The 144,179-nt window shown below is 42.4% G+C and overlaps 6 protein-coding genes and 1 long non-coding RNA gene across 10 annotated transcripts in view; 3 read left to right on the forward strand and 4 right to left on the reverse strand.

The window, feature by feature from the left end:
• The first annotated feature begins 3,642 nt into the window (after positions 1–3,642).
• On the forward strand, positions 3,643–6,822 carry LOC115195706 (protein FAM110B). Its single transcript, XM_029755851.1, has one exon. The coding sequence runs from the start codon at positions 4,161–4,163 to the stop codon at positions 5,235–5,237; it is 1,077 nt and encodes a 358-aa protein (XP_029611711.1). The 5' UTR covers positions 3,643–4,160; the 3' UTR covers positions 5,238–6,822.
• Positions 6,823–6,955: 133 nt separating this feature from the next.
• Positions 6,956–14,903, forward strand: sdcbp (syndecan binding protein (syntenin)). 2 transcript variants are annotated; one of them, XM_029755854.1, is made up of 9 exons: positions 6,956–7,018; positions 11,660–11,718; positions 11,812–11,902; positions 12,110–12,219; positions 12,462–12,623; positions 12,808–12,983; positions 13,171–13,342; positions 13,527–13,618; positions 13,957–14,903. In XM_029755854.1, the coding sequence occupies exons 2-9, from the start codon at positions 11,668–11,670 to the stop codon at positions 14,009–14,011; spliced, it is 909 nt and encodes a 302-aa protein (XP_029611714.1). In that variant the 5' UTR covers positions 6,956–7,018; positions 11,660–11,667; the 3' UTR covers positions 14,012–14,903. The 2 variants fall into 2 exon arrangements, with proteins under 2 accessions (XP_029611714.1, XP_029611713.1); XM_029755853.1 differs by lacking the exon at positions 6,956–7,018 and adding an exon at positions 10,586–10,788.
• Positions 14,904–14,980: 77 nt separating this feature from the next.
• nsmaf (neutral sphingomyelinase (N-SMase) activation associated factor) lies at positions 14,981–32,891 on the reverse strand. The gene is made up of 31 exons (XM_029755850.1): positions 32,676–32,891; positions 31,752–31,838; positions 31,562–31,640; positions 31,257–31,321; positions 31,125–31,161; positions 30,945–30,995; positions 30,731–30,802; positions 30,573–30,620; positions 30,302–30,354; positions 29,999–30,128; positions 29,785–29,856; positions 29,391–29,499; positions 28,992–29,168; positions 28,813–28,892; positions 27,500–27,590; positions 27,261–27,324; positions 22,617–22,668; positions 22,377–22,497; positions 22,151–22,282; positions 21,990–22,032; positions 21,705–21,871; positions 21,359–21,470; positions 21,178–21,236; positions 20,949–21,016; positions 20,776–20,843; positions 19,206–19,329; positions 18,968–19,051; positions 18,689–18,839; positions 18,303–18,405; positions 17,879–17,988; positions 14,981–17,720 (listed from the first exon to the last, which is right to left on the reverse strand). The coding sequence occupies exons 1-31, from the start codon at positions 32,711–32,713 to the stop codon at positions 17,626–17,628; spliced, it is 2,742 nt and encodes a 913-aa protein (XP_029611710.1). The 5' UTR covers positions 32,714–32,891; the 3' UTR covers positions 14,981–17,625.
• Positions 32,892–44,600: 11,709 nt separating this feature from the next.
• Positions 44,601–51,625, forward strand: tmem241 (transmembrane protein 241). 2 transcript variants are annotated; one of them, XM_029755857.1, is made up of 14 exons: positions 44,601–44,961; positions 45,256–45,302; positions 45,450–45,527; positions 45,816–45,897; positions 46,078–46,155; positions 46,230–46,255; positions 48,222–48,349; positions 48,444–48,489; positions 48,596–48,631; positions 48,962–48,996; positions 50,568–50,637; positions 50,759–50,852; positions 51,095–51,159; positions 51,360–51,625. In XM_029755857.1, the coding sequence occupies exons 1-14, from the start codon at positions 44,890–44,892 to the stop codon at positions 51,424–51,426; spliced, it is 924 nt and encodes a 307-aa protein (XP_029611717.1). In that variant the 5' UTR covers positions 44,601–44,889; the 3' UTR covers positions 51,427–51,625. The 2 variants fall into 2 exon arrangements, with proteins under 2 accessions (XP_029611717.1, XP_029611718.1); XM_029755858.1 differs by having other exon boundaries at positions 44,602–44,961; positions 48,222–48,322.
• On the reverse strand, positions 50,877–66,841 carry rbbp8 (retinoblastoma binding protein 8). Of its 2 annotated transcripts, none has more exons than XM_029755855.1 (17): positions 66,693–66,841; positions 63,073–63,262; positions 62,881–62,923; positions 62,369–62,464; positions 62,105–62,217; positions 56,313–56,385; positions 55,913–56,070; positions 55,625–55,720; positions 54,982–55,490; positions 54,300–54,483; positions 54,070–54,158; positions 53,866–53,959; positions 53,554–53,718; positions 53,326–53,371; positions 53,154–53,244; positions 52,697–52,838; positions 50,877–52,201 (listed from the first exon to the last, which is right to left on the reverse strand). In XM_029755855.1, the coding sequence occupies exons 2-17, from the start codon at positions 63,191–63,193 to the stop codon at positions 52,101–52,103; spliced, it is 2,121 nt and encodes a 706-aa protein (XP_029611715.1). In that variant the 5' UTR covers positions 63,194–63,262; positions 66,693–66,841; the 3' UTR covers positions 50,877–52,100. The 2 variants fall into 2 exon arrangements, with proteins under 2 accessions (XP_029611715.1, XP_029611716.1); XM_029755856.1 differs by lacking the exon at positions 66,693–66,841 and adding an exon at positions 64,197–64,365.
• A 10,231-nt stretch (positions 66,842–77,072) lies between these two features.
• Positions 77,073–125,813, reverse strand: LOC115195710 (uncharacterized). The gene is made up of 3 exons (XR_003878734.1): positions 125,632–125,813; positions 79,382–79,485; positions 77,073–77,787 (listed from the first exon to the last, which is right to left on the reverse strand). It is a non-coding gene; the product is annotated as an uncharacterized LOC115195710 (long non-coding RNA).
• A 15,644-nt stretch (positions 125,814–141,457) lies between these two features.
• Positions 141,458–144,179, reverse strand: part of LOC115195711 (carbonic anhydrase 1) — an 8,035-nt gene continuing 5,313 nt past the window's right edge. Inside the window, exon 7 of the mRNA XM_029755859.1 lies at positions 141,458–143,135. Coding sequence (XP_029611719.1) covers positions 143,016–143,135 — 120 coding nt within the window. The 3' untranslated portion in view covers positions 141,458–143,015. The remainder of the gene's footprint in view (positions 143,136–144,179) is intronic.

Consider the following 144,179-nt stretch of genomic DNA (forward strand, 5'->3'; position numbering starts at 1 on the left):
AATGGTGACACAGGAGTAATACATTCATGAGGCTGTCATTACATTGGGATAGGTACCCATCCTCTCTTACCATGCACTACATAGGGGTAACTGTGAATTTTACAGTAATTTACCGGCAGCTGGTTCGAATCACAGGGCTGACAAGACAAATCTGTCAGTAGTGAGCCGGATGGTTACTGGTGTTACTGTCTGGATTAGATCCTGGGTCTTCCCTTGCACCACAAGCCTATATGTTAGCCTGCTGCCTGAGAAAGCCTGCAGACTGAGCTTGAAGACCTAATGCAAGTATTCAGGTCTCAGGCGAGGTAACTCAATTGTGGCTTTGTGCAAGGCACTTAATCCATCTGCAGCACTACATTCTGTGTAGAACCTGGTATGTTGTCGCCACCCATTGGTAACATATGAGAAATACATTTAGAAGGGCTGCCATTAAATTGGAATAGGTATCCAACCAAAGATGGTGGATAAATGAAGATGTCTTACTCAGGCAGTTTACCATTGGAAATAATGTTCAAGATTCCTTTCTGTGTAAGTGGGCGTTCCCTCTCTCGTGTGAGCACTGGTCTACTTATTTTGACCTCCCCGCTCTCTCCACCTGCCCCGCCACTACCAGAAAAAAATTGCCAGTAAGTTCTTTCGCTTCTGCGGCACCCCCTCCGTTGGGTGGGGGCAATAAGTAGACCAGACTGGCCTTGCACGGCCGTCTCGGTATCCAACTATCCATCCTCTCTAACCATGGCAACAGGACAAACACAGGAGATAATATTCAGTCAGTTTTGAACATGCTTCAGTACAATAGTATCTCTGTGTTGGAAGGGGAAGGCCTTTGTGTTATTATATTTGTGTTAATACATATTTTTGATGAACAATACATAGAAGTTTGGGGTTGTTTTGGGTATTTAAAATGTTTTTTTTTTATTTAAAAAAAAAATCCTTATTGATTATTCCCTTACAGAAAAGCCACATGATTTCACGTGAAAACATATGGTTTTGGAACGAAAGTCATATGTGAAAACAAAATAAGTCATTGTGATACACACAGTGCTGTTATCATGCAGTGTTTTGAACATGTGTTTATTACTCAGCGTGTCTCACCTCAGATTTGAATTTACAACCTCTTGGTTCACAGCATTCCGATCTTTCTGCTACGCCACCACGCCTGTGCAAACAACTTATTTCCCCTGTATTCTTACACTTTGGAATTAAAAGTGAATCTTAGCTTTGTTAAAAAGAAACTTCATAAAAATGAGTAACATTGAATAATATGCCCCACCAACATTAGACAACTATACAGAAAACCCTCAAATTGGTGAAATAAGTCAATTAAATCAATGATGCGAGAATAGTCCAATTATTTGATAACTAATAAGATGGCACTCTAAGTGCAGAGATGCATTATAGGTAATGAACGTGTATTGGAATGTCACAATGTGAAGTGTTCCAAAAACACATTATCACATGATTTCGTCTGGAGTGCATCAATGTCTCAGCAGTGACATCAGATACTTATTTGTATCCACACACTCTTGAAAATAAGAGTATGGTTACAGTACAATGTTGTTCCCTGGTTTACAAAAAGGTCAAAGGTACCTTCAGAGGTACAAACAGGAATTCACACAGTACTGGTCGATACCTTTTAGAGTACATGTGCGGCTAATCTATACTAAACAAAAATAGAAATGCAACATGCGACAATTTCTAAGATTTTACCGAGTTACAGTTCATATAAGGAAATCAGTCAATTGAAAAAAAATGAATTAGTCCCTAATCTATGGATTTCACATGACTGGGCATGGGAGCAACCATGGGTGGGCCTTGGAGGGAATAGGCCCACCCACTTGACAGCCAGGCTCACCCACTGGGGAGCCAGGCCCAGCCAATCAGAATGAGTTTTTCCCCACAAAATGGCTTTATTACAGACAGAAATATGGGATTTGTTTTCAGCTCATGAAACATGGGACCAACACTTTACATGTTGGGTTTATATTTTTCTACACAACATATTCAGTATAAGGTACAATTATTACAGCACTGAAATGTAGGTGGGGACAATGTGCTGGCTTGGACTCATTAGCATATTTGGGGGCGTAGTGTAAAATATGCTGTTTTTGTGGCAACCATCATTGGAAAATGTGTTTAAGTGGTTAATCATCATGTTAATAACAGTTACTGAACACCTCTTCTGACACTGTTAGTTCTGAAATCTTTATAAGAACTTATGACACTCAGGAGCTGTATTGTTAAGAGAGTAGTGTGCATTTTAATGTCTACTGATTTACAGACAGCTGATGTGAAGTTAATGATTAGTTGTATGTCTGACGTGCAATAGGGAAGGGCGTAGTACAATGACATGGTGACTAGGTACTGTATTAATTAAATATTATACACTTATTTGGTATCACATGCAGTCATGTCAGGCTGGAGAACTGACAGCCCACAAGCACAGAATTATGAACAGAACACAACAGACCATATTAACTGGGAAGCCATTCCCACTATTGGGAGACCAAAAATAACTAGTTAAAAGCCACGCATGCAGTAAGCCATGCCTGCAATATTCTGATAGGCTGCCAATTAGCAAGTAGTGTTGCTTGTTGTCAACAGAAGAGTCAGGGAAGGCACAATAGGTTACTGGTATGTTACTGTGAATTTTACAATAATTTACTGACATAGGGTTTCCAGATAGGAAAAGACAAATTCACAGCAACATATTGTTGTGAAACTACCGGACAACAGTCAATACCTTTTTTACAGTGGCGCTCATCAGTGCCACATGCTCTTACAACATTTTTAAAATAGACAATGTGAAAAGAGGCACTCAACTTCCAACAACATAATTATCACACAGTTAAACACAAATATATTTGACCACGTCCCCAAATATGCTAATGACCCCACCAGTACATTGCACCCACCTATCAAAGTGGGGGACTGTTAAAATTGAAATAATGTAAATGATGCATTTTAAAGTATAAAATATTCTGAATGACATGTGACACCTGGATTTTCACATGTTGAAATGTAGCATCCCCATGTTGCCACATTTATTCCACATGAGATCCTATTACATCACATTAGTTGATTTAAAAAAAAAATGTAATCTTTATTTAACTACGCAAGTCAGTTATGAACACATTCTTATTTACAATGACAGGAAACAGTGGGTTAACTACCTTGTTCAGGGGCAGAACAAGAGATTTTTTACCTTGTCAGGTCAGGGATTTGATCCAGCAACCTTTCAGTCACTGGCAAACCACTCTAACCACTAGGCTACCTGCCGCCCCCGTAAAATCATATGAAATTCCTGTGTTTTTTCCATGAGGGTTCTCCCTGAATTCATATTGTGGTATGGATTGGAATAATTTCAGTATATGCGGACAGTATCATCACCATAGTGGAATTAATGTTTCAATGTGAAACATTTTATTCCACTCTGGAAAATCCTATTCACCTCTCTGAAGAATCAGTAGTGCTCCACAGTGTAATATTTTCCCACATGCTATTAGAGACTCCTTTACCCAGCCCTCCCCTTGGTGCTTGATCAACCAATCGGATCGTAGTGTTTGCTTTAACAGCCAACCACAAGCCTACCTTGCCCTCTCTTCCTGTTGTTGCTAGAACAGTGATGTCAACTCTCCCGTGACATGATTGGCTGTGAAGGCTGTGCTGGGTTTCAGGTCGCTGCCGAGGCTGAGCAGCACAAAGGACTGGGGGAGAGAGCTGCATCCATCTCTGCATTGGAAGAATCCACTGGATTGGGAGAAGAAGACAAACGCCACAGGCTCCATTACCCACGTCTGCTCAGAGACTCAGACCGAGACTGCGCACAGCCAGAGGAAAATAGAGAGATATTCCAGGATGTAGAGAGAGAGATAGGGATAGATACAGAGAGAGTCATAGATTTAGCACAAAAGTGACAGATAAATAAAGAGACAGATTAATAGAGATTTGTGTATAGACGGGAAGCAAAACAGGGCCGGTGCTACCTGCTGGGAGGTGCAATGAGGCTGTGTTATCGATACTGGCCAGACGCAGGTTGCAGCAGCAGCAGCAGCAGGGCATTCCTCCGGCTGGATGTCTGTTATTCTGAGGCAGTGCTGTGAGTGGTGCGTAGTACCACCAAATCCAGCACGACTGTGGCGGGGGAGAAAATCTCTGACATGCCCACGGAGATGCTTCAGTCAGAAGGCGTGGGCAAGGATGCCACCCTACCTGCTGCCACAGCCGGCCCGGCTCAACCCGGCGCGGTGCCATTGCGGATCCTCAACAAGGGGCCTGAATACTTCCGCAGGCAGGCCGCAGAGCAGCACCAACCGCATCGTATGAGCGCCGTGGAGAGGCTGGAGGCGGACAAGGCCAAGTACGTGAAGAGCCAAGAGGTGATCAACGCCAAGCAGGAGCCTGTGACGGCTGCTCTTCTCCTGCCCAGCCCTCCTGGACCCCCTGGTGGTCCTGCATATGGTCCCAAGAGAGCTGGCAGCAGCCCTGCCCTCAAAGCCTCCAACAAAAACAACGGTAAATCTGATGTGGGCCAAGCCAAGCGTGCCAATCTCAATTTAGAGATCCTGCGGAATCTTCTCAACAGTTCAGAGAGTTGCATGGCGGGCCAGGGGAATGGGGCGAGGAGCTGGGCCCCACAGCGCTCCCGGTCCAGCGAGCTTCACCGCCGCTCCTTTGCTGAGTCGCTGCGGGTGTTCCCCACGCAGGGTGCCAACCTCAACCTGAGCGCCAGCCTCCTGCAGGAGCGGCCTGTCGAGGGCCTGCTGCACCTCTCACTCAGCTCCTCAGACTTGCGCTTGCCCCTCCGTGTGAAGCCCGGCATTAGCGGAGGCTCTGGCCCACCCCCGCCACCCAAGCCCCATGCCTCTGTTCCCCGGAGACCATCCCTGAACCGGTCCAAATCTGACCTGAGCGAGCGCTATGCCCGGGCAGGCGCTGACGTGGAGCGCTTCTTTAACTACTGTGGGCTGGACCCCGGGGAGCTGGAGGGCCTCGGTGTGGTGGAGAGCTTTGCCCGGGCCAACTCCGACCTCCTCTCCCTCAACTTCCGCAGCGCCAGCATGATCAGCTCCGACTGCGAGCGATCGCTGCACAGCAACGACAACCTGACAGACGACGCGGACTCGGCTGAGCGCGTCCCCTATGGAATATCTGCCGTCGAGCGCAATGCACGCGTTATCAAGTGGCTGTATAGCATCAAACATGCACGAGAGTCTCAGAAAGTCTCCCATGTTTGAGAGGACTCAAGCTTTATTAGGTCATGATTAGCGGAACTAGCTACAAAAGGCATTCATAACCCATCCATAAGCACTAAATAAATATAACTACTACATAGGTAGTTGATAAACGCTTTGTGATGTATTTAACATAGCATCTTACAGTGCATTTATGTCAAAGTATAATATCATTATTGGTATTTCTGAACCATTTGTAAATCAGTAGTAAACTGTAAATCATCATGTATTATGCATTTGTCCATTTATTAACAGTAAGTTAATTGAAATATTTTTTATTCATTATCATGTCAGATGTCATAGCACTAATGTCACTCATGAAGACATCCAGAAACACTATGAAATATCTACATGATAAAGAAACGTAAATGCGTAAACATAAAACACTTGTTGGAGTACATGCATATGTATAGTAAAAACATGTATATGTGTAAAGTATGTATTAAACCATCAACAACAGGCCTTATACTGTATAAAGGTAAACACGGTTATATGGATTAGTGTTTATAAGTAGTTTAAAAGCAGGCACTCAAATAAAAATGTTTCCAATTACAAAACCTTCCCACAATTCAAATTTGGACCTAAGGACTGCTAACCAAAGTTCCAACCAAAGGACAAGACATACCTACACGCTGTCCACAGAGCATTGGCCTTCCTTTTCTTTTTTATTTCCCTACGACACCGTTCGTTGACACCCAGCAGGCGATCCACTGCGCACGGCCAACATTCGTGTCGGTCTGTCTTGTCCTTTAAGGATAAGCTGCACTATAGGGCGATGCTATGTCAAACTGTGACGTTTTCATACAGTAACCCCATATGCTGCTGTTTCATCATGTTTACCTAGTGCTTACAGTAAGGTTGTAAATGCTTCCTGTAGATACAGTGGATGTAATTCATTATCCATTATGCATTATTTGATCTAAAATAGGTATTTGTGGTCCTGAAAACATTGTCCTGTCAGCCCGCATGCTTCCCCAAACCTGCAGTTCTCAGACAGAACCTTGATTTTAAGATGGCTGCTGCAGTACCTTACTATCTTTCAACAACAGCAACAAAAAAACGAGTTAAGCAGCATTGGCACAGTCAGCATTGTCTGGGTACACGGACTGTTACTCAAGTCATTCCTGAGGCTGAGCGAGTTATGTTCTGCTATTTGCACTTCAGTGTCGATGCTTAGCTCCTGTGTGCTTTTATCAATACCCACGTGTGTGTGTCTCTGTGTCCAAGCGCTGTGTGACTATAAACTCTTTAGCTGGCAAAGCATGTTATCAACTTCTATTTGGTTTTATACTGGTTCTGTAGTTCCCTCTATGTGGTCACTGTTGTGTTCATCGGCGAAGTAGGACCGGATGGTTGCGTTTGGGGACTATTGGCTTGCTCTATGTGTCAATGCATCACCAATGCAATGTACCAGTGGCCCAAGATCTTTTTGTATTGTATAATGTATACTGTATAAGGACCTGCATAGCACTTCAACTGCTACCATATCTATGAAAGGCTCAATTCTGCTTGTTACTGTATTAAATAGCTTATTAACTGCTTAGGCCTTGTCTTTTATATTTCATTACATTTGAATTATCCTGCAAAACTTTTAGTAAGTTCTTTTTTTTTTTTTTTACACAAATGGCAAAACCACAAGCACACGTGTTGCGAAACCCTTCTCATAACATCAACCGCCAATAAACAGGGAGTTCGCCTATCTAGTCAGTGGCCATTCCAACATATTTGCACTTCCCAGTAATACAATAAACCGTGCTCTTGCATGTGTTAAAGGCCGAGGCCAGGTAAGATCTCCTGCTGTTTAATTGTCATTTCATACGGTTCGATAAATAACCACGTTGCCTTTGCATGCCTTTATTTATCATTTGAGTAGAAATGTGTGTGTGTGTGTGTGCGCGTCTTCCTCTGTCCATCCTACTCCCTTTTGACGAGGTCAGGGATGTAATCACTGTAGCTGTCCTGTCTGGGAATCTGACAATGAAAGGAAGAGTTTGTGTACTTACCGCATCAGCGCTTTGAGGTGGTTTATGCATTCAAACACGAGTGTGCTACCTGAGATCTATTCAATTTCAAATGAATAGTGTCTCTGGTTATGTATATAACCTAATGTTAGTGAATAGTGTTTGTGGCCATAGAGGCACCTGTATAGTGTTTTATTCTATTCCTATAGCTCTGGCTATGTGCAGTATACAAAACAGAATACATAAAAAAGGTCATTTGGAGTTTCTGTACCTGTATTTTCCATCCCTGGTCTATTTTACTTGACAAGTCTGCAGATCAATTCCCTCTTCTCATCCTGCAACTCGCTAATCTTCATCTCATAGTCCTGCTCTCTCTTTCTCTGCTCTGTCTTTGAGCATCTCTCGCCCTCTCAACACACTGTCTCACGTCTCCCAGGTTCTGTCTTACATTCTCCAGTATATCTTTTCTCTCTCCAGCTCCATCAATGTGTCTATGTATGCTTCCTTGTCTTTCTTTTTCTATTCCTTCCTTCTCTCCTTCCATCATCTCGCTCACTCTCCTTTTCTCCTTTTCTCCCTGCACCTCCTCTCTCACCCGCTCCATTTCGTTCTTGACCCTCTTCTCCATATACTCACTCTTTCTCCCTCACCTTTTTCATCCTCTCTACCTCTCTCTCTCCTTCATCCTCTCTACCTCTCTCTCTCCTTCATCATCTCTACCTCTCTCTCTCTCCTTCATCCTCTCTACCTCTCTCCCTCCTTCATCCTCTCTACCTCTCTCTCTCCTTCATCCTCTCTACCTCTCTCTCTCCTTCATCCTCTCTACCTCTCTCTCTCCTTCATCCTCTCTACCTCTCTCGCTCCTTCATCCTCTCTTTCTCTCCCTCCTTCATCCTCTCTACCTCTCTCTCTCCTTCATCCTCTCTACCTCTCTCTCCATCCTTCATCCTCTCTACCTCTCTCTCTCCTTCATCCTCTCTTTCTCTCCCTCCTTCATCCTCTCTACCTCTCTCTCTCCTTCATCCTCTCTACCTCTCTCTCTCCTTCATCCTCTCTTTCTCTCCATCCTTCATCCTCTCTACCTCTCTCTCCATCCTTCATCCTCTCTACCTCTCTCTCTCCTTCATCCTCTCTACCTCTCTCTCTCCTTCATCCTCTCTTTCTCTCCATCCTTCATCCTCTCTACCTCTCTCTCCATCCTTCATCCTCTCTACCTCTCTCTCTCCTTCATCCTCTCTACCTCTCTCTCTCCTTCATCCTCTCTACCTCTCTCTCTCTCCTTCATCCTCTCTACCTCTCTCTCTCTCCTTCATTCTCTCTACCTCTCTCTCTCTCCTTCATCCTCTCTACCTCTTTCTCATTCATCCTCTCTGTCCTTCATCCGCTATACCTCTTTCTCTCTCTCCTTCATCCTCTACATCTACCTCCTTCAACTTCTCTACCTCTTTCTCTCCCTCCTTCATCCTCTCTTTCTCTCTCCATCTTCTCTTCCTCTTTCTCACTCTCCTGTATCCTCTCTATTTCTTTCTCTCTCTCCTTCATCCTCTCTACCTCTCTCCCTCCTTCATCCTCTCTACCTCTCTCCCTCCTTCATCCTCTCTACCTCTCTCTCTCCTTCATCCTCTCTACCTCTCTCTCTCCTTCATCCCCTCTACCTCTCTCCCTCCTTCATCCTCTCTACCTCTCTCTCTCCTTCATCCTCTCTACCTCTCTCCCTCCTTCATCCTCTCTACCTCTCTCCCTCCTTCATCCTCTCTACCTCTCTCTCTCCTTCATCCTCTCTACCTCTCTCCCTCCTTCATCCTCTCTACCTCTCTCCCTCCTTCATCCTCTCTACCTCTCTCTCTCCTTCATCCTCTCTACCTCTCTCCCTCCTTCATCCTCTCTACCTCTCTCCCTCCTTCATCCTCTCTACCTCTCTCCCTCCTTCATCCTCTCTACCTCTCTCTCTCCTTCATCCTCTCTACCTCTCTCCCTCCTTCATCCTCTCTACCTCTCTCCCTCCTTCATCCTCTCTACCTCTCTCTCTCCTTCATCCTCTCTACCTCTCTCCCTCCTTCATCCTCTCTACCTCTCTCCCTCCTTCATCATCTCTACCTCTTTCTCTCTCCTTCATCCTCTCTTCCTCTTTCTCTCTCTCCTTCATCCGCTATACCTCTTTCTCTCTCTCCTTCATCCTCTATGCTTCTCTCTCTCTCCTTCATCCCCTCTACCTCTCTCTCGCCTTCATCCTCTATACCTCTTTCTCTACCTCCTTCATCTTCTCTTCCACTTTCTCTCTCTCTCAGCAGTCCATAGAGAGCCTTCAATGTTTCTTCCTTCACCTGTGCATCTGCACTCTCTTTAACGCTCTCTCCATCTCCCTCTCCAGTTCTCTCCTCCAGCCCTCTCTCTCTGAGAATCTATTCTATTCAGTCTAGTCCAGTCTACTGGTCTAGTTCAGTCTAGTCCAGTCTAGTTTAGTCTAGTTTAGTCTAGCCAGGTAAAATTAACATGGCAAAGTCAGATTGAATCATTAATTCAACAGCTAGATTGTAATAGCCCACCAAATAGGCTACTTAATTACAGATGATTGATTATGGAAACTCACAGCACAAGAACGTTGTCCATCATCCTCTTTCTGTTTTTTCAGGTCTGTGGAAAAAAAATCTATGTAATAAAAAATAAAAAAACTATTAATTTCCACCTGCTGAGTTTAAGTATTCAGACTTATGGGTGTCATTCAGGATTATAGGTTTGCATTGTGCTCTGCTTCAAGTGTTTATCAAAAGTGGAATTTATTTTTGCAACATCTAGATTGTTGGCTATGTTGTCATGACAACAGCATTGTGATGCTCCAGAACCAGAATGATGATATTATGGTACTCCAGAGTTCTGGTCCTATCCTGTCTGTGCTGGCCTACTCCCTATGTAAACTGGCATTTCATCCTCACATGTATGCCCCTACACCAAATATTCTTAGAAATAAATCTATAAAATAATGGGTTCTCCTCCATTTCTGTCTCCAATACACAAACCATAGAGATTAGGCTAATAGGCTACTTCTATGACACAAACTGCATTCTCAGTTGACTAAAGATGAATCTCTGCTAGGCTACTACATATAATTGTTCAATCAATTAACAGTTAGATGAATGGCAAAGCAGTTAGATAAAGGACAGAAAACTAATAAAATACAGAAAAATGTCATGTTTTACTAAAACCTCTCTGATATACTAATTTAAAGAAAAGATATGTTTTTATTTTCCACTATGTTCACTTATATAGTTATCTAACACAGTAAAACGCCTTAAGGGACTATTCTTCTTGTGCTTTTAAGCTATACAGCAGCCGTTGTAGGTAACTGATCTGGCTGTTTACGTTACCTTGTCCTATAATAAATGGGCTGGACAAGGTCGCGCAAGACGCGCATAGCCGCCTAGCTGTCTCCACAACAAACGTACGGATATCAGAAACGGTTACACCTCAATGGAAAAAACAGCACAGTAGACTAGACAATTTGTGACCGTGCATGTATAACGGACAGTCAATATATCGCATAATAAAAACACATATAAGTAGGCTATTCTCTCGGACTTCCTCGCGCTTGCCAGGTGAGTTTTGACGTCTTTTTTATTTTCTCAAACATAACAATGTAGGCAATTTCTCAATTAAGCTACACATCCCCATCTATATTGCAAATAGCCACAATGATGCGTACAATATAGTCTTTAAACTGATGCTTTAGAAGAAAAACGCCAAATAACCGACATTAGTTATTTTTTGTCCGGCATATTAGGGTGGTAGCCTATTGTTAGCATAATATTGTGCGTGGGTGTATTTATCAATGTTGGACACGGTTATATCTCTGCCTCCCGTTTCCTTCTCTTACATTTTGGCTACAGTGTTTAGTTCACGCTTTTTATTTGTATCAAATATGAGTAGCCTATTATATTCGCAGGTCATATCTGAGGAGTTGGCTAATTCGTCCCTCTGGTTTAGGTTCACTGCGTCTAATGCTCCCTTGTATAAAAATAGCTGGAAGCATCTCAATGGGGTTCGCGTCATAATGCGGTTTTTCGATGCATTTTTATACTAGGCTTATGCTTTGATGTCTCATGAATAAATCCCTTACGACGAATGAGAACATAGCCTAACTCATGTTCAGTTTGATAAACATCACTTAAAATAGACAGGAGCTTGTATTCATGTAATCGATTTGGTGCTGCCCTGGATTACTGAAATAACAATATTGGGTTTAGGCCTATCCGTATTAAGCCAACTAGGACTGCCAGCAAGACCAAGACGACCTTTGATGTACATTTTTCTGACATAAATTAGGTAGTTGTTGATGTATTAGACATTACCAGTTAGGCCTACAGATGCTGAAAGCCTGAAATTACACAGAGGAAGGGAAATCTAAGGGAAATCTATTAGAATAGCTATGAGTCTTTGCAATCAATCTTTTGCAACTTTTCTCTTTAGAAACCACCATGTCGCTGTATCCATCATTAGAGGACATGAAGGTGGATCAATTTATACAGGTAAGAGTCCTACATTTGTTTCAACACTTCAAAAACACCTAATGCATTGTTATTGAGCACATGTATAACTAATTGGCCTCATTATTTTACCAGGCTCGAAGTAGTACTTACTCCGCCAGTCCAAGCAAGACACCTGCTCTACTTGCTGTGCAGGATGCTCCAAATCCTGTGGAGGAAGAAACAGGTAACCAAAGTCTTCCATTATCAATAATGCAGTCTGGATATGTTGTAATGTCTTCACGTGCTGACTCTACTAACCTTTTGATATCATGTCTCACAAATGATGGTAGAATTGTATCCACTCTTAGAGCAAATAGGAAATAATTATTGATCGTAGCTTGCCTTTGTTTATCTCATTTCACTGCATCTGTTGGTGTTGGTTGTCTTGCAGGACTCTACCCCAAACTGTACCCTGAGCTCTCAGAGTTCATGGGACTGAACCTCAGTGAGGATGCACTTCGCCAGGCGCTGTCCATGGTACCAGCAGAAGACTACTCTGGGGTAATCACACTCTGGGTCTATAATTTGATATAAAATGGTGGCAGTTATTGTCAGGGTTGATTTTGTTGAATTTCAGACCCTGTTTGCTATTACTTTACTATCATGTCTCTGTTTAATCTAAAACTGCAGAAATGAACCATAAAGTAGACGTTCATTGTCATCTACTCCATGGGATGCTGATGAATGTTCTCACCTCTGTGGCTCTTTGAGAGTGATATGTTGGCTCTGTGTGGTTTCTGCAGGCAGTGGCTCCCAGGACCTCCGCTCTGAGCTACATGAGCGCTCCGATCACAGGGAATGACTGTGGCATCCGCAGGGCTGAGATAAGGCAAGGCATCAGGGAGGTCATCCTCTGCAAGGACAGCGACGGCAAGATCGGACTGCGCCTCAAATCTGTGGACAACGTAAGACACTGGCACTATTCAATGACATGTCAAGTAATATAAAACGATCCAGTTGGAAGTATGAACAAAATAGCAGGCTACCCTAGGTTTTCCCTTTAGCAAGCCTGACTATAGCGCCACTTTTGTACTCAAAATGTTTCCCTTGGATACAGTTCTGTTGCTGAGTATCAGTGTGGCTTGGCAGGGTGTGTTTGTTCAGCTGGTACAGGCGAACACTGCCGCGGCATTGGGAGGCCTGCGCTTCGGAGATCAGGTGCTGCAGATAAACGGGGAGAACTGCGCTGGGTGGAGCACGGACAAGGCCCACAAGGTGCTGAAGAACGCCAGCGCCGAGAGGATAGCCTTTGTGGTACGGGACAGGTGAGCTCCCACCAGCCATTCATAATTCACCGAGGATCCAGTTACATCACTGAATTATTGACTTGACTTGGTCCATCATGCTTCTGGATGAGGATACTGTGTGCCAAAACACTCTAGCTGCAACAGATATCATTATAGTACTATGGTGTGTATTATAGTGTGTGCAACTGTACATTTCCTCTGGCAGACCATTTGAGCGCACCATCACCCTGCACAAAGACATCAACGGCCAATTAGGTTTCATCTTTAAGAAGGGGAAGATCACCTTTATCGTGAAGGACAGTTCTGCTGCCCGCAACGGCCTCCTGACTGATCACCACATTTGTGAAGTCAATGGGCAGAATGTCATTGGACTTAAGGTAAGCAAGCTGTCCTGATTGGTTGCACTCAAAAACAACCAATGTTTTCACATTGGTGACGTAATTATTTTCTTTGATAATTTTGCAGTGTATTCATCAGAAAATTTGTATTTTTGTCAATTTGCTGTTCTGTTCTTTGTGCCAACAATTGCTTACTTTTCCCCTCTTTTGTTCCTGGGTTCAGGATCCCCAGATTACAGACATCTTGAACTCCGCTGGTGGAGTGATAACTGTCACTGTGACACCCACCATCATCTTTGAGCACATGACGAAAAAGTGAGTACGATGTATCGAGTGATCTGTTCAGAGTTGAAACGGACGCAAAAACCATTAACCACTAATCGCCCCCAGAAATCAAAATTTAACAGAATATTGATTGGCTTTCAACAGTAATACTGTGAAACCACATAAGGGGTGGAAATACCTATGGGAATATGCTAATATAAGGCTGTCTTTTGTAGGACACTAGTCTCGCGATCCCAGAACTCTCCTTTTCGTTCTGGAGAAACCTAGATTGGCTTCTCCAGGCTAGTAGGACACTCACGCCCACAGGATAGTCTGGGAGGAACAATCATTGATATATTATCCATCTGTTTCTCTCTACGTGTCTCCAGGATGTCTTCCAGCATTGTGAAGAGCCTAATGGATCACTCCATCCCGGAGGTGTGAGGCCGGCAGTCACGTGATAGGAAACGAAGAGGAGTACCAATAACATTATATGAATTGATGAGAAATGATGATTCTGCTGAGTTGTGCTAGTAACCCCGTGTCTCAACGCTGTACCCTGCGTTCGTGAAACAGACCAGTCACATATGCGTCTTTATGCCATTACTTCAATCAAAACCCATAACCATGTTTCTGCGATAAAATAATTGTGTGTAAAATCATCTCTGTACAGTATGTTTGTTTCAAGCTGTAATATAACAGTCCATATGAATTCAGATGTTTATTCCTGCAGCGCTAGAGGAATTATGGTTCTGAATTACCCCACAAATTCAGATTTGATTTTATAGGGTCCTGAGCAATAGACCCATCTGGCCTAAAGCTCCATTGTAGCCACAGTTTTTGGATTGAATGATTCCTTGAGCTCGTCAATTAACAAATCTCATACCCTCCTTTTTGTTAGTGGAAATTACTTTCCTCTTTTATGACTTTGTAGTCTTGCAGTCAAGTGACACAATCTATCTTCTTCTGTACTTTGAATTACCTGTCTTTTTTTGCCCTCTTCAGTTGTACACGTTTGAAATGTTTCACATGTATGCCTTCTAGTACATGTTGTAAGCTTTAAGAAAAAATGATTTACCTGAGACAAAGTGAAAATGCTTGGGTGTTTGAAGGTATCCTAACATAATAATATTCAAAACTAGCCCACAATAAGATGTAGATACTATAATTTAGTTTAATCTCAACTGTATGTCATTTTTATCAATCCATTCCTGCATATATTGGTGGGTTAAAAAGCCCTGCATGATCATCGTCATTTTCGCACAAACAAAATACACAATTGTGTTTTACTATGACAGCTTTCCAGTGTTAATTAAATAAAGCCATACAAACTTTACTCTTCGTTTCATGTCTTCTGCTATGTTTACAGTGAAACCTAACAGTACCACAAAATGACACCAAGCAAAAAAATAAACAATATTCACAGATGTGCAATATTTTATTGAGCAGGATCTGTACAGTACACAAAAGCTGGGAGGTCATACTGCAGCAACATAACACTGTTAGCCCTGAGGCATGAAAGATAGTAGACATCCCGATTTACAGCATAGTTTTTCTCAGCAATCTCACTCAAATACATTCACTTACGTCACTAGGAGGGCACTGCTTAGTTTTTAGCTACTTCCCATTAGGCCAAATGCTGCTGGCAGCTTTTGCTAGTAGTGGTACTAGAGTCGGAATACATTTTGTTACATATTACTTACACCTGTTTAAGGATTACAAGGACTCGCAAATAAACTGATCACAGTGGAGACAACTATGCAATCGAAAGCAATATTTCTCGGAAAAGGGGAGGTTAAACCACATCTAAATTGGAGGTTTCCCCCTCACAAATCCGATGCATATAAAAAAAAGTCTAAATGTGTTATTTTACACAAATGGCAAACATGTATCATAGTTTTAAGTACTATGTTCCAATACTGCAATTACATTCTACAGTACTTGGCTATGTAACTACCTTGTTAATACAGGTTTAAGCTCCACATAATGTAAATAAAATCTAAAGTAATAAAACAAGATGGGTCATCTCTATTAAAATGGATGTACAGTGTGGTATATGGTCAGTTACACAGTGCATTGGCAGTCTATGCCATAGCACAACGCTTCAGTAACACACATATTTATCTTGCTATAACAAGGTTGACAAACTTGAAAGAAATGCACTCTTTGCATGGGTGAGAGTTCCTGAGTCTACTCAGTCTCAGTAAAGCAGTTCCCCAAATACAGTTGGGCCAAAGCGCTTATAAATATTATTTTGAATTATGCCTCAGTGTAAGTTCAACAGTTAGGTGTATTAATATATTCTTTTATCTACAATAACTCTTGGACATTTTCCATGCATTAGCAATGAATTACTGTTGCTCTCAAATGAAAATTGTGGGGAAAATAAATCGAATGAATATATTTTTATGTAGCACGTGTGTATTTAATAATACTATGAACGGAGTGGATTTATATAGAGCTTTTCCAGGTGCTCAAAGTGTGTTACATTGTACATTTATTTATTGTCATGATAATCTCTACTGCAGGTATTTCTGAAACACTGCTTGCTATACAGTTTGTTTTGTGCCAGGAGGTTTATTCCGACCACTATGCGGTCAATTACATCATGATTAAATGGTCAGTCACTAAGGCACTATGACAACTGAATGAACGCTTAAACAATAGACAGAAAAGCAAAATATGCTGTACAGTAAGATAATGTAAAAAACAAAACTAATCTAAAGAAACCTGGGTTGACTCACTGTCTGGCAAAAGCATTGAAGTGCAAAATTAGCATGGGAATGCTGCAAGAGAGCATGTGCAGAATCTAATCAGCGCCATAGCACCCTCACTGGGTTCAAATTGACATTTCTATTGGCTAACATGGTTGAGGATGGCCAATTGTTACGCTAACATGGTTGAGGGTGGCCAATTGTTACGCTAACATGGTTGAGGATGGCCAATTGTTACGCTAACATGGTTGAGGGTGGCCAATTGTTACGCTAACATGGTTGAGGATGGCCAATATGTTACGCTAACATGGTTGAGGATGGCCAATATGTTACGCTAACATGGTTGAGGATGGCCAATATGTTACGCTAACATGGTTGAGGGTGGCCAATATGTTACGCTAACATGGTTGAGGATGGCCAATATGTTACGCTAACATGGTTGAGGATGGCCAATTTGTTACGCTAACATGGTTGAGGATGGCCAAGTTGTTAGTGCTAACATGGTTGAGGGTGGCCAATATGTTACACTAACATGGTTGAAGGTGGCCAATATGTTACGCTAACATGGTTGAGGATGGCTAATATGTTACGCTAACATGGTTGAGGATGGCCAATTTGTTACGCTAACATGGTTGAGGATGGCCAATATGTTACGCTAACATGGTTGAGGGTGGCCAATATGTTACGCTAACATGATTGAGGATGGCCAATTTGTTACGCTAACATGGTTGAGGATGGCCAATATGTTACGCTAACATGGTTGAGGATAGCCAATATGATACGCTAACATGGTTGAGGATGGCCAATATGTTACGCTAACATGGTTGAGGATGGCCAATATGTTACGCTAACATGGTTGAGGATGGCCAATATGTTACGCTAACATGGTTGAGGGTGGCCAATATGTTACGCAAACATGATTGAGGATGGCCAATTTGTTACGCTAACATGATTGAGAATGGTTAATATGTTAGGCTAACATGGTTGAGGATGGCCAATATGTTACTCCAACATGATTGAGAATGGTTAATATGTTACGCTAACATGGTTGAGGATGGTTATATCGTTCACAATTAGATTTTGTTTGAGAACTCCAGACAGGAGTATGATTGTTGACCCTGGTAACTGGACCAGTATATTTGTAAAGTCATATGTGCAATGATAATGCGTTACCATCTCTGGGTGAGCCAGCCAGCAGGCCAGCCAGCCTAAGTAGTTACCTTGACCGACGATGAAAGCCTCTTTGGTTGGAGCCAGACAGTATAAAAGATGTCTCATTGTGAGTGTCCCTCTTGGACTTCACCTCTGCACATACACGTACAGAGGGACTATCTAGCACCGTGGTCAACAGTCAAGTTTCCAGAAGATGATCTGCTTGTCTTCGCCACCTGTGATCACCGTGCTACACTGCTCGTTCATCCACATCGCTGTGACTGCACCTGGCCAGGGCCGAAGAAAAATGAAAGATTAAGAGCAATTTATTCTGCACATGTATACACGAGGGACCGTTTGAATGATACCGGATTTAATTGAAGTGTACTGGTATTCATTTATGGCGTTTCATTTGTGTTTTGACATTTTATGATGTTTGGTGTACCTGAATGTCCAGGGATCCTGGTGGTCACTTTGTTGCTTAGCAGGTCCAGGACCTGGAGGTGTCCGGACTGACCGCCAGACAGGACAGTGTTCCCATCCCAGCAGAAACACCTGTCCCCAGGGACATGGTAACAGTCAGGAAAGGGCCATTATATTTGTGTAGATGCACATTATGAGCCAGAGACGAATGAGGATACAGGCATAGTAACCTGTTCTATTCTGGCCCCTCGCCTCCGTTCACAAATCCAGGGTTGGATAGGTGTAAGAAATATGGCAGAAGCTCCACTCAGCTAATTAGAGGGATTCAAGAGGCTATCACCATATTGCTTAGACCCGGTAAGTTCCTTCCAGATCTTTCTGAGCAGGGACTAAAGGAAGTTGCCATGGACTGAAATGGAACTGGGACAGAGTGTCTGTGGTCTTACCGCTGCTCCTCATCAGCTTGCACAGACGAGATCATCATGCCTGTCTGGACGTCGATTACCTTCAGACACGAGTCCTCTCCTACACTCAAGACGTGTCTGCTGTCTGCGAAAATAAATAAAAGCCTTTGATAAGTTGGCTCAGTCATGTTTCGTGTATATTATGCAGAGATAGCGAAGGTGTAGAGTGAAAGTGAGTAATTATAAACCCCATTGACAATGACCAGCAGACCTCATCATTAATTGTATTACTCTAGTACAGTCATTCCCAAACTGTGGGTGGAGGCCTCAATGATAAGGATTAAACTACCAGTAAACATTTTTTAAATGGTCCCAGGTATAGTCCATACTGGGACTGAGGGATGTACTAGTTAGTATTACACGCGTACCAGGACTAAAGGCCATATCGTGGATCTTTCCGGAGTGGCAGTGGACTTGATGGAGTTGCACTGAGCTACTGGTATCCCAAATGGTGGCGGTTCCATCCTTAGTCCCTGACACCAACAAAGTACCTGCTGGGTTTAGGTTAATAGTGTTCACCTGGAAATGGAGAAAAAACATAGGTTAGGGTTAGGCTGTTGGACATAAAGACTCAAACAGATCGCAAACAGTAAAATCTTTTCTGAGAGACACGTTAGCATCATGTGAGGTGATAGGCAGGCCCTTACCCCCGCTTCGTGTTCAAACTCTGCCAGCAACTCGAATTGGCATCTCTTATTATTCGCGATATCGGCAGAGTCACATTGCCAAACCTTCAATAGAAATAGAAATAGTAACATTCATACAGGCCTATTATATTGTCAAACAGCTGAATTAGAAATGAATTAAGCAATATAAAGATCATTTGAAAAAAAGTCTGTCATTTTACACCCATGGTGTTCATCAAGATCATGATGTGTCCCCAACCTTGACTGTAGAGTCCCAGGATGCAGTGTAAAGCTGGTTGTCCTTCCAGCACATCTTACTGATGGCATCATCATGGCCCATCAACGTGTCCTGACGCCTGCCAAATGGTATCGAGTAGAAATACCTGGGGAGGAAGAACACTGGGTATGAATGGATGTGATGAAATAGTAATGTTGTGCTGACTGGAATAGGCCATGTTGTGATGACTGGAATAGGCCATGTTGTGATGACTGGAATAGGCCATGTTGTGATGACTGGAATAGGCCATGTTGTGATGACTGGAATAGGCCATGTTGTGATGACTGGAATAGGCCATGTTGTGCTGACTGGAATAGGCCATGTTGTGCTGACTGGAATAGGCCATGTTGTGATGACTGGAATAGGCCATGTTGTGATGACTGGAATAGGCCATGTTGTGATGACTGGAATAGGCCATGTTGTGCTGACTGGAATAGGCCATGTTGTGCTGACTGGAATAGGCCATGTTGTGCTGACTGGAATAGGCCATGTTGTGCTGACTGGAATAGGCCATGTTGTGCTGACTGGAATAGGCCATGTTGTGCTGACTGGAATAGGCCATGTTGTGATGACTGGAATAGGCCATGTTGTGATGACTGGAATAGGCCATGTTGTGCTGACTGGAATAGGCCATGTTGTGCTGACTGGAATAGGCCATGTTGTGCTGACTGGAATAGGCCATGTTGTGCTGACTGGAATAGGCCATGTTGTGCTGACTGGAATAGGCCATGTTGTGATGACTGGAATAGGCCATGTTGTGATGACTGGAATAGGCCATGTTGTGATGACTGGAATAGGCCATGTTGTGCTGACTGGAATAGGCCATGTTGTGCTGACTGGAATAGGCCATGTTGTGCTGACTGGAATAGGCCATGTTGTGATGACTGGAATAGGCCATGTTGTGATGACTGGAATAGGCCATGTTGTGCTGACTGGAATAGGCCATGTTGTGCTGACTGGAATAGGCCATGTTGTGATGACTGGAATAGGCCATGTTGTGATGACTGGAATAGGCCATGTTGTGCTGACTGGAATAGGCCATGTTGTGCTGACTGGAATAGGCCATGTTGTGCTGACTGGAATAGGCCATGTTGTGCTGACTGGAATAGGCCATGTTGTGCTGACTGGAATAGGCCATGTTGTGCTGACTGGAATAGGCCATGTTGTGCTGACTGGAATAGGCCATGTTGTGCTGACTGGAATAGGCCATGTTGTGCTGACTGGAATAGGCCATGTTGTGCTGACTGGAATAGGCCATGTTGTGCTGACTGGAATAGGCCATGTTGTGCTGACTGGAATAGGCCATGTTGTGCTGACTGGAATAGGCCATGTTGTGCTGACTGGAATAGGCCATGTTGTGATGACTGGAATAGGCCATGTTGTGATGACTGGAATAGGCCATGTTGTGATGACTGGAATAGGCCATGTTGTGATGACTGGAATAGGCCATGTTGTGATGACTGGAATAGGCCATGTTGTGATGACTGGAATAGGCCATGTTGTGATGGATAATGTTAAGATAATGGTCAAGTGGTGAACTGAAAATGCTCACACATTATTGTCCCACGAGGAGCAGACTACGGCCTTATCCTCTGGTAGCATCAAGCACGATGATAATGCCTGCAGGGAAAAAAATGCAGAATACCAATTCATACTTTCATCTCATAATAATGGAAATGGTTTCACAGTAAAGGGGGCGAGAGGAGAAAACATTCTGCTCAGTACCATGTTGGAGAAGGACATGCTTCTCTGCAATCCATTAGACTCTCTGGAGAACATCTTCAGTGTCGAGTCTGGAGACAAGTACTTTTAGTTCTCATCAGATTTCAATAGCAAATGATATTCATATTAATTGGACATTAATGTTCACATGGAAAGGCTCAGCAATATTTGAATTCACCATGTTCTAAAACATAACCAAAGTTTACTTCACAAGCTGATAGGTTTTCCAGACCTTGTGATGTTGTGAAGACAGATGACGCGGTCCGAGTCACTGCGATGCCTGTCACAGCCCTGCGTTTTTGCAAGGAGTGTATTCAGTCAGAGGTGATCAAGTTGAAAAGTCACTGTCCAATAACAGGGTGAACATATTTTAGGGGCGGAGAGAAAAATGACAGTTTAAAATTCTCACTCACTCTTTATGGATTTTGTGGGTGGACATCAACTTGAGTTTAGCTATGTTGTTCCAAGCCAGTCTCCTAGTCTCTTCGGTTAGGTCTTCAAAGGAGGAGTCCTCACTGGTGGATGCTAAAAAAAATTTTTTTTAGTAAGAACAACGGGTTAATTAACACTACACCTCTAAACTTCAACAACTGGCATTTGCGATTATATCGCAAAAGCAAAAATGTTGAGTCTGACTGGGAAAAGATCCAACAAACCGACATTTTGCAATGGCAGTCTTGATTGACTGTCTGTGAGTACAAGTGAGTGAGTTTGTTCCCTGTGTTTGTCTGTCTGTCAGTGTGTGGGTGAGGGTGTTACCTGGAGAGAGCTCGTTGAGGGGTGTGTTTACACTGGATGTTCGCGATATGCTCTGGAATCTGGGTGTTATCCTCTGTGGGTGTGGGGTGGTGAACAGTTGCGTCGGGGTTTGCCCAAACTCCAGGATCTGAATCAACATAGCAATCTTCTCATTGGGGTCCTCTATACTGTTCAGAGGGAGAGAACAGAGAAGGAAACAATACTTTATCAATCATTTTCCTGGATATGTCTGAAATATGGAGAGGTGGATAACACTGAATGGTTAACACCGAATGGTTTCATTACCTATCACAGTCGATGCCGCCCTCATATGTCAATGGATGGAACACTGCCAATAAAACCAGGGAAATCAACATCATTACATCACACCCGTATTAATTAAAAACAACATTTCATCATCAGGTAAATGGATACTCAGTCTCTGATAAGATCTAGGGGTCTTGTACCATTGTGGGCTGCCACGGCTTCACTTCCTTTTTGCTTGAAGCCAAACACCAGGTCGATCCACTCGTGCAGGTGTTCTGACACGTACTGACTCTCCAGCGCTTTCTGACTCTTCTGAAGAAAATCACTGGCGTCTACATCATACATACAGGAGAATAATGAACATAAACAACACACACAACCAAAATACAACACCCCAAAAAATGGTTTCCCTGTTGTAGTCATTACCTGCAGCCCATGGGGGAAGAACTACATCTTGAACCGAGCTTCCACCTTGCCTCTTCCCCAAATCCAGACTAAGGCAGTTTAGCAGAAAGCTGGGGTCATTCCCATAGAAGTCTGGGATCAACTGAAACAGATGGTTGATGAGGAAACATCCACATGTGACAGAAATAATGTGCAAAGGGAGGTTTGGTATTATACAATTCTGATCATTATAAAAGATCTTCCATTCAAGGTACTTTTTACCTCTTTGAAGTCAGTTGCACCCTCTAAGCAATTTTTCCACGTTTCTCCAATGCTGCAAACACATTAATAAACCTATGTTCAACAATATGGCATGGTTGATTCAGTCAAATATTGTAAACCTAATTGGCTAACACTTTACATTAAAGCTTGCAATATGCAACTTTTTGTGTGACCCGATCTATAACACTCTTCTGAGTGAATTTGATCTGTCATTCTCATTGAAAGCAAGTCTAAAAAAAACGGTAGTTCTATACACACTATTTCTATGCTTCCCATTCCGAAGTTTCTTTTTTGAGTCTTTTACGTTTGGATTTGTACGCCAGCTTCAAACCGCTGAAAATAAAACATTTTTGGTTATGGAAAATATATTTCACAGCAGTTTAGATGGTACAATGATTCTCTGCACTATACTTGCTTGTTTTGTCACATAAACTGAAATCATGCGAACTATTAGAATTTTAGCAACCAGGAAATGGCGCAGCATAAGTGCATCTTTAAATTGTCCCTATTACTATGTAAGTACACAACAACTGTAGTAACATAGTAGTTGCACAATTGGAACAAGAAATGTGTAATTACACATCTACTTGCTGAAGGTTATTCCACATGTGTAATTACTGATGCTATTGCACATTTTCTTGTTCCACCGAAGTAACTAATCTTTTGTAATTGCACGTTTGAAAGTCAGCTTTGGTAGTCTAGGACCTTTACCAACCTGTGTTAGTACGTTTTACTAATTAATTAGTACATTTTACTAATAGTTATTGCTTTGAGTCTGGAATATGAATCTCTGTAAAATCCATAAGAGTCTAAGCCCTGTCTATGCCGGGGGAGGGAAGTACTACTAAGCTATATGGAATCATTTTAAGAAGGTCATACCAAGCATCCTTTCGCTATTTGATAAAAAAAAAATGTAAGACCACTTGAAGTATCCCAAAAATATATACAAAAATATTTGATTTAAAAATTGATGTGGCCTTAGTGCTACACCACATGACCAAAAGTATGTGAACAGCTGCTCATCGAACAGTTAATTCCAAAATCATGGGCATTTATATGGAGTTGGTCCCCCCTTTACTGCGATAACAGCCTCCACTCTTTTGGGAAGGCTTTCCACTAGATGTTGGAACATTGCTGCGGGGAGCATTAGTGAGGTCGGGCACTGATGTTGGGTGATTAGACCTGGCTCACAGTCAGCGTTCCAATTCATCCAAAAGGTGTTCGATGGAGTTGAGGTCAGGGCTCTGTGCAGGCCAGTCAAGTTCTTTCACACCGATCTCGACAAACCATTTCTGTATGGACCTCGCGTTGCACTTTTTTGTCATGCTGAAACAGGAAAGGGCTTCCCCAAATGGTTGCCACAAAATTGGAACCACAGAATCGAATAGACCGCATTCTGCTGTAGCGTTAAGATTTCCCTTCACCGGAACCATGAAAAACAGCCCCAGATCATTATTCCTCCTCCAACAAACTTCACAGTTGGCACTATGCATTGGGGCAGGTAGCGTTCTCCTGGCATCCGCCAAACACAGATTTGTCCGTCAGTTTTCCAGATGGTGAAGTGTGATTCATCACTCCAGAAAACACATTACCACTGCTCCAGAGTCCAACGCCGGCGAGCTTTACACAACTCCAGCAGATGCTTTGCGTTGTGCATGGTGATCTTAGGCTTGTGGGAGACTGCATGGCCATGGAAACCCATTTTCTGAGCGATATAAGAAAGATCAGTAAACTAATTAGTTCTGTTTTTACATGTATTTAACACCTTATTTTTAACACCTTATTTTTGGCAGTAAACAGTCTCCGTACACCGTGCATACGGAAAGTATTCAGACACCTGGACTTTTTCCGCATTTTGTTACATTACAGCCTTATTCTAGAATTGATGAAATTAGGCCTCCCGAGTGGCGCAGCGTTCTTAGGCACTGCATCGCAGTGCTTGACGCGTCACTACAGACCCGGGTTCGATCTCCGCGACCCATGAGGCCCGCTGACACGGTCGCCAGTTGTACGGTGTTTCCTCTAACACATTGGTGAGAATGGCTTCCGGGTCAAGCAAGCAGTGCGGCTTTGCAGGGTTGTGTTTTCGGGGGGGAATGCATGGCTCTCGACCTTCGCCTCTCCCGAGTCCGTACAGGAGTTGCAGCGATGGGAAATATATATAATCTAAAATAAAATCGATTAAATTGAGTAAAAAAACTATCTACACAATAAAAAAAACTGAAATCACAGAACCTTTACTCAGAACTTTGTTGAAGCACCTTTGGCAGAGATTACAGCCTCAAGTCTTCTTGGGTATGACGCTACAAGCTTGGCACACCTGTATTTGGGAAGCTTCTCCCATTTTTCGCTGAAGATCCTCTCATCCTCTATCAGGTTAGATGGGGAGCATTGCTGCACAGCTATTTTCAGGTGTCTCCAGTGATGTTCGATCAGGTTTAAGTCCAGGCTCTGGCTGGGCCACTCAAATACATTCAGAGACTTGTCCCGAAGCCACTCCTGCATTGTCTTGACTGTGTGCTTAGGGCCGTTGTCCTGTTGGAGGGTGAACCTTCGCCCTAGTCTGAGGTCCTCTGCGCTCTGGAGCAGGTTTTTATTCAAGGATCTCTCTGTAATTTGCTCCGTTCATCTTTCCCTCGATTCTGACTAGTCTCCCAGTCCCTACCGCTGAAAAACATCCCCATACATGATGGTACCACCACCATGCTACCACCATACTTCCCCGTAGGGATGGTGCCAGGTTTCCTCCAGACGTGGCGCTTCGCATTCAGGCCAAAGAATTCAATCTTGATTTCATCAGACCAGAGAATCTTGCTTCTCATGGTCTGAGAGTCCTTTAGGTACCTTTCGGCAAACTCCAAGTGGGCTGTCATGGGCCTTTTACTGAGGAGTGGCTTCCGCCTGGCCACTCTACCATAAAGGCCTGATTGGTGGAGTGCTGCGGAGATGGTTGTCCTTCTGGAAGTTTCCTTGGTCACCACCCTGACCAAGGCCCTTCTCCCTCAATAGCTCAGTTTGGTCGGGCGGCCAGCTCTAGGAAGAGTCTTGGTGGTTCCAAACTTATTCAATTTAAGAATGATGGAGGCCACTGTGTTCTTGGGGACCTTCAATGCTGCAGAAATGTTTTGGTACCCTTCTCCAGATCTGTGCCTTGACACAATCCTGTCTCGGAGCTCTACGGACAATTCCTTAGACCTCATGGCTTGGTTTTTGCTCTGACATGCACTGTCAACTGTGGAACCTTATATAGACAGAAGCGTGCTTTTCCAAATCATGTCCAATCAATTGAATTTACCACAGGTGGCTCCAATAAAGTTAAAGAAATATCGGAAAGGATGATCAATAGAAACAGGAAGCACCTGAGCTCAATTTCGAGTCTCAGAGCAAAGGGTCTGAAAAATTATGTAAATAAGGCATTTCTGTTGTTTCTAAAATTCTAAAAAACGTTTTTCTCTTTGTCATTATGAGGTATTGTGTGTAGATTGATGAGGGATTTAAAAAAAAAAAAAAAAAATTGAATAAGGCTGTAACGTAACAAATTGTGGAAAAGGGAAGGGGTCTGAATACTTTCCGAATGCACTGTATACTTCCATAAATGTTTTCAACTGGTACCAGGGGACTTCAGACGAGTCTTGTGATGCCTGTGGCTTCCTAGAGCAAAACAGTCTCACCTTTCCATAGAGGGGTCATATTAGTGTGTAGCCCAAACTCTTTGGATGCTACAGACAGCTGGCAGATCGGCTTTACCGACTTCAGACGAGTCCCAAGACGTTTTCGTAGAGCAAGTCTCATCTTTCAAGAGTAGGCCAAACCGACAATTTTGTGAGAAGACCGATTTTAGGGATGTCTCATGGTCTGACAAACACCGCTCTAGCTGTCACCTTTCACCGCAATTGCGGAAGTGCAACATCGGCAGATGTGATGGACGGAGACGCATCCAAAGCAACAACAAAAAAACATCTCCAGCTTAAATTGACAGAATTCTATGGGGATTTTTTTATTATGCTAATTTGATGTTTGCGGGGGAGGTGACACTGACTCTAAGGGGTCCTGAGTAAGTGCATTGTAAATACACATTACAGTATATCCTTGTAACAACATTGTAATTACAGAGTTGGTTGTTAAAGATTGTTACATTGTAGTACAATGTTACTATTGTAAAGTGGTTTTTCCACTGGATATCTTAAGGTGAATGCACCAATTTGTAAGTCGCTCTGGATAAGAGCGTCTGCTAAATGACTTAAATGTAATGTAAATGTACTAAAAAGGTTCTACATCATTTCTTCCTGTCTCCTAATTTCTCCTGGTTAGGTTATTGTCTGCAAAGGTTGTTCCACTGTAACTACATAGTACTCTGAACAGAAATAAGCACAACATGCAATCATTTCAAAGATTTTACTGAGTTACAGCTCATATATGGAAATCAGTCAACTGAAATTAATTAATTAGGCCCTACCATATGGATTTCACATGACTGGGTATACAGATATGCATCTTTTGGTCACAGATACCTTACAGCAAATGGGTCATTACATTGCTTTTATATTTTTGTGTAATAGGTGCTTTTTCCTTCTTTAAATGAATAACCAAAACTGGTGACATTAACTTTCTCGGGCAGAACTAGAAGCAACAAAAACTACTAACCTATTGAACATGCGGTCTGCATTGTCATAGCGGCCATTTTGAAGACACAGCATGTGTTCTGGGGCTGCAAGGGAGAAGATGGTCAGAAAAAAGAAAAAGTATGTCATGTAAGCCTTCTCAGAGAGTACATTAAATCATGTAAAAGCTTCCTTTTGCAATAACCACACACACAGTGGCAATGTTTGAACAGTCAAAATGTGGTACTATATGTCAAACAATACAAGAAGGCATTGACATACCAACTCTGACTAAGTAGAAAAGCACATAGCCTGGAGAGGAGTAGTGACTGCCGTACATGAAACAAGGATCAGGCATGTCTCTGTACCGGGACTGTAAGGAAGCGAGAGATGCACCCTAGTTAAAACATTTTATTGTGGTTTTACTCGGGATGCAAATTTCAGTACATTTTGCTGCCGACGAACCAACCTTTATTAACAAACGGTCACATTTTTTTCCCCAAACAGTAAAATTATGTGACCAACAGAAAATACTATGCATGCATGCAAGGAACTGACATTTTTCATTAAGAACTTAATGAAAACATGCAACAATAGCAAGCTTTATGTCTTAAAGTCAGAAGGATATAGCAGCAACTGCTGTAACAATGCAGCTAATTAAACGTCATTTTCAAACATTTGCCAAAATGCAATTTGGGGGGAAAAAACTGTTCTACACGGCTGACATGTCAGCGGTTCCATATGTGACAGTGAGAAAAAGATATATTAAAAACATAGAATGAGGGGGAATCTACAAGGAACAACTAGGATGGGGGTTGTTAATATGACTAGGATTGTGCCTTTGGCTTCTGGACAACGAAAGGAAGTTGATATGAAAACCATTAGAACAGGAGAGAAATGCTGGTTAATGGCATGAGGAAGTCTTTATAAAATAATTACCTCCAAGTTTCTATGGATGGATTTTGGCTAGGCTACTTTGAAGCAAGGTAAGACATGCCTCATTATTTGAAGTAGAGTAAAACGTTCAGGTTTCCCCAAAAGAATTCTGCCTCACGTTGAAAAGTTGTAGGTGACGTCCTGATCTCTTGCCTACTGTTGACTACAGCCTATGGAATCAAATAGCGAATGGGACGCACGCTTTAATTAGATATTTTTAAATTGTTGCCATCAAAACAGTTCAGCACGCGATTGCATTTAGAATTGTAATTTGTTGCGCAACGACTGGGATTACAAAAGCAGGCTTCACTCCAGTACCAACTTTTTGAGTAACTACTCTCGAGCTGTCTGACAGGTGGTAGGCCATTCTGCTCCTTAAACTAGGCTCTGTATGCTGTGGGCCTGTGATAAATAAGATACATAACGACTAACGGAAATACACACTCGCCAATTTCATTCCACAAAATTATGCAAATTAACCTATAGACCAATAAGCATGACCGGTCAAATTTATTTTGGGCGGGTAACCGATTAACACCCCTAGGTTTTACAAATATCAAGTATTTAATCCTATTTTCTAAACTGCGGCACATCAGTCCTGACTCAAAGGGGGAAATAATGCAAGGGGTCATTGAGCCTGGGACAAAAGGTAGTCTCACCAACAATCTCTCTAGTCTCTCTTTATTCAGTGCTCCCACAGGCTTGCTCAGGTCACGGAAAGTTGCGGGGTTCATCATATCTGAGACAGAATCAAAAGGATCCATTACAAAACAATGATGTAATAACTATGGAACCACATGTTGGTGTTACCCAAAACTAGACCTTGCACCCCACTCACCCAGCTCTGTGCTGCTGTAGTCAGCGATGATCCAGGGGAAAACGGGGTACTGAGACAGATCGTTGCCGCTGCGGTCAGCCAGGTTGTTGAGGTGCAGAAGGTACTGGTAGTTACTGAGGTGACCCCGCTGCCACTGCAGCATGTAACTCTCCGCTGTGTGTTCCACCATGTGGTTCTCTGCGAGAGGGAGAGAGACCAATCAGGAATCTGGTATGTTTATATGTCATTACGGAATGCAATCCATATAGCACCTTATTCCCTATAGTGCAGTGCTTTTGACCAGGGCCCATAGAGGTATGTATGGTCTCACCAGGATCAACCCAGAGAGAAAGAGCTGATGTGAGGTCTTCCTGCAAAATGTGTTTATGTTTGCTATGTAACTTGCTGTGTGTTACTGACCCAGAAACGTGGCGATGTAGTAGTAGAGGTCATTTCTGTCGCTGGTCTTGTAAAACTTCAGATAGATGTCCGAGCAGAAGTCGTTTTCGGTACAGAACACCTCCAGCCCCTGATCAAGACAGAGTGAGTCAGTTAGTTTGGGAGGGAGAGTAAAACACATTATAGTCGGGGACAGAGCATCCTCAGGCGTCTACATTTATGGAACTAAACTTGGTCGGGGTATGAAAAAGCGGCATAGCCTGACTAGTTAGATCAACATGATGCAAATATTTCAGATTAATGACTTGAAACGAATACAACCACTACTCTTCAGGTCACTAGATAATAACCAGAATGAGAAATTAATCGGTTTCTATGTTGCTCGGTTGAAAAACCTCCTGAGCATCGCACTCACCAATGGCCTGAGTCCATGCCTTCTCTTATAGATTTGTTTCACTCGATGGAGCTCGATTCGGACTACCTGTTCCTGAAACGAACATTGCGGAAGAGGAGACAGAAACCAGATTGTATCTTCACAAAATCCCAACAAGGAAGGCATTTTCCATCTTAGAGAAATCGCAATTAATAATAGCAAACTGGCATAACATATGTGCGTATGGATAACTCACAGGGTAGCCATTGAGTGGTTGGAAGTAGAGGCTTTGGTCAGTTATACACACGTGACCAGGGTTTGTAACCAATGGAGTGACCATCTCCGCCTCGCATTCCATGTGTGGTATTTCTGAAACATTCTGAAAGCTGAGAACCCAAAAATATTGTATTATATGCATTTTAATCTACCAAACCATACATTGTGATGTATATTGTAGCTAGCTGGATAGGAATTAGACACTCACTGAAATACTTAAATAATGCACTATCACACCAAGGTTGTGACTAAGAGCTTATTCTCATATTATTTAAGTACATACCTGTTCTTGTCAAATGAAGTTCTTGCCAATCTGGATTGTAAATTAGCAGCAATCTAGAAGCACAAAAAATAAACTGCTTACATGTCCTGTATACAACAATGCTGTGGTAAACAGGGAAGCTAAATGGGTTTGAAACTACTTATTCAACGGTTCAATCCAGTTCGATTTACTGTATGTAGACAAACAATATTCTCAGTTGCACGATAAAGCCATCTGTTTTCACAATGTTTTGGTACTTCTACTGTTGCAGTTTTGTACAGTTATGACTTACCATTGCAGTCTGGTCTCCAAGCTTGTCCAGACAAGAGGCCCTATGCAGCTGGACAAGTGGATGAAAACAATAAATGAGAACAAGCAAAAGCTGCATTACAACATGGAAGGCAAGCACTTTCACGGTTGTAATAATCCGGTTATGGTACTGTTACATACCTGAAGTAATGTTTGGACAACATCCTCCGTTTTACTGGAAACTTCCAGATGGAAGAGAAATGTACTGTCTCCCTATTAGAAATGGTTTGAAAAGTCATACAATGTGCAAAATTATCAATTTTCCTACAGCTGCTGATTATAAATCATGTCATGTTTATTATCGGACATACGGACAACCTGCATCACAAATCTAATTTACATTTCATGTACTCACCCTTTCAACTTTGTAAGGTGCCACGACATTGTTCTCTTTGATAAGGTAAACCTGAAGTTAAAATGTGCATTAGATTAGTTGTACTAAACATATTTATACAGAATAATGTCAGCAACATTCTATGACAAAATGTTGGTAAATGTTCCTTAATTAAAATGTTAACACTTTAATTAAACACACCTGTTTGCATAAAATGGTGAGGCCAGCTGGTTTGCTCCTATAACAAACAACAACATTAAAATCAATGAAGTTATCATCTTATTGGTTTATGGATGTGCATAAACCCAGTTTAATTGCAAACATTAGACTTACTCATTGAAAGGATTCTGGTCCTTTTCTTCAACCGCTTCAATCTTTTTGCAATCTCTGAGAGGAATCTGGTGGAGGTTAAAATCAGTATGAATAACAAACCTATGTGCACTATTTATAAAGCAACGATCTGGTCTAGGATCAGATCCTCCTATCCATTCATTATGATTTTAAAGGCAAAACTGATCCGAGATCAGTGCTCCTTTTCGATACATTTTGTAAATACGGGCTCTGAGCTCCATTTGAGTAAATCCTCCTCGGTACATTTGAGTAAATCCTCCTCGGTACTACAATGCACAAAAACACACCTTTAAAATGGGCTCCACATGGTCCTCAGGTTCAAATATGATGGATTTGGAGCATACTTTGAGTGACCCTCTGATCTTTCTGCAAGGAGTAAAGAGTATCAGTGCTGCTACTACTGTGCTGCTATCCACCATGACTTAGATAGGGGATAGAATTGGGTGGACCTGTCAGTCAGTCAATTTCAGACATTACCTTTTTTTGGCTGAACTGGTTGTCACATGATACACTGTGTGCTGTTCAAAGTAATACTCTTCCAGGTCCAGCAACAGGAGAGAAAACCTAGGGGAAAGACACCGGAAAAAACTATGGCGGTGAAGAGCTCCTTCAATTCAGACATTGTTGCTGCATTTTCACACAGAACTACCTCATGTTTGAGGTCATGACTCAAAAGAATGACCTAGAATAACCTCGACTACATTTTTGATCTAATGACTAAGTCGCATAATAACATGAAATTCCAATTGATTTGCAATTTGGGCAATGCCACTGGCATGCTATAAGGGATGGTATGGTGCTGGACAAATGTAAACCACTCTCAAATTCATAGATGGGGCTATGGATGCAAGGACTGACAGTCCATTCGATCAAAATAACAGTTTTAACCATATTTTGAATCCAATTGGTTAGTTTTCATAGAAAAAATATATAATGGAATAGGCCTATAGTACACAACCTAATTTGAGGTTATGGCGGGGGAAGATAGCTGTACTAAGGTCATGAAGCATTTATCAGTTATATTCTTAAAGAATCAGTAGGTAAACAATGAATGCAACAAATGTAGCGTAATTATCACAGACTGTACATTAAATGTAATTCTATTGTCCTGGAAAAATGTACACATGGTTAACATCGTGTAACAATGTATCAATTCTCTTCAAGACCAGACAGACAAAACAAACAGCATCTACGGTCAAGTCATAAGATAGACTGGCCTACAAACACGGAAATCCCAGGATGTCAATTGCATTTCATTGCCCGAAGTCAGACCTCTGTGCTCGGTCAGGCTTGTCAGCACGCGCCCTGGCAATTTCCAAGTGGACGACGACAACTTTAGATTGCAAAAATCTCTTCCAACACAACCCAATAGGAAGCCTATAATGTTTTCCAACTACGAACCTTTCTTTCGATCGTTCTTTCCTCTTTATAAAAGCCATCACTGCACACCAACCATTGCATATGTGAGATGTTGTTGTATCTAATGCCGCGTTCAACACAACTGGGAACTCGGAAATCTCCGAATTCCGATTTCAGTGAGTTCAAAACAACTGGGACCTCGAAAAAAAACGAGCTTCGACTGGGAAAAATCAATGCGAACGGTCATCCAACTCGGAATTCCTACGTGGGAACTGGAGAGCTCCGACCTTCCGACCTGAAGATCGCTGACGTCATGATTTGACTTCGTATTTTTCCGATTTCCCAGTTGCTGTGAACGCGGCATAAACACGGAAACTCACTGCGACAGAAATGACGAAGCAAGCTTTCAATCCGATACCAGGCGTCAGATAGGTGGAGTCGGTCCGAAATTTAAAAACGTTGTATTTGAAACGCAATAGAGCTCGCCAGCGTGTAGTCCTAAAACGGAAATTAGTTTGATCTAGTTCATTCAGCCATCCCTATGGTACAAACTAATGTGGAAAGAATAGGGTTTTGGAATAAACGCCGAAAATAAGGTCTGAGGTTAACAGGTTTAGGAGATCTTATACGTTTTGTTATATGAGATAATAGGAGTCAGTTAACATGAACTTTATGAATAATTAAGCATTTTTTAAATAAAATACATTCCTCAAAATTCACAAAAAGTGATGTTAGCTGATCATCTCATATATATAAAAAAACGTGTAAAATCTACTAAGCCAGTGTTTACCACATACTTTATTTTCAGCGTTTATCCAAAAACCCTACAAAAACGCCATTAATTTTCTTCATAGACTTTGTCCAACGAACCATGTAAATGGGCATGGTTGATATATACAGTTGAAATCGGAAGATTACATACACTTAGGTTGGAGTTATTAAAACTCGTTTTTCAATCACTCCACAAATTTCTTGTTAACAAACTATAGTTTTGGCAAGTCGGTTAGGACATCTACTTTGTGCATGAAACAACTCATTTTTCCAATAATTGTTTACAGACACATTATTTCACTGTATCACAATTCCAGTGGGTCAGAAGTTTACATGCACTAAGTTGACTGTGCTTTTAAACAGCTTGGAAAATTACAGAAAATTATGTCATGGCTTTAGAAGCTTCTGATGGGCTAATTGACATCATTTGAGTCAATTGGAGGTGTACCTGTGGATGTATTTCAAGACCTACCTTCAAACCCAGGGCCTCTTTGCTTGACATCATGGGAAAATCAAAAGAAATCAGCCAAAACCACAGAAAAGACATAACCTGAAAGGCCGCTCAGCAAGGAAGAAGCCACTGCTCCAAAACTGCCATAAAAAAGCCAGACTACGGTTTGCAACTGCACATGGGGACAAAGATTGTACTTTTTGGAGAAATGTCCTCTAGTCTGATGAAACAAAAACAGAACTGTTTGGCCATAATGACCATCATTATGTTTGGAGGAAAAAGGGGGAGGCTTGCAAGCCGAAGAACACCATCCCAACCGTGAAGCACGGTGGCGGCAGCATCATGTTGTGGGGGTGCTTTGCTGCAGGAGGGACTGGTGCACTTCACAAAATAGATGGTATCATTAGCAAGAAAAATTATGTGGATATATTGAAACAACATCTCAAGACATCAGCCAGGAAGTTAAAGCTTGGTCATAAATGGGTCTTCCAAATGGACAATGACCCCAAGCACACTTCCAAAGTTGTGGAAAAATGGCTTAAGGACAACAAAGTCAAGGTATTGGAGTGGCCATCACAAAGCCCTGACCTCAATCCCATAGAAAATGTGTGGGCAGAACTGAAAAAGCACGTGCGAGCAAGGAGGCCTACAAACCTGACTCAGTTACACCAGCTCTGTCAGGAGGAATGGGCCAAAATTCACCCAAGTTATTGTGGGAAGCTTGTGGAAGGCTATCCGAAACGTTTGGCCCAAGTTAAACAATTTAAAGGCAATGCTACCAAATTCTAATTGAGTGTATGTAAACATCTGACCCACTGGGAATGTGATGAAAGAAATAAAAGCCTAAATAAATCATTCTCTCTACTATTATCCTGACATTTTACATTCTTAAAATAAAGTGGTAATCCCAACTGATCTAAGACCGGGACTTTTTACTAGGATTAAATGTCAGGAATTGTGAAAAACTGAGTTTAAATGTATTTGGCGAAGGTGTTTGTAAACTTCCGACTTCAACTGTTCATGCTTTACAATATGATCAACTTATGTTCCACAATTTATTGGGGCATGAGCAGATGTTATTTATTTCAATAATCATTGACATTGAAGTGGCCAGGTCAGGGTGTTGAAATGAAAGATTGTGCCTTTAAGAATGTCCCCAAGCTACTGGCTCTCACAGTCTCACTGCAGAATTAGATCTTCATCCACGTTCTCCAAACATCAAATTTCAAAGTTGCTCCAAACATCTGTTTTTCATGCTGCTCAGTATTGTTCTATTTATCCAAACTTAAACGTTTCAAGTTACGGGTTAAGTTTAGGCACTCATTCTGAATGGTTAAGGTAAAGAATGGATCAAAATGTACATAATGGGTACCTGGAGGAAAATGAGGGAGGATCATGCTTTTTCAATTTGAGTCAAGGAGGGCTTAGTATATATATATATATATATATATATATATATATAAAAAAATCAAGTAATGGATGAAATGTCAATATTTCTCAGTGTTTTAGAATTACTTTCTTATTTAGGCTATATATCAATGTGTGACTGATACCGCCCCTCATCTCGGATTCTCTGCTGGCTGTACAGTATCAAGTGCACCTATAGGCTTAGTGTTGTTTCAAAACAATCAATAGCCAACAGAGTGCATGCTTGGAGAAGCACAAAGCAAAATTATATTTCTAAGACCACTGCTGGGATGGTGTAAGTACAACTAGGGTGCATTACACACTGCAATGGCTATTCCACCGCTGAGCCCGGGCCTGCTCTGCTCTTGCTGATGATCAAAAACGATTTGTGCTGCCTAACCAATGGCTGGTTTTGTGCTGCCTAACCAATGGCTGTGCTGTGTAGGCCTACCGCGGCATTTCACGAGGAGAGAAAGGCTTCTTCTGAAAAAAAATGTGGGATTAGGACTAGCCTATGTTCTGTTCGAGAAGGAGAGGGTGAAGATGAGAAGGATGGACTGGAGGTAAACTTTGATAGCTTGCTACTACAACTGAATTTATTAAAAACAATATGTTTCTTGCCCATGATGTAGGTGTCACTGGTGTAGAGAGGAGTAGGCAGTCACAGGTTTAGAACTACTGAATTTATTTAAGCACCATAGATCAAAGCGGGACAAAACCTTAAAGCTGTTGTGCTCAAAATACATCTTCATAAACAAAAAGGCACAGGACGAACCCAAAGTACAAAATATAAAGTACTCAGGAAATAGGAGATTCCTCTCAGGAAAACATGTAACATTTACAATGACCGACAAAAAGAAGTGGCAGGGGGAATATATATACAGTGATAGAGTGGGGATTGGAACCAGGTGTGTGTAATGATGACGAGACAAGTCCAGGGTTGATGAGTGAAGGGCGTTTGCCAGCAGTAGGTTCGTCAGCAGCTAGAAGGCCAACGACGTCGAATGCCTGAGCTGGACAAGAGGGGGAGCCAAAGCGAAGGCTGGTGAGACAGTACCCCCGAAGTGCTGCTCCAGCAGTAGGGCGCCACCGACCTTGGGGCGACCCCGGAGACGCGGTGTGGGTCGGTCAGGACAACACCTGTGGAAGTCCCGAATGAGAGAACGATCCAGGACATCCCACGCCAGAACCCAGCACCGCTCTTTGGGACCGTACCCCTCCCAGTCGACTCGGTACTGGAAAAGCCCCCCACGACGCTGTGAGTCCAACAGGCTGCGTATGGAGTACGCCGGGGCCCCCTCAACATCCAAGGGAGGGGGAGGTGCGTTGTGGGGTCCAGCACTAGCCAAGGGACCAGCTTCCACCGGCCTGAGGAGAGATGCATGAAATGAGGGTGAGATACGGTAATTGACAGGGAGCTGTAACCTGTACCTCACCTTATTTACTCTCCTCAGGACTTTGAACGGCCCCCACAAACAGCGGGCTCAGCTTCCGGCAGGGCAGGCGGAGGGGAAGGTCCTTCGTAGAAAGCAAGACCCTGTCACCGGGGTGAAAGACCGGGGCCACACTGTGGTGACGATCGGCCTGCGCCTTCTGCCGGCAGACGACGTGGAGGAGACGGGTGTGCGCGATGTTCCATACCTCCTCGGCATGCCGGAACCAATCGTCCACCGCAGGAGCCTCGATCTGACTCCGGTGCCAGGGCCTGCTGATAGCCTAGAACACACTGAAAGGGTGTGAGGTTAGTGGAGGACTGACGGAGGGAGTTTTGTGCGTATTCTGCCCAAGGCAGAAACGCAGCCCACTCCCCCAGCCGGTCCTGATATTAACTACGAAGGTACCTACCCAGTTCCTGATTTACCCTTTCCACCTGCCCATTTGATTGGTGTCGGTACCCAGAGGTGAGGCTGACCGTGACCCCCAGTCGTTCCATGAAGGCCTTCCAGACACGAGAGGTGAACTGAGGACCACGGTCAGACGCGATGTCCTCCGGGATCCCGTAGTGCCGGAAGACGTGAGAGAAGAGAGCCTCCGCAGTCTGCAGGGCCGTAGGGAGACCAGGCAGAGGAATCAAATTACAAGCTTTGGAAAACCCGTCCACAACAACCAGGATGGTGGTGTGCCCCTCCGAGGGGTGAAGGTCTGTGACAAAGTCCACAGAGAGATAGGACCAGGGTCGTTGTGGAACCAGCAGCGGGTGGAGTTTGCCATTGGGGAGATGTCTAGGTCTCTTGCTCTGTGTGCAGGAAGAGACCCGGACATCCCAGGCCAAGGTGGACCACCAGTACTTGGCGGAGAGACAGTCGAAAGTATGGTCATATACCCGGGTGCCCGACACAGGTGCTGTGTGTGCCCAGGCGAGGAGACGGTCCCGCACATCAGAGGGCACGTAGATACGCCCCTCAGGACAGTGGGCAGGTGAAGGCTCCCGTCGCAGGACTCGACGGATGTCCGTGTCCACACGACATGAGCCACAATGCGGGACAGGGGAATAATGGGTGTCACTTTCTCCCACCGATCCTCTGTCATGCACCTGGGGCAACGCAGCGGCCTTAACGTTCTTTAATCCCATACGGCAGGAGGGTAAAGTCAAATCTGGCAAAGAATAGGGCCCACTTGGCCTGACGCAGGTTCAGCCTCTTTGCTGCTCGTATGTACTCCAAGTTCCTGTGGTCCGTCCAGACAATGAATGGGTGTTTAGCACCCTCCAGCCAGTGCTTTCAGCGCCTTTTTGAAGGCCAACAACTCACGAACACCCACGTCGTAATTCTGCTCCGCGGGAGACAGCTTCAGTGAGTAGAAGGCGCATGGATGGAGTTTAGGCGGAGCTCCAGTGCGTTGGGAGCGAACAGGCCCTACTCCAAACTCGGAGGCTTACACCTCTACAATGAAGGGCAGAGACGGGTCAGGTGGGGAGCTGGGAAGGTGGTGGGGTAGCCTGCAGTTGGCGTACGGCCCGGAGCACCTGATCCATGGCAGTCCCGAGGTGCTCCAAGCACGAGTCGTGGTGGCGGAGCTTCGCGCCTACAGCAGAGAGGTCGGGATGTCCTGTTGCTTCCTGTTTTCTTGGGACAGTCATTCTGTCACTGGTGTAGAGAGAAGTAGACAGGAGGCAGTCGCAGGTTTAGAACACTTGGTCAAAGCGGGACGAAACCCAAACAATGTTGTTCTCAAAATATATTTTCATAAACAAAAAGGCACAGGCGAACTCAAAGTGCAAAATATAAAGTACTCAGGAAATAGTAGGTGAGATTCCGCTCAGGAAAATAAGCAACATCTACAATAACCGACAAAGACAAAAGGCAGAGGGATTAATTATACAGTGATAGAGTGGGGATTGGAACCAGGTGTGTGTCATGATGACGAGACAAGTCTGGAGTTGATGAGTGAAGGGCCTTTGCCAGCAGTATGTTCCGCAGCAGCTAGAAGGCCGGCAACATCGAACGCCTGAGCTGGACAGGAGGGGGAGCCAAAGTGAAGGCTGGTGTGACAGTAGGCCTATTTATTACTGTATAAAAGCCCCTTAGATATTAATTTAAAATCCTCTAAATTTAATTGATCTACCAGTGTTTTCATTTAGAGATTCCGGGTAAACTCTTTGATGGTTCCTTTCATGTGTCCTACCAATTATTATTGGATTATTTACCATGGCAACCACTTGTTAATATAAAAACAAAAAGTAATTTCTCAGTTCGGTTGGCTTTCATGGAGATCAGACTATTTTCATTTGCAGGGATATTTGTGTGTTTCTTTACCAAATGTATGTCAGAACAAATACTTTTATAGTATTCCTGTTGCTATTGTTATATGTAAATGCAAGAAATATGTATGTAGAGGGGTCATTTTCTTCACCAGTTCTCTTACCATTTGCACAATTATGTAATTAGCCTACCAGTTGGAGTAACTAATGTTAGTTCTCAAGAGGAATTATGGTGTTAATTTTCTGTTATTGTAAATTGTGCATAGAGATTACTGACATTACTGTTTCATATAATATTGTTTATTGGATTTACATTGTAGCAATTTTCTATTTATTTTATCCTGTTTCCCTCTGTACACAGACCACATGAATCTCTGACTGCATTTTTACAGGTCAAGTCTCGGGCCAAGCGGAACGCCAGTCGAGCCATCAAGTTGTACCAGAAAGAGGAAAAGAGAGCTAAAGAACAGCGCCCGCCTTCCCACAACAAGAACAAGTCTGCCACCGTCCTATACAACACAGACCAGACTACTGAGCAGTCCTCAGCTCCGCAGGAAAGGAAGGCATCCAAGGGCAAAGAGAGGCCTAAAACATACTACCCTTTCTGCAAGAACCAAGAACACTACCTAAGTTCTTGTGACACCAGCCAAATTCCTGCAACCTAAAGAAGCCGTGCAACATCTGCAAAGACATCTCCGACTACAGTCTACCTGGACCGACCAAATCACTCAGGCCACTCAGTCACTTTTAAGTTTTCACCAGTGTGCAACCCGTCCAAGCAGTTCAGCATAACCAAAGCCTTCACTGCTGATGACCTAGACCCCGCAGAGTACTCCTACCCAGGGGAGGCTTTGCAGAAGCGTTACCAACACCTCTGAGGTCTTCCCCTCAAGACCTGCACCAAGGCCAGTCCCCTGGTCCTGATCAGTTCAGATCACCCCCACTTGCTGACACCAATGGAACCGGTGTGCATGGGCTCTCAAGGTGGACCTGTTGCAGTCAACACAAGACTTGGTTAAGCACTCCAAGGGCCTTCCAGCTCCCCGTCCATTTCCGGCAAGGAACATCAGTGCCTGTTCACTTCCACCATCTCCTGTTCAGATGGCCTCATCTGCCATGAGGAGAAGCTGTGGCAGATTGATACCCTGCCTTACAAATCAAATCAAATCAATTCAAAATCAAATCAAATGTATTTATATAGCCCTTCGTATATCAGCTGAAATCTCAAAGTGCTGTACAGAAACCCAGCCTAAAACCCCAAACAGCAAGCAATGCATGTGAAAGAAGCACGGTGGCTAGGAAAAACTCCCTAGGAAAAACTCCCTAGAAAGGCCAAAAACCTAGGAAGAAACCTAGAGAGGAACCAGGCTATGAGGGGGTCGCCAGTCCTCTTCTGGCTGTGCCGGGTGGATATTATAACAGAACATGGTCAAGATGTTAAAATGTTCATAAATGACCAGCATGGTCAAATAATAATAATCATAGTAGTTGTCGAGGGTGCAACAAGCACGTCCGGTGAACAGGTCAGGGTTCCGTAGCCGCAGGCAGAACAGTTGAAACTGGAGCAGCAGCATGGCCAGGTGGACTGGGGACAGCAAGGAGTCATCATGCCAGGTAGTCCCGAGGCATGGTCCTAGGGCTCAGGTCCTCCGAGAGAAAGAAAGAAAGAGAGAAAGAGAGAATTAGAGAGAGCATATTTAAATTCACACAGGACACCGGATAAGACAAGAGAATACTCCAGATGTAACAGACTGACCCTAGCCCCCCGACACATAAACTACTGCAGCATAAATACTGGAGGCTGAGACAGGAGGGATCAGAAGACACTGTGGCCCCATCCGATGATACCCCCGGACAGGGCCAAAGAGGCAGGATACCACAACAACAACAAGATGTCCGAGCAAGATCATGAGGCTATCCGCACCCTTGAGACTGACACCGTACATGTGACTGCAGGATATGTTGCATGCCACTCCTCTACTCCGAGTTAAGGACTCTCCCCGCTTGAAAGTACCAAAGGAGGCAGTCTTGGCTCATCTGAGGAGCCCTGGGCGGTGTTTAGCCAAGAACCCAGAGCAGGCGAAGATCTACTGCCAAGAAGTTCAGAAGCTAGAACCTGCAGGCTATGTGATCAAGTTCCCCCAAGAAGAGGCTGACACGGCAGAGAAGTCCTCGTACATCCTGCACCACAATGGAAAGAACAGGCTAGTGTTCAACTGTTCCTTAGCGTACAAGGGCCAAGTTCTTAAACTCCTCCTGCCAGGACCCACCTTGAGTTCTTTACCTGCTTGGCGTCCTCCTGAAATTCAGGTAGCACACAGTGGAGACGTCTGTGGAGACGTCAAGGCCATGTTTCATCAAGTGCGCTTGCTACCCCAAGACCGAGGCCTTCTCCGATTCCCGTGGAGGGATCTGAAGAGTGACCAAGGACCAGACATCTACGAATGGCAGGTTCTTCCTTTTGGCATGACCTATAGCCCCTGCTGCTCCACATTTGCCTTGCAGCAACATGTGCGAGATCACAAGGATGATAATGAGGATGTGCTACAGATGGTGGAACATCTTCTACATCGACAATTGCCTGCATAGCCTCCCTGCATCCCAGGAAGCACGCCAGCTGGTGAACAAGACAAAGACTCTGCTTACCACGGGAGGATTCGAGATCGGTCAATGGGCGAGTAATGTCCCGGCCATTGTTGAGCATCTCCCTAAAGAAGCAAGATCTGTGAGCACAGAACTCTGGCTCTTCCAAGACTGTGTGGACCCTGAAGAGCCCACATTAGGACTCCTCTGGCACTGCCCTACAGATACATTGGGGTACAAGTACCGCCCTGTGGTGGAGCCGACGCCCACATGAGGACCATCTACCGTACTCTTGCCAGCCAGTACGAGCCCCTGGGATATATCATCCCCTACACGACGAGAGCAAAGATCCTGGTACAGGAGCTCTGGAAGAAGGAGAAGGGATGGCAAGACACCCTCTTACAGGCACCCCTATTAGACCAGTGGAAGGAGTGGGAGCGTAAACTTCCAACGCTGTCAGAGGTCGTCATCCCTAGGTGTTATGTCCCTCCAAATATAGATAGTGCTACAGTGACCACCAACATCCACATCTTTTGCGATGCTTCAGATAGAGCCATCTCCGCACCGAGGACGACCAAAGACAAGTACATGTCTCATTCCTCGTGGCAAGATCTCGTGTGGCCCCAAGTGCCAACTCTCAATACCCCACCTGGTACTCAGTGCTGCCCTGACTGGAGCACAACTAGCTTGTCTTCTGCAAACTGAGCTTACTTTGAAGATCCGCAGGACTACCCTGTGGTAAGATTCAACGACCGTCTTATATTGGCTGCAATCGGAGTCGTGACGTTACAAAGTGTTTGTCAGTACCAGAGTCACTGAGATACAGTATCTCACATATGTTAGGGAGTGGAGATATGTCGCCACTGCTAACAACCCAGCAGATGACATCACGAGGGGGGAAAACTCTGGCTGAGCTAACCTGAGTGAACCACTGGACTCCTACAACAGTCGCCTGACACCTGGCCTGTGAAGCCCAGTACAGCTAGAGAAGAGGACACTGCTGAATGTCGCAAATCTACTTTCTGCGGTCAGGTCAACCTTACTCCTGATCTTGTAAAGGTAGACTGGAGCACCTCACAGTTGGAAGGAGCTCAGTGAGTCCGTGTACCAAACTATGATTCCAACTGTTAGGGATCCCAAGCCCTCAAGGCAAGACATGGAGACTTATCTGCTTAAAGATGCCCAGAGGGAGAGTTTCACAGAGGAGATCAAGGCCCTTAAAGCTGACAAGCCAGCAACGAGGAACAGCAGACTCCGTTCAGTGTCTCATTTTAATTAGAGTTATTGAACTCACAACAAGCCAGATTCGAGTAATTTATATTTTGGTGCTGAAACTTGAAGCAGCAGCTGCAGCACAATCAATCGGAAATGGACAGCTCATGGTGCTGAAAGTAGGCAAATTCGAGTAGGCATAACTCATTTAAACCATCTTAATTTTAATTAGACTTTTACTATCAACAAGAGGGCTTTGTGTTGATGGCTATTTCTTCCTATTTAAGAACTAAGAGGTAGGCCTACCTGTTCGACAGATTAAATTAGGTTATAGGCTGTTATATCCATAGATTTGTTGGTCAATTCCTCCACCCACCATGCACTCTTTAAATAGCCTACCTCCATGTCAGTGAAGGGCTGTTAAGTTAAAACTAAGATTCGAATTCGAGGGGGTATGAGAGAGTATGCCATAGGTCTACGTTCTATGAAAGAAAATGGCAAAAAGCACTAACCCTTGTTAGGATCCGATTACATAAAGTGATCTATAACAGCGCTTTGGTCTGCGATGCTTTATGCTAGAAACAAGCTGTAAAATATCAAATCAAATGTACTTAAAGCCCTTTTTACGTCAGCAGATGTCACAAAGTGCTTATACAGAAACCCAGCCTAAAACCCAAAACAGCAAGCAATGCAGAAGCATGTAGGGAAAGATCCGACTCTGATGCATATGGGGATATCATTGTTTAGTTTCTTTGTCATTCAGAGGCTGAGCTACAACCTATAACCGAGGAGACAACATTTTTACTTTGCTTGGGAAGTAATCTACTTCTGTCACTATCAATTGATAAGCTGTTCGGTTTCTGTACAATAGAAGATGTTTAAACCCAGACAGCTTTTAGGGAAACACTTGTGACCTTCCGTTAGATTAAGCCATGGAAGAAGAGTAGCCAAATCCAAACTGGTTTACCTTGACACTTTTTTTTGGTGCATTCATGGTTGAGCTGGATCAACGCTGATTGGCTAATTATTTTATACTGTTTTTGTCAAGGGAGTTCAGATGCTCGCTGGCTTCCCTTGCCTTCAATGCTACGGACGGCAACAATGTCATACTTGTTTGGACCAGACAGCATCAGATAGATGGCCTACACGTAGAGAGACATAGGGGCACTGTGTCGCTCACTCGGATGCTTTCTCCTGTAAGATACATTCAGTCTCTTGCGAATTAAAGGAAAATGATTCAACACAAAGAGAGGAAAGATGCATTATTATTTTATTTATAAAAATACATTGTATCTATGAATACACACCACTGGTGGAAAGGTAGGCCTAACTTTTGAAAGTACCATGCTCAGATTTCTAATGTCTCAGATTTAATTATTTGCAAACAGGGACAGTTTTGTTGCAAACAAGACACACTGATTTGGTATTGGAAACTTTTTATAAGATGAACACAGGCCTATCTACCTGTCCATTCTTAGCCTATAATTTCGGTGATTTGTGTGGTATGAAAAAATATTTAGCTAGTATGTAAAATCACATAGAATTACATGAAATATATACAATAGGCGATTTTTTTTTCCTTCTCGGACATGCAAATACGATGATAGTCATGCAATGATTTTACTATAAAGATCCTACTCTTGTCCATGGTGGTCTGCGAACCGTCAACCTTCTGGCCCGCAGCCCTGCATTTCCTTCGTTGCCATGTAACGCTTACAGCTTGAACCGTTTCTGAAACTGCATATACAGCTCTGGTCTGTCCAAGTGAGGGTAAAAGGTAGACAGACATGTTCTGCACATGTTTTAACTATTACGTTGGGTATAGGGGAGAGTCACTTGTTGTTTTTTCTCTCAAGCGTTCAGGGAGGTAAAATATATTTTGCTGAAGGGTGGGTCATCCATTTTAATTTATCCATGTAATCCATATTATAAATAACGTTCACTCCATAAGGGTAAAAGTTTGGAATAGGGTTAAAATGGTTCCGAATGGTTAAGGTAAGGGTTAATTTCTTGGTTGTGTGATGACGTGTCATGACTTCGAACCCCGTTCAAAGATGCCCGGCCATTCTGAGGGTGAACCAAAAGCTTGATGTAAAATTATCAATCTTTAACTACGAGAGACGGGAAGACAAATGCATTTCAAAAGACATGTTACTGGTCTTATATTTTGTTTCTTTTATGTAGTATCGTATTTCACGAATAAGGTGAGTTTTCGCTGGCTTTCCCACAGATACAGGCTAGTCAGGCAAACAGACCTACCAACATCAATGCTTGCTTGATTTATCAGTGATAAATTATTGATTTTAGCTGGTTGGCATGCAAGTATGTCGCTGTATCAAAGATAAAGAAAGCAACTATATGTTTCATGCTTAATGTGTGGCTGTATTCTAACATTGTAACAAGACCTCATCGCCTCTTCCGGGTTTTAAACCTCCGTTCAGCGCTGTGCAGTTGAGGTAGTAATTCTTAATTCCATATTGATACATTTTGTTTTACAGTATGTCCTGTCTGTCTTGAAATTTACATATCCAACCCTATTTCAGGGGTAAGTAACATTTGTCTACACTAGTTAGTGTTAAATAACATCTGTGCAATATTCCGATTAAAAAACTTTTGCGTAATTAGAGCATTAGCCTACGGAGGATTCTCGTAAATTAATAATGCTCCAAACATTTTCCTATATTCTGTACAGATGGCAGACTTTTATTGGGGGCCTGCTGCTTCTGCTCTCTGGGAAGCTTGGATTGGTGGATATAAGTGGCTTTCCCAGGTAACCTCTATATTTGGCCTGTGTATTCCCAGCATTAGGGAACGCAAGGGGGTTATCCAAGGTGGCACTGTCTAACTGTGACCACCCTCTAGTGGTTGTTGACAGGAATTAAAGCAAAACAAAATCCCATGACTGAAATTTAAATTGATCTCAGATTGATTGGTTGCAGGGCTAAATTAACCTCCCCTTCATGTAAAAAAAAAAATCCATGATGGAAATCCGTGGCAGTGACAGAGAACTTTAATCCCTGGATGATGACCTTGTGTATTATTCCCCATTATTTTACAGGTCAGCAGCACTTTCCTGGCTTCCAGGATCCCTCCTGTTTGTAGGGAATATTTATGCTGGGTCCAGAGCTCTTTCTCGCTTGGTGAGTCATTCACTCCTGATCATGCAAGCCTTTTCTGTTACAAACAACACTTTTAAGGTGGAACTGGCTGGGAGCGTCTCTCACCATGGGATAAGGTCTCCACGTTGTTCTAGGTCTTGATTTTGTATACCTACTATCATGACAGACACTGATCTAAGATGTCTGCTTTTCATATTCCAGCCTATCCCTTTCTTCTTCACGCTTCACAATGCTTCTGAAGTGGTGAATTGCCTGATCCTGAAGTTAACCCAGATGGAGGTAAGTGTAAGCTTGTACCCACACTGAACTTTGGACAAGGTCGAATATACTCACAATCACTTATTTTTTAACAGCGAATTCCATGGATGAAGCTTTTAAGGTTCGTTCCAAGTCTTCTTATCGTTAGTAAAATAAAAATGTATTGATATTCAGTAGTGTCTAACAGAAAAAGTAGCTAGTTAGTTTAAAACTGGATTTGCATTGGTTTTATTGACTTTAAAGTGGAAGTATACCTAAAATAAAAATCCCTAAGCGATTCAATACATTGAAACTAGTTAGGTGGAGTTTGCCTTCTCCCCCTCTTTCCCTGCAGCCTAGAACTGGAAATCTGCAAAAACGGATCACATGGCTGGTTACATGTCTTCGTAGACTGCAAAATCTGCTCCGTTATCAAAGAGTGATTGAAAAATCCGCATATTATGTTTTTATTGAAAGTGTATGGACGAATTAGACATTTTTTATCAAAAGTAATATTGGTTCTGAGACAGGAAATGTGTACTTTTCCACCTAAAACGATTATCATTATTTTATGTGGCCACCTGCAACAGTGGAGATGGGTAACAACTGCGCTCTCATGGGGGAATCCCTTAACGTAAAAACTCCTCTGTAGCTCTGTTGGTAGAGCATGGCACTTGCAACGCCATGAGTGGGTTCAATTCTCAGGGCCACCCATATGTAAAATGTATGTACGCATGACTAAGTCGCTTTGGATAAAAGTGTCTGCTAAATGGCATAGATTAAGGCCCTTATTCACAATGACATACACAATGTTTCAGATTAGTTATACTAAATAACAACCTACAGACAGTTCTGACAATGAAATACTCAAGAGTGATTTAGAAACTACTTGGAGGAGTGCTGATATTTATAATCTATAATACATTTATGGCCACGTGGCTAAAAGTAATTATATTGGTAGGATACTCATGGCCACTATTGATAGGTGGGGGTTACGAATACACAATCGACCAGACTACATGCAACCAAATAGGCCTACCCCAGGTGGTTCCGAGGGCCATGCATTTCACACAAACCTATATAGTTGTTAAAAGCATGAAATGTCAGGAGCGCAACTTTCACTGGGGACGGGGGAGACATGCCCCACATTGTGAAATTTTATTTTTTGTCCCCCCCAGTTTTATTGGAATGTGATACAAAACAAGGCAACGGTGTGCTTTAGGACCATGCAGACACCTCCGAGCGGTCAGGTTGGCTGTTTATCAGACTGGGTAAAAAAATAATGTCCCCCTCACTTTTAAAACCAAAGTTGCGCCTCTGAAATGTTGTGATGCAAATTAATCATTGCTGGCCAACACAGACATTGGCGATCATGAAAAAAAAAAAGTGAGTAGACCCGATCCTAAGTAATTAAAATGTAACAGCTTTCATTTTTATTCTGTCTATTCTGCAATGTAAGATGACAGTTACGGTCTATCTCAACATATGCTAACTGGTAAAGCGCCTAGGCTACAACACAATACGATCAACTCAACTGCAATTATTAGACTACATATCTCCGAATGCTCGCTTTCTCTTCTGGAAACTCGCATCTGTGACTTAAAGCTCCAAATAAGGGCATATACGTCACAGTTGGCCACACAAGTGCGCACATGCGCAGTTGTTACCCATTTCCACTGTTGTTGCTGTCGGCCACATAAAACGATTGGGATTATTTTAGGTGGAAAAGTACACATTTCCTGACTCAAAACCGATAGTACTTATGATTAAAAAATTGCTCATTCGGCCATACTCTTTCAATAAAACAATTTGTCCACAATTTCCAGATTTCTTAATCACTCTGACTGACAACAGAGCAGAGCTAGCAATGCACAAAGGCACATCACCAGTCTGACCCGTTTTTGCAGCTTTCCAGTTCTAGACTGCAGGGAGAGAAGGCAAACTCCACTAAACGAGTTTCAATGTATGGAATCACTTGGGACATTTGGTTAACTTCCCCTTATAATACTATATTATACCTCATCCAACTGCTATTGGGTATGCTGTTGGAAGCTAGCCTGATTGTCCTTGAAGACTATGGAATTGTAAGCTATTGGCTTTCTTTCTAGTGTGAGTTTGCTGTTGATGTCGGCCATCAACCTCCCCCTCTATGACCCTCAGTTTGACCCTGGTGGTTACATGTGGGCCTTGGCACATCTCTTCTGTGTTGGCAAGTCTGTCTGGAATAAAACCAGCTGTGGGATATTATATATTTAAAGCGTATAGCATATACAATTAAATAGCTGAATACACTTAGCAACACACTTAATACAGAAATACATCAATTTCAGGTGCCTATAGAGTGTTCCAGACACACTTCAAGTCAAGTCATTTGAGGTAAGCTATAATTTGTGCATCCCTTGGGTAAGAAAAAGGATTGAAAAACTGGTTTCCTGTTGTGAATACTATGAAACAACATGTTTGTTTTCATGATCTATATTAGTGACCTTGAACAACAATACATCAACTATTTGTTCAGGTAAGAAGGAAATACTTAGATCCAAAAAACTGTTAATGGCCTAAATCACTGCATAATTTTCCAAAGCATTTTTAAAATGACTGTAAAAAGTTAAAATGTTACAATGTATAGCTTCAGTAGACTATCAGGGGCAATCAAGTTATTGTCACTAATTGCTGTCACAGAGTTTAAGTTTGAGGGGGAATAACTTTTGGGGGCTTTGCAGATTTTTTTCCTCTGTCCTTTCATAGTTAACTTGAGATGTGTGTGTCTTTTTGTGTATGTGCAGTGCACTCTTCAATCCATTTTTTCATTAATGTAAGCTCTAATTGTCATTAATCCTGAAACTAGTGTGTTGCTGTTAGCCTTCGCTGCGCACCCTACTGGTAAGACCTTTGGACTGTTTCTTCCCCAACATTCATTCAACCAATCGATCAAATTGTTTTCTGTAGCTACAGTGCATTTGGAAAATATTCATACCCCTTGACTTTTTCCACATTTTGTTACATCACAGCCTTATTCTAAAATGGATTAAATTGACATTTTTCCTCAATCTACACACACTACCCCATAATGACAAAGTAAAATGTTTTTTAGAAAATAAAATGATCACATTTACATAAGTATTCATACCCTTTACTCAGTACTTTGTTTTGGCAGCGACTACAACCTCGAGTTTTCCTGGGTATGAAGCTACAGGCTTGGCACACCTGTATTTGAGGAATTTCTCTCATTCTTCTCTGCAGATCCTCTCAAGCTGCCAGGTTGGATGGGGAGCGTCGTTGCACAACTTTTCAGGTCTCTCTAGAGATGTTCGATCAGGTTCAAGTCCAGGCTTAGGCTGGGCCACTCAAGGACATTGAGACTTGTCCCGAAGCCAATCCTGCATTGTCTTGATGTCTGTTTAGGGTCATTGTCATGTTGAAAGGTGAACCTTTGCCCCAGTCTGAGGTCCTGAGCAGGGTTTCATCAAGGATCTCTCTGTACTTTGCTCCGTTCATCTTTCCCTCGATCCTGAATAGTCTCCCAGTCCCTGCTGCTGAGGAGTGGCTTCCGTCTGGCCACTCTACCATAAAGGCCTGATTGGTGGAGTGCTGCAGAGATGCTTGTCCTTCTGGAAGGTTCTCTCATCTCCACCTCCCTGACCAAGGCCCTTCTCCCCCAATTGCTCAGTTTGGATGGGCGGCCAGCTCTAGGAAGAGTCTGTGGTTCTAAACTTCTTCCATTTAAGAATAATGAAGGCCACCGTTCTTGGGACCTTCAATGCTGCAGAAATGTTTTGGTACCCTTCCCCAGATCTGTGCCTCGACACAATCCTGTCTCGGAGGTCTACGGACAATTCCTTCGACCTCATGGCTTGGTTTTTGCTCTGATATGGACTGTCAACTGTGGGACCTTATATAGACAGGTGTGTGCCTTTCCAAATCATGTCCAATCAATTTAATTTACCACAGGTGGACTCCAATAAAGTTGTAGAAACATCAAGAACCTGAGCTTAATTTCAATTCTCATAGCAAAGGGTCTGAATATTTATGTAAATAAGATATTTCCATTTTTTATTTTTAATAAATGTGCAAAAATGTCAACCTGTTTTTTGCTTTGTCATTATGGAGTATTGTGTGTAGATTAATGAGTAAAAAAATAAATGTAATCAATTTTAGAAAAAGGCTGTTACGCAACAAAATGTGGAAAAAGGGAAGGGGTCTACATTTCTGAATTCACTGTATATGAAACGCTGTTTGCTATTTCAATGCAGTTGTCTCAATGTCTTCCTTCTTGGTCTTTTGCAATTATGTAACTGTGTATTGGTCCAGTTATCCCAATGTTACACTGATTAAATCTTGGTCAAGTGCTGATTTTACATCTCTCAAACCCTCCCCGTTTGGAGGAGAGAACGTAATCTATTTTGTGAATGTTTCGATGGCTGTGTTTATCTTTGCTTGTTTATTCCATCTAGGTGACCTATTTGGTGCCTTGGAATTCCCTTTCCTCCTGTCCCCAAGATTTCACAGTGGCTGTTGCGCCAGGTAAAAAAATTGAACTCATGTGTAGTTGAGCATGTTAAAAGCAATCTCATAAAATCAACTTGCTAATATTCCAAATCCTTAAAATATACACTGTAGTAACTTAAACACTTATCTCCCACAGTGCCTTGTTGGGTTTTTTCTTGCTGTTGGCATCAGTCAAACTAAAGAGTGGTTTACCCCTTGAGCACTGCGGGGTCTGGATCTTTTTGTCCAAGGTAATGAAAGTCAGAACTCCAAACTTAATGATCAACGGTAAACATATCTTTATTTCCCACCATCTCCCCTCTACAAAAAACGGTATTAGCTATTATTAGTAATTGGCAGAAAACCTGCCGTAATAACCTAAGTAAACGATTGTGTCATAAAATCGACAGTTAAATAGTAAATTGTTTTAGACTTCCTTCAGGGACAGTGGATGTGCCAGTTACATATCCGTGTCTTGCTCTACCCTGTCTAGGTGTTTGCCACATGCCTATCCCCACTTGTTTTTAACATTGAAGTTAACACGCCATCTTTCTGCTGGTGAGTTCTTTCTACCTGTGTAAATAATGTCTATCTATCCAGTCACCAATTTTACATTCAAGACAGATAGCAGCTAATGATATTCCCTGGAGACTATAAAATGACAGTCTGCTACTTTAAAGCCTATATCAAGTTTGGTGATCATGGTGTGTGTGAAGTTACTATTTACTTCAGTGATTTTGTGATGGTTTGCTCCTTAGTGTTTTCTTCAGCCATGTTGGAGAAGCCCTGCTGGTGTACTCTGAAAGTACTTCCCAAGTGCGATGAGACCTTTGCGAAGGAAACTACTTCTACCTCACTGAATGTTTCAACGAGTTTACTTGCACTCAATTTCCCATAGTGATATTTTTTGCTTTTGGAACAAATAGCACAAGAATGTATGCTTCAATTGAGATTATTTTTCATTTACTGTGCCTTTTCTACAACTTGCTGTAAAGCAGAAATAAAGATTCGATATATTTCCATTAAAATATTTGCTTATTTTAACTTAAATACAATTTCCTAGGATGTGATATACTTTAAGGTGAGTAACATGAAAACCCCTTAATGCAATTTTTTTTTTAAATCTACAACTACACCAAATTAACACACTGAAAAAAGGGTTCCTTGGCTGTCCCCATAGGCAGTGGTGTAAAGTACTTCTCCCCTACGGGGACAACCGAAGAGTAGTGGTCAATGGTGCATATTAGTTTCACAAAGAATAATTGAGTAGAGGTTCTTGCTGCATATTCTGTATTCATTTGTTGAGGACATTGGAGAACTCTAGACCTGACGGTCCATTCAATTGTGTTTTAAACAATAAGAATCTGAAATATGTCCGGGTGTATAAAACACAACAGGCACACGTATTCCTTTGAGGCACTAGGATTATGATACTGGCAGACTGTTACAGTGAAAATTAAATACAGTTTTACATTGTTTGATTGGGTATTTATTTTCCCCTACTGGTTTAAGTCTTCTTCTCTTTGCCTTTGGGGGAGAGCATTGTAAGGTCTTCTCCTCCTTAAGCGCTGCTCTGGATCATTATCTTCTTTTACATAACCTGGTAGGAGAAACAAGAAGCACAATGTTGTTAAACTCATTAAGTGGAGTTTGACATTGAATAGAAGCAAGGAGAAAACGCCTCTTTGAGGGCTGAGACAACAGCAATGCACTCCTCAGAAGAAATCAGTAAATTCAGTGCTTAGACATGTCACAATTAATACCTGGGGTTTAAACCTTTGTGGCCCACAACCCCATTTTGATATCAGAAAATTCTCACAACCCAACTGTGTGACAAATGATATAATCATCAGCTAGTGTTTATATGGGGCTATCTATTACAATTTAGTCTGACAGTATTTCAATCTGAAGGAAGAATAGTTTGACATTACTGAAATGCACCAGGGAGATTTTGGGAAGTTCAGGAAAACATCAGGGAAGATCATCACGCAATTGTGTATGATCTTCTGTGTAGAAAAGACTCCAGTATTAAATACTATGGATTTGATGACCATTGCGTTCTGTTGAATGGATCCAATTGAATAGGGTAGCATACCTCTGTCCACACAGGTTTGTGTAGAAGGGAAGCCGACTTCCCAAAAGTGGTCTGGGGTTGATGGAGGAAGATAACGGAAGCGGTGCCGAGAACAAGCTGACAACTTCTTCACCCTCTCTGCCTCTGAAAGGTCGGCGTAGTACTGAGGGAGATGAGATGGAATAGATATGTCACAAATCATGGGTTGTGTTCGATCGGGCAAAAGGTTTTGAAACGGAAAACGACACATTTATTCAGTTTGGTGCCATGTGGTTCAGTTGGTAGAGCATGGTGCTTGCAACGCCAGGGTTGCGGGTTTGATTCCCAAGGAGGACCAGTACGAAAATGTATGCACTCACTACTGTAAGTCGCTCTGGGTAAGAGCATCTGCTAAATTACTAAAATGTAAATGTAATGAACATGACCATGGACAGGCACTTTCAGCTCCACACATCAAAACACGGTCGAGTCAACTCACAATTTCACACTCTTTACACGTGTGCCCCTTGAGTTTCCTCCTCTCAGCTTTCTTGCGGACCACCTCCACGTGTGCAAATGATAGGTTTTTACTACAGGACAACGAGGGAAAGAAACCTTTTAGAAACCTGGCATGAAAGTGTTCTAGGTTAGCCTGACGATTATGATCTCACCTGTCTTTGTGTTCTCCATTGGGCGTTCTAGGTTGAGGCATGTGTGCTTTTAATGAGAGGACAATAAAATGACAGTTTAAAATATTGATATAAATATTTAACAATGAATGCGCAAATTCATCTCAAGTGTTGTACTACTTGACCAGGTCATTCTCAACCAATTTGCCTGGTCAAATAAAAGAAACAAGTATACAAGATCATAGAGAAAATACAGTGTAAAATCCTTACCATCCTTATGCTCTTCCTCCTCCTTATCATCAAACTCTTCCTCCCCATGATGGGGTTCGTCTTTGTCCAAATATGAGCCATTATGCTGAGGACACGACTCGTACTCCCCGTAGCCTGTTCTGTCGAATATCTCAGCCAAGCTGTCATTGGCCCTCTGACCAATCCCTAAAAGAAGGGTTTTGAGGTTGGTTACATGGTTGGTTGATTTGTTTATATGGGTCCTGCTCGAATGTAACCGCCCTTCCATCACTGAAGTGATCACTGATCTAATGCAACTTGAAAGATTTTGTGCAAAAATGTAGTAAGCCGTACCGGTAACAGAGCTGGTTCTTGGAGCTCCTCGGTGGAGCAGGCTGGGGCTGACAAAGGTGCAGTCCATATCGACAGACTCACCTTCACAGAGGGGCTACACACACACACACACACACACACACACACACACACACACACGTGAATAACTGCAAGTATACACAAAGGGTATAGGAAAATAGCAGATGAATTTGGTGAATGTCATACCTCTGCTGGAGTAGGGGTGTCTACATCATACTGGGAGAGGGCTGCCTCTGGGTCAAGGCTCCAAGTCTGCTCTGCTGGCATCAGCTTGGCTAAACAAATGGTAGGAATTTAAACATTATGACATTTCTATTCAAATTGATTGCTTAGACTATGCTTAAGGGCCAGTCAATTGAGAAAAAAATAATTTCAGTATTAATGAATGACTATTATGCAGAGTTGCAACACAATACCTTTTCCCAGTGGAGTTTCAGGGACATTGGAGGGAAGCGTTGTTGATGCAGACCCATTGTTGTCCTGTGGAGGGCTCCTCTTCACACGAGCACAGGGGTTGGCCTGCAGGACAGAGGTCTGCTTCAGTTTTTCAGTATCCTCCCGACTCCTCTTGCTGATTGGCTCGTGTTGGACATTGTGGGTCTAAATGGACAAATAGGAAAGCAGGGGCTACTCGGGTACAGTAGTATGTTGATGCATAAGACGGGTGAACGTTTCAAAGAAAAAGAGCTCTTGATCTACCCATCTAGAATATCTCAGACAGACAACGTAACATAAATGGTATCGTCTGTCAAAAGACTTTGGGATGCGACGACTAACGAGGAACATAACCAAGTTGACATGCCATTTTAGCATCTGTTTTTTTTTTAAATCCTGCCACATATGCCTTCATGAGGACCACAATGGAAATAAGCTGTGTACTTTTCAGTGTAATGTGTACCTAGTTTTAAATGATCAAATAAACCCCCAAAAAGTTCTGGTGTTTTGGTTATATGTCACTGGCTATTTGGATTTATCAGGATTTTTGTTCTGGGTTTCCAAGATGAACCCATCTATAACAAGGCTCAAATGTGACTAATGTACCTGTACAACATCTTGTGTAATTTGTTAAGAAAAACACATGAAAAATCATGGCTCTACCTGCTGACTAAGCAACACATTTTTGGATTGTTCATCACTTGGAGAGGTAGAGGGATGTTTAAATAGGATGTGCCGCTTTTGGCCTCTGTCTTGGTTCTCTGACGCAGGGACGCTGATACCTCTCTGGGCATTGAGCGGAGACACGAGGGCCTTCTGTGGGGAGTCGGAAAGGTCCAGAGGCTTGTCAACCACTTCCTCATCTTCCTTCTTCTCGCTGCTTTTCCTCCTCCTCTTTCCTCTCTCCAGCTCTCGGTGAGAGAGGCCACATGGGGTGGAAGTGGCTCTAAGAGGTGCGATGCGGGCTATCCCCTCCAGGTGGCGCTGTTGGGCGTTGGTGGGAATGAGCTTCAGGCGGGGGAGGAGGGACTGGGGGCCGTCCTCAGTGGTGGTGGTGCCGGGGCAGCCCAGGAGGGGTCCCTTTCTTTGGGGGATAGGCAGTGGATCATCAGGGAGATCCAGGCGACACGTCTCTGCCACTACAGCACCTTCATGACCCTGTCTGCTGCCCTCTGAATCAACAAGAAGAATACCACGTTGTTGTTTTTTTTTTACAGTGCTTTTCAAGACACTCAGACATTTTAGAGGCAATAACATAATTACAACCGCATGTTATCGGTCATCAGTTAGTAAATGAAGGCCTTACGTTGGGTCTGGGTGGCGTCCATGTAACACGTTTCAGGCACCAGTATGCCGTTTCCTTGGCTCTGCGCGGTTTGGGAGGGCAATCCTTTCCTTGGTTCTACCATTACGAAAACAAATAAAATGAACTTCAATGAAGTCTATGAAACTGATATCGTTAGAAACTAATATTGAGTGTGTTTGTCTGCGAGTGTGACTTGAGTGTGCACGCACCTGCATGTGTGTTTGATACTGAGGATGACCCTTGAATGCTGTACCAGTGTATGCATTTCTTTGTATGAAGCAGACTGACCGTTGAGCACCGAGCTCTGAGACTGAGACAGGGACTTCTCGGCGTAGCGGACATGGTGGGTCTCCTTCCTCCTCCTCAACTTGCTGACCACAGGCAGCGAGATCTGCTGCAGCGGAGAGTCTGGAATCACCGCCTCCTCTGGCTCAAGAGACACGGAGCTGGAAACCAAACATACAGACGCACCACAGAAATACAACGAGCGTTGAGGCGTAACATACCGTATTAATAATAGAAAGTATTAATAAACTGAAATAATAATAATAATATACCGTATTAAGCTCAAAGTGAGAACTCTAATTCAACCATGCTTTCTCGATGTGCAAGAGGAATATTGTTTTGGAATCAACAATCCTGGTTACAAAAGTACTATATGTGCCAGATGGGGATGGTTTTAACTCACAGTGCTCCATTCAGTCTATCCAACTCAAGACTCAGCTTTCTGTTCTCATCCTGCAGGCTGTTCCTCTCTGTCACTGGAAGTCACATCAAACCACATATACAGTGCCTTCAGAAAGTATTCATACCCCTTGACTTATTCCATTCAAAATTGATTAAATATTTATTTTTCTTACCCATATACACACAATAATACCCCATAATGACGTAGTAAAAACGTGTTTTTAGACATCTTTGTAAATGTATTGAAAAGGAAATACAGAAATCTCTAATTTACATAAGTATTCACACCCGAGTCAATACTTGGTAGAAGGACCTTTGGCGACGATTACAGCTTTGAGTCATCTTGGGTATGTCTGCATCAGCTTTGCACATCTGGATTTGGGCATTTTTTCCTTGCATATTTTCTCAAGTTAGATGGGAAGTAGCAGTGAACAGCAATCTTCAAGTCTTTCCACAGATTTTCAATGCGATTTGGCTGGGCCACTCAGGGACCTTCACATTCTTGTTCTGAAGCCAGTCCAGCATTGCTTTGGCTGTATGCTTGCGGTCAATGTTCTGTTGGAACATAAATCTTCACCCCAGTCTAAGGTCATTTGCACTCTGAAGCAGGTTCTCATCAAGGATTTGCCGGCATTAGGCTCCATTAATTGTTCCCTCTATCCTTACCAGTCTCCCAGTTCCTGCCGATGAAAAGCATCCCGATAGCATGCTGCTGCCACCACGCTTCACGATAGGGATGGTGTTAGATGGGTGATGAACTGTGCCTGGTTTTCTCCAGGCAAAAAGTTCAATGTGCATTCAGGCCAAAGATTTCTATTTTTGTCTTATCAGATCACAGAAACTTGACTTCTGCGCCATCATTCGCATGTCTTTTTGCAAACTCCAGGAGTGCCATCACTGAGATGGGAGAACCTGCCAAAAGGACAATAGTCTCTACAGCACTTCACCAATTTTGGCGTTATGGGAGAGCGGCACTTGGTGAAGTGCTGTAGAGACTGTTGTCCTTAAGGAACTCAGTAGTTCTGTCAGAGGGGTCATTGGTCACCTCCCTTACCAAGGTCCTTCTTGCCCGGTTGCTCTGTTTGGGCGGACGGCCAGCTCTAGGTAGAGTCTGGGTAGTTCCATATTTAATTTTTTTTTATTTCCCCAATGATGGAGACCACTGTACTCTTGGAAACTTTTAACACTCTGTTTTATACCCTTCCCCAGATATATGCCTCATCACAATTCTATCCTGGAGATCTACAGCCAGTTCCTTGGACTTCATGGTATAGTTTCTGCTCTGACATACACTACCGGTCAAAAGTTTTAGAACACCTACTCATTCAAGAGTTTCTTTATTTTTTACAATTTTCTACACTGCAGAATAATAGTGAAGACATCAAAACTATGAAATAACACATATGGAATCATGTAGTAACCAAAAAAAGTGTTAAATCAAATATATTTTATATTTGAGTTTCTCCAAATAGCCGCCTTGACAGCTTGCACACTCTGGCATTCTCTCAACCAGCTTCATGAGGTAGTCACATGGAATGCATTTCAATTAATAGGTGTGCCTTCTTAAAAGTCTATTGGTGGAATTTCTTTCCTTGTTAATGCGTTTGAGCCAATCAGTTGTGCTGTGACTAGGTAGGGGGGGATATACAGAAGACAGCCCTATTTGGTAAAACACCAAGTCCATATTATGGCAAAAACAGCTCAAATAAGCAAAGGGAAATGACAGTCCATCATTACTAACTTGTTATGACTAGGGGGCAGAATTTTCACGGCCGGATAAAAAACGTACCCGATTTAATCTGATTATTACTCCTGCCCAGAAACTAGAATATGCATATAATTATTAGCTTTGGATAGAAAACACTCCAAAGTTTCTAAAACTGTTTGAATGGTGTCTGAGTATAACAGAACTCATTTGGCAGGCCAAAACCTGAGAAGATTCCAAACAGGAAGTACCCTGTCTGACCATTTCTTGGCCTTCTTGATTATCTCTATCCAATACAGGGGATCTCTGCTGTTACATGACACTTCCTACGGCTCCCATGGGCTCTCAGAAGGTGGCAAAAAGCTGAATCGTGGCTTTGCAGGCCCTGGTTGAAAAACATTAGCACGTTTGGATAGTGGCCGGTCAGAGTACTATGAGACTAAGGCTCGTGCACGAGTCGACTCCATGTTACTTTCTCTCTCTCTTTGAACGAAAACCACCACTCCCGGTCGGAATATTATTGCTTTTTTACGAGAAAAATGGCATAAAAATTTATTTTAAACAGCGGTTGACATGCTTCGAAGTACGGTAATGGAATATTTAGAAATGTTTTGTCACGAAATGCGTCGTGCTCGTAACCCTTCTTTACCATTCGGATAGTGTCTTGAACGCACGAACAAAACGCCGCTGTTTGGATATAACTATGGATTATTTGGGACCAAACCAACATTTGTTATTGAAGTAGAAGTCCTGGGAGTGCATTCTGATGAAGAACAGCAAAGGTAATAACATTTTTCTTATAGTAAATCTGACTTTGGTGAGTGCTAAACTTGCTGGGTGTCTAAATAGCTAGCCGTGATGGCTGGGCTATCTACTGAGAATATTGCAAAATGTGCTTTCACCGAAAAGCTATTTTAAAATCGGACATATCGAGTGCATAGAGGAGTTCTGTATCTATAATTCTTAAAATAATTGTTATGTTTTTTTGTGAACGTTTATCGTGAGTAATTTAGTAAATTCACCGGAAGTTTGCGGGGGGTATGCTAGTTCTGAACGTCACATGCTAATGTAAAAAGCTGTTTTTTTATATAAATATGAACTTGATTGAACAAAACATGCATGTATTGTATAACATAATGTCCTAGGGGTGTCATCTGATGAAGATCATCAAAGGTTAGTGCTGCATTTAGCTGTGGTTTGGATTTATGTGACATTATATGCTAGCTTGAAAAATGGGTGTCTGATTATTTCTGGCTGGGTACTCTGCTGACATAATCTAATGTTTTGCTTTAGTTGTAAAGCCTTTTTGAAATCGGACAGTGTGGTTAGATAAAGGAGAGTCTTGTCTTTAAAATGGTGTAAAATAGTCATATGTTTGAAAAATGGAAGTTTTTGTATTTTTGAGGAATTTGTAATTCGCGCCACGCCCATCATTGGCTATTGGAGCAGGTGTTCCGCTAGCGGAACGTCTAGATGTAAGAGGTTATTAAGACATGAAGGCCAGTCAATATAGAACATTTCAAAAACTTTGAACGTTTCTTCAAGTGCAGTAGCAAAAACCATCAAGTGCTATGATGAAACTGGCTCTCATGAGGACCGCCACAGGAATGGAAGACCCAGAGTTACCTCTGCTGCAGAGGATAAGTTCATTAGAGTTAAATGCACCTCAGATTGCAGCCCAAATAAATGCTTCAAAGTTTAACAGACACATCAACATCAACTGTTCAGAGGAGACTGTGTGAATCAGGCCTTCATGGTTGAATTGCTGAAAAGAAACCACTACTAAAGGACACCGATAAGAAGAAGAAACTTGCTTGGGCCAAGCAACACGAGCAATGGACATTAGACTGGCGGAAATGTGTCCTTTGGTCTGGAGTCCAAATTGGAGATTTTTCGTTCCAACCGCCGTGTCTTTGTGAGACGCAGTGTGGGTGAACGGATGATCTCCGCATGTGTATTTTCCACCGTAAAGCATAGAGAAGGAGGTGGTGTTATGTTGTGTGGGTGCTTTGCTGGTGACACTGTCTGTGATTTATTTAGAATTCAAGGCACACTTAACCAGCATGGCTATCACAGCATTCTGCAGCGTTACGCCATCCCATCTGGTTTGTGCTTAGGGGGACTATCATTTGTTTTTCAACAGGACAATGACCCAACACATCTCCAGGCTGTGTAAGGGCTATTTTGCCAAGAAGGAGAGTGATGGAATGCTGCATCAGATGACCTGGCCTCCACAATCCCGCAACCTCAACCAAATTGAGATTGTTTGGGATGAGTCAGACCGCAGATTGAAGGAAAAGCAGCCAACAAGTGCTCAGCATATGTTGAAACTCATTCAAGACTGTTGGAAAAGCATTCCATGTGATGCTGGTTGAGAGAATGCCAAGAGTGTGCAAAGCTGTCATCAAGGCAAAGGGTGGCTACTTTGAAGAATCTCAAACAAAATATATTTTGATTTAACACTTTTTTGGTTACTACATGATTCCATGTGTGTTATTTCATAGTTTATGTCTTCACAATTATTCTACAATGTATAAAATAGTAAAACGTGTATAAAAACCCTTGAATGATTAGGTGTTCTAAAACTTCTGACCGGTAGTGTACATATAGACAGATGCATTTCTTCCTAAATCATGTCCAAACAATTTCATTGGCCACAGGTGGATGACTAAAGGAAATTGGATACACTTAAGCTCAGTTTGGAGTGTCATAGCAAAAGGGTGGGAATACTTATGCAAAATACATTTTAGCTATTTTTGGTATCTCAGACCGTTCTGGAAATTTTCACATAAAACTTCATTTGGGAGGAATTTAAGAAAATCATGATGAAAGTGGCAATTTTTTTACATTTTTTTTTCAACTATACATGCCTCCTGTAAAACCATATGATCTGTGAACATCTTGGTGTCATTATACTCCTTACCGTGTGCTCTAACATATGGAGTATGTCAAGATTCTGAAAGAAAACTATTTATATTAAATTACTCAACATTAAAAATATTAATATCTCAAAAGTACCCTTTTAGATTTGAAGACATTGTTTGGAACAATATACTCAACAAGTACATCAAATTTCCAGAGTGGGCTCTCTGCAAATTTCTAAGTTATGATAACACAGTGAATGGTAAAATGGATTCAAAGAGAACTCCCTCTGCTGGTGATTTGCTGAATGTGCAATCAAGCCTGAAGTAGGGCTGTGATTGGTTAATGACCTATAACGTAAATGTATAAAATGGGTCATATCTGGACATTTGACATGTTTGAAGAGTATAATTTTCCAAACAATGTCTAAAAACACAGAATTAAAAAGGGTCCTTTTGAAATATTCAAATTAATATTTTTTATATTGAATACATTAACGTGAAAAAGTGTATTTCAGAATGTAGACATAATCCATATTTGAGAACACACTATAAAGAGTATAATGACACCAAGATGTTGTCTGTATCATGTTGTAAGTATAACGACACCAAGATGCACAGATCATAGGGTCCTACAGGAGGCAAGTATAGGCCTAAATGGCCACTTTCATCATGATTTTGCTTAAACATTATTTATGATACAAATGTAAAAAGCATGTCAAACATCCTTCCTCCCTACTACAGCAATGATTGGTCTTAGTCCATTTATTTGCAGAGCACTAGTGGTATAGAGGAAGAACTGCATCCCTTTTGTGAGCACGGAGGAATGTTACATTTGGGAGATAACATAGGAAACAAAGAGATCATTCAGGTTTGCCTTTTCCATCAATGTAAAAAGAGACTCTACTTGCGCCCCCCCCCCCGCTACCCCCCAGACTTAACTAAAAAGAGAAAGGCTATATTGTGTGATGTGTAGATCTATGAGGGAACCTGTTACAGAGACAAAATGAGTGCAGTGGACAAAGAGAGATGGGGGTGGTAGGGAGAGAGTTCCCTTGTGAATGACTCATGACCGCCCCTATCCTTTGTCATAACCATATCCTACTTTAGCCAAAAGCTTAGGAGCTGTATGGGCTGTGTAAAAGAGGGACCAGTGTGGAGGTAAATTCATCTCAGATACAGAATGTAGGGTATGTGCAAGTGAGAAGGGAATGATGTACAACTCACTGATCTCTGCGATGAGGCGCATGTTCTGCTGACGGCCTTTCTCAAACTCCACCTGCTTCTTCCTCATGTGCTCCTCTGTGACAGAACAGCGATCACACAGCCCTGCCCGCAGCCTGGGCAGAGGGAGAGAGACAGACAGAGGAGAAAAGATGAACCAAAGGACACTAACAAAAGGAGAGATGGAGAAAAATATAGGTAGATAGAGAAAAAGTCAGAGGGAGACAAACAGACGTATAGGGACAGACAGGTTGATGGGGTACCAACCTGTCCTCCAGAACTGTGACAGTGTCCTGCAGGGTTTTGTGCTGCTCCCTCAACTGCTGGTGTCTGCTGTAGAACTCCTCCAGTCTTTGGGCATCTCTACGGGGTGAGAGGGGGGACAAAAGGAAGGAACACATTGCTTTAAAGCCTTTGAATTAATAAACATTGGAGTGTTTGAGTACATAAGTAATGTATTTGAATGTGCATTTTTGGGGTACAAGAGGAATTATATTTTGGGATTCCCATCACAGAGCTCTGGTAAATGAGTAGGGCTCAGAATGCTGTCCTACTGAAGTAAGAGTGTGAAAGAGGCCTTTGTCAGACTGACTTGCTCAGTGACATTTGAAACCTTACACACTGACGGGGAGTCAACGGAAAACGCTCTCATCTTAAGTGGGTCCGTAAAACAATCTTTGAACACTCTCAAATGGCAAGTTGAACGTCAGAAAATATGAAGTTTCAGATTCTATTCATTGATCATCAACACAACGTTCAACTAAAATGACTGTACTTACAAACATCGCTCCTTCTTCAGCTTGTTCACTTTGGTTTGCAAACCTAAACACAGGATAAAAAAAAGAGCTTGAAAAGAGGATTGTTGAATGATTTTTGACAAGTACTCTTAACACTGATAGTTGCATTAAACATGGCCCACTGGCCTTAGTTGTTTTGGTTGAGATTCCCTGGCATGTAGACAGTAGGCCAACCTTGCAGTGCACTATCGTGACAGTCTTTGAGTCGACCGCATAGGTCCCTGAAGAGGTCAGTGGATTCCAAGGCCCCACTGGAGCCGGGGCTGCTCCCACTTAGCAGAGGACTGCTCATCATCCAAATCACTTATTGGTTGGTAGCTTCACTCAGCCAATACACAACTCCATCTAGCACCAAACCGGAAATCTGCGAGAGGAAGGGAGAGCAAAAAAGACAAAGAAAACAGAGGGTAAGATGAGTCAAGAGAGGACCCTATTTTACGCACGAGCGCCCCCTAGAGGAAATGGCTGCACTGACAGGCCACTACAATACCTGTAATAAAACATGATACAATACCGGTAAAATATGATACCGGTAATACAACCAGTATTTTGCTTATGTAGACACTGAGAAGTGACTGCAATCCAGGGCATGCTCATATACTCCTCTCTTTCATTCTCATCACCATATCTGATCCTAAAGGGCAGTCAAATATGTAAATCGGGTTTTGAAGGCAATGTAGCCAGAGCACATAATGCACAAACACATTAGTGCAGGTCAGTGCACGCACACACGCACACAGAGAGAGTTCAAGCTTGCCTTGAGTTCTCTTTCCTCTCTCTTCCCAAGCTGGTACAGTAGGATTGGCTTAATCACCATTGGAGAATTAAGCAATAAGGCACAGGGGGTATGGTATATGGCCAATATACCACCGCTAAGGGCTGTTCTTACGCACGACGCAACGCAGAATGCCTGGATACAGCCCTTAGCCGTGGTATATTTGCCATATACCACAAAACTCAGAGATTACTTATTGCTATTATAAACTGGTTACCAACGTAATTAGAACAGTAAAAAAAAATGTGGGTCATACCCGTGGTATACGGTACGACATATCACGGTTTTCAGCCAATCAGCATTCTGGGCTCAAACCACCCGGTTTATAATAATCATTAAATCATCCAATAACTAAAGCCAAATAATATATTTCCCCCCATTATTGAGCATAGACATGATAAACTAGCCTATTTCACTTTGTAGCCTAATCCTACCTACTAAATCTGCTAACAGTCATCATTGACATTCACCAGGCAAAATGTCCTCCTATATCAAACTGAATGAAAGAGCCTTGTTCACTCACCCCACTAGAATGAACTGTCAGTCAAAGTATACTCAATGCACACAAAAGCCACCCAACAGATCCAAACTTCATAGAGAGGAGGAAACCAGGGAACAACTGCTATACCAACTAAACTACCATCAGTGATAACCCAATATGCCTCTCATGGGATTGTCCGGGCGTTTTGAGCATTCCCAGGGACCTGGCTGGGATCATACCAGAATTTGTTGGCATGGACAACTGGAAGAACCGGTTTTCCCGATCAAACACAAACTGGTCTTGCCAGTCGGCTCTAAAAGGAAAAGGGAGGTGAGAAGGGGGAGAGCTTGGGATGTGTAGCGGCTGGCTCAGAAGAATAGCAACACACTCTCCCTCTACACACACACAGTTGGAGACAGATAGGAGCACACACATGTACGTAGACAACCCATACACACAATCACATGCACAAACACACAAAAAAAAACAGACATACATTAGCAAACACAAATGGCAGACGCACACACACTCCTCCCTTCCTTTGCAGAGACAAGGCAAATGTTGTAGCCTGCAGCTATTAAGATCGTTAACTCCACTCCCATGCAATACCCAGAAGCCGAGGCGTATATACCAGTCTGGTCTTTACTGTCCAAAACAGCTGAATGTGAAGCAGCCTGTGTATCCTTCCAGCCTGTGCTATGCTTCCTAAATTATTAAACTAGGCCTAATGTCTAGGGTGTATTGGTATAGGCTAATTGTTAGGCCCTAACTGTCAACTCACAACTATCCAGGGCCAATGAATGATGATAAACTCCAATGCAATGGGGTAATTTCAGATTACATTTCAGCCCCACTCTGTAAGATTGAATATTTCTTGGTTTACTACTGTGGGTTCAATTTCAGGAAAATGCTAAATTTCATGGACATTTTAGTGTCACAGGTTAACTTGGATAATACATTTTTATTAACCATTGACAGCAATATACCGATATCACCAGTACCTTTGGCTGTCTGCAGATGAAAACAAAATCACACATTAGGCTAACTCATTAAAAGTATCTCTTAAAATAACTAACATGGAGGAAGAAAGAAAACAAAAGATCTAGTGTTGTGTCAGTGGGGATTTTGTTCTCTGACAAGCAAGGGCACGAAAGGGGTGGTGTTGTATGTGATGCCCAGACATCCTGCAAGACAAGCCTGTGCCAGCCAGATGCATTCCAGCAGGACTACGTGGGGGCACTGCAATAAACGCTTTCATAAATATATAAAGCAGTGCTGCGTTGATGCCTCCTCTGAACTAGGCCCATGTCAAATTAAAGATGCTGGTGACAGGAAATCAGATTGTGAGCTGCATGACAGGCCTGGGTCAAAAGTCTGATGCACACGAATTAGCTTGAAGTTTGCACTTTTGGGTCAATTCCATTAGCTCCAATGTACCATGCTAAATAAATGTCCAGCTGAAGTATTTGAAAGTACAGTATTTGACCTAGGACTACCTCATAATGGCCAGCTTCTCAGACTTGGGTGCATAGCAGCCTACCACTATTAGCCATCAGCACCACCTACAGTAAATAGACTGACACACACCAAAGACCATTGCTAATAACAGTATTTCTCACTCTGCAAACCACTAGAGATTCTTGGTCACATCACAGATGAATATTGGTTAAGCTGCTGCAGGATATACTGTAAGTCACTATACTGTAAAATACTAGGCTATACTAAGTGTAAGTCATACTGCATAAGAACATCTGCTAAATTGCTAAAATGTTAAATGATATAGCTATGCCCCTTGTAATTGTACCAATATAAATCTAGCATCGGCACATGCACGGCTAGGTAAGAGGGAGGGGGGGCTATTATTTTCTGTTCTGGGAGGTTGGGGTGAGGGTAGCCGATTAAACTCAACTCCACGATTTTCGATGCAGTTGAGCAGCGACTAGTGTGGACGGACTGGAGCTCCGTCTTTCCATAAAACGAAGTTATCAAAAACTACAGATTTAAGCACCTGAAGACTAGGCCGCAATTACACACAATATTGTTCTGGTAAAATTTGGAGTACAGTGGCATATACCATCCCTACGTTTTCCAAACCAAATTTCCCTCTGCCTCCAAGGTGTCTTAATGTAACCTTGATTGCGTTCTGACCCCAGTGCAGCTAAGTGTAAACAAGCGTAACAATAGGGTCTGGATATTATGGCAAGGGTGAGAGATGAGGGTTTTCTTTGAATGGAAAAATTGTTGCTGGCTATAGCTAGTTATGATATTTTCCTAGCTAGAGTTCTTTAGTTAACTCAACATTTTTCCCTAACAATCCTATAATTTATTTTAGTCTACTATAGCAAGCAAAGTCAAGTTGGTAAAGACAGCCAGCTTGCCAACAGTAGTTAGCTAACTACCTAGCCTAGCTAGACACAGTCAATTTCATCGTTACATTAGACAGACAGATATCAAAATAAAGTATGGCATGACTCTATAGCCAACTGTAATTGTATTATGTGTTTAAATGTGTCCAAATGTACGAATTTCCCAACTTACCTAGCAAGCTTATCAACTTGGTACCTAGCTAGCTCGAGTTCACGTCTTTTAGAATTCGTGCCTCGCATTGCATGCTGGGATGACAACTCTTCTGGTGTCACATGGTCGATGTTTTTGAAAGACAGATCAATGTTAATCAGCAACAAGTGTCAGCAACAGCGCTTTCTCCTCCGCGTCCTATTTAGCTAAACATGGAAAACTATTTAGATCAGAGCTAAAGAGACGAGCTTATTTGCCACGGATAATTCAATAGACTCTGGCAGTGGAAGATGCCGCTGATGTAAACCGAACCACAGTATCAGCTTCAGGGTGTGTCTTCATTACGCCGATTCTGTTGCTAAAATCTTCTTATATGAAAGCAAACGGAAAGAAACGAAACGGAGCGGGACTGAATTTGGCCAATAGAAACTCTCGTTTTCTTTGCAAAACGTTTTCCGTTTGGAGTAAACGGTTTCACGCTGCAAAACGTTTAGCAACAGACGAAACGTTTTGCAACATAATTGGCGTAATGAATACACCTCAGATGTGGCATCGTGGGGGTGTTCGCACTCGCTTAGGTCTGTTGATACAAATGTTTATATCAATATGTAGCTGTTGTAGTATGATAACACACACAGCCAGATTAATATTTGTTTATGTGACTGATAGAAACCTTGCCATCCCTTAAATGGAATAGTTATTTTAATTTTGGAAATCTGTTCCCAAGTATTCCCACACATAATAGAGAAATGTGATCATATACAAACGTAAACAAGGTTTGAAATGATTCTGTTTTAGTCAAATGTTATATCTGTTTGGGCTTCCTGCTGTCAATTTGCAGTCTACATTTTATTTTGAATTATGTTTCGGCCCTCGACCATCCGCTCAAGAAAGAATCGGTCCGCGGCTGAATCTAGTTGATGATCCCTGCAGTGGGCTATTTGTTTGCAGGCAAGCTAATGTGTTGTTTTTCTACTTCCTGGTCTTAGTATGATGTAGGTGGGGACCAAGACAGTCCTGAAGCATTGATGCCTCAGCCATTTCTGGGGGCTGTGCAGAGACAGCCAGGATGACCTGTGAAAATCACTCCTGCACGGACGCCCAGCAGTCTCCTGCCAGTTCCAGCTGTAGGAAGACTGGGTGGAACTGGGAGACCTTCAGGACTACCTCAGCTATATAGACTACTGGGGCTGGGCCGGGGCTGGGCCCACCCTCCACTGGTCGTTGTCTTCATCGTGCCCTTCTTCATTGTGTTCTTTCTCTACCTCTCATCCTCTTCCTGCACGTCTACAAGCATAAGAACAAACTGCAGGACACCTACTCTAACAACCTGTGGAGTGGCGCCAGGAAGACCTTGGCCCAACTGTGGGAGAGCAAGCCACCATATGGCATTTTGAGTGTTTGCCTTGGCAAGGTTAGAATGAAATGCTGTTATTTGATGGTTTTGCCAGGCAGCTCATGCTCCATGCTCCAAACGATCCATCGTGTCGCCCAGTGTTAATTTAGTCAACAATAACTATGACTAAAAATATTTGTCAACATCCTATTTTTCATGATAAATGAATGAGATGAAAAAAAACAATAACTAGTACAAATTACTTTTCATTTCAGTTGACAAATGTTTCACTTACACATATCAAATCACTGTACACTAAGTGTACAAAACATTAAGGGCACCTGCTCTTTCCATGACAGACTGACCAGGTGAATCCAGGTGAAAGCTATGATCCCTCATGGATGTCACTTAAATCCACTTCAGTCAGTGTAGATGAAGGGGAGGAGACAGGTTTAAGAAGGATTGTTAAGCCTTGAGACAATTGAGAACTTGTTCTCAACTTGCCTACCTGGTTAAATAAAGGTGAAAAAAATAAAAAAATATAAAATAAAATTGAGACATGGATTGTGTTTGTGTGCCATTCAGAGGGTGAATGGGCAAGACAAAATATTTAAGTGCCTTTGAATTGGGGTATGGTAGTAGGTGCCAGGTGCACCAGTTTGAGTGTGTCAAGAACTGCAACGCTGCTAGGTTTTTCACGCTCAACAGTTTCCCGTGTGTATCAAGAACGGTCCACCATCCAAAGGACATCCAGCCAACCTGACACAACTGTGGAAAGCATTGGAGCCAACATGGGCCAGCATCCCTGTGGAATGCTTTTGACACCTTGTAGAGTCCATGCCCTGATAAATTGAAGCTGTTCTCAGGGCAAAAGGACGGTGCAACTCAATATTAGGAATTTGATAATGAATGTATTAAAGTTGAATTTGATCATGAAGGTGGTAACGTAGAATTTATCTGCATATTATCTGAGAAAAAAGTGAACCCCTGGTAAAGGACCTGAATGTATATATTTTTTAAACATATTTGTTTTCTTTTATATATAGGAAACAAGTCTATTCTGTACCTCACTCTATGCCCATTGCCCTCTCTATCTCTGATGACTAGGTACCTCAGATTGACACAAGGGGTCATCAGTGTACTCCTTTTAAAGCCCAAGCATGGCCACACAATTATGTTTCATGTCTTTCTCTGGTCTCTAATTTGGCTTAATCTATGCTCAAAATAAGCTATTTTGGTATTTGGTGTACCTAAAAATGTTTTAAGTGTAGCCTTTTAGCCCAGTAGCTCTTAGTAAAATAAAACAAAAAACTTTTGTTTACTGGGGAAGATTGGGTTGAGCTGTGGTCACTGCAGACTGGTTGTTATTTCTTATGCTCTTGACCAGCAGGTAGTAATCCAAAAATCCTGCTTATGTCTGCACAGTTCTCGGTTAACTATGGAAGGAAGGGGATAGTGGAGAATGACTGGCCACCGAGAGCAGTCACATGATGTTGGTCACTGCTGTGACTCAGCTAGGGATGTGTGTGTGTGTGTGTGTGTGTGTGTGTGTGTGTGTGTGTATGTGTGTGTGTGTGTGTGAGAGAGAGAGAAAGACAAGGATGTGTTACAAGGATATATGTTGGTATCGTTGAAAAAGTAACACCTAGTTCTTACCACATGTGTGATGCGTATCCCATTGCAGTACCAAATAGTTTCAAACTAGACAGGCCATATCAGTCCACTAGACAGAGACATTCTGCATCTGCTGACAGATTAACACATTTGGGTTAAGCTTTCCTCTAACTCTGGTGGTATGACATTTCTGGGCATATGCACTTATGATTAGGTATTAAATATCCATACACAGAAAATGAATGGTTCATTCAACCTGTACTGTTTTTCATTAGGGAGGGGGTTTTTTATGCAGGGAAGATCATGCGAGCAGGAAGTACGTAGCTGGCCATCATCTGATTGTGTGTTAGTAAACATTTCCTTCCCCTGGTTCATCAAGTTAAGTCACTTAAGAGTGTGTGTGTGTGTGTGTGTAGCAGTGTGCACGTGTGTGTGTGTGTGTATGTGATGTTATTAGATTTTCCCTAATTAAAACCCAGCAGCGTATCCCATAGGAGAATACTTCTAATTTAAACTCCTTGTTTGGGTTTTCTTATCCTGACTAAAGCATGGCTCCAGCATCCCCCCCCCCCCACACACACACACACACACACACACTTCCCCTTCCCTGATTAATACAAGCAACAAGTAGACAGAGAAGCACGGGGGGGGGGGCATGTATACTGAACATCTATCTTGTATGATACTGTATCTTGACATTATGACCTCAATAGGGTGTCTGCCCGTATGCCATTCTAAAATAGATGACTAATAAAACACAGAACCAAATCATGTGCTGGCTAATAGAAGATGAATAGAAGATTTCAGATGTACCTGGATTGGAGACACTGGCTATATTGCATGCCATAACCATGCATTGTTATGCATTTCCTTGGTGACCGTCATCTATTTGTTTGTCCATGCTTGTGTTTATATTTGATCCTCTGTCTGGATCACTGTGTTTAATATTGCAGACATGTCAATGGTCGCTAAAAGCATCAGCCATAACAGTTTACTTAGCCTATCACTGGCGCCTCCACAACTTCCTAGGAAGAGAAGAGGGACAACAGAGGACCATCAGGATGTACTGTTCTGTCCCTCTAAATAAACAATTACAACATACCATACTGAAAATGAGGACAAATAACTTGTACATATAAACATTACAGGGGAGAGCTATTATGAAAATATTTGTTCAGTAACAAAGGAAAAAAAGGCATTGTTCAGTCAGACCAATTTGGAGAGGTGTACTTGGGAATCTCAGAACTACTGGTCTTCAAGAGTTCAGGTCCAGACGGAGTCACAGAAGGGACCTTGTGTTCTCCCTCTATAGCCCAGCCTGGGGATGGAAATAGCTCTGATATTATTCTCCTTATGACCCTGTAGACTACTGCAACCACTGAACAAACATGTTGTCCCTCACCTCTAGGTGGCAATAGTGCCAAAAGGTAATTTTGAAGGCAAGCGCATAGGCTTCATTCAAGTCGTTCTGAGGGCATCTTTGATTTTTGCATGATATGAGATGTTATGTCCATATTTCTCATACTCTCCCTTCTCTGGGATATGCTTCTAGTTTTAACCCACAAAAACTTGAATCTGGTTAAATAGTGTATTGTCATTGTTGCACACCATTTTGACCTATTGTAATATTATTGTAATTTTCTGTTGTGTGATGCAAGCTGAACAAGGTTGGAATAGCTGATTTGATTACACGGTAACACATTGTGACATTGTCTTGCCCTTTAACTTTGATCACTGGCAGAGCTGGCAGCGCCAGAAACCTAAATGTTTACATTATGACACAGTGGTTTCAAGGTCGCCACCCCCACTCCTTACAAGAAGCACCATGACCCAGTTGAACAGTGCGGCTTGTACAGTACATTTACATGCACTACCTATGAGGCTTTTCATAGTGAAACATCTCTCCCTATCACCCCCCCCCTCTCTCACCTCACTCTTATTCTTTCTCTCTATCCCCGATTTCTCTCTTTCTCGTTGCACCACTGTTAGTTATTCTGTCCCTCACCCTCACTGTTTATGTCTCAATCTTTTTGTCTTTGACGCTCTCTCCCATGTCTCTCCCCCTTGGTCTTTCAACCTCTCTCACCCCTATTTCAAGTGATTATGTAACATATAAAACGGTCCCATTCCGTTTCTATGTCCATTACCTCTTACCGATCTTATCTCCAACAGTTAATGGCTTTTTCAACTGCTGCACCCTTTTTTTCCAGATACCAGATCCCAATCTTTGCCATCTTTTTTTGGGTGCTGTTTTGGACAAGATGACAGGAGTGCTGATTCAGAGTGCATAACTGTTGATTGAAGTTTTACTTATGCTATACCCTGTCCCCCCGTCAGAGGTAGAGGGGCCTTTTTTTTCACCAACATTTGTTTTCCTGCACGGTAACATATACTGAGCTGATGGAGCACTGAGTCAACACAGCCTCGTTCTGCAGGGAATCCAACCACTGTGTTCACGGCGGTGATGTATATCCGAGCCACAAAAACACTAAGGTCGTACAGAGGTTGTCCTTCTGTTGTTGCAGCCCTGAGTTAATCATCAAGGGCCTGCATGAAAAATCTCTCTCCCTATGGTCCCAGAGAAGCATATCGGAATCACATACACTACCTGACCAAAAGTATGTGGACACCTGCTAGTCGAACATCTCATTCCAAAATCATGGGCATTAATAAGGAGTTGGTCCCCCTTTGCTGCTATTACAACCTCCACTCTTCTGGGAAGGCTTTCCACTAGATGTTAGAGCATTGCTGCAGGGACTTGCTTCCATTCAGCCACGAGCATTAGTGAGGTTGGGCACTGATGTTGGGCAATAAGGCCTGGCTCGCAGTCAGCGTTCCAATTCATCCCAAAGATGTTCGATGGGGTTGAGGTCAGGGCTCTGTGCAGGCCAGTCAAGTTCTTTCACACCAATCTCGACAAACCATTAACGTATGGACCTCGCTTTGTGCATGGGGGGCATTGTCATGCTGAAACAGAAATGGGCCTTCCCTAAACTGTTGCCACAAAGTTGGAAGCACAAAATTGTCACCACTCCAGCCGACACTTGGCATTGCGCATGGTGATCTTAGGCTTGTGTGCGTGCGGCTGCTCGGCCATGGAAACCCAAGCTCCCAACGAAAAGTTCTTAACTGATGTTGCTTCCAGAGGCAGTTTGGAACTCGGTAGTGAGTGTTGCAACCGAGGTCAGATGGTCCCGTTCTGTGACCTTCTGTGGCCTACCACTTCACGGCTGAGCCGTTATTGCTCCTATACGTTTCCACTTCACAATAACAGCACTTGATCAGGGCAGCTCTAGCAGGGCAGAAATGTAACGAACTGACCACATACTTTTGTATATACAGTGCCTTCGGAAAGTATTCAGGCCCCTTGACTTGTTCCACAATTTTATACGTTACAGCCTTATTCTAAAATTGATTAAATAAAATAAAATCCTCAGCAATCTACACACAATACCCCATAAAGACAAAGCGAAAACATGTTTTTAGAAATATTTGCAAATGTATTCAAATTAAAAATCGGAAATACCTTATGTACATAAGTATTCAGACCATTTGCTATGAGGAATTGAGTTCAGGTTCATCCTTTGAGATGTTTCTACAACTTGGAGTCCACCTTTGGTAAATTAAATTGATTGAACATGACTGTCTATATAAGGTCCCATGTCAGAGCAAAAACCAAGCCATGAGGTCGAAGGAATTGTCCGTAGAGCTCCGAGACAGGATTGGGTCGAGGCACAGATCTGGGGAAGGGTACCAAAACATTTCTGCAGCATTGCAGGTCCCCAAGAACACACTAGCCTCCATCATTCTTAAATGGAAGAAGTTTGGAACCACCAAGACTCTTCCTAGAGCTGGCCGCCTGGACAAACTGAGCAATCGGGGGAGAAGGGCCTTGGTCAGGGAGGTGACCAAGAACCCGATGGTCACTCTGACAGAGCTTTAGAGTTCCTCTGTGGAGATGGGAAAACCTTCCACAAGGACAACCATCTCTGCAGTACTCCACCAATCAGGCAGGGTAGAGTGGCCAGACGGAAGCCACTACTCAGTAAAAGGCACATGACAGCCCGCTTGGAAAAGGCACCTAAAGACTCTCAGACCATGACAAACAAGATTCTCTGGTCTGATGAAACGCTATTGAACTCTTTGGCCTGAATGCCAAGCGTCACGTCTGTAGGAAACCTGGCACCATCCCTATGGTGAAGCATGGTGGTGGCAGCATCATGCTGTGGGGATGTTTTTCAGTGGCAGGGACTGGGAGTCTAGTCAGGATCGAGGCAAAGATAAACGGAGAAAAGAACAGAAAGATCCTTGATGAAAACCTGCTCCAGAGCTTTCAAGACCTCCGACTGGGGCGAAGGTTCACCTTCCAACAGGACAATGACCCTAAGCACACACCCAAGACAACGCAGGAGTGGTTTCGGGACAAGTCTCTGAATGACCTTGAGTGGCTCAGCCAGAGCCTGGACTTAAACCTGATCGAACATCGCTGGAGACACCTGAAAATAGTTGTGCAGCAACGCTCCCCATCCAACCTGACAGCAGCTTGAAAGGATCTGCAGAGATGAATGGGATAAATTCCTCAAATACATGTGTGCCGAGCTTGTAGCGTCGTACCCAAGAAGATTCGAGGCTGTAATCGCTGCCAAAGGTGCTTCAACAAAGTACTGAGTAAAGGGTCATTCAAGAGTTTGGGGTCATTTAGAAATCTCCTTGTTTTTGAAATAAAAGCAATTTTTTGTCCATTAAAATAACATCAAATTGATCAGAAATACAGTGTAGACATTGTTAATGTTGTAAATTACTATTGTAGCTGAAAACGGCAGATTTTTTTTTTTAATGGAATATCTACATAGGTGTACAGAGGCCCATTATTAGCAACTGTCACTCCTGTGTTCCAATGGCACGCTGTGTTAGCTAATCCAAGTTTATCATTTTAAAAGGCTAATTGATCATTAGAAACCCCTTTTGCAATTATGTTAGCACAGCTGAAAACTTTTGTTCTGATTAAAGAAGCAATAAAACGGTCCTTCTTTAGACTAGTTGAGTATCTGGAGCATCAGCATTTGTGGGTTCGGTTACAGTCTCAAAATGACCAGAAACAAATAACTTTCTTCTGAAACTCGTCAGTCTATACTTTTTCTGCGAAATGAAGGCTATTTATGTAATATTTCCTTTTTTTTTTTTCATATAAATTAGCAAAAACGTATTAAAAAACTGTTTTTGCTCCGTCATTATTGGGTATTGTGTGTAGATTGATGAGGGAAAAAAACTATTTCATACATTTTAGAACAAGGCTGTAGTGTAACCTAAAATTTTTTGGAAAAAGTCAAGCGGTCTGAATACTTTCCCGAAGGCACTTTATAGTGTATTTTGTGTGAAAAAGGTCTGCATTATGTAATAACTAGTTTTCTCCCACATGTACAGTTTGGCATAAATGTACAAGTTGTTTGTTGGCTGTATCTCTTCTTACTATGCGCCCCTGCCGTAACCCTTGCCCTAGCTCTTGTAAAGGCACTCCCGAGTGGCGCAGCGGGCGAAGGCACTGCATCTCAGTGCTAGAGGCGTCACTACAGATACCATGGTTCGAGTCCAAGCTGTATCACAACTGACTGTGATTGTGAGTCCCATAGGGCGGCGGCCAATTGGCCCAGGTTTGGCCTGTGTAGGCGGTCGTTGTAAATAAGAATTTGTTCTTAACTGACTTGCCTAGTTAAATAAAGGTTAAATTAAAAAGGCAATGTTTGCTAGAGGCGAATCCAAAATTCCACTTCAAATTTTCACTTAGTCATGAATTTATGTCAATATTAGACTAACTTGAAACTCGTTTCACCCCTTAGAGAGTGCAGTGTTGTAATTGTGAATTACTGAATCTGAGGAAATTTTATTGAATTTTGTTCACCCACATTTAGGCCCCACTCATACTGTGGGTAATAACTGATGCCTTTTCTACATAATCTACACAGAATGCAAATATTCATTGACCTTCCAGACCAAAATGCATCAAAATCATTCCAGTGTACAATGACTCTTACTGGTCAGGAAGTGAGCTTCATATACCAGTAATATAATTGTGTAAGTGGCATATTTTCCAGAAAATGAGCAGGGATGGGCAAAAATTACAAAATACAATTACAAAATACCATAAAGATCAATGTATCAAAATAAATTATAAAATACTTATTTAATTAAAATACATGTATTGTGGATTTTAAACTACATTTGCAAGTAGCCAACTAAACAGCACCAACATTCTCAGTAACAGTTTACATAAACTTTATATTTGCTCTGACTGTGATGTTGTTGTTCATTTATTTTAGTTGAATGTACTGACTGTAAGTCACTCTGGAAAAGAGTGTCTGCTAAATAACCAAAATGGAAATGTATATGTGAAAATGAACAACTGCAAAGCACACTGGGTATTATTATTGTTCTTGTTTCAGGGCGGCTCTCATTAGAATAATACTCAGCATGCTTTGCAATTGTTAATTTTTACATATATATTTATATTTAGTTAATTTAGCAGATACTCCTATCACACCATATTGCCATCAGACTTCTGATACCAATGCAGTCTGAAAGGGAGCCCAAAAAAGTTAACTGCTACAAAGAATGGTATAGAAAAGTATTTTGTATTTAGAAAATAGAAATTACAGCTCTTGAAAGTATCTTTTTACAAAATACATTAACGTGTCATTCAGCCCAATGTAATTAAAATGACAAAATACTTAAAGTAATTTAAATACATATTTTTAAATATGTATTTAAATTACTTTAACAGAAAATGAGTAATTACTGTCTCTCCCTCTGCAATGTTTTTAGCTTCTCTCAATATGTACGTGCTCTCCACCGTGGATTTAGAACTTCAAACACATTGTGTCCCCTCTCTGATGTATGTCAAAGTCCCAGATACTGGCCCAGTTCTCCACCAAAGCGACATTACGCAACCGACAATCTGTACCCCCACCTCCCCAAACACATATTCATTTTAATCAAACGTTTTAATCTCACCTGTTTTATCTTTGAAGTCAACATCCTCCATTCAAACATCACCTCTGATAAAGAAAATTGGCACACAGGGAAATGGCTGCATAAAATAGGTCTGTTTCTGTATTGAAGTAGATTTATTGCGATCTGCCTCTCTGACCATTATTAAGACGTACAGTAATTCGATTGAGAAGGATCTCAGGATAGCACTGAGGTGATGGTAGGCTCTGCTGCTTTGAAGTTGCAAAGGCAGTCATCAGGGCCTTGATGCACCACAAGCCTCAGGAAGCTGCCAGTCAGGGCTATATATAGAGTCTAGGAGTCAATATTGTAGGTCAGGTCAGTGGCTAACAACTGCAGTCCTTCAGGGCTCAGCGCAGCCTGGTTTTATGGGTGCTGTCTAGAGCCTGCTAGAGCTTTGTGAGTCACGGGGTCATATTTGAATGTCCAGCTGAGAATATAAGAATTTTGTTAGGCTTTTTTTTTTTGCTACTGTATCTGTTGGCCTCATTAGTTGGGCTTCAGCTGTGATTGTGCGTGTAGGAGCAAAGTCAATGTGCAAATGTTTAACATTTCACATAAAGTGTTATACTGTAATTTATAGTGATTTGTTTGCTCACCGTCAAGCCATTTTATGACACATTTTAAGGCAGTCTGCAGTCGACTGAGCTTCTACGAAAGATGTTATTGTTTGACAATTTATTTGATGGGTATGGCTGAAATGGATCTTTAGCTTGCTTTTATGACATTAAGAGCAGGCAGGTGGGTGTTTTCACTGGTATTGTTCCTGTTTATAGATCTAAATCATGTTTGTAATCTTTACACCCATCTTTCTGACACATTTATTTGTGGTAAACTTCAGCTCAGCTTCTCCACATAGGGTGTGGTTGTGGTCTATCTATCACACTATATTATGTTACATCTAGTAAGTCGGACTGCATCACACCCATCCTGTCATTGGGTACAAAGAGTACCATATCTCATCCACCGTGCCCCTCAGATGGATCCACCCAAACACGCTACGGATACAGGGTCACTCTCTTCGCGTGCCCACTCAGACAGATCAGGTGTAGAGCATCTTGGAGCTGATGACTATATCCAGCTTTGCTAAGACTAAAGGCAGCTGGAGAAACACTGAGGCTGTTGGACCATCAATCAAACCACTCAGCAGGGGGCCAACGCCTGCATGAAACAGAACATGGTTGACAGTGTCAAGTGTCATAGTACTGCTTTGCATGTTACAACATATGGCAAGTCATCCTTAATTCACTGTTATATATAGTGCAAGTCATACATTTGGACACACCTACTCATTGAAGTGTTTTTCCTTATTTTTACTATTTTCTAAATGGTAGAATAATAGTGAAGACATAAAAACTATGTAATAACACATATGGAATCATGTAGTAACCAAAAAAAGTGTTAAACAAATCAAAATGTGTTTGAGATTTGAGATTCTTCAAAGTAGCCACCCTTTGCCTTGATGACAGCTTTGCACACTCATGGTATTCTCTCAACCAGCTTCATGAGGTAGTCACCTGGAATGCATTTCAATTAACAAGTGTGCCTTGTTAAAAGTTAATTTGTGGAATTTCTTTCCTTCTTAATGCGTTGTTAGCCAATTAGTTGCGTTTCATGAGGACCGCCGCAGGAAAGGAAGACCCAGAGTTACCTCTGCTGCAGAGGATAAGTTTATTAGAGTTACCAGCCTCAGAAATTGCAGCCCAAATAAATGCTTCACAGAGTTCAAGTAACAGACACATCTCAACATCAACTGTTCAGAGGAGACTGCGTTAAGCAGGCCTTCATGATCGAATTGCTACAAAGAAACCATTACTAAAGGACACCAATAAGAAGAAGAGACTTGCTTGGGCCAAGAAACACGAGAATCGGACATTAGACCGGTGGAAACCTGTCCTTTGGTCTGATGAGTCCAAATTGGAGATTTTTGGTTCCAACTACCGTGTCTTTGTGAGATGCAGAGTAGGTGAACGGATGATCTCCGCTTGTGTGGTTCCCACCGTGAAGCATGGAGGAGGAGATGTGATGGTGTGGGGGTGCATTGCTGGTCACACTGTCTGTGGCTTATTTAGAATTAAAGGCACACTTAACCAGCATGGCTACCACAGCAGTCTGCAGCAATACGCCATCCCATCTGGTTTGTGCTTAGTGGGACTATCATTTGTTTTTCAACAGGACAATGACCCAACACACCTCCAGGCTGTATAAGGGCTATTGACCAAGAAGGAGAGTGATGGAGTGCTATAACAGATGACTTGGCCTCCAAAATCACCTGACCTCAACCCAATTGAGATGGTTTGGGATTAGTTGGACCGCAGAGTGCAGGAAAAGCAGCCAACAAGTGCTCAGCATATGTGGGGACTCCTTCAAGACGGTTGGAAAAGCATTCCAGGTGAAGCTGGTTGAGAGAATGCCAAGAGTATGTAAAGCTGTCTTCAAGGCAAAAGGTGGCTACTTTGAAGAATCTAAAATCTATTTTGATTTGTTTAACACTTTTGGTTACATGTGTTATTTCATGGTTGTGATGTCTTCACTATTATTCTAAAATGTAGAAAATGGTAAAAATAAAGAAAAACCCTTGAATGAGTAGGTGTTCTAAAACCTTTGACTGGTACTGTATGACAATAAGACGGTGCTCATCAATTGAGTTCTTACTCCCAGTAATTGAGCTCAAACATACTGTATCAACCATAGGGCTTCCCTGATGACTACTGATGATGTAACAGCTTTAGATGAAGACATTATGGGTACTTACAGGGAGGAAAGTAGGACGTTAATTCACAAATAAGGCAGACAGAGAGCACAGAGAAACAGCCAGTTTGGACCGGGGGCACTGGAAGTTAGTCATGGACCAGTGGCCTGAAAAAAATGGAGGGAGCCATTTAGAGGGTAAATAATAAGACATTTCCCTGCTCCAATAGGAAAACACACAGATCTTTTCTGTTCTTGCTCTCCTCTCTGCCTGACAGGCTTTTGTACAGACGGGGTTCCAAAAAATACCCAAACTGAGCACAGACAATACATTTGGCAGTAATTGATTCATGACCTTTTTACATAATCAGAGTGGGATGGATTCATCCACCAAATTGAAATTGTAGCACACATGTCTTATTTCAAACCATATTTGGTAAGAACATTTGTTATTATTCCAACCTTGGTTGTATCAGTTGATAGATTTACATTTACTCAGTGCTGACTCATGATACAGGAGTTGTATTTTTATTTTTTGATTTGAATAGGCACTGCTACAGTACCTTTCATCTGCATATGACCCCTAATACTCCTAATACTATAATATTCCAGCAAACAGAGATTAAGTAAAGAACCTAGAGGACATTATAGAGAATTTTACACATTTTCTGGAAAGCTGTTTAAAGCATGAAAGTATGCAGATGTCCTTTCTGGCGTGCACTGAATGTTATATAGGGTATTCAGCACAGTACAGTACATCTCCTCCTGAGTTTCAACAGGAAATGGGCCACATAGGCAGATGATTGTTCTACAGCAGGGTGCAGCTTTGATATTGGCTTTACCCTCCTTTAGATATTACATTATGTAAAGAGCCACATAATCCCATTTTGTATTCAATCTAGATTTCAGGTCTGATTAAATAATGGATTAGAATCTACTCAAAATAAAATAAAATAAAAACCAAAAGGTTTGGTGCATATTCTGACAATTTACGACGCACTTTCATGTTTTGCAAATGGATAGCTGGTAGATTACATTATTATTACCTTTTTCACCAAGCATATTTTTTGTCAAGGCTAATAGATCATTTAACATTGAGCAATATAAAGTTGGTGCTGCAGGAAATGGGGGACTGATGTCCTTGGTTATCCGTAGAGCTGAACAGGGGTGAAAAACCTTTATAAATCTGGGAACTCTGCCATAGTTGTCCACAGTATTGAGACCAATAATGCCAGACACAGGTAAGGTCAAATGGTGCAGTACATCTATGCGGTATGTAAAACACTGCACCACATTCCAAACTTGTAGACAGCAGATGAGTAGAGCATGTAAAATGAACTGACGCTCCAGCCTACTGTATTGCGCGCACACACACACACACACACACTGTAAAGGAGTTGACTTCCTGGTCACAGGTCAATAGAATCAACAACGTAATATCTGTTGCTGATGTAATAAACAGGCTCACTGTTTATTAGGGTTCCTCACACAAACAACTACGACAAACCAAAATGTAATTCTCTGATACCGTCTCATTGCAGTATCTACTGCGTGTTTTCCAGTAGTGAGATCAAAGTGATTCGAATCTATTCACACACATAACAAATGTCTCTAGTCTTGAAATTACTTTCATCATCCCTTTGGATAAATCCTGCGTCTATGGTTTTGTAACAGTCACTTGGAGATGAACTTCAGGAACTTTTTACTATTCATCCCACATTCTCAAGCAAAAGTTGAATGGAATGCAGAAAATTCAGAGTGAAAGTGGCTTTGTCAAAGAAAGACAGACTCTCAATAAGTCTGAGGGAGAGAGAGGCTGCAATTTCAAGCTTCATTGGCATCTGAATGAAAACCGTTCCAACAGGTTTCGAGCTGTCCATAGAACTTTTGGGCCCACAGCGGAAAACTGTCCAACTGTAAACTATTGATATTCCATTCATGTCCTTGTGAGTTTGTCCCAAGGGTAACTCTGGTAACAATTGAATAACTAGAAAAGGCCCACAGTTGAGTAACTAGAAAATGCTACTACAATGCTGAGAATGTGTTCTTGTTACACTTGTTTCAAACAAATGTAACTGATGTTGTGCCACCACTTTTACAATCAAGGAAGCACTCTCAATTGCATTTGACAGATGTGCTAGGCTAGAAGTGATGAAAAATCAGTATGTTGATCCTATCCTAAGCCAGCCAGCTAAAAGGGGATGGACATGGGCTTTTGGAAAATATCCAATGTTCCCTGTCTATTTTCTCCTGTTTTTCTATTGGCTTTAATGAATTGAGCACATACTGAGTTTGGTTCCCAAGAAAAAGAATGGTGAAAATAATATTAAATACCAATGTACCACAGTCTGGAACTCCTGCCAGCTATCTTTGAATGTTTGCATACATCACATGTATTGCCATCAGAAAAACCACCCTTACCCTAGAACCCCAACCGTTTCTGTTTACAGAACCAACACTGATCCTGGTTGGTTGGCTTATTTATTCATTTTTTGACACCAATCCATAATAAGAGATTAACACGTTGTCATGGCTACCAAAACCTACGAACCACAGAATTGAATGAGATTACAGTTGGCCATGGTTCCTATCTATGCACAAGGTTTCCTCTAAACTAAAGCACCATTGAATCGTGAAAAGACTAGTTTGAGGCCGTTGAATGTGTGGTCCGAATGCTAAAATCTACCTTTTGTATTCTAGCCTTTGTCTGGTGGGTCCAATGTGATTCCAAAGGACGGCTTTTCACTCACCAAGCCAGATGCATTGTTGGCGAACCTGAACGACACTTGGGAGGATTGTCTGGCAACATGAGGAGGATGGTCGGAACTCCGAATTTCTTAATAAAACACACGCTGGCTGCAACTACTGTATAAAAACCGCTCTAGAAAACAGTAGTCATGTATTTGGGGGTAAACTGGAGGAAATTATGTATGTCACTGCAGGCATTCCTCTTGTTCCCATTCTGTCAGGATCGGGCACATACAAACAGTGAGTAGCTTTGCCTTGTTATTTCCATGCCCATGGCTTACCCTGATCTGTGTCCCACATACATTATACTTGGCACAAGGTCCCCCCTCCGCCCACTCCCCTCCCCCTCAGGTTCCTGTATCCCCCATTGGGAGGAAGCAGAACCAAAGCCAGCTCCAGTGAGCCAAGGACCAGAAAGACAAGGGGGGATACCCATGGGGCTTTGAGAACATGCAGGATTGTGGGAGAATCTCACTGTAGATTTATTAGGGAAATTAGCAGCACCTGTTATCCTACAGGGGCAAAAGGTAAAATATGTCAAATACATGACAGATGGATATGAAAATCATCAATCAAATATGGTAATGTATCAGAACATAAAAAACATAAATAATTGAAGTAGGACATTTATGACCACATGTCATTACCATAGTAGTGCTGTAAACTTGTGGAATATCCTGACCTTAAATTTAACCACAATTTGAGTTTAACCCAATATCAAAATTGAAACTCAGGATAATCTACAAGTGTTTCACTGCAATGAAACCATAACATCTTGTTTTGTCTAGATCACTGTTTTGACCAAGCCTGTTTTGACAATAAACATGATACATCAAAGCATGGCAAGACTGGAGGATCTTGTTTGTCCAACACAAAGTGGATTTGGGGGTTATTTGAACGTTTGACCTTCGGATACTGTTTGCTCCGTTATGGGACGTGACTTCCAGAGGGCCATGCATGTATGCAGTTTATCTTATCATTCACATGATCACTCTAATTGCATGAAGTTGGTCTCGCTGAATTGTTGACCCCAGTATACAGTTTATATGGGAAATACCTCGCAATGGAGACTTCTACATAAGGAACTGCAATTAGACCTTATATTTACACAGGCGAAAACACCCCCTTTTCAACAGACTTCACAGAGGTCTTTCATCACAGGATAAAATGGAGAATCAAATGCATGGCAAGAAGTTGGATCGACATTCTTTGAACAATTAGTGCATGTATAAGTCAAGTTCAGGAGTCAATAGGGTAGGAAACAGAAGAAACAATGCTTGGGTGAACACTGATTCTCAAGAGATTCTGTGGTCTGCACTGGGGTCCACCTTACAGTATGTGAAATCTGAAATCCTAGTAACCCTGTCTAACAATGTCAACGAGCCTGTGACTAGTCAGATACACTGAATTGCCATAGTGAATGCTTGGGTGTGTGGTAATGCTTTGGATTTCACTAAGACGATTAAAGCGTTGTGTTCTATTTTTAAGATAATGAGATCTACTTTCTAACGACTGGCCCTGAGACGTAACCTTGACCCATTAATGTGATAGCAGAGGCCTTTACCAACTCAGCACTTCTCATAATGGTTTACATTGTTTTAGAATTACAATTAAAAAGACTGGCTGTTTGGGATTTATGCGACTTCCTCGTTCGAATGTTCGTGTCTCTGAAGCATAACTAAACCTCAGGTGCAAAGTACTGGTGGATTAAAACAATTACACCAATCTTAAACGGCAATAAATGCAGACCTTTGTTCCTGTGTAATCATTTCATGGAGATGGAAGTACATAAGTATGCTATTATAATCGAGCTCAGTTCTTGTTAAGACTTAAAATATTAGCCACAGAGGGTTGTTTTATTGGAACACTGCAAGAACACGTTTTCCCTTATTAATGTCTATTCAGCATAGAGACAAGTTGAGTAGCCATCTATTTTGGCTGTACAACACTTAATTCACTGTGCAGTAGCATTGTGTAGTCAAATCACTGAAAAACACTGACTGACTCACTTTACTCAACAACAACAAAGTCTGGGGCGGCAGGTTGCCTAGTGGTTAGAGCATTGGACTAGTAACCAAAAGGTTGCAAGATCAAATCCCCGAGCTGACAAGGTAAAAATCTGTTGTTCTGCCCCTGAACAAGGCAGTTAACCCACTGTTCCTAGGCTGTCATTGAAAATAAGAATTTGCTCTTAACTGACTTGCCCAGTTAAATAAGGTTTTAAAAAAATCTGTAAATCATGTCTACTCCTGTGATACTTTAGAATACAAGTGTATTATTAGAGTGTGTAGTGTGATGGGATTTTATGTCCACTAAACAGCCCCGCAGTGCCCAAAATAACATTTTAAACAGATGGAAAGACATTTAATCCAAAACTATTTTGGAATACTGCAGTTTAAGCAGCTGTTTACTTTTGAGTGTTTACCAGTCATTGACCTCTTTAATATTGAAAAAATAAGCACTGCTACTTACAGTTTAGGGTTAAATGATCATGTGAATAAATGCAAAAGGTTGCATCAATCTGTAGTTTACCAATGAAGGCTTAATGTCAAATGTACAGGTCAGTCCTTCATCAACTGATTGCGAGCAGATTATCTCTGTTTAGGTGTCATGTAATCGAGTCAACTCTCACTTCAGATGCTTGCAAGCATGACTTGACGGTAAGATTCATTGTCAATGCACAACTAATTCGCGTGGCCCAGAATGAATAAACATCCTGAACTCTTCTCTTCACACGATATACTGCACAATAAAGGACTGTGCTGTACAATCGAGCAGTAAGCTTCTATATTACTGCATTCGCGTGACAATTTGTTCGTTTTGGTGTTCAGCAGCATTTAGCAAGGGTTTTTCGGTTTATTGAGCACACAGTTTTTTCTTGGGGCTTGTCGAAGTTCGGTAGCCAAAATCTACATCCCTTCGTCAGTGATTGGTCGACAGTATGGCTTCTTCAATGAAGTGTTTGTTGCCATTTAATGACAGACAACTCGTTTTCATACACATTTTTTCACTTGAGAATACTGCATCAAACATCTTAGATGTAAAATTGTGCGACTAAGATTACTCTGCAAAAACCTCAAAATGAATGACAGATTTCTTGAATTATCATAGATTAATACGGGCTATGTTGTTGATACGGTATCTCAACAGGAAATATTAATTCTGACTATTTTGAGGAAGTGTACTGGCTATGTTGTTGATACGGTGTCTCAACAGGAACAAACATTCATATTGCCGTTTTTCTTTCTTGTTTTCAAGCGAATGTATTTTAAGGCACTATCACTTCGCGTAGACGAGTTCTGCTAGGAGCAAACCAAACTTATATATGTGGACGCCCTCAGGGCCACTGAACCAGCAGTACATTTTAGACATTTGGATGTGTGATGCTTATCCTTGTAAAGGCTATATTATCTGGAAAACCAGTTCCTCGCTTAAAATATTTGTGTGTAAAGGACGTCACGCTGCTTGCTTAGCAAGTACCATTTCCTACTGATTCGGCTCAAACCCAGGACCTCGGCCTTGCTAACAGCACACATGACCGCCCCCCTGAAGCAGAAATGGCCAGTTTTTCTGTCACATATTTGAAATATTTATTTTAATTACTTCTTGAGTATTTTGTAATTTGAATTACACTGGGTAAACTACACTCCAATGTATTGTGTATATTCTAAACACTGTAATTTGTATTTTCAAAATACTAAATTCTTTTATATACCTTTTTGTTATAGCGATTCACATTTTGTGATCCCCTTTCACCCTGTATTGGCATCAGAAGTTTGATAGCACTATGGTGAGATAAGTGTCTGCTAAATTAACTAAATGTACTTGAATATGTAAAAAGGTTGATAAATACTTAATTGAGGGAAAATGTACTTTATATGATTGTGATATGTTGTCTCACCTAGCTATAGTATCTTAAGATGAATGCACTAATTGTAAGTCACTCTGGATAAGAGCGTCTGCTAAATGACTAAAATGTAAAAATGTACAATTGCAAAGCATGCTGAGTATTATTCTAATGAACTCCACCCACAAACAAGGCCAATAATAATACCCAGTGTGTTTTGCAGTTAATTTTCAATTATACATTCACATTTGTCATTTAGCAGACGCTCTTACTGAGAGTGAAATGCTCAACTAAGGTATATAAACAATAACACATCACAGTCAGCAAGAAAAAAGTTTCTGTTACTGAGAATGTTGTTGCTGCTCAGACCGGCTACTTAGATTTTTTGGGGGTATTTTAAAATACAAAATAAATGTATTTTAATTAAATACATTACAAAACATAATTTTGTATCTGTACTTTGTAATATTTGATAATCCGTGTCCTAAAGCGTCTTACCAGTCGGCACCTCAAGAAAAGCTAGCTATTTGTCGGCGCAAGTGAGGACACTTCAGGCTGAGGAGTACGTTTCACACATCATCATGTGCTACATTCACCCCTCAAACTTACTCAACAGCGACTCCAGCTAGTGCTGAGCGCAACTGTAAAGGATATCACGCTGCTTGCTTAGCGAGTACTACTTCCTCCTGATTCGGCTTACACCAAGACTCAAACCCAGGACCTCTGCTCTTTTAGCACACGTGACGGCCCTCCTGAAGGGTCTTACCATTCAGCGCCACATGAAAAGCTAGCTATTTGTTGGCGCAAGTGGGGACACTTCAGGCTGAGGAGTATGTTTCACACATCCTCATGTGCACCATGTGCTTATCTGGGGGAATGGGGGCTAGACAGGCTATTGTCTGTATGCTCATCAGAAGCTGACTGGTTACATAACATTGGCCTCAGGAGGCCCTGTCGGCCTCTTATGCCCTGCCATGCACCGCCCGCTCACTGGGGAGGAAGCCTGATGGCCATCGGAAAGGCTTATTATGAGCGTCTGTTTTGCCTTCATATGGAAAAGGTATTTGTGTTTGCTTTGCCAACAATGCTGAGATATGCTCTGAGATGTTTTCTCTCTCTGTGTGTGTGTGTGTGTGTGTGTGTGTGTGTGTGTGTGTGTGTGTGTGTGTGTGTGTGTGTGTGTGTGTGTACGCATGTCTAGAGGGAAACATTTGGCCACATTTTCAGGGTGAATTGGACCGATCTGGCGCCTGTTTCAGCAGTCCAGACATGCAACTAACTTAGGAAGGTCAGAGGTAGGTCATGAACAGTTCAAATTAGTTTTTGTCCTTAACTTCGCAGATATGATTTCATTTTCATCTCTCAAATGGTTTACATGTACAGTGTTGTGAAAAAGTATTTGCCACCTTTCTAATTTTCTGATAGTTATGCATATTTTTGATACTGAATGTTATCAGATCTTCAACCTAAAACCTAAGTACTCATTTGTCATACTTGAGCAAAAGTAAAGATACCTTAATAGATAATGACTCAAGTAAAAGTGAAAGTCACCCAGTAAAATAATACCTAAGTAAAAGTAAAAAAAAAATATTTGGTTTTAAATATACTTAAGTATCAAAAGTAAATGGAATTGCTAAAATATACTTAAGTATCTAAAGTGAAAGTATAAATAATTTCAAATTCCTTATATTAAGCAAACCAGATGGCTCAATTTCTAGTTTTTTAAATGTATTTACGGATAGCCAGGGGCACACTCAGACATAATTTACAAACAAAGCATTTATGATTAGTGAGTCTGCCAGATCAGAGGGAGTAGGATGACCAGGGATGTTCTCTTGATAAGTGTGTGAATTGGACAATTTTCCTGTCCAAATGTAACGAGTACTTTTGGGTGTCAGGGAGAAATGTATGGAGTAAAAAGTACATTAGGAATGTAGTGAAGTAAAAGTAAAAGTTGGTAAAAATGTGAATAGTAAAGTACAGGTAGCAAAGAAAATGACTTAATAAGTAGTACTTTAAAGTATTTTTACTTAAGTTCTTTGCACAACTGCCTAGTATTAAACGAAGAGAACCTGAGTAAACAAATAACACAACAATTACATACTTCTTTAATTTATTTCATAAACAAAGTTATGCAAAACCCAATGCCCCTGTGTAAAAAAGTAATTGCCCCCTTACACTGATTAACTGGTTGTGCCACCTTTAGCTGCAATGACTCTAATCAAATGCTTCCTGTAGTTGTTGTTCAGTCTCACATCACTCTTGAGGAATTTTGGCCCATTCTTCCATGCAGAACTGCTTTAACTCAGCAACATTTGTAGGTTTTTAAGCATGAAGTGCCTGTTTCAAGTCCTGTCACAACATCTCAGTTGGGATTAGGTCTGGACTTTGACTACACCATTCCAAAACTTCAAATTTGTTGCTTTTTAGCCATTTTCATGTAGAGACGATTGTCTGTTTTGGATCATTGTCTTGCTGAATGACCCAGCTGTGTTCAGCTTCAGCTCAAAGACGGATGGCCTGACATTTTCCTGTGAATTCTGTGATACAGAGCAGAATTCATGGTTCCTTCTGTTAAGGCCTGTCGTCGAGATCCTGAGGCAGCAAAGCATCCCCAAATCAACACATGAAAATGGCAACAACAAAAAATATGTTTTTGGAAGTTTTGGAATGGCCTAGTCAAAGTCCAGACCTAATACCTGTGATCTTGTGGCAGAACAGTTCATGCTTGAAAACCCACAAATTTCGCTGATTTAAAGCAGTTCTACATGGAAGAGTGGGCCAAAATTCCTCTACAGCAACGTGATAGGCTGATCAACAACTACAGGAAGTGTTTGGTTGGCGTCATTGCAGCTAAAGGTGGCACAACCAGTTATTGAGTTTAAGGGGGAAATTACTTTTTCACACAGGGGCATTGGGTGTTGCATAACTTTCTGTTTATGAAATAAATTAAATAAGTATGTAATTGTTCTTATTTGTTTACTCAGGTTCTCTTTATCTGATATTAGGTTTTGGTTGAAAATCTGATAACATTCAGTATCAAAAATAGAGAAAATTAGAAAGGGGGCAAATACTTTTTCACAGCACTGTATGTGTGTTGAGTTTTTTAAGTTGGAAACTTGTTGGCTACCTGATTCAAACAAGCAAATTGAATATTTTATATACACCATCATTATGCACTGTCTGCTGACAGTCTGTTTGTGAGGAAGTCATGCCATGTTTTACACAGTTTTTCCCTCATTTTCTGCACCGAATCACCATATGTCAAAACAGGAATTGAGGTCAGTTGCTTATGATGCGGTTTGGAGACTGTACAGTAGCTGTCTGGCTCTAGAGACAACATAACAGAGACAGGAAAATCCAATCGGCTTTCTGATGCCTGATGATGGACTGTTGAATTTAAAATAGCTTCATAAATTTGATTGATTGATTATGGGAAAACAGGTATTAATACAAAATAAACTAGAGGAGCTGATCAATTTTTTTTTTTTTATCCCCCCAAAATAGCACTCACAATATAAATCTTCTCGTTCTTAATGTATTAATCCAATTAATATTTCAGCGAGGATTTCATGAGCAATCCCCCCAAAAATGTATAGTCTGTAACTTTGTTCATATTCACCAATAAGATACATACTATATTACAATTTCTTTCTCTAGAGTGGTTTTCTATTTTGCAGCTGTCTGTGATCCCAGAGTTGAGTTCATCTTACTCATCCGGCAAGTTATTATTATTATTATGAAACATCTCAAATGTGTCTCAAGTGTCTCTGAAACACATCTTAGTGAGAGAGAAAGGATAGTATGATATATGTATACATCTGTCCCTACCTGCTATAAATCGAATGATATTTTCTTTTCTTTCTCTTACCTTTCTCTTAACCATTTCACATTGATGCAAAAGTGTGACAAGCAGAAGACATACTGTATGCACACACACACTCTCACAAGCGTGCGCACACTGCAACATCCTCCTGCTTAAGCCCTGAACCCCAGGGTTTGTCTCACGTCTGGCCATTTGTCATAATTACTGTGGAGCTGTCAGGCCTAATACCCTTACACAAGCTCTGGGCCTAGGGGAGAGATACAGCAGAGCAGAATACAAGTGGGGATTTTATTGTCTGGTACACACCACAAAATATCCTGTCAGTTTTCCAGTGGGCGCATTCAATAAATAGTTATGGAATTGAAATAATGCTTGTTTGCTTTGTCGATGTGACAAAATAATTGCTATCATTTTTTCATTTGATACAGTATACACATTTGTTTTCTCAGTTCACTCGTCATTTTCTCTTTGAATGGCCTCTTGCATGTGTTCATTTATGAGTCCATATGCATACAGTATATGACACTGGGTCGCTCCACCAAGTGGGTGCCTTTTGAGTAGTGTCATTTGGTACATAAAATGAAAAACATTTTGTTTCACCTCATTTTTACATTCTGCCATAAAGAGCACATGGTTAACTTAATAAAAAGCATGTTTTCCCATCTCAAGTGGTTAAATAAAAAAGTGATCATAGTAAGTACCAAGTAAAGTAACAGGGTTGACAATTTCATCTTAAATCAGCCATAAATCCCCTTGTGACAGGGCGAATGGAAGCTTGTTGTGTGCAACAGGGAGGGGCAATTGAATGCAAGTTTCTATGGATAACAGGGTTTATGTGTTATGCTCGACCCACTCAGTTTTCCACTACAAAACACCAGAAAACTGCCAAAAAGAGTAGAATCAGCTCACCTGCTTTTACACTAGGATTTGACTATAAGATGTTCAATGTTTCTTTAAAATATATTCTCTTAAAGGAATAGTTTCACCATATTAAAACGAGAGTTCTGTTCATGTAACAGCGTTTTACCTTAAAATGAATCACTAATCATATTAAATAAATAATAATAGCCAGAAATGACTTTGTCAAGGCAACATAATAAATAGGGTTTTACAATGAATGTTACAACTTGGAGAAATGTTAGGGTTAAGTGGGTTAAAATCTTCCTAGAAGTCACACAGGGTGCAAAAAGGGACAAGTCAAAATGCACTTTAGCAAGTCTTCTTTATTCATATTAAAAATCAGATTTATTGAATTTTCCATGGGGTTTATATTAAAGGGCATATAACAGGTTTTTAAAATTCTATATTTTCACACAATTTCTACTTAAAATATCCAAGGGATGCAAAAGGCACTCATTTCGTGGAACGACCAAGCTGTATTATGACTTTGCAGAGTTGTAGAGTGAGATAAGAGAGACACTGCAGTTATCAGAAAGCCATACAGGGCCAGCTGTAAGGGTCAGACAGAGATTGGAGAATGGGGGCAACCCAACCCAATCCCACCCTACTGCACAGCACAGTTTACTAACTCACTGAGTATTTCGTTTGGGAGGGGGCTTAATGAGAAATAACTACTTGCACGCAACTTATGTTATGTTTCACTATATTGGATTACTCCAATATATTGGTATCAATCCGCGGCGGAGGGATACATCCGAGGTGAGGATTTACACATTTACTCCAGTGTACACCTGTGTCATGACTGGGGTCCACCCCTATATATAGACCCCATGGCCGCATGTTCTCTTTCATTTTCTCTGTGGACGTCCGTATGGTTTGAGGTACAAACTTTCTGAAGTTTGCTCGGTAAGTCAGTGGTAAGTGTAATATCTTGCGTGGAAGTATACTCACTGGCTGTTTGCAGCTGGCCACATGGCCAGCCCCTCCTCTTGAGTGTTCCACTCGCTGCACGTGGTTGATCTGTACCTTCCGCCCGTGGTTTGTCGTACTTGTGCTTCGTTAGCGTTACATTATGACTCCATGTGCATCCATCAGTATGGCGGCTCTTACTGCCACAAACTGTAATTTACCTTACACAACTTGCCCACTGGCTTGGTCTATGTGTGTGTTGTGAATTGCTTTAACATGCTGCTCCCTGCACCGTAGACGCGGGTTCTCTGCTAATTACCCTGCAGGGTTTTTTTTTATTCTTTCCCCTGCAGAGTGTAAGAGTATTGTGGTGGGCTTTTCACTATGTTGAGACATTAACTTTGGAGTTCCTTAATGGAGTTACTCCATCATATGGTGCTGTTTTTACTGCTTGGATAATAAACCGGCTAGGTAATATTGCAGTTGGCGTGAAACAAAAACAAATAAAACAAATCCATTACCTGGTTGCTGTTTTTTTTGTCTGCCTGCTTTTCCCACACGGGTCTTCCCGAGGTACTGGGTAATTTATCCCTCACGGGGTTCCTATTCCTCCAAGCGGGTTACGACATAAGCTCTCCCAGGGCATTGGACCCCTGCTCCGTGGTCTTGTTGGCTTGGCTGAGCTTATGGCTTCCCTTTGTGACAGGTGTGATGATGGCCTCCCCCCTGGGGATGTGCATACCTTGTGTATGCACTGCCTGGGTTTGAGCCATGCAGAGAGGGCGGTGGAGTGCCCTACTGGATGCCTGTTTTGTGTGGTGTTCTCAGAACGCATGGCGCGATTGGAGGCCAGGAGTCGCACCGCTGGGACCACCTTGAATGGAGGGCGCATGCCCTGCGTCAGGAGGTTGATAGCTTCGATGGTGACGACTGCTGTTCCCTGTTGGCCAGTGATAGGCTGTTCCTGAGGGACGATGCTGGCACTGTTCACCACCGTGAGCAGGGCTACCAGGCTGATAGGCCATCAGAAACCACAGCAGGTCTTCATTGCCCTCAGTGGATCGAGAGGCTATGAGGAGCCTACTCACTCGGGTAGCCAATGCACTGGATATCGTGCTGAGCGGCGACAGCGGGGAGGGGCACAGCTTGTGGTGGAGCAACAGCCTGTCAACTGTCACCGCCATAGGTACGTGCCTGGGGGACCCAGGTGCTCGGGGCGCCAGAAGAGAGGCGGGCCCCGGCAGGACCCCTGACACACCCTTCCCCGGCCTTGGCCGCTTCTCCCGGTCTCAAAGGACAAAGTGGGAGGAGGGTGTGAAGTCCCCCTGGGTGTTGTCCACAATGCTGAAGGGGTACCGACTCCAATTCCGGTGCCGGCCCCCGTACTTCAGGGGCCTTCGTGTCACCACGGTGGCCGACCCCCTGAAGAAGAAAATCCTGCGGTTGGAGATCTCCTCACACCTGGACAAGGGTGCCATCTGCAGGATCGAGACATCAGAACGGCTAGGTGGGGTTCTACTTATTTTGTGGTCTTAAAAAGAGACGGAGGGTTTCGACCAATTCTGGACCTCTGCAACCTCAATGGGTAATTCAAGGTACTGAGGTTCCACATGCTGTCCCCAGCGTGAGTGTTGCAGGCCGTGTCCAGGGACCAGTGGTTTGTGATGCTGGACCTGAGGGAGGCATGCTTCCATGTTCCTGTTCACCCAGCTCATTGGCAGTACCTCCAATTTGCTTTCGAAGGGATGGCTTATGAATTCATGGTTCTTCCCTTTGGCCTCTCCTTGGCACCCCGCACTTTCACAAAGTGCATGGATGCAGGTCCTGGCACCTCTCACATACCGAGGATTGTTGATCCTCAATTACCTGGACGATTGGCTGATTTGTGCTCCAACCAGGACCCAGGTCCTGTCAGACAGAGACATGCTCCTGACCCACATCGGCGGGCTGGGCATTACTGTAAATGACAAGAAGAGTCATCTGATGCCCACCCAAAGGGTGGCCTTACATTTATATTTTAGTCATTTAGCAGACGCTCTTATCCAGAGCGACTGCATACATTTCATACATTTTTTTTTTTTCTGTGCTGGCCCCCCGTGGGAATCGAACCCACAACCCTGGTGTTGCAAACACCATGCTCTACCAACTGAGCTACAGGGAAGGCACCTTCATTGGCATGGAACTGGACTCAGTCCTCATCAGAGCACGCCTGCCCACCAGAAGGATTCAGGCGATCTTATCTTGCCTCGACTTTCGGCAGGGGCGGGTGGTATCCGCCCTGACTTGCCAACGCCTGTTTGGCGTGCTGACGGCGGCCTCATTGCTAATTCCCCTGGGCCTGCTGCATCGCCGGCTTCTTCAACGGTGGTTTAACTTCCACCGGCTGTGCCCGAAGCACAACCTTTACCGCCAGCTGCAGGTGACCGCACAGTGCCTCAGGGCATTGTTGAGGTGGCGCTGTCGCTCCTTTCTCTCAGGTGGGGTGGAGATGCTGAGGATGTGTCGCCGGGAGCTAGTCAGCACAGACGCCTCCCAGATCGGCTGGGGGTTGTGACCAAGGGCAGGTCGGCCAGCGGCTGTTGGCTACCCCCTTGGAGCGGCAGGCACATCAATACACTAGAGCTCTGAGCTGTACTGCTGGCCCTGCGGTCTTTCCTTCCACATCTGAAGTCCTGGTGACAATGGAAAACACCACATTGGTGGCTTACATCAACCATCAGGGTGGACTGAGGTCCTACCGTCTCCATCTTATGGCATGGGAGCTCCTTCTCTGGGCTCAGGGACGTCTAGCGTCTCGACACGCAGCGCACATACCATTTGATCCTGAATGTGGCAGTGGATACGCTCTTGAGGGAGGGCCCGCCACCTTGGGACTGGAGCCTACATCCCCAGGTGGTGCAGCACCTGTGGGACATGTTCGGGAGGGCGCAGGTGGACCTGTTTGCCTCCCTGTACGATGCACACTGCCCCCTGTGGTACTCCATGTCATAGCCACCAGGACCTCTGTGGCTTTCTTGGTAGCGATTACTTCCAAGAAGAGGGTCGGTGAGCTCCATGCTCTTTCGGTAAGTTCTGAGTGCTACCGGATGGACCCTGGTGGGAGGAGTATATCTCTCCGCCCCAACCCTTAATTCCCCCCAAAGGGGGGCATGTGAACATCCCTTTTATCCTGTCTGCTTATGACCCTCCGGGAAGTGGCGGGGGAGTCTATGCCTCCCTCTGGCATGCTATGCCATGTGCGTGCACTGGCTGCCTATGTGGAGCGGACACGGTCAGTGAGAACAACAGAACAGCTCTTTGTCTGCTATGGTGTGTCCTGTGGGCTGGGCTATCAAAGCAGAGGCTCTCTCACTGGATCGTGGACACAATTACGACAGCATACCGCCTGGCTGGCCGGCCAGTGCTGGGATTTGTGGTGGCACATTCAACATGAGGTGTGGCTGCATCCTGGGCTCTACTGAGAGGAGTGCCCCTCTCTGATATTTGTACTGGGGCCAGCTGGGCTTCCTCTTGCTCCTTTGCTAGGTACTATCGGGTAAATGTGGCACCTCCCTCTGTGGTTGGTTCAGCGGTCCTGGGCATCGTCTCCCCTTCCGGGGTCTGTGCCAGGACCCCCCTTCCACATTGACGGCCCCTGCGTCTCGGTCCCGCGTTGGGACTTCGCCACTGGCTGGCCAGGTCCCTCTAGCACCGACTAAATCTGGTACGGGTATACCAATATATTGAAGTGATCCAATATAGAGAAACATAACGAAGGTTACGTATGTAACCACGGTTATGTGAGCTATATGGATCACTCCAATCCTCTATGGTGCTAGAGGCGCCTCATAAATGATGTAGGGAACATTTGTCACGGCCATGGGGTCTATATATAGGGGTGGACCACAGGTGTACCCAGGAGAAAATCTGTAAATCCTCACCTCGGATGTATCCCTCCGCCGCGGAGTGATATCAATATATTGGAGTGATCCACATAGCTCACATAACCGTGGTAATTCCTGAAACAGAATGACCTCAAAGTGACCATAGCATGCGTCTCTTTTTTTTTTTTGTTTTTTTTTTACACATTTACCCTCCGGTGGAATTTCTCCTTTTAATGTATACACATCACACAGTAAGCAACCGGCTGGTGTGTGCAGTTAGTGTTATATATACGGTCACTAGAAAAAGTTGGGTCAGTGGGTGGAAGTATAGTACATGTAAACGACTACATAAGAACATGTCTGTGAATTGTTTACAGAGTGGAATCTTAACACTGTGATACAATGTACAGAGGGACATTTTGCAGATCATATGATGAGTGGCCATACACTTAGCGGCAGACACTGGTTACACAAATATAAAACTAAACTGTCTCTATGCGTCATAAAACCAAATACATGTATATTACCATGTTATAGACATCAATTGTGTCTATTTATTGGCTGTCAAATAGGAAGTCAACCCTTACCATGTTTGCTGCCAAAGCTAAAGTTTGACAACATTTTGGATGATGCAACCATTGTTCGAGCCTCAGGTGCATTTCTAACTCAATAAAGTTGAATTGCAATCAAAACTCAACCAATAAATGCAGTAACGCATTTTCTTCCTTGAAACTCTCCCTCTTCCTTCTTCTTCCCACGAGGCCCTGAGTTTTCCCTGACTATGTGATCTGGAACAGCTCAGGGCCCTATACCCATGACACATGACCGGTGACCGTGAGCTCTGAGTGAATTCAATGAACAGTTCAATATTGTCTGCACTCTTTTTCCTGTTTATAGTAACTGAGTACAATTTGAACTTGTACAGCAGGTCAAGGCATTGTCCAGATGTGCAGGCTGTCTCAAAGGAATTATGTTATCATCTATCACTTTATGCAGAATTTGTCACGTGAATGTATCGTATGTTCCAATATTTTGTACATCAGTTGGATTAAATTATTGGTAATTTTTTGTTTGTTATTATTATGTATTTGGAATACTTAATAGTACAATAAGCCCCCACATGAAACATTTTCAGTTTCACTCAAGGGTAGCCTTCCTTGTTCCTCATACGATCTATGTATAACGCAGGGCTGCTGAAGTCATGGTTGCCTGACCTTTTCACCTTCTGAACTTTTCACATTATGAGAAAGTAAAGGTCCTATCTGTCAGATGCTTTATTTAATCACATGCTTATGTTCCTGTGAAAAATATAAACCTACTTCCCCAAAAGTCTCCATAAGCAGACAGACAAACCACAAAAGAGTGTAAGAGACTGCATCTACATGTGCGTGTGAGATAGATAGATATATATATATATAGAGAGAGAGAGTGAGAGAGCAATAAGTCATTTGCTTCTCACAAATAAAATCTTCTATTAATATGTCATTGTCAAATGTTATACAAGCCATATCATCCGAAGTTGAATTATGACTTGAGATATGCCACAATCCCACGATCCTAGTCCTTTGGTGGCGCCACACACATTGCGCAGCTGCACGTGAGCTATGCACCTCACCTGGTATTCTCATATCTCACGCCCCAACCTGCATCCAGGCTCTATAGAGAGACTTTCCAATCTCCAATCTGTAAAAATGATTATGAGCATGAGGGCTGTCATACACTAGTGTCTCTGATGAATGACCCCATAGTCCCTTGCACACCTCAAAAAACTGTTTGGCTTGTGTATAGGGCTATCAATGACTAGATCTCTTTGCATAGACTCTTGTTTACATTCAAACCAATTTCCTTGTACAAACATGGCGCCAAAGTGCAAAGGCCTATGTTCCCATAAGGTGCAAGGGATGTTTTGTGATACATACAGTACTTTGCTCTTTGTCTCTCACAGTACCCCTTGACTATTGCGTTACACAACACATTGCATAAAATAGAGATTTTTTGCATTATTCCAAAGCATTTTAAGACGGCCATCTTGTAATTCTAAGTTTCTTTGTTATAAAGGTTATGTCTACAAGCTTAGACCTTTTGGGGAATTTGATATTGTCCTGGTTTCACGGAATCTCTTATCCACATGATTATATGCTGTATGTGTATGAGGGCGCAGGGGCAGAGAGGATTTGAATAATCCTTCCACAAAGATTCATTTTCAAAAACGGGACCAACTACTGTTGTTCTTGCACAACAATCCCACTGGGCACACCACGTCATTTCAACGTGGATAATTTGGTCATATTTGGTTGAGAAGCTGATCATTGAGATTATAACCTATATTCACCCACTCTAAAAGACAGCCAAAAGTCAGTAGAATTTCTGATGTGTTATCACTATTCTTTTAACCATCTAAACCAAATTCCAATGGAAAAACAATGTCAGATATTTGGTTCAGTTGTCACCCAAATGTCTTACTGCACTTTCAACCATTTAAAAGCACAGCAAAATTCTAATGGGAATATCACTTCAGATATTTTGTTTATTTATACAGATGAATGTGTTATCACTGTGCTTCATTTTATAGCACAGTGTTTCCCAGCTCCGGTCCTTGAGTACCCCCAACAGTGCATATTGTTGTTGGGGCCCCTGACAAGCACACCTGATTCAACTTGCCAACTAATCATCAAGCCTTTGACAAGCTGAATCAGGCATTGGGCGTACTTGAGGACCAGAGTCGGGAAACATTGTTATTGCAGAACCAAATGACCTGGATTGCAGTTGAGATTACATTAAAAACCTCTTAAGGATCGGTGCCTTTTTTTCAAATTCCGCCTACAATGACATAGCTCAGGACCTGAAGCAAGGATATGCATATTCTTGATACTATTTGAAAGGAATAACACATTAGATCTGGTAAAAAATAATACAAACCAAAAAACATGCGTTTTCGATTTTTTGTTTGTTGTTGCATCGTCTTTGAAATGCAAGAGAAAGGCCAGACAATGAAGTAGGATTCTAGGTGTAATTTAGATGTTGTCCACAAGATGGCAGCAGTGTGTGTGCAATGTTTCAGACTTATCCACTGAAGAATTACATCATCACACAATATTTTATATCAAGTCTGCCAGGTGTCCTTCACCAGTTTTCCCAAATGTGCCAATTGATACATTTTCAATTACATAACTATAGAGAACATACAAAACTGCTATGGTAATAAAACATTTTACACACTCCCAGGAATGTCATACATGTTGGATCAGTACCTTCCCTAAAGAAAATACATTAACCTTCAAACATCTAGATGGCCAGGCGGGGTGGGTGTGGAGCCAGAGACAGGAGTGGGGTCAAACTGTAGAGCCCAGTTCCTACATTTGAATATAAAAATGGATTTTATCAAACAAAACTATGCTACATTTTTATCTCTGGTACCCTCAGGATGACAAATTAGAGCAAGATTACTGAATGCAAGTACATTATTTACCTTGAGAGATGAATGTATCAAACCAGTTGCCGTCATAAGTGTTTTGTTGTTGTGCACTATCCTCAAACAATAGCAAGGTATTTTTTTGCTGTAATAGCTACTGCAAATTGGACAATAACTTAAGCTTTCTGCCCATATAAGATATGTCTATGTCCCGGGAAGTTGGCTGTTTACACCGTCATTCTAGTCACATTATCGCATATTGAGCAACATTTCTCCCGATTTCGGGGCACAGATCCAGTTAAAAATACATGGTGCAAGTGATTGATGCTGAGATTCTGCACAGATTACAACAATTGTACATTTCCACAGACCTGCGATGACCTATGCATGCTATTTTTAACATACACGCTTTATGATTACATAAGAAGAAATGTATTGTTAAAGTCACATCAAAATGTAACCATGGATGTGATACTCATTTTAAGTTTCAATGTTACATTAGTTTGTAAGATGGCCGAAAGAGCCTAAAGTTAAGGCTTACTGTATTACAAAAGTAATATTGAATAGTTATTGTTGACAATGCAACCAAATATCAGTATTAAAAGGACATGTATCTACTGCTTTAAATAGTTCCATCTGAGCCATTGCCTTAATCCCATTCTTTAACTGTTATTTTTGGCTGAGTTGGAGATGTGAATACAATATATAATTTGTTATCTTGTCGACAAGTTAATAGGCTATTTATTGTATATCAAAAGTGATATTGAATTTTGCTTGGTTGTCAATGCAACCAAATATTGTAATGATGTGCGCTGAGAGTCGGGAAGCAAGTTCAGGGAGTGAGTGTTTTAAATAAAACGCAACATAATACAAAACAAGAAACACGCACAGACATGAAACAGAAACAATAACGACTGGGGAAGGAACCAAAGGGAGTGACATATATAGGGAAGGTAATCAGGGAAGTGATGGAGCCCAGGTGAGTCTGATGACGCGCAGGTGCGCGTAACGATGGTGACAGGTGTGCGCCATAATGAGCCGCCTGGTGACCTAGAGACCGGAGAGGGAGCACACGTGACAGTACCCCCTCCCCGACGCGCGGCTACAGCTGCAGGACGCCAACCAAAATGACAATCCCGGGGATCAGGAGTGGACAACTCTGCAGAGGCGCGGGAAACCTGTCAATCCGGCTGAGATGCAGGAGCATGGCGACCTAGAGAGCGCATACCTGACGGTACCCCCTCCCAGGTACGTTCACCTCCAGCCTCAGGACGCCACATCTAAGGATGGAACCAAAGAGCGTGACATATATAGGGAAGGTAATCAGGGAAGTAATTGAGTTCAGGAGAGTCTGAGAGTCTGTGACTCAGTTGGTAGAGCATGGTGTTTGCAGCGCCAGCATGGTTTGTGCAATACCAGAGTTGTGGGTTCGATTCCCACGGGGGGCCAGCACAAAAAAATGCATGAAATGAAATGTATGCATTCACTACTGTAAGTCGCTCTGGATAAGAGCGTCTGCTAAATGACTAAAATGTAAATGTAAAAAAATGATGACGCGCAAGTGCACGTAACGATGGTGACAGGTGTGTGCCATAATGAGCAGCCTGGTGACCTAGAGGCCGGAGAGGGAGCACATGTGACAAATAACATTTGAAGGAGATTTATCAGTGCCACTGACATAGTCTGGCTTACTTTTTTGTCTACAAAAAAAATATTTCTATGTTGGATTCACATCTCCATCTCAACCAAAAAATGTAAGTTAAAGATAGGTTTGTCGAGGTTGAAGTTGATTACCACGATGACACAATCCTGCGGTTGAAATACCACCCTCAATTACTCATTTTTTTATCCAATGTATTTTCCCATGTAGATTCCACGTCACAATATATTGATAAATAACATTTATTCAACCAGTTTGTGTCCAGTGGGGTGAACCAAGAGAACTTTATGTTCAAAAAGTGTGTGCCTGTGTGAATTTCTGTGTTTGCATGTGAATGCTGTTACATGTCATGTCATGTGTCTTTATGTGAATGTGTTAGGGAGATATGGGTTATTTTATGTGTGTGCGTGCAAGCTGATGTGTGTATCTGTAGTTAAGCATGCAGTAGACACTGATACAATCAACAACTGAAATGAAATTTGGATCTTCTGGTTAGATGCCTGTTCAAAACAGATACCAGCACTGTTGCACACACCCTTACACCACATCCACAAGTGAAACTACTAAAAACTGTTCAGGGCAAACCACTAAACATGTTCAAAGTGAAAATAAATGGGGATATTCAATCACTTATATACATGCTCCAATAAAATAATTTATTTTTGCTAAACAAGAGCTCTTTGTTGTGTAACAATATCTACATCCTTGATGGCAGAGATAATTAAATATTAGTCAGTAAGAATAATACATTTGATCATCGGCTTGTCTGATGAAATGGACGCTTCAGTGCCAAGTATAACACAATGCCAAGTGCAGTACATATTTTATCACCCAATCAGTTATGATGATATAATGGTCCTTCAAATAAAGCGGCTTGACTGGACCGTGGGTTCAATGTAATCAAACCAGCATTGCATAATAAATGCATTGGCGTCCCACCAAGAAAAAGCTTGAAATCACTTACATTACTATGCTTACTGATTGAAACCAATTGAATGAAACTAATGGGATTATTTATTTGACCATGCATTCTCTTAATCTGTAATATTTTTTTCCCTTAATACAAGTTTGATGGAATGGAGCCCTATGTCTCTATTCACTTACGTCAAGCATACAAATACAGTATGCGGCCTGTTGGGTGTCAGCTGAGAGGTTGCAGGGCAAGCAGTTGCCAACACGTGGTAACCTGAGAGACTTGACCCCCTGCCGCTCCTCGGGAAACTTTATTCTCCCTGGGTAATGCTAGCCCCTCTCCCAAGCATACCACAGGAAAGTAGGGGCATGGAGGTGAACCATAGACAGGAGAGCTAGTGGGCCGTGAACTGAGGGGTTGGCTGAATGAGCAGCAATAGAGAAGAGGAGGAGAGAATTCATGGGGAAAGTGGTGCCAGGGTTGTAGGTGGAGGGAGGAATGATGGGACAGAGAGAAAGAGAGAGGCTGACTGAAAAATGTTCAATTCAATGTTAATTGTTAAGGTAACATACACTCAGTGTACAAAACATTAGGAACACCTTCCTAATATTGAGTTGTACCCCATTTTGTCATCAGAACAGCCTCAATTCGTCGGGGCATGGACTCTACAAGGTGTCGAAAGTGTTCCCCGGGGATGCACACATATACAATCCATGTCTCAATTGTCTCAAGGCTTACAAATCCTACACTGATTGAAGTGGATTTAACAAGTGACATCAATAAGGGATCACCTCGACCACCTGGCCGGTCTATGTCATGGAAGGAATCCTACAACCAGCACTGTAGCTGTAATGAATGAGTAGGAAAGTGTATCAATAGGCTTGCATTCTTGTTATTAGAAGCTTGGGTCTTTTTTAATATCGAGGAATATTTCACTTTTTCTGGTCATAGGAGTAACAACATGAATTTGTGCATGAGGCAGAAATAATGCTGTGCGACTCATCAGCTGGAAGACGGTGTCCCTTTTTGGTCAGTGTCGGTGGAGGAAAGCGAAAGCAGAGGGACGTTGAGAGGCAGACCCTCAGTCTGCTGCTCTTTCCCTCCACTGAGACTGACCATCAGATGCAGGCTATTTCAGCCCAGTAAAATAAAATACAAATTAAATGTAAGTGTATGCTCACTCAGTTGTGCCTCACAAATAATACAACAACTGATCTATTACCAGTGTGATCCCATAGCCTACATCAAATGTTGAAATTTACATTTTTTGAATGGTCTGAGAAGAACAACAATGCATTATCAGGGCAATTTAAGCAAAGCCAATATAATGTTTTGGGCCTATAGCCTACTGCACAAACCTCATTACTACAGTACTGTTTTTAATACATTACCGTTGCATAGCCTTATGTTTTTTAAGTAATGTTAAAAAAACATATAACAGTAGATCTCGGCTTGCATTTTGATTCAGAAGGTGATTTCGACTCAAATAAGGTTTGTGTCCACTGCTCTAGTGTGAAAACCTCCCTAGTGAAATGGTGTGGCCTTATCAGTATGGCTAGGAGAGGTAATGTTCTATGTAGGTGACCTAGTTAGGATTAGAATAGTGTGGAAAACCAAGGGCCTCCAAGGTGACACACCCTCCCTATCACCTCCCCTCCTGTATGTGTCATCAGAGGCTCGAAAGAAAATACTAACGTACCTCACTAGGCGATAACGACTTCAGTCCAAATATTCCACTAAAAACAGAACATGGTGTGGCTATGGAAAAACTGAACCAGTAAACACACAATTAGTTAATCAAAAGGATGAAGTATTTCCAATATATACTTTAGAGATGTTGGTCATTGTGTACAATAAGTGTAAAGTTTTAAAGCAGTTAGTATGTTACTTTACTCTTCATTACCCATAATCTACTTGTTTTGAAAGAGTTTATAGTCATTTGGATTATTCTATGATCCCATGCATGTTAAAACTGTGGATATTTTATGAATGTCACAGTATTAGTAGTATAACTATATAGAAGTCATATTTATTCTTAACTTGCTTTTCTGATCACACCCCAAAATCACACATGGTTCTTTTTTTAAACTTACTTTATATCATTCTATACACATACTATTTGATACTCCCATTTAGCTTTAGCAGTTATGGTGAGGCTATATAGCCTACCGCTGTTTACTAGTGAATAGCTTAGTGCTGAAGCCCTCACAGCTGAGCATTGGACACATGGTTGGGAAAAGATAAATTCAATCTGAGTTCAATCTGCTTCCCAGCACACAGTTTAATGAACAACAAACAAATATTCCCCAAGGTCAATCTTCTCATTTAATATATACAAGTTAAAATCTACTCAACAAATATTTGAATGTTTCTGTTCATTATTTAACATAGAGGATATCTTCTTGTCTAATACAACATTCCCATGGATTATCATGTAATAACATTGCTGTTGATTTTTGAGGCAAATATCCTGTTTGAGGGACCCACAAGTGCCTTGGTTGTAGACTTTGATGTAGATCAGATGAGAAATAGAGGTAAAAGTGTAGAGATACTGGGAAATGTGAATGTTAAATAATGATCATTATAAGAATTGTAGCACTATTTGAAAGTCCTCTTATAAACTGCTTTTAAACATGAACACATTCATATCGTTGGATAAGTTACAGTATATATGACCCCAAATATCACCTGACACCCTCATTATGTCATGAGTCCCCAGCCTGCATCCATGTATTATAAACAGAAGACACAATCCAAATTCCAATCTGTATGAAGGACTATGAGGGCTGTCATGTCCATTGTATACACTTGCTTGGTATTTTATCACTTGATCACTGGAGTCCAGTGGCGATCAGTGCCGTTTAAGATGAGGGAGGACAATTTTTTTTATTTTTATAAGCATGGCCTTATTTCTTTTACAGCATATTAGATGACTGTCATTCATATTACATTCACCCAGCTCAATGTAACATCGATAGGTTTAGGCTACTACACGATACAAACATTTTCCCTATACCCATCATGAGGTTGCTACAAACTAGCCTACAAATGAAAGTTTATAAAGTAGATGGACAGGTCAAGAGAAATTAGAGTAATCAAGGTGTAAGGCGGTGACACATTCAATACATCCTTCCACACTCTTGCCTGCATCTAGCTGATCTAGGTTGTAGTCATTAGTCCAACAGTTGCAAATAAGAGTTTGCATTGAACAAATTCAGGTATGTTTATCCCCGTTTCCTTCCGTTTGCTTCGGTTGAATAAACATTTTTCAACAGCATTGGCAGAATGAATACACCCCTGATCACACGCAAACACAGAACTCAGCCACATATAAACTGCATGATCATTTTGCTTGTTGTGTATATATAGTTCCTTCTCGCATCTACACTCTCTCCTCCTCTCACCTTTTCCCTACACTTGTGGAATTCAGTGCACAATATAACAACTGTCTGTGACCTGGCAAAAACCTTTCCAAGCCAAACTTTCATAACATAACAACTAACAGCTACACATAGGCTACATTGTTTTCACCATATTAACATCATAGTCAACATGGTAGAACTATAGCCAACTAGCTAACATAGCATCCCTTTCTGTTTTAACTGGGTGTTTGAGAAGGCTAAACTAGCTAGATGCATACTATGAAGAAATGAATTTGTTCAAAACTGTTCAGCTATTGTCTTTCGGTCTCTTAGAGTCAACAACTCACCACATTTTATGCACTGCAGTGCTAGCTAGCTGTAGCTTATGCTTTCAGTACTAGATTCATTCTCTGATCCTTTGATTGGGTGGACAACATGTCAGTTTCATGCTGCAAGGGCTCTGATAGGTTGGAGGATGTCCTCTGGAAGTTGTCAGAATTACTATGTAAGTCTATGGAAGGGGTGAGAACCATGAGCCTCCTTGGTTTTGTATTGAAGTCAATGTACCCATAGGAGGACAGATGGTAGCTGTTTGAATTTTTCTTTTTATGAAATTCACTGAGGAAGATGGTCCTCCCCTTCTTCCTCTGAGGAGCCTCCACTACTGGAGTCTATGATGTATGTTCATATAGTACAGTTGGTTCTCAGTTCAAATATCCTGATATTGGGATTAGGGCTAAGGGTTTATTCCTCTCACATACACGTTTACCCTTACAAAATCTGGCACCGGCAGAGATAGAGATTGTTGCCTCACTTCGAGTCCTTAGGAAACTATGCAGTATTTACATTTTTTATATATTATTTCTTACATTGTTAGTCCAGAAAATCTTAAGTGTTATTACATACATCAGGGAAGAACTATTGGGTATAAGAGTGACGTCAATTTACCAACATTACGACCAGGAATACGACTTTCCCGAAGCAGATCCTTTGTTCGGACCACCACCCAGGACATTGGATCTAATCCCAGAGTGTCACGTCCTGACCATAGTAAAATGTGATTTTCTATGGTAGAGTAGGTTAGGGTGTAACAGGGGTGTTTTGTGTTTTTCTATGTTTTCTATTTCTATGTTAAAGTTCTAGTTTTTCTATGTTGTTTTTTTGGGGTTGATCTCCAATTGGAGGCAGCTGGTCCTCGTTACCTCTGATTGGAGATCATATTTAAGTAGGGGTTTTTCTTCCTGGGTTTTGTGGGTGATTATATCGTTTGAGTAGTGTTTGTTTCTCTCTGCGTCACGGTTTGTTGTTTTGTAAATTCAGTTATTGTCACAGCTGTCTTCAGGAAAGGACCAAAATGCAGCAGAGTTAGTGTTTGTCATCTTGAATTTAATAGAAAGAACACTATACAAAAACAAAAACAAGGAAACTGACAGCCAACAGTCCTGTCAGGTGCAACCACACTAAACAAGAAACAATTACCCACAACCCCAAAGAAAAACACACACTCCTATATAGGACTCCCAATCAAAGGCAACTCAACACACCTGCCTTCAATTGGGAATCCTAATCACCAACACAACCATTCACACACACAAAAACCCTGCCACATCCTGACCAAAACGAATCCAATTGCTCCCTCTGCTGGTCAGGATGTGACAGTACCCCCCCCCTCAAGGTGCAGACCCCGTAATGCACCTTACAAAAAGAAAACACAACAAAAAATCCCCAATACCCCAACAAAACCAATAAACAATAACCCCTAAACAATAAGGGAGGGAAGGGAGGGTGGCTGCCGTCAACGACGGCACTGTGCTACACCCTCCCTCCCCAACCCACCTATCCTGGAGGTGGCTCAGGTGCGGGACGTGGACCTCTCTCCACCTTCGGCGTCGCCCACTTCGGTGGTGCCGATAGCTGCGCTGGGCAGACGGGCCACTCGGGCTGGGCCGGAGGACAGGCGGGCCACTCGGGCTGGGCCGGAGGACAGTCGGGCCACTCTGGCGGACCCGGAGGACAGTCGGGCCACTCTGGCGGACCCGGGCAGTCGGGCCACTCTGGCGGACCCGAGCAGTCGGGCCACTCTGGCGGACCCGGGCAGTCGGGCCACTCTGGCGGACCCGGGCAGTCGGGCCACTCTGGCGGATCCGGGCAGTCGGGCCACTCTGGCATCTCCGGGCAGTCGGGCCACTCTGGCGACTCCTGACTGGCAGGCAGCTCTGGCGACTCCTGACTGGCAGGCAGCTCTGGCGACTCCTGACTGGCAGGCAGCTCTGGCGACTCCTGACTGGCAGGCAGCTCTGGCGACTCTTGACTGGCGGGCAGCTCTGGCGACTCCTGACTGGCAGGCAGCTCTGGCAACTCTTGACTGGCGGGCAGCTCTGGCGACTCCTGACTGGCGAGGCTGGGCTGACACACTAGACGCCTGATGCGTGGGGCTGGTACTGGACGTGCCTGCCTGGAGACACGCACCTCCATGCTAGTGCGGGGAGCTGGCCTGGGGCTCCATTCTTGCCCCGCAAAACTGCCCTTGTGCCCCCCCCAAAAAAAATTATTGGGGCTGCCTCTCGAGTTTACTAAACTCTTCCATAGCCCTGGAAACGCTCCTCCTTATCTCTGCCCACGTCCATCCTTCCTCCTCGTTCCTCTGCTGCTTGGTCCTGGTTTGGTGGGTAATTCTGTCACAGCTGTCTTCAGAAAAGGACCAAAATGCAGCAGAGTTAGTGTTCGTCATCTTGAATTTAATAGAAAGAACACTATACAAAAACAAAAAACAAGGAAACTGACAGCCAACAGTCCTGTCAGGTGCAACCACACTAAACAAGAAACAATTACCCACAACCCCAAAGAAAAACACACACTCCTATATAGGACTCCCAATCAAAGGCAACTCAACACACCTGCCTTCAATTGGGAATCCTAATCACCAACACAACCATTCACACACACAAAAACCCTGCCACATCCTGACCAAAACTAATCCAATTGCTCCCTCTGCTGGTCAGGATGTGACAGTTATTTATGTTTTGCAAAGTTTCACGGATTTAATAAAATGTGGAACTACAACCACGCTGCCCTTTGGTCCCATCCTTTCGACAGCTGTGACACAGAGGTCAACCCAAAACATCGTCGCCGCAGGAGAGGTAGACGGAGCGGCCTCCTGGTCAGACATCGAAGGCGTACACACCACCCACCGCTTCCGAGTATATTACTCTCCAATGTTCAGTCTCTAGACAACAAGGTGGACGAAATTAGGGTAAGGGTAGCCTTCCAGAGAGACATCAGAGATTGTAGCATTCTCTCTTTGACGGAAACATGGTTCTCTCAGGATATGTTGTCAGAGTCAGTACAGCCACTGGATGTCTTCAGGGGTCGCGCCGACAGAAACAGACGTCTTCCTTCACTACAAAATAAACACATTCTTTGCCTGCTTTGAGGATAATACAGATCCACGACGTGGCCTGCTACCAAGGAATGCCGCTCCCCCCTCTCCTTCTCCATGGCCTGCGTGAGTGAGACATTTAAACGTGTTAACCCTCGCAAGGCTGTTGGGCCAGACAACATCCCTAGCCGCGTCCTCAGAGCATGCGCAGACCAGCTGCCTGGTGTGTTTACAGACATATTCAATCACTCCCTATCCCAGTCTGCTGTCCCCACATGCTTCAACATGGCCACCATTGTTCCTGTACCCAAGAAGGTAAAGATAACTGAACTAAATGAGTATCGCCCCGTAGCACTCACTTCTGTTATCACGAAGTGCTTTGAGAGACTAGTCAAGGATCATATCAGCTCCACCTTACCTACCACCCTAGACCCACTTCAATTTGCTTACCATCTCAACAGGTCCACAGACGATGCAATTGCATCACACTGCACAGTGCCCTATCCCATCTGGACAAGAGGAATACCTATGTAAGAATGTTGTTCATTGACTACAGCTCAGCATTCAACAATAGTACCCTCCAAGCTCATAATTAAGCTTGAGGCCCTGGGTCTCAACAACGCCCTGTAAAATTGGGTCCTGGACTTTCTGATGGGCCGCCCCCAGGTGGTGAAGGTAGGAAACAACATCTCCACTTCGCTGATCCTCAACACTGGGGCCCCACAAGGGTGTGTGCTCAGCCCCCTCCTGTACTGCCTCTTCACCCATGACTGCATGGCCATGCACGCCTCCAACTCAATCATCAAGTTTGCAGATGACACAACAGTAGTGGGCTTGATTACCAACCACAACGAGACAGCCTACAGGGAGGAGGTGAGGGCACTCGGAGTGTGGTGTCAGGAAAGCAACCTCTCACTCAACGTCAACAAAACAAAAGGAGATGATCATGGACTTCAGGAAACAGCAGAGGGAGCACCTCCATCTCCACATCGACAGGATAGTAGTTGAAAAGGTGGAAAGTTTTAAGTTCCTCGGCGTACACATCACGGACAAACTGAAATGGTCCACCAGCAACAGCGCCTCTTCAACCTCAGGAGGCTGAAGAAATTTGGCTTGCCACCTAAAAGCCTCACAAACTTTTACAGATGCATAACTGAGAGCATCTTGTCGGGCTGTATCACCGCCTGGTATGGCAACTGCACTGCCCTCAACCGCAAGGCTCTCCAGAGGGTGGTGCGGTCAGCAAAACGCATCACCGGGGGCAAACTACCTGCTCTCCAGGACACCAACAGCACCCGATGTCACAGGAAGGCCAAAAAGATCATCAAGGACATCAAACACCCGAGCCACTGCCTGTTCACCCCGCTACCATCCAGAAGGTGAGGTCAGTACAGGTGCATCAAAGCTGGGACCGAGCAACTGAAAAACAGCTTCTATCTCAAGGCCATCAGACTGTTAAACAGCCATCACTAACACAGAGAGGCTGCTGCCTACATACAGACTCAAATCATTGGCCACTTTAATAAATGGGTCACTAGTCACTTTATTTAATGCCACTTTATTTTTTTTTACATATCTTACATTACTCATCTCAATTGTTTATACGCTATTTAATACCATCTAATGCATCTTGCCTATGCCGCTAGGCCATTGCTCATCCATATATTTATATATACACTGCTCAAAAAAATAAAGGGAATACTAAAACAACACAATGTAACTCCAGGTCAATCACACTTCTGTGAAATCAAACTGTCCACTTAGGAAGCAACACTGATTGACAATACATTTCACATGCTGTTATGCAAATAGAATAGACAACAGGTGGAAATGATAGGCAATTAGCAAAACACCCCCAATAAAGGAGTGGTTCTGCAGGTGGTGACCACAGACCACTTCTCAGTTCCTATGCTTCCTGGCTGATGTTTTGGTCACTTTTGAATGCTGGCGGTGCTTTCACTCTAGTGGTAGCATGAGACGGAGTCTACAACCCACACAAGTGGCTCAGGTAGTGCAGCTCATCCAGGATGGCACATCAATGCGAGCTGTGGCAAGAAGGTTTGCTGTGTCTGTCAGCGTAGTGTCCAGAGCATGGAGGCGCTACCAGGAGACAGGCCAGTACATCAGGAGACGTGGAGGAGGCCGTAGGAGGGCAACAACCCAGCAGCAGGACCACTACCTCCGCCTTTGTGCAAGGAGGAGCAGGAGGAGCACTGCCAGAGCCCTGCAAAATGACCTCCAGCAGGCCACAAATGTGCATGTGTCTGCTCAAACGGTCAGAAACAGACTCCATGAGGGTGGTATGAGGACCCGACATCCACAGGTGGGGGTTGTGCTTACAGCCCAACACCGTGCAGGACGTTTGGCATTTGCCAGAGAACACCAAGATTGGCAAATTCGCCACTGGCGCCCTGTGCTCTTCACAGATGAAAGCAGGTTCACACTGAGCACATGTGACAGACGTGACAGAGTCTGGAGACGCCGTGGAGAACGTTCTGCTGCCTGCAACATCCTCCAGCATGACCGGTTTGGCGGTGGGTCATTCATGGTGTGGGGTGGCATTTCTTTGGGGGGCCGCACAGTCCTCCATGTGCTCGCCAGAGGTAGCCTGACTGCCATTAGGTACTGAGATGAGATCCTCAGACCCCTTGTGAGACCATATGCTGGTGCGGTTGGCACTGGGTTCCTCCTAATGCAAGACAATGCTAGACCTCATGTGGCTGGAGTGTGTCAGCAGTTCCTGCAAGAGGAAGGCATTGATGCTATGGACTGGCCCGCCCGTTCCCCAGACCTGAATCCAATTGAGCACATCTGGGACATCATGTCTCGCTCCATCCACCAATGCCACGTTGCACCACAGACTGTCCAGGAGTTGGCGGATGCTTTAGTCCAGGTCTGGGAAGAGATCCCTCAGGAGACCATCCGTCACCTCATCAGGAGCATGCCCAGGCGTTGTAGGGAGGTCATACAGGCACGTGGAGGCCACACACACTACTGAGCCTCATTTTGACTTGTTTTAAGGACATTACATCAAAGTTGGATCAGCCTGTAGTGTGGTTTTCCACTTTAATTTTGAGTGTGACTCCAAATCCAGACCTCCATGGGTTGATAAATTGGATTTCCATTGATTATTTTTGTGTGATTTTGTTGTCAGCACATTCAACTATGTAAAGAAAAAAGTATTTAATAAGATTATTTCATTCATTCAGATCTAGGATGTGTTATTTTAGTGTTCCCTTTATTTTTGAGCAGTGTACATATTCTTATTCCATCCCTTTACATTTGTGTGTATAAGGTAGTTGTAGAATTGTTAGATTACTTGTTAGATACTACTGCACTAACTAGAAGCACAAGCATTTCGCTACACTCTGCTAAACATGTGTATGTGACAATTATTTATTTATTTGATCTGATGGGAAAAAAATCACATGATTTCACGTGAAATTTCACATGAAATCATGTGAAATGTGAAAACGTGTTTTTGGAACAAATGTCACATGTGAAATAAAAAATGCGTTGTTCTGATACACACAGTACTTTGAATTTACATATTTGAAACACTTTGATTACATTGTGTATGTTTATTTATACAGTAATTATCTAACGTGTCCTCACCTGGGATTTGACCTCACAACCACTTGGTTCACGGCAGTTTGCTACGCATATGTTGCATTACAGCGATTACAAAAATGTATCTTAAAGGGGTTAGCCATCAATGATGGAGTTGACAACAGATACTTAAAACATACATATTTTTGTCTCTAAAATAAAAATTCAATACAAACCTTTGTAAAATATGGAAAATTATTAATCTCCCCAAAAAAACAACCATTCTATCAGATCTTTCAACACTGTGACGGAGTTGACATTAGACAAAAACCTGACGGAGTTAATGTTTTACAAAAATATACTTTTTCTTCTTCATTCAAGTGGTATACACAGTAGCAATTTAGTATTCAGGCAGATGAACTTGACAGTTTATGGTTGGGACCATGGAGATTCCAATATTGTTTGTTTAAATCAAAAGTAGAGAACTTTACAGACCATGAGTGGTGTTGTAGCACTACATGTAATGAGGAGATGAATATAGCTGACCCTGCTCATTCCTGACTAATTTAGGAATTTAGACAAACAGTTGATCAAATCTCCAGACACATCTTTTAGGAATCAACGTTTTGAGAGAAATATTCTTTAAAGTCACAGAGGGCTATTGCAAGAAACAACATACAATCATTTTTCAGTTAATATCCATTATTTGCTCCGGACAACGGCATTTCCAGGCATAGAGCTGACATGGAAATAAATAATGTTGAAAGTATTTACAAAATTCCCCCAAAATCTTTTCACTTATGAAATTGTTATCGTTAAGCTCAAATAATGCAACAATATCCTTTTTTTCAGCTATAAAAAATATAGTTTCCCTGCTGGACAAGGACTGTCTTGACTTTGAAAAATCCCTGCTTGTAGGCCCACAGTTCCATGCTGTTAGAGCTCATAGTTCACAAAATGTACTCATGCTTCTCTGAAGGTTCTCTACATTCTCAGCAAACTGCTATCAGATTCGTATTGCTTGTCCACCGCTCAATTCCATCTGAGTCACATTTCCCACATTAACCCTGAGCAGCTTGCTGCAGTATGTAGCTCTATATTCATATCTCTGATTGAGTACAGATTCACAACTGTTGGATGGTGCTTATAAGCTTCTATTTGATCGTTTTTTTCCTGTGAGACCAGCAGCATATCTCACATAAACTCATACTGTAAGCATGAAAGCCTATTAAAAAAATAGTTTCAGGAGTCAGTACTCTCACATATGACTTTCTCAGCTATATTGTTTAGTGTGTTTAACCTCTGTGGGATGTTGTGTCCTTTGAGACTCTAAAACAAATAGGTGTAAGGTAAAAACATGAAACCTATCTCCAGGAAAATATTATGCACTCATTCTGGCCAAATCTGATGTTTGACATCAACATCCACGGTAACTCCCACTAGGCCTACTCTCATATTGTCAGTACTTGTCAATAATGTGTTGTCAATATTAACATATTTCTCCACCAATTGACAGAATTGACACATATTTCCTAGAAACTAGCTATAGTCAATGACGTGAAGGAAGTAGCCAATGGGAGTTCCGGGTGAACCCGTTTTGTAGTGCAATGTGGTTGGGATTGAGTGCTACTCTGTGCTAGGCTGGTCTGCCTCCCCAATGCCTGGGGAGATGGATGTCCCAGTTTCCCTGTCCTTGACTCAGGATTGGGTGTCGCTCTGGTTGTTAGTCATAGCGAAGTGCACTGTCAGATTTATTTACCATCCACCATCCACCAAGTACTGCAGTGGAGCCATTTAAACCCCGGTCTCTGTGTGACTGCGTGCATTTGTGATAATGCAAGTGTGAATGAGAGAAAATTATGTTAGGCTGTGTGTGAGTGTGTGTGTAAACTGCCTGTTAAATATGTGACGCCTGCCTTGCTACAGTGGTTCTTTATTTAAACGTTTTGAGCTTATGCCGCGACCGTTTGTGGTAGATGAGATGGTGGCAGCTTCTGGTAAATTGCGTCATTCTTGCCACACTGGTTGACACTTAAATAACATGCCATAGAATTCTGCGGCACACCGCAAGCTGTGCTGCAGTACGCTGCAATTTTCAAAGGAAGAACCACTGTAGATTACCATAACAGGCAGCACTGAGAAAAGGTTGGAGGAATTAAGAGTGACTTACTGATAGTGCTGTGTCTCATATGGTTGTTGTATGCTGACCATAAATATTAGACTCCATGCATTCACTCTGTCTATATGTAAAGTTCTATTAAATCAATCTCTCTTTCGTTCTTTATTTGTCACTCTGGTCTCACTTGTAATGCGTTTGAGCCCCATGCTTGTGTATAATATGTACACCAAACACAAACATATTAGGTCACAGAGGGTTTATGACCTAGAGAAGCACTAGACTGATTGAGAGACTAATGAGCAATCTTCTGTACTGTACTGTTCTCATAGTGTCATATGAAGGAGACAAAGAAAGACAAATAAGCATGACTGTAGCTGTACTAGCTACATTGGTACCCAGCAGGATTTTCCTCTTGTCCAGCTGTCATAACACGAGGAGAGATAACGAGACACAGTACAGAGCCCCCCCCTTACAGAAAAACCTCATTATCTCACATGGAAAATCACCAAATTTCACATGTGAAATCCTGTGAAAATGTGTTTTGAAAAACTTCACGTGACATTTCTAGTCACCTTTAGTCCACATAGACCTGGTGTTTCAGCGGGAAGGAAATTCAGTTACCTAACAACAAAAGGTTGTGAGTTCAAATCCAAGTGAGGTTCATCCCAAATGATCCAGGGGACTATGACATAATGTTAAAAAAAATTGATTGGGGGGGGGATGTCCCTGGAACTAACGGGGAACTAGATAAAACCTGCAGGCGACTATGACTGTTTAAATTCAAGTAATGTCAACTATGCATTTAAAGTAAAATATTCTGACTGACATTTGACACCTTGGTTTTCACATGTGCTCAAATGTTGTCACGTGTAGTTTCCTGGTATCACATGTTGACCTTTTGAATCTCCATGTTGTCACACTTATTTCACAAGATAACGTTTTCAAATTATCACATTAACTTCAAATAAAATCACATGAGATCACACGTGATCACGTCATAAGGAAAGTACAGTCAGAGATGGGCTGTATTTCTGTGACGTATTTGAAATACGTATTTTAATTACGTCTGAGTATTTTGTATGTTGTATTACACTGGGCTGAACTACTCTCCAATGTATTTTGTAACAAGATACCTTCGAAATACAAAATACTTTTTTATACCATTTATTTATAGCGGTTAACCATTTTGTAGCCCTCTTTCACCCTACATTGGTATCACAAGTTGTTCATTTTCACATATACATTTCCATTTTGTTAATTTAGCAGACGCTCTTATCCAGAGTGACAGAGCATTCAACTAAGGTAGATAGACAACAACATATCACAGTCATAGCAAGTAAAAGTTTATGTAACCATTACTGAGAATGCTGTTGCTGTTTGCCCACCTACTTGCAAATGTGTTTTGTATATTATAATACTAAATATATGTATTTTCATTAAAGGTCTTGAACAGTCATTCTGATTCCCATGTAAAATAACCTTTTGAGTGACTAAAATATCACCCATAAAAAAAGTAGTGTAGAAATGGTCAAAATTTGAGAAAAGTACTTTTTCGCCAATGGCTAACTACCAAGAAGTTTGAAAAGAGGCTGAGTCGGCTTGGGAGCTTATATTTATGAGCTCCCCCTGACTGACAGCTCTTTGAAATGCCTTAGTCAAGAAACATGGATGCAGTGAGCAGTGTTGCTATAAAATCATCTCAAGCTAATTTGGTGATACACAAAGCAACTCAAACATTGAAATTGCATTAATGATGTATCTTTACCATAGATGAAAAGTGTAAACTTTTAATTATATTTGCTGACACCCGACAGTCAAATTTGGGCACCAGTAGAGTAGCTATAGTATATAGCTATTTATAAACAGGGTGGTTTGAGCCCTGAATTCTGATTGGCTGAAAGCCATGGTACATCAGACCGTATAACACGGGTATGACAAAACATGTATACTTAGTGCCTTAATTATGTTGGTAACCAGTTTATAATAGCAATAAAGCTCCTCAGGGGTTTGTGATATATGGCCAATATACCATGGCTAAGGGCTCTGTCTAGGCAGTCTGCATTGCATCGTGCCTAAGAACAGCCTTTGCGGTGGTATATTGGCCATATACAAAACCCCTCTGGCCTTATTGCTTAAATAAACCACACCCCTCTGCAAACACAACTTCTCCGATGTTGGTTACAAGGTGGTACTTATTTAAATTAGGTAAGAGAATAACATGTTACCATTGGTGTATTAAAATGAGAGTACATTTTAATAATCCCACCTCCTGAATCCAAGCGTTTGACATGGGGAGGGGACCAGTAACTTTATGGTCAAACTTTATCAATGTAGAACCAACAGTCATTTTTCATACTTTGGTCATCCTACTTTGATCTGGTTTCATCCAAATATCAACATATGTAATGAAAAACAATATATCTGCAATATTAAAGCTGATCTACCCCCTTAAAAAAGGTTTTAAAAAATAAAATTGTAATTGTAAGAATGTTTCATAAAAAAACATGATTTTGACTTTTCATGACCTTTAAATACAATACTTTGTAAAAGTGTATTTATTATATTTCATTTTGATACATTGATCTTTATGGTATTTTGTAGTTGTATTTCATAATTGTAATGTGTGATTTATGCCCATCCCTGAGTACAGAGATGGGCTGTATTTCTGTTACATTTATTTGAAATATGTTTCAATTACTTCTGAGTATTTTGACATTTGAATTACACTGGGCTGAACTAACACTCCAATGTATTTTGTAACAAGATACTTTTGAGAGCTGCAATTTGTATTTTCAAAATACAAAATACTTTTCTATACCGGTTCACATTTTGTGGCTCCATTTAACACTGCATTGGCATCAGAAGTATGATAGCACTGTGGTATGATAAGAGCATATGTTAAATGAACTAAATATAAATGTATATGTAAAAAGGAACAATTGCAAAGCATGCTGAGTATTAATCTAATGAGCTCTGCCATGAAACAAGTCCAATTAATACCGAGTGTGGTTTGCAGTTAATTTAGCTATGTTCATTTTCACATATACGTTTACATTTTGGTTATTTAGCACTCTTTTCCAGAGTGACTTACATTTAACTAACTAACTAACTAACTAAGATAGATAAACAACAACATATCACAGTCATTGCAAGTAAAACGTTTATAAAAACTGTTACTGAGAATGTTGTTGCTGCTTGCAAATGTATTTTGTATTTTATATATTTTAATTAAATACATTACAAAATGCAAGTATTTTGTAGTTTATTTTTATACATTGATCTTTATGGTATGTTGTATTTTGTAGTAGTATTTTGTAAATTTTGCCTATCTATGCCTTAATATAGTGTTGAATGAGTCTGAGGCAGAGGACATTTCAAAATGGAGATACTTTAGATGACGTTATACTCTGTCTACCTTTCCCTCTCTCGTCTTCTCTCTCTAAGCCTCTCTTTCCCGTATCTCCTCACTGCTCCATCTTTCCAGACCTCCCCATTAACCCTCTTGAAAAAAAACAGCATAGACCAACATACATTTCAAGGTGGTCAATGCTGATCAGTGCTGGTCGAATGCTGTTCAAGCTGGTCTAGCTCAGATCTACCAGCATGGATAGTGTAACAATATGCGCTGAGAGTCAGGAAGCAAGTTCAGGGAGTGAGTGTTTCAATAAAATAAACATAATCCAAACAAGCAACACTAACAGCACACAGACACGAAACAGAAACAATGACGCCTGGGAAAAGAACCAAAGGTAGTGACATATATAGGGCAGGTAATCAAGGAAGTGATGGACTCCAGGTGAGTGATGAAGCGCAGATGCGTGTTACAATGGTGCCAGGTGTGCGCCACAACTAGCAGCCTGGTGACCTAGAGGAGCCGACTAGCCGACTGAGGCAGGAGAGCTCGGCAATCCGGCTGAGGCATGAAAGCCTGTAGCGGCTCCGGACCCGACGTCATTCCACCTGACACAAAAAAATGAAAATACTCCCTGATGCTTCCCTTTTGTGAGGTGTCATTCTGTAACGTTTTTGACTGGTCCGTTCCTGATCCCCGGGTTCATCATTTTGGTCGGCGTCGTGAGGCTTGAGCCGCGTATCGGGAGGGAGTACTGTCACGTGTGCTCCCTCTCCGGCCTCTAGGTCACCAGGCTGCTCGTTAGGGCGCACAGCTGTCACCAGCGTTACGCGCATAATGACACCTGGACTCCATCACCTCCTTGATTACCTGCCCTTTATATGTCACTCCCTTTTGTTTCTTCCCTAGTTGTCATTGTTGCTGTTTGTGTTTCTTGTTTTGTTCATTTATTTATTTATTAAAATGTATTCACTCCCCGAACTACGCTCAGCGCACATCGATACAGATAGGCAACTCCAGTCCTCGGGGGTCTGATTGGCGTCACGCTTTTGCCACGGCCCCAGTTAACGCACCTGACTCCAAAAATCAACTAATCATGATATTCAGTTTAGAATGCAATTAATTGTAATCAGCTGTGTTTGCTAGGGATGGGGAAAAAGTGTGACACCACTCTGGCCCCGACGACTGGAGTTGCCTATCTCTGCTGGTTATGCTGGCAGACCAGCCTTCATTGCGTTTTTGCTGGTGACCAGACTTCGTTGTGTTTTCCCTGGTGAACAGCCTTCATTGTTTTTTGCTGGTGGCCAGCCTTCACTATGTTTTGGATACTGGTGACCAACATAAGATAAATTAAAACCAGCATCAAGTCACATTATGCTGGCTTGCAACGTAATGTTTAATTCCAATTGGAAACCCGCCAGCCCATAATCTGCCTTCAGAATGCCTGCCAGGGTTAGGAAGACATATTAATGAGACTAGCTAAAAAAGGTCAAGTGGAAAACCATTTCAGTAACGGGTGGAAGTCCAACTAGTTTATAAATGTATGAAATTTGTGTAACATTAGATTGATTAATGTATTAATTAATCAGTCAATGTACATGCAAAAACACATATTGAAACAAATGCAATACAACATGCTGGGAAATATGATAGTGATGGGTGTGATTTTGCAGACCAGCTAAATTGTGATTACTTGGAAGTTCATCTCAATGGGATTTGAACTCCGAACCTCTCGGTTGCCAGCAACCTGAATTTCTTGCTACACCATGGATGGATCTGCAGATTTAATAAAGATTGTTAAAAGATTATATTAAAAATTATTTAGATACGGTAACAAAGTTGTTAATTTACCATTGGGTATCTCATGCTTGAATTTGCATGGACTTTTAAGAAATTCATACACTTCTGTAAGATTCATTAAAGCTACAAACTTGTCAGTGTTGGCCAGTAGCATATGATAACAATTCAACAGAACAGATGAACCGGAATGACAACTCTCACGGGTGGCCAAAAATAACTTCCTGAAAGTCACAGCCCTGCTAAACCAAGCCTCCAGTCTTCTGATCTGACCCACTGGATCATATCTCAATAACCCATCATCAGCAAACCAACCTTGCTCTTTTAAAAAAAATAACCCAACAACACTCAACCAAGATATAAACGCAACATGTAAAGTGCTGGTGCCATGTTTCATGAGCTGAAATAAAAGATCCCAGAAATGTTCCATATGCACAAAAAGCTTATTTCTCAAAAATGTTGTGCACAAATGTATTTATATCCCTGTTAGTGAGCATTTCATCCTTTTTCAAGATAGTCCATCCACCTGACAAGTGTGGCATATCAAGAAGTTGATTAAACAGCAGGATCATTAGACAGGTGCACCTTGTGCTGGGGACAATAAAAGGCTACTCTAAAAAGCACCATTTTGTCACACAACACAATGCCACAGATGTATCCACTTTTGAGGGAGCATGCAATTTTTTCTTTTATTTCACCTTTATTTAACCAGGTAGGCAAGTTGAGAACAAGTTCTCATTTACAACTGCGACCTGGCCAAGATAAAGCAAAGCAGTTCGACACATACAACAACACAGAGTTACACATGGAATAAACAAACATACAGTCAATAATACAGTAGAAAAAGTTTATATACAGTGTGTGCAAATTAGGTATGATAAGGGAGGTAAAGGCAATAAATAGGCCATGGTGGCGAAGTAATTACAATATAGCAATTAAACACTGGAATGGTAGATGTGCAGAAGATGAATGTGCAAGTAGAGATACTGGTGTGCAAAGGAGCAAGATAAATAAATACAGTATGGGGATGAGGTAGTTGGATGGGCTATTTACAGATGGGCTATGCACAGGTGCAGTGATCTGTGAGCTCCTCTGACAGCTGGTGCTTAAAGCTAGTGAGGGAGATATGTGTCTCCAGCTTCGGTGGTTTTTGCAGTTCATTCCAGTCATTGGCAGCATAGAACTGGAAGGAAAGGCGGCCAAAAGAGGAATTGGCTTTAGGGGTGACCAGTGAGATATACCTGCTGGAGCGCGTGCTGCAGGTGGGTGCTGCTATGGTGACCAGTGAGCTGAGAAAAGGCGGGGCTTTACCTAGCAACGACTTATAGATGACCTGGAGCCAGTGGGTTTGGCAACGGATATGAAGCGAGGGCCAGCCAACGAGAGCATACAGGTCGCGGTGGTAGGTAGTATATGGGGCTTTGGTGACAAACAGATGGCACTGTGATGCCTGCATCCAATTTGCTGAGTAGAGTGTTGGAGGCTATTTTGTAAATAACATTGCCGAAGTCAAGGATCGGTAGGATAGTCAGTTTTACAAGGGTATGTTTAGCAGCATGAGTGAAGGATGCTTTGTTGCGAATTAGGAAGCCAATTCTAGATTTAATTTTGGATTGGAGATGCTTAATGTGAGTCTGGAAGGAGAGTTTACAGTCTAACCAGACACCTAGGTATTTGTAGTTGTCCACATATTCTAAGTCAGAACCGTCCAGAGTAGTGATGCTGGACGGGCGGGCAGGTGCGGGCAGCGATCGGTTGAAGAGCATGCATTTAGTTTTACTTGCATTTAAGAGCAGTTGGAGGCTGCGGAATGAGAGTTGTATGGCATTGAAGCTCGTCTGGAGGTTAGTTAACAAAGTGTCCAAAGAAAAGCCAGACTGCCAGAGGCCCGGACAACAGGCCCTCCGATTTGACACACTGAACTCTATCTGAGAAGTAGTTGGTGAACCAGGCGAGGCAATCATTTGAGAAACCAAGGCTGTTGAGTCTGCCGAAAAGAATGCGGTGATTGACAGAGTCGAAAGCCTTGGCCAGGTCAATGAATACAGCTGCACAGTACTGTCTTTTATCGATGGCGGTTATGATGTCGTTTAGGGCCTTCAGCGTGGCTGAGGTGCACCCATGACCAGCTCTGAAACAAGATTGCATAGCGGAGAAGGTATGGTGGGATTCGAAATGGTCGGTAATCTGTTTGTTAACTTGGCTTTCAAAGACCTTAGAAAGGCAGGGTAGGTAGATATAGGTCTGTAGCAGTTTGGGTCTAGAGTGTCTCCCCCTTTGAAGAAGGGGATGACCGCGGCTGCTTTCCAGTCTTTGGGAATCTCAGACGATACAAAAGAGAGGTTGAACAGGCTAGTAATAGGGGTTGCAACAATTTCGGGCAGATAATTTTAGAAAGAGAGGGTCCAGATTGTCTAGCCCGGCTGATTTGTAGGGGTCCAGATTTTGCAGCTCTTTCAGAACATCAGCTATCTGGATTTGGATGAAGGAGAAATGGGGGAGGCTTGGGTGAATTGCTGTGGGGGGTGCAGGGCTGTTGACCGGGGTAGGGGTAGCCAGGTGTAAAGCATGGCCAGCCGTAGAAAAATGCTTATTGAAATTCTCAATTATAGTGGATTTATTGGTGGTGACAGTGTTTCCTAGCCTTAGTGCACTGGGCAGCTGGGAGGAGGTGCTCTTATTCTCCATGGACTTTACAGTGCCCCAGAACTTTTTTGAGTTTGTGCTACAGGATGCAAATTTCTGCTTGAAAAAGCTAGCCTTAGCTTTCCTAACTGCCTGTATATGTCACGGGGGCTATTCGATGCTAATGCAGAACGCCACAGGATGTTTTTGTGCTGGTCAAGGGCAGTCAGGTCTGGAGAGAACCAAGGGCTATATCTGCTCCTGGTTAAAAAAAATTGAATGGGGCATGCTTATTTGAGATGGTGAGGAAGGCACTTTTGAAGAATAACCAGGCATCCTGTACTGACGGGATGAGGTCAATATCCTTCCAGGATACCCTGGCCAGGTCGATTAGAAAGGCCTTCTCGCTGAAGTGTTTTAGTGAGCGTTTGACAGTAATGGGGGGTGGTCGTTTGACCGCAGACCCATTATGGATGCAGGCAATGAGGCAGTGATCACTGAGATCTTGGTTGATAACAGCAGAGGTGTATTTGGAGGGCAAGTTTGTTAGGATGATATCTATGAGGGTACCCGTGTTTACAGCTTTGGGGTTGTACCTGGTAGGTTCATTGATCATTTGTGTGAGATTGAGGGCATCAAGCTTAGATTGTAGGATGGCCGGGGTGTTAAGCATGTCCCAGTTTAGGCCACCTAGCAGCACAAGCTCTGAAGATAGATGGGGGGCAATCAGTTCACATATGGTGTCCAGAGCACAGCTGGGTCCAGAGGGTGGTCTATAGCAAGCGGCAACAGCGAGAGACTTGTTTCTGGAATGGTTGATTTTTAAAAGTAGAAGCTCGAATTGTTTGGGTTCAGACCTGGATAGTAAGACAGAACTCTGCAGGCTATCTCTGCAGTAGATTGCAACACTGTTCCCTTTGGCAGTTCTATCTTGTCGGAAAATGTTATAGTTAGGGATGGAAATTTCAGGGTTTTTGGTGGTCTTCCTAAGCCAGGATTCAGACACGGCTTGGACATCCGGGTTGGCAGAGTGTGCTAAAGCAGTGAATAAAACAAACTTAGGGAGGAGGTTTCTAATGTTAACATGCATAAAACCAAGGCTTTTACAGTTACAGAAGTCAACAAATAAGAGCACCTGGGGAATAGGAGTGGAGCTAGGCACTGCAGGGCCTGGATTAACCTCTACATCCCCAGAGGAACAGAGGAGGACTAGGATAAGGGTACGGCTAAAGGCTATAAGAACTGGTCGTCTAGTACGTCCGGAACAGAGAGTAAAAGGAGCAGGTTTCTGGGCGCGATGGAATAGATTCAAGGCATAATGTACAGACAAAGATATGGTAGGATGTGAATACAGTGGAGGTAGGCCTAGGCATTGAGTTATGATGAGAGAGATATTGTCTCTAGAAACATTATGTAAGCCAGGTGATGTCATTGTATGTGTGGGAGGTGGAACTAAAGGGTTGGCTAAGATATATTGAGCAGGGCTAGAGGCTCTACAGTGAAATAAGACAATAATCACTAACCAGAACAGCAATGGACAAGGCATATTCACATTAAGGAGAGGCATGCGTAGCCGAGTGATCATAAGGGTCCAGTGAGTAGTGAGGCTGGTTGGAGACACAACGATTCCGACAGCTAGCAGGCTGGGGCTAGCATGCTAGCAGAAGGGCCTCAGAGGGACGTCGCGACGGGGGAAGTCTGTTTATAGCCTCCTCGTGCGGAGCCTCCTCGTGCGTTTACGTCGGTAGACCAGTCGTGATGGATAGAATAGGTATAGTGGCCCAAGAAATTGTCCGATGGACCTATTCAGCTAACAGCTGATATGCTCTAGACAGCTAGCGGGCCGCGGCTAGCAGGCTAGCAGATGGGCATTCAGGGGATGTCGCGACGGAGGGGCCAGTTGAATAACCCCCTCGGGCAGATTACATCGGTAGTCCAGTCGTGAAGGACCGGTGGGGCTCCACACCGGCAGTAAAATGGGTCCAGGCCAATTAGCAAAATAGATACAGTAGCCCAGGAGTGGCTGATGGAACTCTTCAGCTAGCCAGGAGATGGGCCTAGCATGGGCTAGCTCCAGGCTAGTTGGTGCTTGCTTTGGGACAGAGACGTTAGCCAGGAGTAGACACTTGGGTTGCTAGCTGCGATGATCCAGTTGAAAAGGTTCAGAGCTTGCGGTGGGAATCCAGGTATATGGAGAGAAAATAGGTCCGGTATGCTCTGGTTAGAATCGCGTTGTGCAAACTGGCGAGAGTTTTCTGAGCTAAAGGTTAGCTGATGACCGCTAGCAGTGGTTAGCTAACTACTAGCTAGTAGCTAGGACAGAGACGTTAGCCAGGAGTAGACACTCAGATTGCAGCTAGCCAGCTGCGATGATCCAGGTGAAAAGGTTCAGAGCGTGCGGTGGGAGTCCGGGGATATGGAGAGAAAATAGGTCCGGTATGCTCTGGTTTGAATCGCGTGCTTTGGTAGGAATATCCAACAGAGCTGTTTCCAGAGAATCTAATGTTAATTTCTCTACCATAACCTGCTTCCAACATCGTTTTAGAGAATTTGGCAGTACGTCCAACCAGCCTCACAACCGCAGACCACGTGTAACCACGCCAGCCGAGGACCTCCACATCCGGCTTTTTTACCTGCAGGATCGTCAGAGACGGGGTGGGGACTGAGGCGTATTTCTGTCTGTAATAAAGCCCTTTTGTGGGGAAAAACTCATTCTGATTGGCTGGGTCTGTCTCCCCAGTGAGTGGGCCTGGCTCCCAAGTGGGTGGGCCTATGCCCTCCCAGGTCCACCCGTGGCTGCGCCCCTGCTGAATATGTGAAATACATAGATTAGGGCCTAATTAATTGATTTAAATTGACTGATTTCGTTATATGAACTGTAACTCAGCAAAATCTTTGAGATTCTTGCATGTTGCATTTATATTTGTGTTCAGTATAAGTGACCAGATGCCTGCAAGCGGGTCATCCAAAAAAAACAAGTATTTCCTTTTAGACTAACCCCCAAAATAAAGCCTTATAAAATACAAATAGTATTGTGTTAAAACAATACATTTGAGTTATATTAACTTATGTTCTCACTTGAAGTCCACAAGGCTGAAAATGGATGTATTGAACAAGAATATCTCTGTCACTAACAAATTCAGTCATGGATGGTAACTCACCAATTCACTACAAAGGCAAGGCATTCTAGGAAATATGCAAATATAGCTTTACACTAAGCAGTGCGTTAACACTGTGGAATTTTCTGTTTAGCATAACCCAAAAACGAAAGACTAATTAGCCTACCCTGTTGTTTATGATTTTGTTGTCATGGAAGACTGATTGGGCTCATTTCTTCTAATTGAAAAATAAATGCTGCTCTTGGAATGGCATGCTTTGAGCACCACCGAAAAGTGATATTTGCATGTGAAAAATCAATTCCATATGCTGCATTTAATTAGTCCTATTGTTTACTTTTTTGTTGGTGACACTTTGATATATTGTTAACTTGCAGCTGTTCAAAATTGTGCGATTTCGAGCATGTTTCTGTTAGGCCTATGAAGAAGAAAAAGGAGCAATAAAAGCCCCACTCCTGCTCTTCCTAAATTAAACTCGTTTTTTATAGTATGGAGCACAATACCACAGGGGCAGTTTAGAAGGGAGGAACTCAAACTTTTATTCCATAGGCTGAGATCCGCTTTTGCAGGAGCGCATTTTCCACTGGGGCACATTCATTACACCGATTCTGTTGCAAAAAAATATCCTTAAATGGAAGCAAACAGGGCGGGACCTACCTGCATTTGTCCAATAGAAACTCTCGTTTTGCGCTATTTTCTTCCGTTTGGTTCTTAAACGGTAAATGGTTTCCTTAATGAATAGGCGACACCCCTGGTCGCAAAAACAATGATTGGCAGCTTACATTTCTTCAGTTTAAACCATTATTGGGTTAAAATACATTTGTGAACAGCTATCCACAACAGCCACAAATTGCTAAATGAATGCGCTATGTAGCCTATAGTAGTCCTACTCGATATCCGAATCGCAGTTAGGCTACACCACTGCTGTCTTCCTTACCTCCAAGCGTTTACTCAAGTTGGACCATTGGAAGATATACTGTAGCTTGGACTGTAGCCTACAAAAGCATGTTCCTGGTCTTTCCCCGCGATCCATCAAACGTATTTGGTGTGTCATCATGGTGGTCTCAGATTTCTATTCAGACGGAACCAAACTGATTTGAAGGTTATTGAGAAAACAGAAGAAAGGTGTCAAATAATTTTTTTGCAAACATCCTTTCGGAATTTAGAAGTAATCTTAGAAATAATAATCTAGTTTTTTTTTTAAGTAACTGTAAAATGATAACAATATTTGGGCTTGTAATGTAATGGATTACAGCTACATTTTTTTGTACTCCGTTACTCCCCAACCCTGCCTGTGAGACCAGCGGCCCATCTCACGTCAACTCCTAAACAAGAGAGACAATAAAAAAAACTGTTTCAGGAGCCAGTATGCCCACATTCTACCACTTATTTAATCAAAAGGTTACATTTGGCATCTGATGAGTTTCTCAGATATTACTTAGTGTTTTTTTACCCCCTTGGACTCTGTCCTCTGAGACTTAAAACAACTAAGTGAAAGGTAAAAACTTGGAACCTATCTCCAGCCAAATCTCACGTTTTCACATCATCATCTACGTTAACTCCCACTGGGCCTGCTCTCACATTGTCAATACTTGTCAATAATGTGTCATCAATTGAGAGAATTTACATGTTTCATAAAACAATAATTATTGTCGATGATGTCATAGATGGGCAGTGTTTCTGTTACATGTATTTGAAATGTGTATTTTAATTACTTTGATTATTTTGTATGTTGTATTGCACTGATAATTTTGAAAGTTGTCATTTGTATATTAAAATACAAAATACTTTTCTATACCATTTCTTTATAGCAGTTTGGCCTTTTGGGGCCCCTTTTCACCCTACATTGGTCTCAAAAGTCTTATGGCACTATGGTGAGATAAGAGTGCCTGCTAAATGAACTAAATGTAAATACGTAAAAATGAACAATTGCAAAGCATGCTGAGTATCATTCTAATGCACTCCCTGCTCCGAAACAAGACCAATGACAATACCCAGTGTGCTTTACAGTTGTTCATTTTCACTTATACATTAACATTTTGGTCATTTAGCAGACACTCTTATCCAGAGTGAGTGCTTTCAACCAAGGTAGATAGACAACAACATATCACAGTCATAGAAAGTATAAAGTTTCTGTAACCATTACTAAGAATGTTGTTGCTGTTCGGCCCGCCACAAAGCAAATGTACTTTTGTATTTTAAAATACATGTATTTTAATTCATTACAATACTTTGCAAAAATCTCTTATTTTATTTTGAAACATAGATTTTGAAACTGTTTTGTAGTGCGGTGTGGTTGGGACTGAGTGCTACTCCTGTGCTAGGCTGGGCTGCCTTTCTAATGCCTGGGGAGATGGATGTTCCTGGTTCCCTGTCCTTGACTCAGTGTTGGGTTTCGCTCTGGTTGTTAGTCACAGAGAAGTGCACTGTCAGGTTTTTTGGCCATGCACCATCCACCCAGCATTGCAGTAGATCCATTCAATCCAGCTCACTGTGTGTATTTGTGATAATGCAAGTGTGAATGAGAGAAAATTGTGACAAGCTGTGTGTGAATGAGTGTAAACTGCCTGTTTAATATGTGGTACTTGCCATGCTAGATTACTATAATGGGCAGCACTGAGACAAGGTTGGAGGGATTAAGAGTGATTTACTGACAGTGGTGTGTGTCATATGGTTGTTGTATGCTGAGCATAAACATTAGACTCCATGCATTCACTCTGTCTATATGTAAAGTTCTATTAAATCAATCTATCTTTCGTGTTTTTTCTGTGAAACTGGTCTCGCCTGTAATGCACGTATCAAACTCATTCCACGGAGTGCCGAGTGTCTGCGGGTTTTTGCTCATCCCGTGTATTTGATTGATTAATTAAGGTCACTCATTAGTAAAGAACTCCCCTCACCTGGTATTCTAGGTCTTAATTGAAAGGAAAAACCAAACACCCACAGATACTAGGCCCTCCATGGAATGAGTTTGACACCCCTGCTGTAATGCATTTGAGCCCCAGGCTTGTGTACTGTATAGTATGTATGTAACAGGGTGGAACTGTTGAGTTGGTGAATGCAGCCAGTCAGTGCCAGGTGTGTGAGACTCTTGATTGTAATTAAAGGTGTGGCCTTCAGTATTTAACCTGCCTGTTCCTGCCATTCTAGAGCAGGGCTGGGCAACTGGCGGCCCCACTTAGTGCTGCTGACAAGCCGGGGGGGGCACTAAAATATTTTGCTTGCCATATGAGCAACTGTTGCCCCTCACGATGAATTCAGATTTTTTTTGTGGCCCCCTTCAAAGCTGCCCATCCATGTTGTAGAGATTACCATGTGAAGGTTGACATGCGCAGGGAGGATGGGAGTGGGGTTATTGGGCTAGTTCAAATTCAGAAGTGTTTCCATGGGTCATAAATGTGTTTATGGCAAGGTTGCCCGTTTGCCAGTTGAACCCACTCTCCTTGTCCCTGGGTACACCCTCCCGAGGTGTTGCGCAACACATGTTCTTTGCCTGTGCGGAATATTGATCTGATCTGTGTATATGCCGTGACTCAAGCCTCTGTTTAATTGAATTGTGGCTTTGTACATGCTTTTATGTCCTGTGATAGGGACTTTGTACGTGAGCTTCCGTGGGATCATATATGATAGCAAATTCGCTTTAAAACTGCAACATTTTCTCTCAACCTCATGACAAGATGTGAACAAAAGCATGAGATAAGCTAGAAAACAGGGAAAATCCCTGCCCCATGGCAAAAAGTGAAGAATTGCAAGAAATGTGCTTTTTCTTGCTCCCGACGCCACTTGGGTACACTGTAGCATCCACCGAGAGGCTCTTGCTGCCAAGGGAATGCCTGACAGCTTGAAAGACATTTTGGACACTACAGTGAAAATGGTTAACTTTGTTAAGTCAAGGCCCCTGAACTCTCGTGTATTTTCTGCATTATGCAATGATATGGGCAGCAACCATGTAATGCTTTTACAACATACAGAAGTGCGCTGGTTATCAAGGGGCAAAGTATTGACACGTTTTTTTAAAATTGAGAGACGAGCTTAAAGTTTTCTTTACTGACCATAATTTTCACTTGTCTGATCACTTGCATGATGACGAGTTTCTCACACGACTGGCCTATCTGGGTGATGTTTTTTCTCACCTGAATGATCTGAATGTAGGATTACAGGGACTCTCCGCAAATATATTTAATGTGCGGGACAAAATTTAGGCTATGATGAAGAAGTTGGAGCTCTTCTCTGTCTGCATTAACAAGGACAACACACAGGTCTTTCCATCATTGTATGATTTTGTTGTGTGCAAATGAAATCAAGCTTACAGACAATGTCAAATGTGATATAGCGAAGCACCTGAGTGAGCTGGGTGCACAATTACACAGGTACTTTCCCGAAACGGACGACACAAACAACTGGATGCGTTATCCCTTTCATGCCCTGCCTCCAGTCTACTTACCGATATCTGAACAAGAGACCCTCATCGAAATTGCAACAAGCGGTTCAGTGAAAATTAAATTTATTCAGAAGCCACTGCCAGATTTCTGGATATGGCTGCACTCAGAGTTTCTTGCCTTGGCAAATCGTGCTGTTAAGACACTGATGCCCTTTGCAACCACGTACCTGCGTGAGAGTGGAGTCTCGGCCCTCACTAGCATGGAAACTAAATACAGGCACAGACTGTGTGTAGAAAATTATTTAAGACAGACTCTCTCTAACGAAACCCAACATTGCAGAGTTATGTGCATCCTTTCAAGCATACCCTTCTCATTAACCTGTGGTGAGTTATTCACCATTTTTGATGAACAAATAAGGTTTTACATGTTAGATGGCTAAATAAAGACCAAAATTATTGATTATTATTACGTTATTATTTGTGCCCTGGTCCTATAAGAGCTCTGTGTCTCTTTCCACGAGTCGGGTTGTGACAAAAACTCACACTCATTCTTATGTTTAATTAATGTATCGTATAGTGTGTGTGGCAGGCTTACAGTGATGGCAGAAAACAACATTTGAGAGTGCGCTGACCCTGGTGCTAGAGGGGGTACGCAGCTGGAGGTTGAATGTTTGAAGGGGTACGGGACTATAAAACGTTTGGGAACCACTGCTCTACACTATACCTGCTTGTTTTGTCAGATAAACTGAAATTAGGCAAACTATTAGAATTTTTGCAACCAGGAAATGGCAGATTTTTGCATAGTGCATCTTTAAATCCCCCACGTTACATGTACACCAAATCAAATCTATTATGTCACCGAGAGTTTGTGACCTAGAGAAGCACTAGACTGAATGAGTGACCAGGAAATCGTCTGTACTGTACTGTTCTCATATTGTCATATGATGGAGACGAGAAAGATAAATAAGCATGGTTTCAGCTGCACTAGCTACATTGGTACCCAGCAGGATCTTTCCTCTCGCCCAGCTGTCATAACACCAGGAGATATAAAGAGAGCCAGTACACTGAGGCAGAGGACATTTCAAAATGGAGATACTGTGGCATATATATATATATATATTTTTAAACTCACTCTCACTCTCTTGCTCTCGCTGTCTCTGTCTCTCTTTCTCTTTCTGTCCCTCTCTCTTTATTTTTGTGTCTCGCTCTCTCTCTCTCTCTCTCGCTGTCTCTGTCTCTCTCTCTCTCCCTCTCTTTCTCTGTCTCTCTCTCTCTTTCTGTCTGTCTGTCTTTCTCTCTCTCTCTCTCTCTCTCTCTCTCTCTCTATCTGTCTCTCTCTCTCCCTCTCTCTCTCTCTCTCTCTCTATCCGTCTCTCTCTCTCCCTCTCTCTCTTTCTGTCTCTCTCTATCTCTGTCTCTCTCTCTAAGCCTCTCTTCTCTCTAAGCCTCCCTTCCCTCTAAGCTTCTCTGCTACCATCATTCCAGATCTCCTCCAATAACACGAACAAACCTCGATAAACCTCTATTCAGTCTGTCTAATGTATGTACTATATTTTAAAAAGGAGAACAAAACTGTAAAATTATATGTTATAGTATCTCAAATTTGGAATGACTGAGCAACAAAAGACCTATAGATCGGAGTCCAGACTGCTAACTGGAGTCTTGCTGGCAGACTGACTGGTTGACTGGCAGTAACTGGAGAAGAACTGGGGAAAGGGCCAGACAAACTCTAAGCTCAGCATGGTTTGGACTGACCACTGCAAGCTTAGCCTATCCCAATGGACCAGGAAGAGAACACATTCCTGGCCAGTACCTCAAGCGTGGAGGAGAAACCCCCAAATATTTCTAACTTCAGTGAGAGGAGGTGAGACTGTTCCCTGACACCTCTTTGATAGTGTTTCATCTGAGTATGAAGGATTCATTATCAGAGAAGTTACTCATGAAAAAGTACTACTGAATCACCATTCATCCCTACTACACAAGATCTACACAAAACCTACTGGTTTTACTACTCGATTGCCATTGAGATGTGTAGGAAACCAGTAGTGATTTATGTAATAATTTAAGTAGTAATGGGTGATAAATTGGGACGCTTCACATTTGCATACAAACACACAAACCTATTAGTTAGCATAGTTAACAGAGGCTACATAGCTACATCTCAATGGGGCTAGCAAACAGCTAGGCTAAACACAAGACCGTTTTGGATATCAATATTTTTTATGTGGTACTAAGTTATATAAATGGCTATGCAGTGACATGAAAATATCCATAAAACATAAAGGAAAGTTAAACTTACAGATGTTGCCAGTAGAAGGGCTATGAAATACAGGACGACGAAGGAAGGAAGATGACTTCATTCGGGATTGTCCAACACAGTAGCTAGCTAACAACAACCAACTACTCCCTGTTTGTCTTCCTCTACGGTCGTGAAAAGCTGGTGTAGTCTGGCTTTAGTGTTGTTACTTGTTATTTACTACCAACATCAAATAGTTAAAACTCTACCTGATTACTATTGTCAAGCCTGTGTAGTAAAGCTGTAGTGATTTGAGTACTTACTGATTTACTACCAACATCAGGAAGTAAAAATCTCCAACTGATTAATACTGGAAACCCTACTGTTTTCCTACTGAAAACTACAAAGCTCTACTTGTGTATCTTGAGTAGTGCATAAACTGCACATTCACTATGCACTCCCTACAACTTTCTTCATAGTCACTACTGCACAAATAGGTTTTGTGTAGTAATTCAGTAGCACTTTTTCATGAGGGGTGTGTGGACATGATACAGTATGTCACATCTGATCTAAAGACATATTTGTTGTGTAACTCTTAAATAGATGCACTTCCTCAATCAAGATAGCAAAAATCTAGCTACTTTCTAAGTCCCATCTCAGACAAATTTAGGAAAACAGTTAATGCACTGAGGCGTGGAAATTTCTCCTTCCCTGCCTAAGCAAGTTGTCAAACTCGGGCATCGTTACGAAGACAAATGAGATAAGTGATGCTTTTTATCAGCAATTTATCTCTGCAGGATTTTTATTAGAAAGACATGGTTTAATTGACCCAGGTCAACTGCCTTCCCCTCTCCCAGCCTCTAGTTGGCTCAATGGAAGTTCAAACTTCTAGTGAATATTTTTATTTTATTACATTTTAGTCATTTAGCAAATGCTCTTATCCAGAGCAACTTACAGTAGTGAATGCATACATACATACATTTTTTTTCTCTCCATACTGGCCCCCCGTGGGAATCAAACCCACAACCCTGGCGTTGCAAACACCATGCTCTACCAACTGAGTCGCAGGGAAGGCTTTCTACTTGTGATATGCTAGATGCCTTGTAAGATTTATGTAAGCTGATTTGCTTGATTCTTTGTTGCTTATGTTTTCTTCTCCTCTGATTGCAGAATCTTTAACACGTATTTTTAACCTTATAATTATTTCTGGTACCATCCCCAGGTTCTGGAAGGCGGCTCATATACTCCCCCTTCACAAAGGCGGTGACCCGTGTGACGTAAATAGTTATCACCCCATTTCCAATCTCTCTTGTCTAGCAAAAATGTATTGTATCCTTTGTAAATACTTAACTTAGATCCTTTTTAACTACAAAATGTATTCAAAATGTACACCATTCAGGTTTCAGACCAGGTCATAGCACCATCTCTGCTACTTCTTTGTTTTTAAATTATGTTCTTAATTGTTTGGATAACAAGAAACACTGTGCAACCCTTTTTATTGACCTGTCTAAAGCGTTTGACACTGTGGACACTCACTACTTATTCAGAGGCTCTCATCAATTGGTCTGGACCAGGCTGCTGTAGCTGGTTTGAAAACTGTTTAAAGGACAGAACACAGTGTGTGTTTACTGATGGTGTTAAATCAGGACATAACAAAGGGTGTCCCACAGGGATCGATTTTTGGTCAGGTTCATTTCACCATATACATTAGCAATGTTGGTTTATCTGTAGAAAAATGTACTTTCACATGTATGCAGATGACACTGTGGTATATGCTATTACCCTCACAGCGGACCAGGCTCTGTCAGAGCTTCAATCTGCAATATTCCCCTGCAGAAAGCCTTTGGTGAACTGAAAATGTAAATATATGTTATTTTCCAAATCACGTAAAAATGAATCTGATGATTTATGCATACGTACTTAAGATTTTGCCCTCATTGACCGTTTCCTCGCTTATAAATATCTGGGCATCTGGATTGAAGAAGAAATATATTTCAAAAAGCATGTTTTTTTAAATCCCTTTTTCTCCCCAATTTCGTGGTATCCAATTGGTAGTTACAGTCTTGTCCCATCGTTGCAACTCCCGTACAGACCCGGGAGAGGGGAAGGTCAAGAGCATTGAGTCCTCCGAAACACGCCCCAGCCAAGCCGCACTGCTTCTTGACACAATGCCCAACTTACCCGGAAACCAACCGCACCAACGTGTCAGAGGAAACACCGTACACCTGGCGACTGTCAGCGTGCATGTACCCGGCCCGCCACAGGAGTCGCTAGAGCGCAAAGGGACAAGGACATCCTGGCCGGACAAACCCTCCCCTAACCTGGATGACGCTGGGCCAATTGTGTGCCGCCCCATGGGTCTCCAGCTGCGACAGAGCCTGGACACAGTTAGCACTACGATGCAGTTATTTACTATGGCAATATTGTCTACAGTGGGGGAAAAAAAGTATTTGATCCCCTGCTGATTTTGTACATTTGCCCACTGACAAAGAAATGATCAGTCTATAATTGTAATGCTAGGTGTATTTGAACAGTGAGAGACAGAATAACAACAAAAAAATCCAGAAAAACGCATGTCAAAAATGTTATAAAATGATTTGCATTTTAATGAGGGAAATAAGTATTTGACCCCTCTGCAAAACATGACTTAGTACTTGGTGGCAAAACCCTTGTTGGCAATCACAGAGGTCAGACGTTTCTTGTAGTCGGCCACCAGGTTTGCACACATCTCAGGAGGGATTTTGTCCCACTCCTCTTTGCAGATTTTCTCCAAGTCATTAAGGTTTGGAGGCTGACGTTTGGCAGCTCGAACCTTCAGCTCCCTCCACAGATTTTCTATGGGATTAAGGTCTGGAGACTGGCTAGGCCACTCCAGGACCTTAATGTGCTTCTTCTTGAGCCACTCCTCTGTTGCCTTGGCCGTGTGGGTATTAGGTCATTGTCATGCTGGAATACCCATCCATGACCCATTTTCAATGCCCTGGCTGAGGGCAGGAGGTCCTCACCCAAGATTTGATGGCACATGGCCCCGTCCATCGTCCCTTTGATGCGGTGAAGTTGTCCTGTTCCCTTAGCAGAAAAACACCCCCAAAGCATAATGTTTCCACCTCCATGTTTGACGGTGGAGATGGTGTTCTTGGGGTCATAGGCAGCATTCCTCCTCCTCCAAACACGGCAAGTTGAGTTGATGCCAAAGAGCTCCATTTTGGTCTTATCTGACCACAACACTTTCACCAGTTGTCCTCTGAGTCATTCAGATGTTCATTGGCAAACTTCAGACGGGCATGTATATGTATTCTTAAGCAGGGGGACCTTGCGGGTGCTGCAGGATTTCAGTCCTTCACGGCGTTGTGTGTTACCAATTGTTTTCTTGGTGACTATGGTCCCAGCTGCCTTGAGATCATTGACAAGATCCTCCCATATAGTTCTGGGCTGATTCCTCACCGTTCTCATGATCATTGCAACCCCACGAGGTGAGATCTTGCATGGAGCCCCAGGCCGAGGGATATTGATAGTTCTTTTGTGTTTCTTCCATTTGCGAATAATCGCACCAAATGTTGTCACTGTCACCTTCTCACCAAGCTGCTTGGCGATGGTCTTGTAGCCCGTTCCAGCCTTGTGTAGGTCTACAATCTTGTCCCTGACATCCTTGGAGAGCTGTTTGGTCTTGGCCATGGTGGAGAGTTTGGAATCTGATTGATTGATTGCTTCTGTGGACAGGTGTCTTTTTTTACAGGTAACAAGTTGCGGTTAGGAGCACTCCCTTTAAGAGTGTGCTCCTAATCTCAGCTCGTTACCTGTATAAAAGACACCTGGGAGCCAGAAATCTTTCTGATTGAGAGGGGGTCAAATACTTATTTCCCTCATTAAAATGCAAATCAATTTATAACATTTTTGACATGCGTTTTTCTGGATATTTTTGTTGTTATTCTGCGTCTCACTGTTCAAATAAACCTACCATTAAAATTATAGACGGATCCTTTCTTTGTCAGTGGGCAAACGTACAAAATCAGCAGGGGATCAAATACTTTTTTCCCCCACTGTATATGAATGCAGCTGCCACTGTATTGAAGCCATTGGGCACAGTTTATCATAGCGCATTGCGCTTTATTATGGGCAATCGGTTCAGTACACATAGATGCATTTTGTATCAGAAAGTAGGCTGGCCCTCTTTGAAGTCTCGTAGATCAATGCATTGCACTCTTTTTGTCTATAAAGTCCTCTTGCATGAACTTCCGCCATACCTTACCTTATTGTTAATTTCAGATGCATAAGTTGCCAGACCCGGAATCAGGGATGGTTAACCCTGGAGATCCCTTCATTCTCCATCGTGTTTGGTCAATCTGCTTTTAGCTTTTTTTGCACATCTCATGCGTAATTACCTCAAACTCCTTATAGTTGGTGGAATTGGTGCATCTAGGTAAATTAGAGAACCTTTTACTGAAGAATGTGCTGTTTCATATGATTGTGTTTTGCTTTTCATGGTTTGTGTAATTGATACAGTGCATTCAGAAAGTATTCAGACCCCTTGACTTTTTCCACATTTTGTTACAGCCTTATTCTAAAATTGATTCAATAGTTTTTTCCCTCATCAATCTACACACAATACTGATAATGACAAAGCAAAAACTGTTTTTTAGATTTTTTTGCACATTTATTTAAAATAATGTGTATTCAAACTCTTTGCTATGAGATTTGAAATTTAGCTCAGGTGCATCCTGTTTCCATTATTGAGATGCTTCTTTTTTTCCAGCAGCAGGGACTGGGAGACTAGTCAGGATCAAAGGAAAGATGACAGTAGCAAAGTACAGAGAGATCCTGGATGAAAACCTGATCCAGAGCACTCAGGACCTCAGACTGGGGTGAAGATTCACCTTCCAACAAGACAACGACTCTAAGCTCAAGAGCCAAGACAACGCTGGAGTCTCTGAATGTCTTTGAGTGGCCTACCAAAGCCCTTATTGATGTCACTTGTTAAATCCACTTCAATCAGTGTAGATAAAGGGAAGACAGGTTAAAAAATGATTTTTAAGCCTTGAGACAATTTAAACATGGATTGAGTACATGTCCATTCACGTGAGGGTGAATGGGCAAGACAAAAGATTTTAGTGCTTTTGAACAGGGTATGGTAGTAGGTGCAACGGTTTGTGTCAAGAACTGCAATGCTGCTGGGTTTTTCATGCTCAACAGTTTCCCGTGTGTATCAAGAATGGTCCACCACCCAAAGGACAGCAAGCTGACTTGACAACTGTGGAACACATTGGAGTCAACATGAGCCAGCATCCCTGTGGAACGCTTTCGATACCTTGTAGAGCATGCCTTGATGAATTGAGGCTGTTCTGAGGGCAAGGGGGGTTCTATATTAGGAAGGTGTTGATATGTATAGTGCAATTATTGTTAATTGATGTGTTCATGCAGGGCTCATCTGCAAAAGAGAACATGGTCTCGTCATGACTCCCTGGCTAAATGAAGGTACAAAATTGTAGCACCAATTCTAATGGTTCTAGATCTATCAAGGCACAAGGCGAGACCCAAATGCAGACACAGGAGGCAGATGGTTGGAGTCTTACAATGTTTATTAATCCAAAAGGGGTAGGCAAGAGAATGGTCGTGGACAGGCAAAAGGTCAAAACCAGATCAGAGTCCAGGAGGTACAGAGTGGCAGAGAGGCTCGTGGTCAAGGCAGGCAGAATGGTCAGGCAGGCGGGTACAAAGTCCAGAAACAGGCAAGGGTCAAAACCGGGAGGACTAGAATAAGGAGAATGCAAAAAGCATGAGAACGTGAAAACCGCTGGTTGACTTGGCAACATACAAGACAAACTGGCACAGAGACAGGAAGCACAGGGATAAATACACTGGGGAAAATAAGCGACACCTGGAGGGGGTGGAGACAATCACAAGGACAGGTGAAACAGATCAGGGGTGTGACAAGATCAGTTAACGTTTAGTAACCTGTTTCACTGATTCAAGGATAAATTTGTTACCGTGTCTTGCAAAAGTATTCATTCCCCTTGCCGTTTTTCCTATTTTGTTGTATTACAATCTGTAATTTAAATAGATTTTGGGGGGGGATTTCATGTAATGGACATACACAAAATAGCCCAAATTCATGAAGTGACATTTTAAAAATTACTTGTTTCAAAAAATGCAAAATAATAGAAAATGGAAAAGTGGTGCGTGCATATGTATTCACCCCCTTTGCTATGAAGCCCCTAAATAGGATCTGGTGCACCACCAAGCAAGCGGCACCATGAAGACCTAGGAACTCTCCAAACAGGTCAGGGACAAAGTTGTGGAGAAGTACAGATCAGGGTTGGTTTATAAAAAAAGATCTGAAACTTTGAACATCCCACGGAGAACCATTAAATCCATTATTAAAAAATTGAAAGAATATGGCACCACAACAAACCTGCCAAGAGACGGCCGCCCACCAAAACTCATGGACCAGGCAATGAGGGCATTAATCAGAGAGGCAGCAAAGAGACCATGGATAACCCTGAAGGAGCTGCAATGCTCCACAGCGGAGATTGGAGTATCTGTCCATAGGAGGACTTTAAGCAGTACACTCCACAGAGCTGGGCTTTATGGAAGAGTGACCAGAAAAAAGCCATTGCTTAAAGAAAAAAATAAGCAAACACGTTTGGTGTTCCCCAAAAGGCATGTGGGAGACTCCCCAAACATATGGAAGAAGGTACTCTGGTCAAATGAGACTAAAATTCAGCTTTTTGGCCATCAAGGAAAACACTATGTCTGGCGCAAACCCAACACCTCTCATCACCCCGAGAACTCTATCCCCACAGTGAAGCATGGTGGTGGTAGCATCATGCTGTGGGGATGTTTTTCATCGGCAGGGACTGGGAAACTGGTCAGAATTGAAGGAATGATGGATGGCACTAAATACAGGGACATTTTTGAGGGAAACCTGTTTCTGTCTTCCAGAGATTTGAGACTGGGACAGAGGTTCACCTTCCAGCAGGACAATGACCTTAAGAATACTGCTAAAGCAACACTCGAGTTGTTTAAGGGGAAACATTTAAGTGTCTTGGAATGGCCTAGTCAAAGCCCAGACCTCAATCCAATTGAGAATCTGTGGTATGACTTAAAGATTGCTGTACACCAGCGGAACCCATACAACTTGAAGGAGCTGGAGCAGTTTTGACTTGAAGAATGGGCAAAAATCCCAGTGGTAGGTGTGCCAAGCTTATAGTGACATACCCCAAGAGACTTGCAGCTGTAATTGCTGAAAAAGGTGGCTCTACAAACTATTGACTTTGGGGGGGGGGGGTGAATAGTTATGCACTCTCAAGTTTTCAGTTTTTTTTGTATTATTTCTTGTTTGTTTCACAATAAAAAATAATTTGCATCTTCAAAGTGGTAGGCATGTTGTGGAAATCAAATGATACAACCCCCCCAAAAAATCAATTTTAATTCCAGGTTGTAAGGCAACAAAATAAGAAAAATGCCAAGGCGGGTGAATACTTTCGCAAGCCACTGTATGTAGTTCCAAATAGTTTTCTAAGGAGCCTAGATCAGTTAAGAGGTAGTTAGTAACCCAAGCTCATCCGTGTTTGGATCTCTTCCTGCTTGGTGCTCCCATAGTTGAGTTGGATCATATGACATCGTTGGCCAGTCCCTCTGATCAGGACCTAGCTGTGATCTGTGATGATATAGGTCAAAGGTAATCTGTTGGTCATGTGAAGTTGTGGACAGCTCTCGTGTCAGTAGTTAACAGGTGGTGGAGTGTCCTGTAGATTCTGGAGTCATAATATGTACTCCTATCAACTAGTGAACATCTGGCATGAGAACATATGATGGACGTATACAGGAGTCACACTGTTTACTAGTTGACATGAGACCGTCTGAGTGTGAGAGCATCTGAGCCTGGGTCTAACTTACGGTCATAGCTTACCATATGCTTCCCATTCGAAACAGTTCATGCATATATTATTATGACATTTTTTGACGATCTAGTTCGTTTTGCTGTTCGGAAGCGTTCTGAAGTTTTTTTTAGGCAGTTCAAGCACACAACATTTTTTTGAGGTAAGCCAAAGTTTGGTAGCCGAAGTTTTCGCCCTTTCATCTGTGATTGGTCAACAGTAGGGATTCTTCAATTAAGTATTTGTTGTCATTCAACAACAGACGACTAGTTTTCATGCACATTTTCACTTGAGAAATTCTGGAACAAACATCTTAGTTAGATGTAAAATTTTGCAAGGAAGACCTCTTCAAAAACTTCTAAATTATTGACAGATTTCTTGATTTACCTTAGATTGATATAGACTATTTTAAGGAAGTGTTACTGTGTTATTGCTACGGCATCTCAAGAGGGACAAACAGTGATATTGCTGTTTTTTTCTTGTTTTTCAAGCAAATGTAATTTTAAGGGAGTATGCCAGTTTCCACTAGTTACCACAGCCCTTTTTGGTCTTAATTTAAGGTTAGGGTTAGTCATAAGGTTAGCAGTGCAGTTAAGGCTAGCATTAAGGTTCGGTTTAAAATCACATTTTAAGAAGAGAAATTGTAGAAATAGGCGGGGTTTATGACTTTGTGGCTGTAGTAACTAGTGACAACTGACTATACGAGGCACAGACATTCAAATCAAATCAAAAGTTATTTGTTACATGCGCCGAATAGAACTGGTGTAGACTTTACCATGAAATGATGCAGAGTTAAAAAATAACAATACAATTAAAAATAAAACACTAACACGCGAGGAATAAAATATAATACATAAGAATGGAGCTATATACAGGGAGTACCAGTACCAGATCAATGTGGAGCTATATACAGGGAGTACCAGTACCAGATCAATGTGCAGAGGTTTGTGGTATTTGAGGTAGATATGTACAAGAAGGGAAGGTAAAGTGACTAAGCATCAGGATAGATAATAATAAGAGTAAAATAAAGAACAGCGTAGCAGCAGCAAATGATGAGTGTAAAAGTGTGTGTGTGTTTGTGTGTTTGTGTGTGTGTAATGTGTATGTATGTGTGTTTGTGTTGTATTGGTATGCTGTGTGTCGTGTGTGTGTGTGTGCATATGTAGTGTATGTGAATGTGTGTGTGTTTTGTGTGGGAGTGTCAATGTAGTGTGTGCGAGTAAGTGTGTATTTGGTGTTTGTATATACTGTACAAAATATGATATCTAAAACCTAAAAGGGTTCTTCAGCTGTACCCATAGGAGAACCCTTTGAAGAACCCATTTTGGTCCCTTTCCACAGAGTGTTCTACATGGCCACCCAAAATGGTTTTACCTGGAACAAAAAGGGTTCGGCCTGGAGCCAAAAAGGGTTCCCTGATGGGGACAGCCGAAGAACTCTATTGGAACCCTTTTTTCTAAGAGTGTAGTCTAGAGACTGCTCTAGGGTTCAGTGCAAGATAGAGAGTGCAGATAATTCTGCTACGAGCAAACCAAACCAAGTATGTGGATGCCTTTAAGGGTTTGGGCAAGCTAACTGAATGGCCCCTAACATTTTAAAAGCTACATTTAGATTTAGATGTTTATTGAGATTAAGAGCTTTGGCCCAGGAAATAAATAAATTGAAACCGTCTGGTAAACTCAATTTCTAACCTTCCTCATGTAAGTGATGAATAGGAGTTGGAAGGATGGCATCAAAAGAGACTAAGGGCTAGATTCAATCAGATCAAGCGTTAACCGGCGATAGCTGACACCCGCATAGCTAATGTTTTACTGGTGTCGGAGGTGTAACTGCGTTGGAGCTGTCAAATCAGTGAGTAGCTCCTCTTGATCGTTGTCACGAAGACACACTCTTGATCGTTGTCACAAAGCCAACTTGAGTTAGAAGTTCAGAACAAGAAAGTGTAGGTTACATAAAAAGAATGATTGAAAATCATTAAATGAAATTATGAGGATTTCTATCAGCCTAATGGAGGTGTGGATTACATCTCACATTCCACTGTTCAAAGGCTGCCTGGGCTTTCTTTAATTGCAACTCTGTGCGGCCAATGACAACGTCCGCTTTAGGTATAATGCCAAGAGCTGCTTGTGGATTTGACAGCTCTAACTCAGTTCCACCTCTGACACCACCAAAACAACCGCTATGCGGATGTTGGATAAAGTGGATCTGATTGAATAAAGCCCTAACTGTCTGGTTGTGAAGTAGACAAAGTACAACGGAGACAAAAAAATAGTCATAAAATATATTTATTCAACTGATAAAACTTCCACTTCCAAAAACAGCAAGACTAACTCCCAGGGCGGCCTTTTAATTGTGCTTGGCATAAGGCTTTTAAACTCAATTTTATTATCAAATACAGTCATCCTTTTTTGACAGACATGATTCATAATTTCACTTGCATTCAACATTTTTTTATTTTTTATTAGCATGATTCTGTGGTCGCAAAGTTAAAGGTGACCCTTCGTCATTAGTAATCTGGCCTAAAAGGACCTGACACCCCACTATCACTACAAAGCTTATCAGTTGGCGGGTTGATTCTTCCTTGGCTGTAGTGCCCTATGGCATCGCACAAGGCGACTGTGCGTTTGAAACATTACAACACAATACATATAGGGGCTTGCAAAACAATGCTTAGACGGATATTCCATTACACAATTCATAATGTCTGAAAAGGGTCATAACCTAACCCTCCTGTTGTCATGTCATCAAGACAATACTACAAGTATAGAGGAGCTTTCAGTTGCAAAACACAATTCAGGAATCACTTAAATACTGAAAAAATAAATCCATTAATATTGCTAATAACACCAAGAGGAACAAACAAAAAAACAAATTATTGAAGATGAGGCTTCGCTGTAAAAACACAGGAAAGCAAAGTCATTGTCATGACAGAGCACAATAGCTAAGAGTTTGTAGTTGTAACCTATTATGTGTGTGTGCATGTATGTATGTCAAAATGTGTGTGTCTGTATACTGTGTATGCACTGTGGGCATGCTTAATATGAAAATCAATGAGCAGGTCAATGACTGTGTGTGTGTGTGTGTGTGTGTGTGTGTGTGTGTGTGTGTGTGTGTGTGTGTGTGTGTGTGTTCCAGAGGGGGATGTTCTGGTTCAATCGGGTGTGATGGAAGCGACCACTGTGTTTCATTAAGCTGCCGTGATCCTGAGGCAGGCAGTCAATCAGAGATTAAAGACAGACTGGCAGTGTGTGTGTGTGTGTGTGTGGCCCTACTCACAGATGGTGAAGCAGTTTCATCCACCCCAGGCCTGCCACTGACTGCTAGTCAGGTCTGCTTGTCTTTCTCCAACTGAATCATCCATTACATGATCCCAGCAACATTTCTATAGTCTTAGCCTCTTCGCAAGCTTTGTTTGTTTGTTGACACATCCTATCTATCTATCTATGAAAAACTACAGAGCCCAGTAGCTGTCTACAACATTGGCACCGCAGGCGAAATCCCAGTAGATCTGTCACATTATAGCCACCACTGTGGAGTGCTTCTCTTGGGAAGTACATCAGGGCTTCTCTGGCTTGTTATCACTCAAGAGAGGAGAGAGGATACAAAAAAGATCAATGCCTCAACTGTTTCCTCTTCCCATGTCACATCACAGCAGGGCAACCCTGCACTGGTAGGAATGGGGCGACAGGAAAAGAGGGATTTCGTTCTTCTAAAAAATGTAAGGGCAGACATACAGTACATGTGCTCTGAGTCTTACTACAGGGGAGGCACGCCTGGGTGTCTCACTAAGCAGAGGGGGGGGGGGGGAATTGGGGGGGCAGGGGGATTTATTTGAAGGATGCACGCACAGCACGGCCCTTGAGGGGCTGAGGGGGACGGTAGTTGTCCACCATGCAGCAGGCGGCCTCGCCCTCTCCAGAGAAAAGCAGGCTCCGGAATTTGCCCATCTGTCAGAGGAGAAAGGAGAGAGAGGAGATAGAGTTATACTCCTTACCTCCTGTCCCTGTCACTCACCCCAATACATCTCCAGTCATACAGTTGGTAGCCTTCATTAAGTAAAGCAAAGGTTGTGTGGGACTTCTCTATTTAAATGATTTTCCTAAACAGTGATTCATGGAATTAAGCTTAGTGTCTTTCTGTTGATGCTTAAGTCTGACAAAGAGATTGAGGTCACAAATGTGAAGTACAGTCAAATTACCCATCTACAGTGAGGGAAAAAAGTATTTGATCCCCTGCTGATTTTGTACGTTTGCCCACTGACAAAGAAATTATCAGCCTATAATTTTAATGGTAGGTTTATTTGAACAGTGAGAGACAGAATAACAACAAAAAAATCCCAAAAAACTCATGTCAGAAATTGTATAAATTGATTTGCATTTTAATGAGGGAAATAAGTATTTGACCCCATCTCAATCAGAAAGATTTCTGGCTCCCAGGTGTCTTTTATACAAGTAACAAGCTGAGATTAGGAGTACACTCTTAAAGGGAGTGCTCCTAATCTCAGCTTGTTACCTGTATAAAAGACACCTGTCCACAGAAGCAATCAATCAATCAGATTCCAAACTCTCCACCATGGCCAAGACCAAAGAGCTCTCCAAGGATGTCAGGGACAAGATTCTACACCTACACAAGGCTGGAATGGGCTACAAGACCATCGCCAAGCAGCTTGGTGAGAAGGTGACAACAGTTGGTGCGATTATTCGCAAATGGAAGAAACACAAAAGAACTGTCAATCTCTCTCGGCCTGGGGCTCCATGCAAGATCTCATCTCGTGGAGTTGCAATGATCATGAGAACGGTGAGGAATCAGCCCAGAACTACACGGGAGGATCTTGTCAATGATCTCAAGGCAGCTGGGACCATAGTCACCAAGAAAACAATTGGTAACACACTACACTGTGAAGGACTGAACTCCTGCAGCAGCCGCAAGGTTCCCCTGCTCAAGAAAGCACATATACATGCCCGTCTGAAGTTTGCCAATGAACATCTGCA

This window comes from Salmo trutta, chromosome 6 (assembly GCF_901001165.1).
Source record: "Salmo trutta chromosome 6, fSalTru1.1, whole genome shotgun sequence".
Classification (NCBI taxonomy): Eukaryota; Metazoa; Chordata; class Actinopteri; order Salmoniformes; family Salmonidae; genus Salmo; species Salmo trutta.

What these genes read in the sequence shown, in the direction of transcription:
- LOC115195706 (XM_029755851.1), top strand. Translation starts at nt 4,161, where the DNA reads ATGCCCACGGAGATGCTTCAGTCAGAAGGCGTGGGCAAGGATGCCACC.
- sdcbp (XM_029755853.1), top strand. Translation starts at nt 10,707, where the DNA reads ATGTATAACGGACAGTCAATATATCGCATAATAAAAACACATATAAGT. An exon ending in GACTTCCTCGCGCTTGCCAG is followed by an intron (nt 10,789 to 11,659) that starts GTGAGTTTTGAC and finishes TTTTCTCTTTAG; the next exon opens with AAACCACCATGTCGCTGTAT. An exon ending in CAGCAGAAGACTACTCTGGG is followed by an intron (nt 12,220 to 12,461) that starts GTAATCACACTC and finishes TGGTTTCTGCAG; the next exon opens with GCAGTGGCTCCCAGGACCTC.
- nsmaf (XM_029755850.1), bottom strand. Translation starts at nt 32,713, where the DNA reads ATGGCTTTTATAAAGAGGAAAGAACGATCGAAAGAAAG. An exon ending in GGCATGGACTCAGGCCATTG is followed by an intron (nt 29,500 to 29,784) that starts GTGAGTGCGATG and finishes TGTCTTGATCAG; the next exon opens with GGGCTGGAGGTGTTCTGTAC. An exon ending in TCCTCGTGGGACAATAATGT is followed by an intron (nt 19,330 to 20,775) that starts GTGAGCATTTTC and finishes CTTCCTCCCCAG; the next exon opens with GTATTTCTACTCGATACCAT.
- rbbp8 (XM_029755855.1), bottom strand. Translation starts at nt 63,193, where the DNA reads ATGATGAGCAGTCCTCTGCTAAGTGGGAGCAGCCCCGGCTCCAGTGGG. An exon ending in GATAGACTGAATGGAGCACT is followed by an intron (nt 56,071 to 56,312) that starts GTGAGTTAAAAC and finishes TTTGGTTTCCAG; the next exon opens with CTCCGTGTCTCTTGAGCCAG. An exon ending in GGACGCCACCCAGACCCAAC is followed by an intron (nt 55,491 to 55,624) that starts GTAAGGCCTTCA and finishes TTGTTGATTCAG; the next exon opens with AGGGCAGCAGACAGGGTCAT.
- tmem241 (XM_029755857.1), top strand. Translation starts at nt 44,890, where the DNA reads ATGCATTTCAAAAGACATGTTACTGGTCTTATATTTTGTTTCTTTTAT. An exon ending in TATCGTATTTCACGAATAAG is followed by an intron (nt 44,962 to 45,255) that starts GTGAGTTTTCGC and finishes TTTGTTTTACAG; the next exon opens with TATGTCCTGTCTGTCTTGAA. An exon ending in TACATCAACTATTTGTTCAG is followed by an intron (nt 48,632 to 48,961) that starts GTAAGAAGGAAA and finishes TCCTGAAACTAG; the next exon opens with TGTGTTGCTGTTAGCCTTCG.